Raw genomic sequence first — 143,204 nt, 5'->3', positions numbered from 1 at the left:
TTTGCACACAAGAGACATCTGAGATTGGATTCTGGCCTAAGGATCGAAACAGAGCATGACATTTTTATCTGTCTCTTATTTTGTTTTAAGATAGGGCCTCACTTTGCAGACCAATTTTCAAAGCCTTTATTGAATGGTAGAGATGCCACAGCTGGAAATCATGTGCTCAGCTGCCCATGCTAACCTCCCAGAATTGTATGCACAACAGTGTAGGCTGCCCTCCATTCCATGATTCAAATTAGATGCCAGGAAACTGCACATAAAGAAACTCCCCAAACTGTAAAGTAATTCTCTGAAGAGGGATCCAACACACCCACACCCACACCCACACCCACACCTACACCACTGCTCTATGCAACAGGGCTACCATCCTAGCTACTATTCAGATGACTGCCCAGTTGTAGTGTGCTCGATAAACAATTCCAATTTTTCTTTAAAATATAGTTTCACTCATTGACTGTCGATTCCTGTTATCAGGTACCCAGTCCACTACATAAACCAACCGTGTGTGTGTGTGTGTGTGTGTGTGTGTGTGTGTGTGTGTGTGTGTGTAAAGGAATCTAGTCTAAGCCCCTTTTTGAGGGAAGCATTTTCTAGTTACTTTCAATACTTTACCTTCACAGCAAACACTAGAGTGACAGATGTATTACTATTTTTCTTCACCAGGAGAAACACAAGCATGGGGTGGGTCAGTGGGGGAAATTTTGTTACTTGTTGAAAAGAAACAACAAACAACAAACGCAATGAAAACATGTATGAAGAGCCCCCTTCAGTGGAGCTGGGAGCTAGACGAAATCCCCACTCCTCCGTTCTGGGCCAGCTGCAGTTCACTGTGGGCCTTTGATATTTCCTGCTTACTCATTTTCACTTCTTCATGCATTCCATAAACAAAGGACCTTGAGTCATGCTGTTTCTCACATTCTCATGAGAGCCATTTCCTTTCACAGCCCCTCCTAGCCCTGTTGTACTTAGAGCAGGCTTCCCTCTCCTAAAGACCACTTTCCTCTCCAGCATTGAATTTGACCAAGATGCCTTGCTTCTTAAGGGGAGGGGCGGGCAAGATGGCTTAGTGGGTGAAGGTGCTTCCCACCCTGTGGTGCAAACCTCACAACCTTAGTTCCATCTCTGGGACCTACAAGGTAGAAGGAGAGAATCAAGCCCTCAAAAGTGGTCTTCTGGTCTTCATATATGTGCCATATAGTACACACATGCATTTACACACACACACACACACACACACACACACTAAAGTAATTAAAATATAAAAGCAAAATTTAAAAACTCATGTGGCATCATTTGTTGAGTTGGATGCTTCATTAGTGAGAAATACATAATCATTTTATGTAAGCCCTCACCTATCTAATTTACCTGTCTACTGTATGACTGTCTATGATTGAAATGTGCTCCCAATCACCTCTACTCCCTCCTCACAGCACAAATCACATTCTAATAGTCTGTGTTTGAAGGCACAAGACAAGCAGTAAGCGTGTGCTCAGAGAACGGCGGCAAGGGGACACAACCTGGCCCCAGTGTTACAGGAGTTACCTTAGTGCAGAAGGCCTGGCTTCAGCACCCGAGAGAAGCTAGACTCTGCTTCCTGTCTCACTGTGCCAATTACCACAATGAGTAATGGTGGAAAAGCAGAGAAAGGAGATTTATGTAACATGGCCACTCTGGGGGACAGGACAAAGGGACCCAGTAACTTTCACACCCACTGCCCCAACATTGAGATGAGGTTTAAACAGAGGTCAAGAGATATGCAAAACTAAACAGTCCTATCCTGGTGTGGCTCCACCCATCACAGACCCATCTGTGTTTCAGCTCCAGTCCTGAAAGGTCATATGATTAACAGTTTCTATTAATTACTTGAGGTACAGCCTCGACCTCATGGAAACTTATCTTCTTCTGGGGTATGGGTCTATCCATTGAGGCTTTGCTCTTCCTGGAGTTCAAAGTGACAAAGGTTAAGAACAATAACTTACCTCTGTGCCTTCAGCTCAAATATTGATATAAAATAAAGGCAGAGATGGCAGGCTTTCATCATTACGGTTGCCCTGTGTGCCCAACCGAGGAGTCGATGCCTTTTAGCAAAAGCATCTTCTAAGTCTCGGTCAGTCCTCTTCCTCTGTCTAAACATCCTCATCCCAGAGGGAACCAGGGTGTTGGCCAGTCTGGCTTTGAAAGTCCCCTGGCCTAGTGATAAACTAATGCAAGAGAAGATGACAGGCTGTATTGGCTAAAATGTCTCAGTGTAAAACAAAGGCAGATGTTTAAGTATATAGCACCACTATGAAGCAGGTTATATATAAAAAGGGAAATACAAAAGAGATCTAGTAAATAAACTCTGTAGAGGGTATCATCCCTGGTAAATAGCTCTGTGTACACACACTAGTAGCTATCTCAGACATACTTTCAAGCAGCCATGTGTAAGATCAATTTACTCATGACCTCTTGGCTTTAGTTACTTTTGGAAGGGCTGACACAAGTGACTCCATTTTTGTTGTTGGCAATGAGACAATGTCTCCTTAAGAAGCCCGGGTATATAATAGAGAAAAACGAGTTTGAAAACAGAGTACATGTTAGAGTCATGTTTTATGATCGGCTTGTGCATTCTCTGGAGAAGGATCATAAGAGAATAATGAAAGACTTGAAAAGCCATGGTTAGAATTTTGCAGAGAGCTTAGCAACAGACCAAACTGTAGTTACCTTTTCTTGATGATGGTCACGGTGCAGTTAGGAACACATAAACACAAGTGGAGGAGAGGCCAGAAACACCAGTGATTTCAGTGTGGAGAATGGCAGTTTGGTAAAGTGTTACACGACCCTTAATGTTGTCAACTTGACAGGATCTAGAATTATGCCGGAGACAAATCGGTGAGGTGTTTCCAGATAGGGTTAACTGAAGTGGGAGATCTACCCTATCTGGAGGCGGTGGTCCCAGATTGAATGAAGAAGAGAGAGCAAGCTGATCCAACTGAGTGCCCTCATACTTCTCTCTCTCTGCTTCCTGACTGTTTACATATGTGACCTCTGCCTCAGGCTCCTGCTGCCATGATTTCCCCATAGACCCCCCCCATAAGCTGTGAGCCAGAACAAACCCTTCCTTAAAGGGGTTTTCCTGGGTGAAACACAGAAAGAAAGAAAAATAATGAAAGTATCTCCTTAACGTTTCTGTTTTTGAAGGTTTATATAGGCGAGGAACATGAATATTTTCAATATACAAATGAACCCACAACATTAGCAACACAACTATGTAGAAGTCATCCCCCACTCCACCCACACACACAAAATCTCACCCTAAACAAAAGTTTAAATGAACCTTGATTTTGTCAAAATGATAGAATGAACATGAAACAGAACATTAAATTATTGTCTAATGTAGACAGAAGTTTCCCTGTATCCTGCAGCCATTCAGTCCCAAATAAATACACAGAGGATTCTATTAATCACAAGCTGTTTGGTCTATGGCCCAGGCTTATTACTAACTAGCTCACTCATATTAACTTAACCCATTTATATTAATCTGTGTATCACCGCGTGTAGTAGGAATCTTAAATGGTCTTGCTAGTTCCTCAGGTGATCCTGTTTCCTCAGGCTGGAAGCTTCTGAGTCCTCCTCCACATGAATCTCAGCTGAACTGTGTTGCTCCAAAGCCTGAATGCTTAACCAACCAAATGCTTAACTAACTACATGCTTTATTCTCTTAGTTCCTGGTCCTCACGCCTTATATACCTCTCTCTTTCTGCCCCCACTCCCTGGGATTAAAGGTTGGGTTTCTGGGATTAAAGGCATGGATCACCATGTTTAGCTATTTCTAAAGTGGCCTTGAACTCAGAGATCCAGCTAGCAGTGCTGGGATTAAAGGCGTGTACACCACCACCCAACTTCTGCTATGGCTTATTCTTCCCATTTTCTAGCCACCATTTTTGGCTTTGTTCTAGTGGCTGTCTGTTCTCTGACCCCAAATATGTTTATTTCAGGGAGCACACAATATTTCAGGGAACACAATACCCTCCACAACCGCGAGTCTCGTGGATTTACCTGAGTTCCAGTACATCTTGCTTCTCAGGCAGTGGCTTGCAGCATCTCCTCTGCCCCGGACTTTCTCCCTGTATCTCTTGGATTTCCCACCTGGCTGTCTCCTGTCTTGCTATAGGTCAAAGCAGCTTCTTTATTAACCAATGGTCACAACATATATTCACAGCATAAAGAAAGACCATCCCACGGCAGTCTTCTAAAATTAGCCTTTTCATAAACTATACTGAGCCAAATTGTTAGTAAATCTAATTGCTTTGAATATAAAAGCATTTAAGAAACACTTTATGAGCATTTTTGTTATGGTCAACTAAATCATACCAAAAGAAAAAAGCTTTTTTTGTAAAGTTTATTTTCATGAATCTCTAGAATTAACATTGGAAAGCACTGATTTCTAACTATTCCACCTGGAAGTTAAAAATGAACATTTATATTTTAGTTAGGCTTGGCTTAGAAATGTCCTTGCATATCCAGTTTTTCAAGGCACAGCAAAAAAAAAAATGCAGACAGGAAACAAACCCTGGTCCAAGTCCAAAAATATCACAATATAATTAGGCATGTCAAAAATAATAATTTTAGCATAGATGGGTTTTTTAAAGTGTGGAAAAATTTGAAGTAGCTACAGGTACATCAGTTAGTAACTTTTAGGAATTCTGAAGGCAGACTAAGTTTTCGGTTCTGTGTTCATCTTGTTGACCAAAGCAAGAGTGAATGCTGGGGAATGAGTTCTGAGTCAATAATGTGTGCTATTTAGTGGGGATTCCCTCCCAGAGTGTCACCAGCAAGTCAGTGCGTTTTCTACTTGTGTTGGGAAACCCCACCATCAAGGGATGTGGGGAGTTCATGTTGAGGGATGAGCAACCCTGATGTGTACCTCCTGGGTGATATTGGAGTTCCTTCCCCTCCAGGAGAGAGATATGTGCTGTGGATATTGCTCTGTATGCTGTGAATGTGTTGCTCTGATTGGTTAATAAATAAAATGCTTATTGGCCAGTAGCCAGGTAGGAAGTATGGGCGGGACAAGCTGAGAGGAGAATTCTGGGAAGAGGAAGGCTGAGTCAGGAATCACCAGCCAGACACAGAGGAAGCAAGATGTGAAGGCAGAACTGAGAAAGGGTACCAATCCATGTGGCTAAACATAAATAAGAATTATGGATTAATTTAAATGTAAGAGCTAGTCAGTGGTAGGCCTGAGCTAATGATCAAGCAATTTTAATTAATGCAAGCCTCTGTGTATTTACTTGGGACTGGCCTGTGAGAGAGATTTGTCCTGACCATGGTCCATGCAGGACACAGGAAAAGTTTCAGCTACAGATATGCTCCTCTTACATGCTCCAATATGGCACTGCTCCTTCTGTTAACATCTTGGTTACCAACAGTCAAACAGAGAGGACCATGGGAGCATTTTCTCTCCATTTCAGAATCCAGGAAGAGAGGCTCCATGCAGATAGCTTTTAAATCATGTCTTTCTAGTGAGACAATTGCTGCAGTCATAGATTTTTTTTTTTAGTCTCCACCAAACCAGTCATAAATGCAGACAAAATGACACATAAAAACAAACAAATTCAGAGTGCATCTTAGATAATCATCATACATTTATATACTAGTCACCTGGAGTTCTCCCTCACAGGCACTGAGATATGCAGAGTTAATCTTTTTTCATGGTTATGTCAATGGAATCTCACTCTGGACTCCTTCAGTTCCCTGGTTCTTGTGACCCCATCAAAAGAATTCAGACGTGGCATACACAGTGCAGTGTCAAAGATAGGCCAATGTAATTTATAATCTGTCCTTTCCCTGCTAGTTACCACACAAAATTTCAGAATTCAATTTATAGTTTATTACAGAGTAGAGCTGAGCATTCTCAAGGGGTAAGAGTGGACAGAGGACAGATATGAAAGACCCTCTGGGTCAGTTTTATATAGTTTCTAAAGCCTCTAGAAAGATAGCCTCTCCTGAGGGCTATTTCCTACCAGGGTCCATGTGATGGACTTTTATGGGAAGGGACAATATAAGGCTCTTAGTCTTTCCCACAAAGCCTCTGGTAGAGTGATCCTAGAAAGTTTAAATAGCCGTGGCAGTTTGTTTTCATTATAAATTCAATTGTCAATGAAGAATTGTCCAGATGAAGTTGCCCTGTTGGTGTGTCTGTCTTAATTACCTGAAGAATGTGGGAAGACTCACTGAAAAAAAAATGGGTGGCATCATTCTCTGGGGCTCAGTCCTAGACTATTTAAAAAGAAGGAAGTGAGCTGAATATTAAGCATCCATCCATTCAGTCTCTCCCTGATCTTTACTGTGGATGTGACCAGTTGTTTCAAGTTCCTGCTTTGACTTCTCCACAATGATGGACTGTAACTTGAAATTGTGTGCCAAAATAAACCTCCCCCCCCCCAAGTTGCTTTTGCCAGGGTGTTTTATAACAGCAAAAGAAAATGAAACTAGTCCAAAAGTTATCTATTAATGACCTTCTAGGTAGTTTGGAATGCCATTCTCTACCTAGGACCAGGGACAGGAATTAGATTCCATTCATCTGAATAATTCAAGTCCTGTCATTTCAGTTTGTACCAACTATTAATTATAAAAGAAGGGCCCATCCTCAATGACCTTCAAGCCTGCTGCTTCGCTTCTAAGAGTTACACAATTGTTCCTTTGTGTGCCTTATATACTTCCTCCACTAGTTATCCACACAGAATTGCAGAAGTTAAGGGTTTCCTCTTCAACTGGCAATTTCCCAAATAATTCAATAGAACATCAAATTTGGCCTAAAGACAAAAGCCTCTCACACCAAAGGCATTTGCCCAAATGATTCAACAGAACCCTAGTAGCTCAGAGGAGCTCCCAAAGGCAAGGAATGCAGCTTTCCCCATCAGACAGGATTGAGAAATTCAACTAACTCAAAGAGAACACAAGCAGCTGACACAATCCATGACAAAGAGAAGGAGAGGCAAGACTTGGGGTCCACTGATCAGTGACCAGGGAAAACTTACCAAGTTCCAACATCGAGAACTGAAAAGTCCAAAAAAATTTACTTCTCTGCTTTACCCAATGCTGGTTGAAAGAAGCCAATACTGTTCGAAAACATCCCTGGAATAAAAATGACTCCAGCAGCGTGTAAAACTGTCCGGTCTTTCCTCTCCACCTAAAGTTGACTTGTTACAAGTCGTTGACACTGAAGGCCGCCTTTTCTTCTGGCTGCACTGAACAAAGGTGTTCCTGGAGCTTGGGGCATCAAACCATGGGTTCCATCATTTGACTCCCCATTCCAGTAAGCCAGCTAAAGAGATGAGTAATGATGAAAAGCCAGAAAAATTAGGCAGAGTGTACATACTGGGACAAGAACTAAATGAAGGATCCTGTGACCCCCAATTTCACTTCTCTAGTATTGATACAAGATTTACGTTTAAGGGCAGGAGAGATGGCTCATTGGTACCCTCTTGTGGATGATCTGAGTTCAATTTCCAGCACTCACTGGGATGGCTCACAACTGCATGTAACTCCAGCTCCAAGGGAATCCAATACCTGTACTCATATGCACATGCCCACACAGAGATATACACACAAAAATACACATATACGCAAAATAAAATAAGCCTTAACAGAGAGGGAGAGATTATATGTATAATTAAGCAGTCCTGACCAAAGTGTGGCCATGCCTACCACTGACCTACTGGCTCCAGTTCCGCACACTCATCCACCCTACAAGGTGCTCTGCTAAATTGTTGATCTGTTAATTACTGAGGCAGCCTCACCTTCATGGATAATGTCCTTATGTGGGTCAGAGGTGGTTTGTCCTGTAAGGTTTTGCTCTTTTTCAAATTCAACAGAACTCAAGAGGAAAGGTTAAGGACTCATCTGAACCTTCATCCAAACTACAGACACAAAATGGAGGCAGATATGTTAGGCATCATCCTGTTTTAATTACCCTGTGGGCCCGAGAGAGGAGCCAGCAAGTTTGGGTTTGGTTTGGTTTGGTTTGGTTTTTAGGTCCTTAAGAATTTTCTACAGTGAGTTCTGGACGGGTTCACCCTCCCTCCCCTAACTCTTCCCAGAATCAACTCCCAAACTTCTTCCCTTCACACCCAATTTTGGCCAAAGTGTGCTGCCCAGATATTCTGTGATGTATGGCCTTCCATTGGAGGGTGGTTTTTTTTTTTTTAATGAAAGCAGCTTCTCACATGCCTTTTTATGGAGATTGAAAACAGAACCCACAAAGAGAAGAGCCTGTGGGGAGTCTGCAGAAGCCTGCCTAGAAGCAGCATCTACCTCTCTAATCCCTTTTCATGGCTATGGCTTGTTTAATGGCTACTTCCCATTCCAAAGGATCCTGGGAATTGTAGTCTGGCTATGGACCTAAGAAGAGCCAGCCATGAGAAAATGTGAGAGTGTGTGTGGAGTGGAAAGAAACAAAAAACTGTTTGATGATAACCAAAGGAAGCGAGGGATGGAGAGGAAATGGCAGGTATTGGTGGGAACCAGACCACAGTACTAGATAGCTGCCTGGGAGATCTTACTCTGCCAGGCTATGCACTCGGTAATTTATATATAATATAACTGCAATGAAATTAGGGTGTCTGCACTGTGGGAGAAAGGTAGGACATTTGTGTTCACCTATTTTACTAATAACCTCATTTCCTAACAGGCTTGATGTGACAGCGTCTCACGGCTCCAAAAGAATGGACCAGGGGTAAGAGGGCTCCAGGAGAGTCTTTGCAGAGAGAGACCAGGATGTCACCTAGCAGCAGAGCAGGAGGAATTGTTTTGCAAGAAGAGGTGTCATCCGGCTCTGACTCACGGCTGCACTGCACCTATTTCCTAGCTTTTTGCTTCCTCTTTTGTATAAAGCTGTAACATTCCTGCAGGAAAGGCAGAGACAGAATTTTCCTTCCCTGGGTTCTAGTCCAGTCTGTAAGTACAGCTTTCTCTTCACCACGTGTTGTCCCTTGGCTTGCCTTTGATACAGCAGCAGGCTGCAAGCCTCCCAACCTCCCGAGTCTGGAGCATGCAGTGCCTCTTGTATGTAAACTATGAGTCCCATGCTTCCAAGAATTTGGTAAGGAAAGCACTAGCTTCATTCTCTTTTCAGATGGAGAAAAATGGGGCTTTGAGAGGTTTAAACACCAGCCCAAGGCCAGCACCTCTTTGTTTGTTTATTTATTCGCTCTCTTCTTTTTTCCTTTCCTTTTCTTTCTTTCTTTCTTTCTTCTTCTTTCTTCCTTACATTCCTTCCTTCCTTCCTTTTTTTTTTCTCCCTCACCTCCCCACCTCCTCCCCATCCCCCCCACCTCCAGTCAAGATCTCACTATTCAGCGCTGGCTAGGCTAGAACTCACTACATAGAGCAGCTTGTCTCAAACTAAGAGAGAATCTGCTTGCATCTGCTTCCTGAGCTCTGGGCTCCTGGGCTCAAAGGCATACACTAGCAGGCCCAGACTGTTGTGGGATGTTCTCTATGCTGCGAATGTATTGCTATGATTGATTGATAAATAAAACACTGATTGGCCAATAGCCAGGCAGGAAGTACAGGCAGGACTAGCAGAGAGGAGAATTGGGGTAACAGGAAGGCAGAGAGGAGGAGATGCTGCCAGCTGCCATGATGAGGAGCAGGTTGTAAAGTACCAGTAAGCCACTAGCCGTGTGGCAAAGAATAGATTAATAGAAATGGGTTAATTTAATATAGGAGAACTAGATAACAAGAAGGCCTGCCACGGCCATACAGTTTGTAAGCAATATAAGTCTCTGTGTGTTTACTTGGTTGGGTCTGAGCAGCTGCGGGACTGACGGGTGAGAGAGATTTGTCCTGGCAGTGGGCCAGGGAGGACTGGAGAAAACTTAAGCTATACCAGTCCTTTATTCTTCTATTTTAAAATAGAAACTATGTTGCCCAAGCTAGCTTTACAATCCTCCGGTTAATACATTCTCCTTCTGCCTCAGCCCTACCTCTTCATAAACACTCTTGTCAATGCACTATGCCAGTTCATAAAGCAAGAAGCCATTCCTCAGAGCTGTCAGAATTACCTATGACTACTGGCATGTGGCAGGGAGGGAGGAGGGAATAAGAAGGACTTCACAAAGCCGTAATGCAACCTTCTGAGGCAGCATCTTGCTTTCCCATGTGTCTCCTCTCATATGGGTGTCAGGGATCTTTGATAAACCACTCTGAGCCCAGAATGACCCAGATGAGGACCTCAGGGCTCTTCTACCAGCTCCATTCTGACCTTCTGTACATGAGCTGTGGAGTCAAGCAGGGGCCATGAACTAAGATGACTTCTCCAATAGGCACAGTGCCCAAGACCTGCAGCAAGATTTTAATTAAAATAAGAAGAAGAAAAAAAAAAACAAGCTTTGGATGAAGAAAAATGGCTCAATATATAATATTATTTACACATATACTATCATAAAATATAATTTTAATGGAGTAAATCATTAATGGCCATTCTATGAAGCTGGAATGAGGTTGGTGAATCGGAGTTAGTTAGGGAGACAAAACGGGAATAGGTATGTGTGTGTTTGTGCATGCACACATGCATATGCATGTTCAGGCAGAGACTGGGGACCTAAGACTTTGCTCTCAGCTCTCTGGCTCTTAGACTAAAGGTTATACCTAAAGTGGTTAGATGACTGCCCCTGTCTTGCTATTCTCCATGAACCTGGGAAACCAGAACCTGCTCTCAGGAGCCTAGCACCATGCCTAGATTTGCTTTACAGATGCTGGGCCCCTCCTTGCTGGTTGTGCCCAGAGTCCTGAAATCCTACGTATGTGGGAGCTGGGCACAGGATAGCAGGACTAATCCCTGAAACAGCTCAGGGAGGATTAGCTGAGCATCATGGAGCACAGCAGCAGTGGCAGTGGCAGCATTAGTATGGCTGAGCTCCTTCCCAATGAGAAAGATCTGGGTGGCTGCCCTGAGTGGGCAGGGGGACCACTGATGCCCAGCAAGGGTTGCCCGGCAGCCAATGGTAAGGAGGCCCCCCAGGGGGCGGGGCTAAATGTCAGAGGTGGGATTATGTAAATCAAGCCAATTCTAGTCAGAGATCTGAAGCTTGAAAGAAAAATACCAATCTGAAGAAAGGAATTTAAATTTATGAAAATTCTGAAGTGTGAAATGGAAATTGATGCCTTGCAGCTCTTATTTAACAACCAGATTGTTCCCACAGAGTGAACCACACGTGAAAGTGGGGCCCCACGGAAGTGCCCCCCCCCCAGGTACTCACACTATCTAACTCATTTATCAGAGACTTCATTGTACTCCTTCTGGTTAGTATAGTCCCCACCTTGTATGTTGAGGGGACTTTTAAAAGATCGCTATGCTCAGGATTAGTAGAAGTTGTAATTGAAGGTTTTGGAGTGTCACTAGATAAGAGAGAGATTATCTCTTGATTCTAAAAGTTGGGGTTTCTTGAGCATGAACCATCAATAAGAAATGCCCTGTCTTTGTGTGCATGTGTTTATGCACAGAAATGGCAGTCCAGGTGGAAGATGGTCTAGACAGAGGATCACAAAGCCAGAGGTGGGTGGCAGAGCTGGGAGCAAGCGATGGAAGGCCTATTCTGTATGGCCACTTGTCACAGTGGGGTGTTGAACACTTAACAATGGCCTTTGTGACTAAGTACCTGAGCTGTCCTGTTAAACCAATTCTAAAATAAAAATTAAAACTGATACTCCACTGAGTTATTGGAAAAGTTTAAGTGTATATGAGACAATTTAGATTTGTTAGTCTACATTTTCAATGTAAATCATTTGCAATGCAAATACAGACCATGTATTTCCAATAAAAACAACATATAAATTGATATGTGCTGTAAGTATAAAATAGACCAAAACTTCCTAGGATTTAATATAAAAATATGTTTCAAGTACCTCATTGATGTTTTCATATGATGACCTTTGGAATGATGATGTTTGTGCTATATTGGGTAAAATTATTAAACTTAAAAATTGTAATGTAACTTCTAGAAATTTTAATTACACCTGTTGCTCATATCCTCTTTATATTGGGCAGCACTTCTCTAGCCATACTCAGGGACACAAATCTAGCCAGAAATGGGAGAGAAGACTTGGCAAGGCAGAGGAAGGATCTCTAGGTAGCTTGGCAGGGTGATGAGACAGGGACAAAGTTAATACTGGTATGTGGAGCAAGTCACGACCTGTTAACTTATGTGGATGCCCTGAGACCTGTTTGCATAAAACTAACTGCATTAACATCCTGTTCTACTCACAGGGTTCAATAAACATTTTGTTCAAGAGTATTAGTCACTTTCTTGTAACTGTCACAAAATACCTGACATAAGCAACTTCAGGGAAGTTTCTTTGGGTTTATAGCCCAGGGGATACAGTCCATCATGGCAAGGGGGCGTGGCGGCAGGAGTGTGAAGCAGATGGTCACGAAGCACCTACAGTCAGGAAGCAAAGAGAAATGAATGCTGGGAGAGAGGTTATTTTCTCCTTTCTCCCACTTTATTCAGCCATTTTATTAAGAGGTTATTCACTCCAGCACATGGGATGGTACCATACACATTCAGGGTGAATCTTCCCTCACAGACATACCCAGGAGTGTGTCTCCTTTATAATAAAGTATGAGTCCACAGAAAGACAAACATGCTATGTACTCACTCATAAGTGGATACTAGATGTAAAGCAAAGGATAGCCAGACTGCAATCCACAGCTCCAGGGAGGCTCGCTAGTAAGGAGGACCCTAGGAAAGACACAGGGATCTCCCAGCAATGGAGAAATGGATAAGATCTACATGAGCAAACGAGGGGTGAAGGGGGTGATGGAGAGCAAGAGTTGGGGGGAAAGAGAGCTTAGGGGAGCAGGAGATCCCAGCTGGATCAGGAACAGAGTGGGAGAGCAAAGAAAGAGATACCATGATAAATGAAGACACCATGGGAATAGGAAGAAGCTATGTGCTAAAGAGGTCTCCAGGAATCCACAATGATGACTCCACTATAGACTACTGGCAATGGTCAAGAGGGTACCTGAGCTGACCTACTCTGGTGATTGGATGGCTGAATACCCTGTCATGATAGAACCCTCATCCAGTGACTGATGGAAGAAGATGCAGAGATCCACAGCCAAGCCCCAAGTGGAGCTCCAGGAGTCCAATCAACAAGAGAGAGGAGGAAATCTATGAGCAAGAGATTTTGAGACCTGCTGTGGGATGTTCTGTATGTCAAATGTGTTGCTCTGATTGGTTAAAATAAATAGCTGATTGGCCAGTAGCCAGGCAGGAAGGATAGGGTAGGCGGGACAAGGAAAAGGAGAATGCTGGGAACAGGAAGGCTGGGAGAGATACTGCCAGCTGCTGCCATGACAAGATGCAAGGTACTGGTAAGCCACGAGCCACATGGCGAAGTATAGATTAATAGAAATGGGTTAATTTAAGATAAAAGAAGTAGATAACAAGAAGCCTGCCACGGCCATACAGTTTATAAGTATATCAGTCTCTGTATGCTTACTTGGTTGGTTCTGAGCGTCTATGGGCCTGGTGGGTGAGAGAGATTTGTCCTGACTGTAGGCCGGGCAGGAAAACTCTAACAGAGACCATGATTGGAAAAAGTACAGAGACAACTAGCGAAACTAGTGGAGACACATGAACTATGAACCAATAGATGAGGAGCCCCCATGGTACTGGATCAGGCCCTCTGGATAAGTGAGACAGTTGTTTAGCTTGAACTGTTTAGGGGGCCCCCAGGCAGTGGGACTGAGACCTGTTCCTAGTGCATGAGCTGGCTCTTTGGAACATAGTGCCTATGGTAAGACACTTTGCTCAGCCTTGGTGCAAGGAGGAGGGGCTTAGACCTGCCTCAGCTGAATGTGCCAGGCTCTGCTGACTCCCCATGGGAGACCTTGCCTTGAAGGAGGTGGGAATGAAGAGTGAGTTAAGGGGCACTGGGGGTGGGAGAAGGGAGGACAGGGGAATCTGTGACAGATATGTAGGATGAATGAAAACTTTCTTAATTAAAATTAATTAATTAAAATAAATAAATAAAGTGTGAGTCCAGTCAAGTTGATCATCAAAAATAGTCATCTCAGCTTAGGAGCCTATCCTTGTCCAAGTGGGAGCCAGCTCTGAAGCATTGGCATCATCAGTATGTTCACAAGGTTAGGCCACTGTCACCACTAGGTGAATCCAAAACCTACTTTGGTTTTTGAGACAGTCTCTTGCTATATAGCCAAAGGGTAGCCTGGTACTTGCTATGTAACCCAGGCTGGTCTCAAAAAGAACACCCCCGAGACTCTGGAGGGCTGGTATCATAGATATGTGCCACCCACCCAGTTCCTAAGCCTTGCCATCACAGATCCTTTCTGTCTACCAGCTCCTAGCAGCTACAGATCTACTTTATTTCCTATGGACATGTTTATTAAAGCTGTAACAAGGACCTGGTTAAACCACGATCCGTTTCCTGACTGATACAGAAACTGTGAGAAGATAAATATATGTGACTTTTAGCCTCTATTTTTGTGGCAAAATCAATGCAAAGCAACAGAAACAGAATCTAGATTTAGTCTTCCTGTCCTGACAATATGGCACTAGTCTTGGAGCTGTGCAGAGGGCAAGGGCTGGAAGATTTTTGTTTTGTGTATTTATAGGCTTTTGGAGACAGGGTCATTGCTATAGAGTTCAGTCAGTCTTGAACTCATGATAAACCTACCTCAGACTCCCAGTGGCCATGAGGTGAAGCATCTTTCTTCACCATGTGAAGGTGTATTAGTTACGTTCCTTATTGCTGTGACTGAGTATCTAACAAGGAACAATTTAAAAGGAGATGGGTTTACATTAGCTCATACTCCCATGCCAGACGAGGCCTGGCTCTATGTTAGTGTAGAGGAGCTGACAGCCTGCCACATCATCACAGTAGATGGGAAGCAGAAAGAGAGTCATACCCAGAACCAGAACCAGGGCCAGCTGTAACCAATAAGCCTGCGCCCAGTGATCCACTTCAGTTAGCCAGGCCTCACTGCTTAAAGGTTCCGAGATCTCCCAAAATAGTGCCACAGACAGGGACCAAGTATCTAAACACAAATGCCTGTAAGGGACATTTCATAGTAAAAATCATTACAATGGCCTACATGTGTGTGCAACGTGCAAGGCTGTAGGAAGAAGGGTAGCTGAGAAAGCCTAGCTCATCGGGCCAACCTGAACTTTTCAGCCTTGAGGGATTGGCAATTTTAATGGAAGCTGGAAGAGGAGGGAGTCGTGTGAGGTAGAAGCAGAAAACTTAGAAAAAGTGTCCCCTGGCAAGAGTGAGAAGTGGATGCTTTAAGCAATAAATCAGCTGTAAAGCTGAGGAGACGGTAAGCAAAGTGTCGAAGGTGCCACCTGATTCTTGGGTTTGTTAATTATAATGTGAGAGGAGAGAGATAAATTGAGGGGAAAACCGATTTTTAAGATTTTTTAAAAGGAGAAACCAGGACATAATGATTTTGAAAACCCTCTGACTTCCCACATGACAAAAGGTGCTCAAATGAAGAAATGGTTTCTGAGCATGTGACATGGAGAGAAGCCCTGCTCTCAGCAGCAGCAGAATCTCTGACTAAACCACGTAAGGATCAAAGGACCCAAATAATATTGAGCCACACAAAGGTCCGCTTCCAGAGATTAATATTGTGACGTGTTCTAATTGTGCACGAAAGGGTGTCCAACTTCAGACGGAGCCCTCTCTTACCACTGAACTCCCTCCCAGGCTGGGAGCTAGAAAAGGAGACCTCCAGCTCTCCTCTGCAGCTAGGCTTTCTGCTAAAGTCAGCTGTCAACTTGATGAGATCTAGAATCACGGGGAATGTGGACCTCTAGGCATGCCTTGAATAGATCCTATGAAGTGGGAAGATTTTTCTACTGTGGGTGGCACCATTCCCTGAGCCAAGACCTGGAATAGAACCCTGGAGAAAGTGAGCTGGACAAGGCATTCACTGTTCTGTTTCTCGACTGTTGGTGCAATGTGGCCAGCTGTCTCAAGTTCCTGCTGCTGAAATATGGACCCAAACAAACCCTGTCCTGGAGTAAGTTGCTTGAGTCAAGGTGTTTTATCACAGCAATACAAAATTAACTAAGTCAGGCCTCTAGAATGGGATGAGGGGATATGCCTTCAATCCACCCCCTGCATGCCACCACCAGCTACCCTATCCCTGGCCCACCCTTCTTCACAGAAGGGGAGTTAACATTTCTGGGCTAACCAAAGAGTGTAAGTGCGCTCCCATCCTCCTGGTGCCAGAGGCCCCTGGGTGGTGCACAGAAGGAAAGTGGGGAATGCTAGCTTTCGGAGGACCAGGGTTTGGGGGGTGCTAGGGAAAGCGAAAAACCACAGCCAGCCCAACCAGCTTTTCTCTGGCTGGCCTCGGTGTGTGCCTCCTTCTGTCTGTCAGTCCTTCTTCAGCCTGGTTTCCTACTCTGCTCTCTGCCCCCTCTCCCCTGGTTCCTGTCTTCTTCCTCCGTATTTTATCTCTCTGGATTCCTCAGTCCCTTTGATGAGTCTTTGCCTGGGTTTCTGTATTTTCCACTTCCTTTTTTTCTCTCGGCTCCTCTTCCTATCTTTCTCAGCCTCTGCTCTAACTCCAGGCTCTCCCAAGGCAGCCCACCTCCCTACTACATTCCAGAGCCCACTGGGGCCCGAGAGGACCTTCCATCAACTCAGAATATCTGGGGGATTGGAGTGTTTCAGGTCTCTGTGGCTAGGCCAGTAGCTGGGAAGCCTGCATCAGGACCCGTACTTCACAGCCAAGGGTGCATTCAGAGGTCAGGTCTCCAACATGGGGAAATCAATTGACTTTCTCTGTTAGCGTAGTCTACTAGTGAATTAGCTGTGTGGCCTTGGGCAAGCTGCCTAACTTCTCAGAATCTCACTTGCCTTATGTGCAAAATTGGAAAAATAATAGTCACCTCATGGGACTATTTAAAGATTCAGCTGAAATGAAGTAGCGCTTCCTCTGGGATTCCAATGTGCCAGGCACTGAGCTGCATGCAGAGAAAAACAAAGATGAATTCGATCTGCTCCCAACACCCAAGACAGCTGGGAGAAAGTGACATTTGAATTAACCTTTATTCAAGCAGAATGAAATATGCTAAGAGTGGTGTATGCAAATGCACTGTGGGAACAGAAGAATTGGTGATGAGCTCTGATTGGGGAGAAGCTTGAAGGTTTCAAATGGTGTTTGTCAAATTGATTTGCAGTAGGAAAAGAATGTACTAGAAAGACAATGGCAGAGAAAGGGGCCCATGTAGTGGTAGTAAGGCGTTTGTAGAGATACTCTGGGCAGTCAGGATGGAGGATGTGGGGTGAAGGGGTACCCCCCAGAAGCAAGAAAGGTGCCTGGTACCTTTCATAGCAATATTCCATGGGTTTCCGGTCTTTTCTGTAGTCCACAGCAGGAAATGCCTGCTGCATTCCTGTCAGCAATGCATATATGGAAACCTGAGGCCCTAACTGTGGAAGTGTAAGGAGGCCATGCCCCCTCATCATGGGGACTTCACAGGGGTTGGGGGGGGGGGTGTACACTCTGCTCTTCCTTGTTGTCTTCTGTTTCAGAATTTAACTGCTCCCTTCCATGGTTTTTATGATCCACTACTGTCAAATATTTCAAAGAACTAACTAGGGAATAGGAAATACTGACAGGCTCCTAAGGAGGTAGTTATCATGGCTTCCTGGTCTAAGAAGCCCCTCTGGGGACAATGTGGCCTAAAACTTGACTGGAAGACAGAGGCAGCTGGTGTGAAGCTGAGGAACAAGCCCCATGTTGCAGGCTATTTGTTTACACCGTGTGAAGATGTGTAGTTGTGGTTGGTTTCATAAAAGCTGAATGGACAATAGCTAGGCAGCAGAGAACAGTGGCACTTCAGGGGAGAGAGAGGAACTCTGGAAAGAAGAGAGGTGGGTAGACACCAGTGAGACACTAAAGAAGTCAGACATACAGTACAGAGGAGAGGTAATCGAACCATGTGGCAGAACACAGATTAGAGCTCGTTGGCAAAAGCCTAGGATAAGGCCAAGCTTCCATGATTAATAATCAGTCTCCCTGTCATTTTTTGTGAGCTGGCGGCCCAAAGAAAAGTCCAACTGCATTTGGCATCCACCATGCAGTGAATACACAGAGCCCACTGCCCACGGCAAATAGAGGTGTGGATCTTTTAAGAGACCCTGCTATGCAGCAGAACACTTTCAGGAGACTAGATAGAAATGCCTGCTGTAGTGCAGACATAGCAGCTTCCCAGAGCTGGGACAGTTAGGTGCAGCTGGGATGGTTAAGTGCAGCTGGGACAGTTAGGTGCAGCTGGGACGGTTAGGCAGACCCGAAGGCAGCAAATGGCCTAGCAGGTTAAGGCTTGGCTCACATGGTCAGAGAATGCTGCAGGTGCTTAATAAAGCCAGGTCCAAACAGAAAAAAAAACAAAAACAAAAACAAAAACCAGATAGAGTATGCTTAAAAAATGTGCCTGAGTATAGGGTATAGATAGTCAAATAAATAAACAAACAAATAAATAAAATAGTTTTAAAATAATAGAATAAAGTCTTTAAAGAAATAGTAAAGTAATATTAAAAAAATAAGCCATGAAAGGATGAAAAATACACAGGGAATCTGGGTCCTGAGTGTTGCTTTGTTGACTGAATTTTTTGAATGCTGATGAGAGAAGAGCAAACGCTGCTCAGAGACATTGGAGTGTAGGACAGACTGCTAAACCAAACCATCTATATAGTTTAAGGATGTCTTAACTTTAGAGTGGAAGTCAGAAAAGGAGTTGCATTGGGGGCGAGGTTATACCTTTGTTTCCACAGGAAACAAAAAGCTATAGATTCTTTCAAAATTAAAAAGACCAGATTTAATCAGGGAAGACGTCCTGAAAATCTTAGCTATAGGCATGAAACAAAAAAAAAAAAAAAAATAGGAAAAACTACAAGACAACTGACATACATGCTGGTCCCTCTACTATGGTAATAGTTCTGAGACCGAGTGAGACATAATAAATCTTGTTAGCTACAGAGTCCTCGTGACTTATTATTACATGCTATCCTTTCATATGACATGGATGAAGATTTATATTACAGATTGGTAATGCAGTCCAAACTCATGAAGCTGACAGATGTCTTGTACCACTCAAACATAGAACAGAGAATCAACTTTAGCTGATTTGTGCACACTGCACATTCCATACTTATATTAATACAGATACGTATGTTACCTTTAAAAGTGTGTATGTTTTCAGAAAAAAGGACTAGACATCATGAAGACAAGCAGCCCAGGTGATCCAGCCTCTCAGAATGCCTCTGTTACAGTTTCCTCAAAAATCTACATCCAGAACAACTTGAAAGCTGCTATTTGAGAAGGTTCAGCCTCACAGACTAGTCCAGGCAAGATTTCAGATAATCCTTGCAATTTCCCATCACACCAAGACAACAGCTAGCTCTCCCTGGACTTGATCATTATCTCAATTTCTCAGGATTCCCTAAAAATGTCATCACCCCCAGACAACAGGAAGTAATTTTAAGAACATGACACCCACATTCCCAAGAGGTGATGTGGATGTTTTCTGGTTTCACAAAGGAAGATGACTGCCAAACTTTGCCAAGACAAGGAAGGACAGTCCTTCAAAATTCCTGCTTCACAAAAGCATTCTGTCAGATATTCTAGGCCAAAGATGATGCCCCAACACTGCAGAGGAGCCTTATGGGTAGCTGTCCAGGCAGCTAAATGTCTCTGACATTTCCATAGTTTTGTAAATTGCTTGCTCTGCACTTCCTGTTTACTCAGGTAATAGTATATCCTTCTCAGGTCTTTGATGGGGTTGAAGACTAGATAGTTACAGTTACAATTTTTCTTGTTATGAAATTCAGAAAGAAAACTCACAAAAGAGGTGTAAAGTATATAAGGTTGAGAGACATATAAACTTAAGTTGTTTATCTAAGAAAATGTTTTAAGGTCTTAGAAGATGTTTTTAGGATGGTAATGCAAGTTATGATAGAAAATGTTTTGGGTATACAACCTTAAATTCATTATAGGAGGCCAGCTGGAAGACAGGCTCCCACATTTTCCCCAGGGTCCTCTTGAGGAGAGAGGGATAAGAGATTTAGATAGAAGGACAGAGGGGAGAGAAACAGATAGAAACACAGGAGAGCCTCGGGAGGGCCTGGATCGATATCCACCAGCCCCTTCTGTATCTTCTAAAGGGCCTTTTATAGGAATGCCAAGGGGTGGAGCAAAAGACTTCCCCCAGCTCAGCCAAGTGCAGACCCTTCCAATCACCTAGAAACTATGCATGTAATGCAGCTCTGCTGGGTAAAGCAAGCTCATATCTCACTAGGAAACCTTTGTGGGCCTCCACAATTCATCAAGATAGAATAGATAATAGAATAATTTCTTCAAATTTGCCAAATACTAATGGACTGGACATTGTAAGTGCAATTCTCACATGACAATTGTTCTTACTGTATGTAGTTTTACTGTGGTAGAGTTAAAAACTTCCCTTTTTATTTAGACAAAAATGGGGGGAATGTTATGGGATATTTGTTTATACCATATGAGAAAGTGCCATTGTGATTGGTTTAATAAAAGCTGAATGGAGCCAGTCAGTGGTGGTGCATACCTTTAATCCCAGCACTCGGGAGGCAATGCCAGGCAAATCTCTGTGAATTAGAGGCCAGCCTGGTCTACAGAGATAGATCCAGGAAAGGCTCAAAGCTACACAGAAAAATCCTATCACAAAAAACAAAAACAAAAACAAAAACAAACAAACAAACAAAAACCAAAACAAACAAACAAACAAAGCTGAATGGACAAGCTAGGCAGGAGAGAATAGGCAGGACTTCTGGAGAGAGAGAGGAACTCTGGGAAGAAGAGCCCAGTCAGAACATCCCAGATTTAGAGCATGAGAACTGGAAGCTGAGGGTAGAGAATGCCCTGAGACCAAAGGAAGACCAAGCCAGTGCATGTGTATACCCCAAGACAGGAAGAAGTTCATGGGTTGGGCTAGACCTAAACAGGCTGTGGCCTTTGAGAAGTTACTCAGCCTTTCTCAAAACTATTAACATTTACAACATCAGTTACGAAACAGGCCCACCGCCAACCACTAGCAAACCACACTCAGATGATGGTGGTAATATTATTTGTCCTGTGAGGTTTGGATATGTGCCAGGGACACCCAGAGGGCAAAATGACAGTTACAGGCAGGGTTTCTATAGTCATGATGCCAAGCTGGTACTCTACAATCTGGTGTTTTTAACCCACAAATGCACCAGTAGCATCTTGTTTTACATACCAGTAGTTTGCTTCTTTTAATTGGAGAATGGTATTTTGCCACATGAACATACCAGAATTAGTTATTCTATCCATAATTGAGGCACACCCCAGTTGTTTCCATTTGAAAGTTATGATAAGGACATTTTCAGTGAATTTTATGTCACAGGTCTTTTGTGGGATGGCTGCTTCAGTTTTTCTTGGGCAAGTGTCTAAGAGTATATTGCTAGGCTGTGCAGCAAGGATGTTTAATTTCTGCAAAACCTGTCTGCCTGTTTTCCAAAATGGTTGTACAACCTTACTTGTTCATCAGGAGCCTGTGAGAGCTCTGGGAGCCCTGCATGCTAACCAACATTTAGTGTCAATCCTTTCAAATGTTATCCATTCTAGTGTGAAATGGAATCTCATTGTGGTTTTAATTTGCATTCCTCTACTGGCAAATGAAGTTGAGCACTTACATACTTATTGGCCATTTGGATAATCTATTCTGTGAAGAGCCCATTTAATCCATTTGCATGACTATAGTTTTTATTAGCAACTTTATTTCCTCTATCCAATCCTTGCTGCTAGGTTCTGGACAAACACACCAATGACATTCTTACCACCTCTACTTAGATGTCTCAAAGGAACTACAACTGGAGAGGAAGGTAAACTCATAATCTTCCCTCAGTCTCTGCACTGTCATGGGAACTTAGTTCCCATCACTGACACACACTTAAGAGATGACCTCTTTCTCCCTACAGAGGCACAGACCAGATACGCAAGAGTCCTTTATAATCCTTCCCCAGTCTCCCTGCTCTATCCAACCCACTTCTCTCCCTCTTTAATCCCATGCAACTCCCTATTCCTGCTATCACCAGAACTACCACCGTGTTTTAGATTGCCACAGTGCCTCCATTTTGACTGTCTTGTTCGCCTCAGTCTGTTGTATATGAAACAGAGTCAGAGCTTCTTAAATCACAGGCTTGATCACATTACTCTTCTGTTTAAGATCCCAGTGGCTTCCATTAATTTAGGGTAAGGATTAATCCCTAATACGGCTTATAAAACTGGATCCTGTCCCAGCATGGTGATTTCTTTTTAGCTGCAATTCCAGGTTTTCTCTCTTCCCAGTGGTTTGTACATGTTGTACCCTCTGCTTGGAACAGCCTTTACCTCCTCTTTACCTCACCAACCCCACCCTATTCTTCGCATCTCAGTCCTCCCTGATCCTGAGAGGAGATTAGGGTTTCCCATGAAGTGCCTCAGAAAGCCTTGTACTATTTCTTGTATAATTCTTGTCATATTATATACACTGGGAGTACTCGATTATATTTCTGTCACTACACCAAGCTCCAGGAGGAAAGGGACTGCTTTGTTTACCACATGACTGGAATACCTAACACCACAGATAGATATCTAGCCTGTGGGTGGAGATGAAATTTGTCCCTTGTCTGAAGACAAAGAGGAAAGGGACATCAATGGGTCTAAAATACTCAGCCTTTCTTCTGCTCGCTCTCTCTCTCTCTCTCTCTCTCTCTCTCTCTCTCTCCCTTTCTCTCTCCTTGTCATAGTATTTTTATTTTCCTGGTCATGTTTATGATATGTATGACCAGTTGTTAATAGAAACAGAACCCTTTGACTCATGTGGAACCACCTCAAACACAGAATTTGCATTCCACAGCTAGAACATGTGTACGCATCTTTTCTTCCAGAACAGTGGAGACACTGCCCAAAGCTAACCCAGCTGTTTTTATTTCATTCCTGGACACCCACACATTCCACCCACACTTCCACCTCTGGGTTACCAGGGAAGAAGGAAGGGATAACAGGGAAGGAACCGAAAGCCTTCTCTCCTGGCTCCACCTTTGGTCTCGCCATTTTAGCAAAGACACGCCTGGAGACATTGCGGTTCGTTTCAAGACCACCACAACAAAGCAAGTATAACAATTCAGCATGCCACATGAAATCTCTGCTTTCCCCCAGGGTATGAAAGCTATGTTTGCACTCTCCCATAGTCTAAGTGTGGGACTGGGCTGTAGTTTGGATCTAAATTCTCTCCCAAGTGCCCATGTGTTGAAGCCTTGTTCTCCAGCTTATGGTGCTTTGGGGAGTTAGATCATAACCACTGAGCCATCTCTCCTGCCCCCAATCTCACACACTTGGCCGTAGCAACAGAAAATTAACACAACTAGAAATATATTTTAGAACATATGTATCGTGATTTTAAAATGTTACTACAATGCTAACGATTATCTGAACTACTGGGAAAATAGTGTCCATACAGTTAATGCAAAGAAGCTGTAGTTTTCTTTTTCTTTTTTTTTTAGCTGAGGATCGAACCCAGGGCCTTGTGCTTGGTAGGTAAGCACTCTGCCACTGAGCTAAATCCCCAACCCCGAAGCTGTAGTTTTCAATTTGTAAAATACACTCTTAGCAAAGTACAAGAAACCAGGGTGTAGCTGGGTGTGGTGGCACACCCCTGTAGTCACAGTGAGTCAGAGGCAAAAGCAGGATGGAGTTTAAAGCCAGCCCGCACTGTGCTGCAAGATGCAGGCCAGCCTGAGCTACATAACGAGGTAGAAGTTGACTGACATTTACTTGGCAAGAGACCTTCCTGTGCAAATGGTTAGTTAATGAAGGGAAGAAAGGTAAGTAATTCCAGAAAGAAGCATTTCCTCCTGTCACATATCAGGAGAAATAGTTGGTTAATACAGGAAGTGTTTCAAGCAATTAAAAAAAAAACCCACACATTTCTTCAAAGTCCACTGTCTTCTTTTTAAATGCAAATTAAGTTTGACTTGGGTGGAACATGTGACCCCAGCCAAGGGGGTAGTGATCTTACTCTGCACTTGAAATGAATCTTCCCAAGCTCCTTCCTTTGTAAGCACCCCCCAAATTCTGTCCTCATGGTGCATTGAAAAGACTAGGTATGAGTGGTAAGGAATGGTGGCCACTCACGATGTCTGTATCTCCTCTGTCCAAGTACACACCTCACTACCCCACTATAATTCACTTACAAAATACAAATGTACAGATGCAGTGATTAATCATTTCAGGGTGGTAACACCAGAGTGTGCTGCAAAGGCAGGGCTCGTCTGAGTGTGTGACTCCATGGAAGCACACAAACTACCCTATGACAGTGGCTATGACACACAGTGGATACTCAATAAGTGTGTGACAGATGAATGGAGGTGCCGTGCCGTGTAAGAGAAACAGTCCATTTGGGGGATTTGGTTTTGGCTTTGCTTTGTTCATTTGTTGTTGAGATATGGTCTCACTATGTAGCCCAGGCTGGCCTCAAACTCATTATTCTCTTGAGTCTTGAGGTCACACAGGTATGCCACCACACTTCAACAAACTCACTTTGTTTTTAATACAAATTAAAGGCCTCCTCCTCTATCCCACTGGAGATCCTGCATATACTTTACAAGGGTACCCTTGCCTGGATTATCTATCCTGGAGTGAGACACTTCCTTAAATATTTCAGACAAGAGTGAGAGAGAGGGTGAGGGGGTGGAGAAGCTGATGAGTCAGTCTGTCATCACACTGTGCACACACTTCAGGTAATCCTTGTAGCCTGATCTTTTAAAAATATTTTATATCAAGTTTTTGAGAATTTCATAGTGTTTTGATCATACTCCTCCTCCCCAACTCCTTCCAGATCTACCCATCACCTCCTCACCAACTCCCAACCTTGTATTCTCTTTGTAAAATTCCCTGAGTTCCATTTGTGCTCGCCATACACTGCTGTCATCATCACTGGGATATGGCAGATCTACCAGGGGGGCTACACCCTTGAAATAAAAACAGACTCTCCATTCCCCAGAAGCCATCAACTGTCCACAGCTCCTCAGAGGAGGGGGATGTGAACTCCTGCTCCCTCCAATGAGGATGTTGACTAGCTCTATGTGGTATAGGTCGTATGCAGGCAACTACAGGCGCTATGAGTTCATGAGTACAGCAGTCCCGCTATATCCAGAACCCATGGTTTCACCCAGATCCTCCTGGACCTCTGGCTTTTACAATAATGCTCCCTCCTTCTGTGATGATCCTGAGCCTTGGCAGGAGATAAGATATGAATGGCCCATTTGTTGCTGGATATTCCACTGACACTTACTCTTTGAACTTCAACGAATTATGGGTTTCTTCATCAATCGCCATCTACTGCATGAAGAGACTTCCCTGATAGGGTCTGAGAGATATACTAATCTATGGGTATAGACAGAAAATTTTAGAGGGAAGTTTGATACTAAATCTATTTAGCAGAATAATAATTGTAGGTTCACCCCTGGAGCCTGTGAGCTCCCTATCTGGTTCATGGCCAGATTTATAATTCCAGGTATATGTTTTCCCTTGTGAAGCAGGCCTTAATTTCAATCAGAAAGTAGTTGGTTACCCCATTATACTTATGCCACTATGGTACTCATAGGCATATCTTGTCAATATTGTAGTTAACAGGGTAAAGCTACTGATGACTTTTCCTTCCAGCAGCCTACATAGCATCTCTGTAACTATGAAAGGCATCCAATGTGAAGGAAGCATCCTGGTCAATACTAACTAACTTGGTTTTTCCATATCCTATGACCAAAGTGTGTCTTCAGCAGTAGGGTCTTACAGCAATTTCTGGAGGGCAAAGAGAGCAATGACAGTAATTTGTATTGTTTTGGGTATATTCTAGTTAATTTTTGGTCAGCTTTATACAAGGCTGGGGTCATCTGGGAATAGGGAACCTCAACTGAAAAAAAAATGTCTCCATCATATTGCCTGTAGGCATTTTTGTGTGACATTTTCTTGATTAATGATTGATGTGGGAGGGCCCAGCTCATTGGGAGATCCTCCTGGGCAAGCAATCCTGAGCTGTATTTTTTTTTTTCATAAAAGCAAGCTGAGTGAGCCATGAGGAACAAGCCAGTAAGCAGGATTCTTCCATGGCTTCTGCTTCAGTTCCTGCCTTGAGTTCCTGGTCTGACTTTCCTTCATGAAGGACTGTAAGCTGTGAATGAAACAAATCCTTTCCTTCCCAGATTGCTTTTGGTCAAGTTTTTTTTTTTTTTTTTTTTTAATCACAACACAAAAACCACCTGACCAACAACTTGAGGGGGGTGGGTATCTCACACCCGGCACTGGGCTTTTTATTTGGCAATCTTGGAAGAGCATTATCCCTGTGTATGGTAACTTCAGTTACAATTAAACTCTGTTATATAAAGATTAGATAGATAGATAGATAGATAGATAGATAGATAGATAGATAGATGATACATAGATAGATGGATGGATGGATGGATGAATGGATAGATAGATAGATAGATAGATAGATAGATAGATAGATGATACATAGATAGATGGATGGATGGATGGATGAATGGATAGATAGATAGATAGATAGATAGATAGATAGATAGCTTATAAAATAGTAGCTTTCCATATAGCTTTCTCAAACATCCTTAGTGTGACTTATCCCACCCCTCCCTCCTCTGCCCTACTCTTCCACCCCTTTCCCCACTTACACCTCCCTTCCCATTATTCCCCTGTTTCCTTTCATATCATGATCTAAGTGTGACTCGAGCATCTCAGCTCACTGTTTCGGTCCTCTTTCTCCCTTCTCCTGAAGAGAGCTGGTACCCTACCTTATCAGCATGCAACCATTGATGTCCATCCTGGTGGAGACAGAGTACAGCAGCTCAGCCTAGGTCGGTTCTGTGGGCTACTGGGCATGCTCCAATTCCTTGTACCTGGCCTTGATGCCCAGCCCACAGCTCAGCAGGTACAGAAAGACTTCTGTGAGTAACATGAGTTAGAAGGCCTCTCTTCTCAAGGTAGACTTTACAACACCATGCCTGTCTGTGACTTTAGTCAGGCAATGTCCTGTCTCTGGGCCTCATAGTCTGCTTTGTCAAGTGAAAAAGTGAACTAGGTAAAAAAGTGTCCTAAAATAAGATTCCATGAAACCACCAGAATCTCAGGAACTGAACTAGTTGGGGCAGGGGAGACTCTCTCCAACTTCGGTCACCGGTAGAAAGAATTTAGAGGCAGAATAGCTCTATAGGGCACACACACAAAGCACTCACTGCTATAGGGGTAACCTTCACCTTTTGTGTGTGTCAGCTCAACCAGCAGTCACAATGTTCTTACAGGTGGCCTTCAACTGCCTGTTTTCAGATGAGGAAACAGGTTAAGTGACCTATTCTGGGTCATACAACTAGTAAATAGCATAGGAAAGATGTGAACCCTTGTCGTCTGTACATGTACTTAGTTATACTGCTCTCATTGTATTTACCTACCCATGTACTTATCTATCCACCCTCCCAACTGAGTTCCATTTAAGTTCATCCAGCAATGACTAAATGTAAAAGGAAGTTGATAACCACTAGCTTTTACTATTAAAAGTGAAGAAGTCCGTGGGGTGGGGTGCTGGGGCTGCTTCCCACTTCCTAGGTCGCCCTGAGGGCAGCTTCCATGGGGGTAGAATGGAATCACAGGTGAGGAAGTGTAGGCAGCACTCAGAACAGGAGAGTGCTTTAGGAGAACTTGTCAAACATGGCAGCCCACAGATTCTGCTGCAGACAGATACGACATGAGAAGCCCAGGCAGCTGGAATCGGGCTTCCTTCTCCCTTCCCTACTTCATACCTGTTTTCTTCCCTGGAGGCATTGCCAGAGAAGTGCTTTGATGAGACCTCAGAGGCCTGAACTGGTCCCAGCAGACCAGCAGAGAACAGAAATGGGAGGGTGGTCCAGCTCAATGTACACACACACACACACACACACACACACGCACGCACGCACACACACACGCACGCAGGCATGCACACACGCATGCACACACACACACATACATACACACACACATACACACATGCACATGCGTGCACATACACACACACGCGCACACACACACACACACACACACACATACACACACACATACACACACACACACACACACACACACACACACACACACACACACACACACGTCTGCTTACGTCTGCTTACCACTTATCATCCTGAGGTTTATAACCAGGTGTAAGGTGAACTTCTGTTTGCCCTGACGGGTGTGGGCAGTGTCTGCTAACCCCAGAAATCGAGTGGTTATCTGTACTGAGGCGGGTGCACAAGAGGAGGAGATTCCTTGGTATTCTGCATGGCTGAATAATGTTGCTTCCAGGGGTCATAGATTTTTGTTTTGTTTTGTTTTGTTTTAACCTCAGTGCCAAGTCTTGGATAACTCCCTTTGAGTTGTGAGCCTGAGTAGTTCCCAAAACGATACACTCTATTGGCATTGCTCTTGATTACCAATTCTAACTTGAGCTAAGACCCTGCTTTGGTTATAGGACACAGAATCAACCTGGGGCTTAGTTGGGAGTTCTCTCCACATCGCTAACATTCTTAGTGCAGGGAGGTACTATGCAGGCTTCTGGGGGAGGACAACTCAACAGTCTTACCCAGCCATGGATCTAGCATTCTATAATACTGACCTATCAGGCAAGAAATGCACACTGGTGCTATAGTGGCATGGCTGTTTAAGGGGTAGCCAACCACTTTCTGATTGGATTTAAGGCCTGTTCCATGGAAGGGAGTACATGCCTGATACTGTAACTTTGGCCAAAAGCCCACGGCCAGGGAAGGTATAGTCACTTGGCAGGGAGGACCTATTACAGCTGTTTTGCTAAATGGACACAATGCCAAACTGCCTCCTAAATACTGATGTTTATACCCAGTGTCTAGCACTGCTCTCAGCTTGGGACAGGGAAGCTCCTTTTAGCAATGGGTGATGGGTAATGCAGAGACTCATACCTGGTCAAAGTGAGAAGAGGAAGAGGAGGAGGAAGAAGAGAAGGAGGGAGGAGGGGAGAGGGAGGAGGAAATTGTTGAGCGCTTAGCCCCTTCAAGGCCTAGGGAACAGCTCAGAAAAGGGAGAAGAAAAAACTGTAAGAACCAGAGGCTGGGAAGAAGTGCTATGAAATATTGCCCGCCAGTTATGACAAGGTCATTGCAATCAAGAACACACAGCAGCCATGGGTACCTGCACAAGACCTGTACAAGACTGGGCTCCTCCACATTTCACTCTGGTTAGGGGAGAAGCTCATGAGCCCCACCCTTTCCTGGGGAGTTATGGCTGGGTGGGGATTCCTACAGTAGTGTGGCCATTGGTAAAGTCGCCTGTGCTCCAGCCCCTTACCCAAACTCATATAAACATCCCTAATGAAATCCAGCCAGTAAAAAAAGACATAAAAATCAGAAGGGAACTAGTTGGGAAGGGGGAGAAGTTTGGGGTGAGAGAAAGACAGATTAAGAAGGGGTAATGGAGTGGCTAATCACAATACATTGTATATATGAAACTGTCAAACATGAAGAGGCGACATCTTGTGTTTTCTCCTCCTAGGTTCTGTGATACACCCACAGTCTCCACAGTGGAACTCCTTAGGCCAAGAGGAGGCATACCTTGATTTCAGCACACATAGCTGTGGAGTCAGAGGTCAGGTCTGAGGATTAACTTGGGTTTGCTGTCTATCCTGTGGTTCCAGCTAGAAGCTTCCCCAAGCATATTCAACGCCACTCCACAGATCCAGTGACACTTCCCCTCCAAACTCAGCATTAGGGAGGGTGGCAAAATCTCCCTATGCCATCCTCAGCATGGCATGCTGAGTTTCCCCTGTGTCCTTCTCGGAGGTTTCCAGACTTCTGCAAAGTCAGTACAGGCTACCTGCAGAGACAGAAGGTGGGGGTACAGTGCGCAATCGATGCTCCTACCTTTAGCTGGTCTGAAGGTTCTGTCTGGATCTGGATGCACGTCCCAAACCATTTGTTTGCGGTGTTCCTGTCCATATAGAACAGACACAGATGGGAGCCAAGGGGATGCCAACACATTTCCAGATGTGTTCAGAGGCCAGGATGGATGAACCCAGGTTCTACAACCACAGGGCAGACTCTGTCTTCCTTCCTATCACAGTAAATCTTCCTGTGCCTGGAAAGCTAAGCCCATTGCACATCTGTTTTATGCTCCCAGAAACCCTGTGACACCCACTGTCCAGGTCAGGACCCTGAGGAAAGTTACATTGCTGGGAAGGCAGAGAGTGAGAATTCCAATCCATCTGCCTTTCACAGAACCTGTTTCATTTTCTATGATTCTATTATACCTCCCCCGATCCAGAAAAAAAACAAAACAAAACAAAACAAAACAGGAAATGACAACTTGCACAGAAGGTGTTTTACTTGATCCAGAGAGCCTAGTTACTTCAAAATGGACCTGAACCAGGCAAGCCTGCATCAACCGGTCAATTAGGGATGAGCAAGGCTTCCCAGTGAGAAGCACTGATACAGTATAGCATGGAGAGTCCCTCCATGGCCCATACTGGGAATTCATCCTCCAACTGGCACTGGCTGCATGAGAAACCTCACTCCCTGGGCTGTGCTAGAAAGAAGCCCCCAGGGAAAGGAGGGCAGAGCAAGACTTCTGGCTATGCTCTTCTCTAGCTTCAGGTGAGCCACTGTTTCCCTCTACCTCTCTTCCCTTTTCTGTAAAATGCGCTTGAGGACAATATTCCATGGACTTTGGGTAAAGAATGAAAGAGGTTCTTATCTGGGAAAGCACTCTGCATCAGGACAGCATCACCCTCTCGGCAGTGAAACTGCTCTCCACCTGGTACACACTCCATGAGATGTTCTTCCACATGCTTCACACTCATGGCATTGCCGATTGCACACACGATTTTAGAGGAATTGCCATCCTCCTCAAGGCTTCTGTGTAGATTCCCATTGCTATGATACGTACCAGAGGTAATCGGGTCACGGGAGAGAAGTTGGACAGATTGTGCATTAGGACTTCCTACTTCAGGCCCCTGAATGATGGAATGACAAGTGTGAGCTACACTCTTACTCTATCGTCTGTCAGATCCAGAAGTTTCTATACATGATTGCCTCTGCTGTCTCTGGCCCTGCCTGCCATATCATGGTAGGAATACACAGTCAAAAAAAAGCTATGCACCAGTATGAGAGAAAGGAAGAGGCAAGGCCAGCATTCTAATATCTCTTTCATAGGCAAGCCCCCAGCCACCTAACTTCCTTCCTCATGTCCCACTTCTAGAAGGTTTCAGTACTACTGGTGCTATAGGCTGGGGACCAAGCTTTGAACAACACGGAGTGAAACAAAAATGCTGACTGGAACCAATGGCCTTGTTCTTATATGCAGTGAAGCAAATTCCCACAAGAACAGAACTAGACACTCCAGGCAAAGGCTGCCTGTTTTATTTCCCCAAAGCTGATAGTCTGATTTATTTCAGTTCAGCCACCAGAATCCATAGGAAGTTGTGTGGTCCAGAAGATCTGGTTGTGTTTCAGGAGGAGAGGGATGAGATGATGTTTTCCCAGAGGCAGGAGACTAAAAGAAATGACCCCCTGATCACTCATTCTAGCTGTCTGGAATCCATCAAATCTGAGGTGGAGCAGATACTGCCACTGTCCCCTCACAGCTCCACCTTCTCGCCTACAGCTGAACAGATCCAGGTGAGAACCCCAAGACCTTCTATGCGGCAGTGAGAGAATTTATCCTTAGATATGTCCTGTGGGTGTGCTGGCCACAGGATGGGAAGGGACAGATAGTTGGTACTCAGTTAGGACTCTGAACCAGAATGACCAAAGGGCATGTGGTCTTTGGGCATTTAAGTCATTACCAATATCCTGGTTGCACTACCAAATTACTGCAGAATTATTACTTTGAATATGCAAACTTGTTACTTTTCAGGTTGTTTGGATAAAGTGCCCTGGCAAAAGCAACTTAAGAAGGGCTTACTTTGGCTGTGTTCAAGGGTATCGTTCATCATAGCAGGGAAGTCATGATGACACATCCTTGAGGCTGCTAGGCAAAGGTCCACATGTGGGAAGCAGAAAGTGATGAATGGCAGTTCTCGGTTTACTTTTTTTCCTTTTATTAGTCCAGGACCCCAGTCTGTGCAGTGGTGTTACTCACGTTCATGACTGGTCTTTCCACCTTAACCAGCCTAACGGAGATAGCCCCCGCCCCCACTACCAGGCAACATCTGAAGCATCATCTTGTCAGACACCCATGCACGTCTCCTAGCTGAGTCTAGATCCAATCAAGTTGGCAAATAACAACCTCAACATGTATGTATCCCAGCTAAGAGGGAGCCTAGAAATGACGTGTTCTACCATCTCAATCTTTCTATTAATTCTTTTAGAATCTCATTCAATCTGCCTGTATCATATTCACCCCTACCCCAACTCCTCCCAGGTCCAATTCCCTCCCCTACCCATCCAACTCTGTGTACCTCCTCCCTCCCCTTTTAATACCCATCAGATTCAATTTGCACTGCCCAAACATTCTTGGACATGTGGCCTTCCGCTGGAACAGGGTCAACAGCTTGTCAGGAGCTACATTCTCCTTATCCCAGCAGCTGTCAATCGTCAACAGCTACTCAGCTAGCAGAGAGACTCCATGCCAGTCTCCTCTCTCTATGCTGGGATTTGGTCAGGCTTGAGCTTTCACAGGTCATGTACATGCAGTCACAGCCCCTGTGAGTTCCTATGTCTGACTGTCCTACACAGTCCACAAGATACTGTTTCAGTGTAGTTATCTACCACCTCCAGTCTTTCTCTATTGCTGCTCCCCTTCTGCTGTGATCCCTGGGCCTTTTGGGGAGGGAGTGTGATATAGATGACCCATTTAGGGCTGGACATTCCACAGCAAAGATACAGAGAATCAGAGATTCCCTGCGTGTTAACTGCTTGAGGAGTCTCTGAGTTAATCACTTTCTACTGCAAATAGAAGCTTCTCTGATAAGGGTTGAGAGAAGCAATAATCTATGTGTATAACAATAAGTCATTAGAAGCTGGGCAGCTACTATGTCCATTTAGCAGAATAATAGTGTTGGGTTCTCCCCTAAGGCCTATGACCTATCTAGTCAAATAGTTCTTGATTTTGAAACATTTTATTGTCAATTACATGTAGGAAAATATATTATAAAGTATTTATTTCTGTGAATATATTATATGTGATAGCTACACATGCACGTGTTATGTATATTATATATTAGCACACATGATTTGACAAAAATTATAATTTTATTTTTCAGAATTTATTATGTATTCATTCATTTTGACATCCTGGAGATCATGTCCAGGGTCTCTTGCATAATAAGCAAATGGGCCATAATAATGAAGGAAACTAAAGCAGAGCATACAAGTCTCTCTGGGCTCAGGACACAAAGGATGGCCTGGGGTAGGTGCAGGGTAGAGAAGCAAAATGCTAAATTGGCCAAAATGTATCTTCAAGCATGAGAAAAAAGGAAGCTAGGTGTGCTGTTTAGTATTTTGTCAACTTGATAAAAACTAGAGTTATCTGTAAAGAAGTAGCCTCATTTGAGAAAATGCCTCCATTATATTGGCCTGTGGGCAGGTCTGTGAGATATTTTCTTGATTAATCATTGATGTGGGAGGACACAACCCACCGTGGGCAGTGCCATCCCTGGACAACTGGTCCTATGTTACATAAGAAAACAGGTTGAGCAAGTCATAGAGAGCAAGCCAGTAAACAGCATTGCTCCATGGCCTTTGTTTCAGTTTCTGCCTCCAGGTTCCTGTCTTGAGTTCCTACCCTCACTTCCTTTCTGTCTCAGGGCTTCTACTGTTGCAATGAAACACCATGACCAAAAGTCAAGTTGGGAAGGAAAGGGTTTATTTGGCTTACACTTCAACATTGCTGTTCATCACTGAAGAAAGTCAGGACAGGAACTCAAACAGGGCAGGAACCTGGAGGCAGAAGCTGATGCAGAGACCATGGAGGGGAGCTGCTTACTGGCTTGCTTCCCATGGCTTGCTCAGCCCACCTTCTTATAGAACCCAGGACCAGCAGCCCAGGGAAAGCAATACCCACTATGGGCTGGGCCCTCACTGACTGATCACTAATTAAGAAAATACCTTACAGCTTGATCTCATGGAGGCATTTCCTCAACTGAGGATCCTTTCTCTGATGACTCTAACTTGTGTCAAGTTGACTCACAAAACCAGCCAGTATATTTTCATAATGTACCTTAACTAGAAGATGATCTAAACCATTTCCTCTGCAAGTTGCTTGTGGTCATGATGTTTATCCCAGCAACAGAAAGAAAACTAGGATAGTAGATAAGGAAGGACCTCCAAAAATTGAAGCACCCCCTTTAAATCTGCTGACAGATGTCAACAGCAGCAAGGACAGAGACTCAGCTCCATGCTGTCACTCACGGCAGCCAGAGGAGGTCATTAGTTGTCTTAGGGAACTCAACTTGGATAAACTGATCCTTGGCTTAGATGCAGAAAAGAATTTCAGGACAAACCAGTATGAAGCAGAGTTAGAGTTTATTGAAAAGAGCAAGATGCTTGGAGAAAGAACAAAGCACACCTGACAGCATGGGTGTGGACTTCTTAAGAGACAGCTGCAGTTTACTGAAAAACATTTTTACCCTAGATGCTAAGCACAATGGTTAAGAGAAAGAGACATCCAGGGAAAGAATAAGATATATTCAAGTGTGAGCATGGGATTATTATTATTATTATTATTATTATTATTATTATTATTATTATTATGGTTTTTTGAAACAGGGTTTCTTTGTGTAGCTCTACAGACCAGGGTGGCCTCGAACTCACAGAGATCCTCCTGCCTCTGCCTCTAGAGTGCTGGGATTAAAAGTGTGCACCACCACTGCCCAGGGGGCATAGGCTTTTAAAGGGAAGTAATAGTTCAGTGTCTTAAAATTAACCATATATACCATGTTGGTAGCTCTCAAGCTACACTTGAAAGGGCTACTCTTTTTGAGAAGTGAAATTATAGGGTGGCTCCAGACATATCTTAGATGGGGTTATAATCTGATAAGGGTGAGTCAGGAGTCACTAGGGTTGCACAAGGGATTAGAAGTTACCCTTTAACTATAAAGGGGGGTTCTGACAAGATGGCCACAGATTTTCAGATTTTTATCTGGAAAGAGAGAGGGACCTTTATGTAATGTTCTTCGTTGTATTGGAACCCTCGATTCTCAGTTGACAAAAGGCTTCAACATGGTTCCTAGGTGAGGGGCCTCTTTCACTGCTTATGTCCCAAATGTTCCATCTTCCCATTCTGTCTCATGATTACTAAGCTGAAATGCATGGAGTGGAACTCCCTAAGACACTCAGCACTGGGGGGCTATGGGCTGAACACTTGGGGCTCATACAGGCTGAAGGAGATGGTGCAGTGATCAGCCCTCCACAGGAAAGACAAATCAGCTCTCCAGTGGTCATCATCCTACCGAAGCTCAAATCCAAGCCGACCCCCAAGAGACTTTTCTACCTGCCAGAACAATAGCCAGTGCTCTGAAGGCAAAAACAATAAAATGTGGGCTTAGCAAAATCACAATCAAAACATAAAGAATTACCACACATGCTCAGAGACAGGAAAAGGAGAACCCAAAATAGGAGAAAACAAGCACAGCCAACTGGAAGGGCATTAAGAAAAGAAATAGATGGAATTTATCCAGTTGAGCCTTCAAACTGTAACACAGAAAATTAAACACTAAAGAAAATGACACCAGAGACTCAACGACCTATAGAGGAACATCAGCCAATTTAGACAGTTTATGTTTGATCTCACTGATGCTTAAAACTTCTGCAATATATATCTACTGGGAATCCCATCCAGTACAAATTTCATTTCAGATATTACATTCCAAGAGGTGAAAACTGCTTAGAATCCCATTTAGTTTTTTAATCACATTTCTTGCCTCGTTGTGTTCATATATATCTTTAAATCCTTAAACATATTTAGAACAGCTGTTTCAAAACTGTGCCTGTGAGTTCCACTTCCCTGTCATTCACACTGTTTCTATTTTTCTCTGTCTTTTGAGTCATAATGGGGATAAGAATGGTCATCAGAAATTGCAAGCCGAGGATCCTGGCACTGTACTTGTAAGCATTGAAAGAAAATAAAAGCCAACCTAGGACAAAGGAACTCCAGCTAGGAGAACTACCAGAGGCCTCTGCACTGCTGCCGAGAACAAAGGCAGCCACTGTGAAAAGATCATCAGGAAGTTTCTTCCTAAGCTAAATGTGTATTTCAAACAATCCAGGAATTTCAATTCTAGGTTTTTACTTTTGATAAAACATTCAAAACATGTGCCCACCTGTCCTTTAATAATGATAGCAGCCGATTCTATACCATCAAGGCAAACATCTGTGGGTAACGGTGCTCCTGATACTACCCAGCACTTTTCCCTTTGCAGTGTGATCAACAAACTTTTCCTTCTTAAAACAGAAGTGCCAAACAACCAAAACGTCCATCAACAGCATCAGCAGGTAGACAGGAGAAAAGATTGTGCTATATCTGCTGTTGATACCACCCTGAAGTAAAAATAAATTAATGGTACTTGTAACAGAATGGATGGACCTCAAACACATCAGACACAAGCAAGTATACATGATGTGATTTCATTAATGTTAAATTCCACAACAGGCAAAACTAATGTGTAATTTGAGGAAGCAGAGGAATGCTTAGCTGGACCAGGGGACAAGAAGTTGAACAGAGTGAAAGGGTGCTTATTACACATAGCAGTTTTGCTTGTGGTGATGAATGATTGGGTGTATGCTGTCAAAATCCATTGAACTGTGTAGTCAGAATGAGTACAGATTGCTGCACATGAATTATGACTCTGAGTGCCCTGAGACCTCCTTTCTTGAGATATCCAGCACTAGCAGCCTTCCTGCCTTAATCTTCCTCCTGGCTGACCTAATAATATAATGCTGCATTCAGTGGGTGTTTCATATGCAAAGACTGTAGAACTGAACAAATCATTCCATGTGGATTGATGTCTCTGAGCTTCCAGGAAAACCCTTCCCCCCTCAAATGTTAATTCTTCCCAGAAGCCTTCCCAGATCCCCAGACTGATGACTCTGACAACACTGGTCACAACTCTTTCTTACTACCACATTTCAAAATTAATTATTACCTCTTTTGTCCGCTATTCGTTAGCTACAAGAAGCCAACAAATCCATCCTGGTCGTTATCATTACACCATCTCCTAGTCTAGGGTTTACTAATTACATGCACTTCCTGGGTGTCTAACAGAATGGTTGCTTTAGAAGGTTCTGGAAGCAGTAGCCTCAGAGGCCCTGCTCTATTTAGTTTCTGTTCTGGCACAAAAGAGCCATGATATGTCATTTCCAGAGAAAATTCCTAATGAAAATCCCTTCCTGCCTTAGTTTACTCCTGGCAAAAAAAACTAAGCAATGGACACAAGTTTTCTAGAGTCTCTTAACTGTTCAAGAATCTCTGTTCCAGGGCACCCCTAAAAGCAAATTGTTAAGCATCCAAGAGGCAGGTGTGTCCCCTCCTCAGAAGGTCTTAAAAATGGTCCCCAGCCTCTGAGATGGCTAGATAGGAAAAAGAGATTGTGACCTCTTAGAGCCAGCGCCTACACGTCTGTCTTCCTCTGTACCCGCCTCCCTTTATTCTTCCTTTCTCTAGTAGTTTCCTTTTTGTCTTTTTCTTAGTCCCGTTGCGCTTTCCCGGAGCTGGGGCTTGAGTGAGCTCTTCCTTCCTTGCCAGTAGGACTGATCTCCATCCTGGGTTCTCTTGGAGTATCCTGCATAGCCCAGCCTCTTCCTCGCTGTTCCCCCTCACCTCCCTCCTTCCCTGCCCGCCCCACGGAAAGCAGAGTTCCTCACGAAGCCCAGAGGTGGGAGGTGGGTCCTGGCGCTGGGTCCGCCCCTAGTGCGTGTGCGAATGCTTGTGTGGCGGTGACGCGCAGGCGGCGGCGGGAAGGGGAGGGAGAGAGAGAGAGAGAGAGAAAAGAGAGAGAGAGAGGGAAGGAGGCCGCCGACCGCCGGGGCTGCTGGGCTCCTGCGCGCTCACGCTCCCCGCCGCCTGCCGAGGCGCAGGCAGGGCGCAGGCGGCGGCGGGCGGCATGGAGAGCTTGCTGGAGAATCCGGTGCGCGCCGTGCTCTACCTCAAGGAGCTCACGGCCATCGTACAGAACCAGCAAAGCCTCATCCACACCCAGCGCCAGCGCATCGATGAGCTGGAGCGGCGTCTAGACGAGCTGAGCGCGGAGAACCGCAGCTTGTGGGAACACCAGCAGCTTCTGCAAGCCCAGCCTCCGCCGGGGCTCGTCCCTCCGCCGTCCGCCCCACTGCCTGCTGCTACAACCGCCGCTCCGGCTGCTACTGCGGCCCAGGAGCCGCTCCAGGACCACGGACAGCTCACACCCGCCACGCCGGAGCCGCCGCTTCAGCACCACGGACAGCTCCTGGCGCAGCCCCAGCCGGGCCCCAGCAGCAGGGTTCAGGCTCCCCCGTCGCCCCACCAGCACCCGGTGGCATCAGGGGCCATAGGCGACAAGGAGAAGGAGCGTCCCCCGAGTTGTTGCGCTGCCGCCGGAGCCCTGCTTCAGCACACATCCCCCGCCGCCCTCGGCAAGGGCGTCCTGAGCAGGAGACCCGAGTAAGTGGGGAAGAGGAGGTGGGAGAAGGAAGTGGGTGTGAGGAGATAGGGGGAATCAGCATGTAAAAGTGAAGGACTGGGGTAATGTGAAGTAAAGCAGGGCTTGAGATGCGCGTTTGAGGGTTTGTGGTGGCTGGAGCAGAAGGAAGTATCTAGACCATCTTTGGGGCAAAGAAAGAGAGACATGGGTTTAAACTGGTTGGGGATATTAGTAACTTCCAGGAATTAAAGGATATGAAATTGAGAGGAAGTTGGGGGTAAAAATTGAGCCAAGGCAGAAGACCATTGAAGGATTTAAGATAGGAAAAATTAGGAAGGGAGTTTGCATAGTACAACTGTTTAAATAAAGAGTGAGACGCCAAGAAGACAGGCTTGATCAGGAGGTTTGTTTAGAGCTTTAAAGGGGCTGGGGTCCAGCAATGAGGATTGGAGCAGGGAGATAAAGCTGAAAAGGACAGGAGGGAACAGGCAGGGGAGCTGGATACGAGAAGATGAAGGGTGGGAGGCAGTGATGCCCAGGGGAAGGAAGTGGTTCTTTATCTGGTGCAGTGGGAGTCAAAGCCAGGAGTGGCTCACTTGGGGAAGCTTTCTCCCTTCTGACCCAAGTGAGTATCTTCATCTTTAGTCCCTGCAGTGCCCAAGGGGGACACAGAAGCAGCCTTCCAGACTTGTGGGTGTCCCTGTTGCAGCTTGAGAACTCACCTGGCTGGAGCTTCCCTCTGGCTCAGGAGCACATCTGGGTGGTTGGCAATCATGGGAAGGGAACAATAAGAATGGAGACAGCTGGGAAGCAGTTCCTTGAATGCAATGCCTCTGTAAATTTCTGTTGTGGTTACTTATGGCAAGCCCCTATTTCCCTTTGGTTATTTGGAAACATCATCTTGGATTCCAGGAGAAATGTTCATTGTCCTCAGGCAGTCTAGGGCCTCGAGATTTTTCTTCACTCAGGAGGTCCATGGAATAGGAATGTAGGAGGAAGAGATGAAGGGGGCTGGAATGTTTTCTCCTCTGTGTTGGGAAAGCTTGGCAATCCTGTCAGTATTACTTCCCTGCTTAGACAGAGGAGGGAAGAACAGCCCTGTGGCAATTAGTACCTGGTCAACAAGGGCCTGATGATGTGATGCTGAAGGAGAGGGAGGGGCGAAGTGAGGAGAGCCGAGCACCTCATCTCGACTCGTCTCACATGAGCTTTATGTCTGGAAGACACTTGTGAAGATTGGCTGCATTCCTTAAAAGCTCACCTCTTCTCTGCCCTCCACCTCACTGTCCTCTCCCATCTCTGTGGAGTTAAGAAGGTGGATCAGGCATGCATGATCACGGGGTAGGTTTGACCAGAGGCACAGGACCCCAGGGGTGGAGATCTAGGATGATCGGGCTTGATAGACCTGAAGCATCTGACTCAAACCCCGAGAAAACCTTCTGTGGTCTATTTGTCTTTCAGTTTATGGCTGTCTTTCTTTTCTGGTATGAAAAGCAGCAAGGCAGTTTTTCCTCAACACCCACGTCTCAGCTAAGGCCAACATTCTTCTAAGATATTATATGGCCTTTGCCCCTAACAGGGAGAACAGTTTCACCCCACTTCCTTGGGGGCAGCCATAGCAGCCTGACATTTAGGAATCTTCACCTGAATTCTCTCCTCATGACATCAGGTGTCTCCCTTCTCTTCCACTACATCTTCACTTTCTTTGCATCTTGTTGGGAAGCTATGATCAAGAAGGAGGATTGGTGACAGATCTTGTTCTTGGATAAAAATTTCTCTGTAGGCCTCAAGGGGTCCTAGAGAACCCATACCTTCTATACAGATGCTCCTGCTAGGAATCCAGAGATTAAGGGATCACCTGGATTCCTCTCCGGCCTCACATGTCAATACCATGTGACGTCCTTGTCTCTCCATCTTCCCTGTCCTGCTTCTACTTCCAATGGAGCAAAAATAAGAACCAACCAGCATGGTGGAGGGGAGTATAAGCTGCTAGGAACTTTAACCTGGAAAGTTGTACCAGGCACTGAGGGGTTCATCACACCATTAGCTTCTACTTCCTCCAGCATCTCTAGTCTTTCCCCCCTTCTTCCCAGGCCTGGATACCCAGAAACTTCCAGAGTGAGGACATACTGACCTCACTTTCTTCCCTTCTCTGTGAAATAGCTCACACCTCGGATGGCTGGAATACCATTTCTTTTCCCATGTTTTTGCCTGACTTCAACCGCCATTTCCCCGTAGAATTCAGGAATGAATCACTGTTGCTCATTGGTTGGCTAGCCCACTCTACCCTCTGCCGGTAGCCCCATTCTGGATGCTTATCCTCTGTGCATCCTGTAATCCACAGGGGAGAGCTAGATGGAGCCATCAGGCAGAGAGAGAGAGAGAGAGAGAGAGACAGACAGACAGACAGACAGACTGTGAAAGGGGAGGGGAGGGGAGAGACTAGAGCCAGCAGTTGTGCCCTGGACCTACCTGGTCCCCTGTCCCCCCATGCTTCTGCTAAGTCAATTCTCTACCACACAGAGGAGGAAGGGATGGGAGAGAGGGCTTCAGATCATAATTATGCTACAAAGCTTTGCTGATTCCTCTATGTCCTCATTACAGAAGAAGAATGTGGCTCTAGGTAGGTAGCTATGGATGGGCACAAGGTTCAAAGGGCCAGGCATTGTTAGATACCATCTACAACAGGGCACATGCACACCACACCAGCCACATACTCTGCTCTCTCCTCAACTCCTCTTCTTGCCCAACCCTGGGAGAATCAGGAGCTCAGGGCCTAAGACATAATGGATCATTTAGTGGCCATCTGATGGGGATGAGTGAGCAGCCTGGCCTCTGTCCCTCCTTCAGCTGGGGGACACACAAAGGGGTTGGCCTTGGGATCCAGGCTAAGAAGGCAGCAGTGTGGAGGCGGGGAGCACAGCCATGTTACAGAAGCCCTAGGGGTTAGCATCCTTTCTCTGCCAGCCTCCCGATCCTGCTAAGCACAAGCCCCCGCCGCTTATGCTGCTTAATGAAAGCAGCAAACATAGCTTCTTCCTCTTTGTTTTTTCAGTCAGGGCTCACAGCAGCTACAGAATTATTATCTTTTTCCCAGGCCTTAGCCTGGCCCGGAAAAGACCCCCTGCATGAAAGCACATGACCCCATGCTGTCTTTGTGGCCACAGCTTGTGTTACAGCACACTTGCCCACCTACCCAGTCACGTGTTTAGTTGGGACTCCCCTTGTCTCCGTCTCCAGCCCAGAGGCAGGTGATTACTGACTTCGAGGTAAGATTTGGGCATCGTGTTTCAAATTCAGCTTTGACTCCAAGCTCCCGACTCAGGGTAATAGTCTTTAGCTCTCATGTTCACTGGAGCTTCGTCCCCCGCCACCCCACCCCCTGGACCTTCCTGGAGCACACTTTCTCTTCTTGATTGCTCTCCTCCCTTCTTCTCTGTCCTCTCCCTTCTCTTGAATGCTCTTCTCTCCCTCCCTCTTCTCTCTCCCCCTCCCTCCTCCTCCTCCTCCTTCCCTCTCTCTCTTTCTCTCTCTCTCTCCCACCCTCCCTCCCTCCATCCCCCTCTTTTTTCCTCTGTTCCCCATTTCTTCTCCCAATGGAGACTGAACCCATGACTTTAAACATGCTAAGCGCATGTTCTGTCACTGAGTTCCACCCACTAGCACTACATGAGACAAGTCTTGAGTTATCTCTAGAACTCCTTAGATTCATGCTGGTTGGAATCTAGGGATGGCGAGATGATTTATACATTTGCCTTTCAGCCAGAGTTGTCTAGAATGCTAACCGAAGCAGAGATCTCTACTGTTGAGTGAGGGTGGTCTGCCTGAAGGTGGCAGTATCTGGCTAGCTCACCCTGGAAGCTAGCCAGTGTGAAGGTCTATCAGTGAATTAAATGTATCAGATGTTCAGTCTGTTGAAAAGCCTGAATTCTGCGCTGTGGAGAGACAGGAAGGAAGGAAGTGGTCCTTATGTGACATATAACGAGACACATCTAGAAACATTTAAGCAGGTGTGAGCGTGCCGCAGCTGCCTAGAGACACCCTCTCTCTCTGAACATTATAGAGGAAAGAAATGGGCATACAGAGATTCGGAACCAGACCTAAGAGTTTCTTGGCTAAAGGTAAGAATTTGTGTCAGAAAACAGTAAGAGCCAAGGATAGCCAGAAAGGAACTCATCTAGCAGATTCAGCCCTGGGAGCCATCTGTGTTGCATGCAGACATCATTCCTTCCTTTGACAGAACATCCCTGCCTGAGCCATGCAGGTGGGCATGGACAGTCTCAGCATGTCTTGAGCCTAGAATGCCTGTCTGCCCAAGCTCACTCATCTGTCTGTCCACAAACTAGTTAGAAGGTGAGGTCAGAAGAAGGCTCATTAGCAGAGGGAGTGAATCCTTTTGTTCATTCCTGGAAGCTGGCACACAGCAGATCTTTATAAAGATTTGCTGATCAGACCTTTGCAAAGGCCTGAAATGATCCTCTTTCTGCCCTTTAATCTAGGGGGGAAAATTATAGTTTTAGAGACTCAAGCTATTCCTTAGCCTCTGGGGACACCCCTGCCCCTTGCCCTCTGCATCACATCTCCATCTCCTCACTCCCAGCCCTTCCCATGTCACACAAGCAACATCACAGGCCCCACAGAGGCATCCTGGCACAGCTTCCTCTTGGCCCTAACCCAAGCAAGAAGCACAGCAGTTGGTAATGCTCATTCAGCAAGTATCTGTGCCGCTGAGTCCCAAAGGTCACTTCCTTGGAAGGAGAGGGAGACAGAGTGGGTTAGGGCAGGGGGGAGGGATTCAGGGGAAGGGGATGTGGTATGAAAAAGAAGAGTAAGGAAGGACCCATGGCTGGGCCAAGGTCTACACGGAGACCCAATTCTTGACTTTAAAGCCCATGTAGAGATTTTTACACTAACTTCCTTTATTGGGAAGCCACAACATTTTTTCCCACAGCAGTCCAGACAAACTCCATGGTCCAGGATACAGAATAGCAGCAGCATCATAAGAAGTCCTGGGGATACTCTGGCAGGTTCTCAACCAGGAGAATTCTGGCATACTTCCAAGCTCAGGACACTGCAGTAACTTTCTGCCTCACTCTGGAAAAGCACCAAGTACAGGTCCCTACAGAAGCTGCAGAGGGCTTCTCATTTCCATGCAGGAGGGGGACAGTTGACTTCATTTTGGGTTCTACAGGCCTTCAAAGAAAGAAAAAGATAGGAGTGAAGTGAGGGGACAAGCTGGGGTTCTCAGCCAGCAAGAGCTCTGGGAAACCACTGGAGCACAGCACATTCAAGGTTTGAGTATCTGAGAACCTGGGGTCTCAGAAGCACACCCAGGCAGGAGACCTGTCTTAGCATTGACCGCTGACTTGCCTTAGCCCTGTTTTCAGCCTGGCTTTACATAGAGAAAAGGGGAGTACTTTAAGGAGTGGCTGTGATGTTTAAGAACTGTGTACTGTCATTTATTTAGCACTACGCTGGGCTCTTATTAAGCACGTAACAATGATACCTCAACATATAAAGAAACCAAGAGCAAGGACAGCTAAGTGGATCATCTGCTCTCAGATAACAGCAGACTAGAATCCACTCGGGCTCCTTCTGGTCTAGTAGGTCACCTTTGGACATATGTCCCTTGCTCTTTCACTCCTTTACCACCAGACAACATGCATCCAAACTATTCCAGAGCCGTGACTTGTAGGCTTGACCTTGTCAAGCAGCCTTCCAGGACGAAGCCACCATGGCCTATGATCGAGATGAGATGTGACAACTTCACAGCTGGAAAACGCATCTCCAACAGTAAGCTCTCCTGCAGCGCTTTCAGGTCATTCGCCCTTCTCTTAAGGATATCAAAGACACGTGAGTTATCACCATGCCCTCTGGTGAGAAGAAGGGACTCTGTGGCATTGCTCCTAAAATGGGAAGCCATGATGTCCTCAAGGAAAAGGCAAAGTGACCTGCCAGGGACAACAGTGGCCAGTGAGGAGGGCAGAGTACAGCCCTGAGAAATGACTTCCCTGTTCAGAAAAAGCAGGCTTGGCGAGTCCCTTCTGCAGACTGCTGCTACTGGGGATAGAGAGTGGACCCTTCACTGTGCAACTCCTGCAGAGGCAGAGAGTGCAGGAAGAGACAAAAAAGAGAAGAGGCCCCTATGACTCTAAATGATGGGGGGGGGGGGACTGAGGGGACCCTACTATCTCTGGTCAGACCTAAAGGATATGAGTCTTCTTTCAGACATATTTCTTAAACGAGACACTTTTGGAAAAAAAGGAAATACATGAAAAGAGAGTTTCTCAGATTCTCACAGGTGCTGGTGGCTACAAAGCCACCATTGGCAAAGACATGTACAGTGTGTGTGCATGTGTGTGTGCATGTGCCCGTGTATCGGGATTCTGGGAACAGGCTGTTTTGCTGTTGTTCTTTGCTAGGGCCAGGAGGGTTATGTAACTAAAGGCAATGCTGCGCTGAGTGGTGCCTGGCCTTCCCTGCGGCTGGACAGAGGGTATGTAGCATCCTTCCCAAATCCCTTCCCAGAGAAGGTCCCTGGGCTCTGTGCTGCCATCGGGTTATTCCATCTTGTCCGGAGCTGCAGGGACTAAAGGACTTTGTATATCCCTCTGGGAAATCAAGCAAATGCCAGCACTAGAAGGATGCTTTAGGGCCACCCGGTGCAGGCTTCTCCTTCTGCAAATGAGAAAATGGAAGTCTAAAGGGGAAGTGACTGAGGCTTCCAAACTAGTTAGTCACCAAGACTAGGTTTGGAGCTCACGTTCTTTTAACTCTTCACCCTGTTCCTCTGGCTCTCCGTGGCGATGGATTAGATGTCCCATCAAGATGGTTCCATGGTGCTCAGGAGCAAACGTGTAGCTACTCATCCACCAGGGTTCAGAGGGCTGTGGGGGGTGGAGGATCCACCGTGACTCTCCAGGACGTCTTCCCCATGCCACAATCTCACAGAGATTGTTTTGAGCACATCAAGGTTATCATCTCTTTGGTTTTTTTTTTAAAAAAAAAAAAAAAAAAAAAAAAAAAAGCCACTTCCAGACAGGATTAAAAACCATCCATGCAGCATTATCTGTCCCTCGCACTTCCACACAGAAACATGCTTGTGGACAATTCCCAGGGTGATGCTTGACAGGAAAGGGAACTGCCTGACAGCGCTGGTTGACTGAAGACCCGGGCAGGAGGCTCGGGGCATAAAGGTCCCAGGAAGGAGGTTGCTGAGGATCTTCCTGGACCCTTATTTCCACTAATGTTTTTTAAAAGTTGAAACCCCTTGAGGGGAAGGGGAAGGGCGTAAAGCTCACCCCCCCGGGGGGCTGGTATGGAAGTCACTATTATTTGGGTCGTAGCAGACAGCCTCCTCCAGGAGCCTCACCTTTGCTTCAAAAAAGCCACAAAGGAAGGACTAAAGAAGCATCAGGGTGCCGGGTTGCTCTTTTCAAGGATCTTGAGATGATGTTTGGGGTGGCAGAATGCCCCATGGCTGCATCAGGCATTGCTATCAAGTGGGAAGTACGGACTACCAGCAGCAGGGAAGGGTTGACCCTCCATGGACCCAAAGATGTGGACATGAGAGCAGAGCCCAGCACTGAACCAGTACCCAGTGAAAGAACGTTAGTTGGAAAAAAGTAAATAAATAAAGCTGGTGTCTGTACAGCCAGGAGGGTTCTCAGACTCTGGAGTGGATGGAGAAAAGGGGACTGTGTCAGGGCTGAGGAAGAGCTGACTAGAAGACAACCCTCCCGCTCCCTGTAGTTCACAATTAGCCCAACGGCACTGGGCCTACTGTCTCTCATCTGAGCATGTGCAGAGAGCAAATCTGGGAGCTCAGCATTTCAGGCTGGTATCAAAGTGAGGGGAATGGTGGACAGTAGAAGAATATATCCATCCCTAATGGAACCCATGGTTCCTATCTGTGAGCAGGGAGAGTTCACCTCTATCTTCATACCCAGCCTCTGACTAGTCCCCTAGCCTGGGAAATGCACTGATAACAAAGCATGAGAAAATATTCTAATGGATGTCTTAGTCACACACATACCCTTGGCAGGTTGAGAGAGCAACAGAAAATGTGACTGCCAGATTGAGTCCTGAATGATAGAGTACTGAATCATGGCTTTATCTCTGGGAGAAGAAAGGGGCTAGTGTTGTGGCTCATGGTAGATGGCACACTGGAAGTGCTAGGTTCCATCCTTCACTCCAGGAAGAGGGAGGTAGAGGGAGAACAGAGTTAGGAGATGGGATGGGGATCACCATTCTGCCTGGGAAACAATAGGAACCAGCACCCAGGCTGCCCCACCACCACCAACACACACATACACCTCTAGTCTTGCTTCTCAGCCAGGCATTTCTTGAAACATTTCCTGGGTGATGTTAAGATCCCAATGGAGGGTGATGGGCATGCACATGGTATGGGTGTGTTTGTGACGCTAGGTGAGTGTGTTACTGAAATGGGCTTGGAGGTGCATTCAGGGCTGTGCAGGCCTAGCAGTAGGCAACTCACCTCCCTCCCCACCCCTACCCCCAGTGAGGCCTGTTTAGTCAGTTCATACTAGCAGGATGCCAGTTTTGGTTTTTTTCCTTCTCTTCATGGTAAGCTTCATCTCTCTTGGCTAGCTGAGTCTCTGCCACCTCACCTCTGTAATCCTCCTCCACCAAACTGGACCTCCACACCCATCCAGCTGTCACCGGTATTCTATCAGGGAAAGGCAAGATTCCTAGGCCCCTGAAAAGTGAAGCCCTGGCAGGAAGGCCCCCTAGAAATCGGGTACTGCTGCGCCCCGGGAGTTCCCTCTGTAGAGACAGAGCTTCAGCGTCACAGTGCAGTGAGAAACAACAGAGAGAAATCTGCAGTGGTTTTCTCTGCAGCCTTTCCCGGCTTGCTGTCCTGTGACCAGGACCTGGCACTAGCTGCCTTGCCTCTCTTTGAATTTGCCAGGTCAAACCAGCCTCCTGCTTCCCCCAGCAGTCAGGAATGCACGACCATCCCTGGCACAGGCGGGGGGAACTCCGCAATTTCTTCCTCGATGAATGGTTCCAATCTACCACAATTTTCAATCAGTCCTAAAATGTAACACAATGATTATTTAAAAACAGCAGAAACAAAAACTGCAAAGCAGTTGGGAATTGTTTGGTTGGGTCTAGCATCAGGATTTCCCTTGCAGCGCCTCTACATGCAAAAGGCCCTGTCCTGCAGCTTTGACTATTCCACCATATTCAGACAGACAGACAGACAGACACACACACACACACACACACACACACACACACACACACACACCAACTACGTCCTCACTTCATTCTGACCCCCAGGACTTCTGGAGGCAGGTACATGCAGTGGGTTGACATTATTGTCCTTTTAAGTAACCCAATTCTAACCCTACAGCCAAGGCGATGCCAGCCCTCCCTCACAGACCCAACTACAGCCTTGCAGCAACCCCATCCCTGTCTGGACTTGGATTTCCCTCTTACTCCACTGGGCCAGTGATTTCCTCCCTTGGCTTGTACCCTCCACTCACCAAGAACAGGGGAGTGGAGCCCTTAGTGGGTTGCAGGAAAGACATCTCAAGGCCCTGGGAAGGGAGCGCTCTGGGAGTAGGGGGTCTATGGCAGTTGAGACTGGGAGGGTGGAATGAAGGGGAAATCCGCTTTCAGAGCTAAGAACCCTGGAAATTTCCACTGGGTCCCCTGTGGCCTTCATGGCTTAAATAAGAGCAGCAGGCGGGGGGCTCTGCAGTCAGCCAGCGGGCCTCCCTCCCGAACCTGGGGACCGCTCCCACCGCCAGCCTGGGGAAAGTCCTTCCGTCTCCACCCTACTCCCGGGACTCCCAGCTGGGGGCGAGAGTGGAGGACGGATTCGGAGTGTGGGCGGCTGGCGAGTTGCTGACGAACAGCGCAGGATCTCCCGGCCCACGCGCCCCCTCTGCGTGCCGGCGGCGTCACGCTCCCACGCGGGGGCGGGCACCCCAAGGCTGGGGAAAGCCGCGCGCCCCCGCCGCCCCGCGCGCGCCCGTTGCTGAGTCACACGCGTGGGAGAAGCGCTGTCCTCCCCTGTGCGCCGCCCCCGCCCCGCCCCCCCCCCCAGCCGCGGGGTGTTGCTTCATACTTTCCTGCTGCCCCTCCCCCACCTGCCAGCCCGCCTTCTTTCCCTCCCCCACCCACCTCTACACCCCATCCCGCCCCACACTCACGCAACACCCCTTCACACAACCCACACCTTCCGTCATTGCATGGTGGCCTGCACCTCCTCAGGACTTGCAGTGAGTGTGGGGCCAGGACTGGCCTCCTGAGGTCTGGCTCACCAGGATGCAGGGCACAGTTTGAATCTTGACTCAGTGATTTACTAATTGTGGGCACAGCTCTTGGAATGTCCCTTTGAGAGGGGATGGTGATAAAGTGGCAGGCCAACCATGGACCCAGTAGGGACTCGGAATGTGGTACTGGTACTTCCTGTTAAGTGGCAAGAACTTACGTGAAGTGCTTGTCCCCACCTCCTGAATAATCTAGAAGGCTCAGAACAGGACCCACACACACACACTCTCTCCCTCTTATATTTGACAGTCCCTCAAATATTTGAGGCCAGCTTATCCCATCCCCATTGTGCCTTCCAGTCTACCTCACCCCTCGCTCTACACCCTCCCCGCTCACTCTTCAGACTGACTCCATCCTAGAACTTCCTGCTATGTTTGCATGACTTGGAGCTGACTCTGACTTGCTTCAGCCACACTCCACTACAGAACACTGAGCAAGCCTGAAAGCCAGAGGGCACGGGCACACAGCCTAGGCACGAGCAGGCCCCTCCTCAGCCTCTGTTCCAATGCCACACAGTCTGGGACCTGCTAAGTTTGGGCTGTGAGCCTGGGAACCCACTGACTTTGCCCGCCCTTGGCTGTAAACAAGAACCAATCAAGCCCACTGACGCGCCTGTTGCTCCTGCTAGCCTCGTCTATTTGTGCAAGGAGCTTTGCCTGGTCACCACCACCAATGCTTGAACTTTTCACACAGCCCTGTTGATTTGCATTTCATCAAATCTAATTATGTCCTTCTGTTTTTTAAATTTGTTCTTTGCAAATACATAAGCACAGTGATAGAGAAAAAAAAGTTAGGATGTATACGCAATATTTGATGGCGTATCTCCTCTCTCCCACAGCACTTTAGAATACAGCCACTTACCCCTCACCCTCCAGCACCAGTGTGAGCAATTGTTTTTTCAATCTTTCAACTGATTTTGTGGGTAAATCCAAGCACTCACGTGTGCATAGTTCTTTTTACATAGATTGTAGTAAATAGCTGCTGTTCCGCACTTAGATTTTCCCCCATGTTTGGTATCAAAAGAGCCGCCTTCTTAGCTGCTGAGCATGCTCGTGGCATGGGCATGAATCTAGGTTCCTCGGCACCTTCGGGTAGTTTTGGAAGGCAAGTTCTGGGCAGCCTGCCTCTGTGTAGTCATTTGAGGTATGCTTTCCTGGTAGCCAGAGGGTTGGGAGGCAGGCAGGCATTATTGAGGGGCTCTATTGAAATGCCCTCCAGTGCTATGAACATTGGTAAGTCACAGCTTAAGATCCAGGGAGAATGTTTCTCAGGTGAAAACTCTGGTTTAGCACATTTTTGTTCTCTGGGGCTCTTTGCTGTCAAGGTTGGGGAGGCTACGGCGTGAGATAATCTCCCAAGCAGGATGAAGACCACCTAAACCACCCCTAAACCATCTCTTCCTTCAGGAGGTCTTCCTGAGCTGAGCTAAGAAAGCAAATGAAGGTAGCTACCTTCTCTAGAAAGACATGTTTCCACAGTGTCTGTATTCATTCATTTCTCAAGGGCTTTGGGTCTCCAAAGCCCCAGTTACTACTCCGGACATGGGGATACAGAAGTGAGCAGAAAGCTCCCAGACCCTTCCAGGAAGCTCAGAGATCCCTCAAATAAAATGATGAAAACTCAGTGTGCCTGATGGGTTAGCTGCTCTAGAGAAAAGGCAAGTAGAGAAGAGGGCCTAGGTAGCAAGAAATGTGAGGTGTGAACAGGTGCTGGGAAGTCCCAACAAGCAAGGTAGTCTCTAAACAGAGACCTGGAGGAAAGGATTAGTTTCTGGGCTCCCTAGGGTACAGCCCAGAGCAAGGCAGCATGTTGGTTTCAGCTAGAGTTTAGGCACACAAGGAGCATAGCCTGAGGCAAAATCAGAGAGCTTGGTGGGTGTCTTAGTTTCTGATGCTGTGATAAAAAAAATACCCTGGCAACTGCAACTTAGGAGAGAAAGGGTTTATTTTAGCTCACAGTTCCAGGTTACAGTCCACAGTTGTGGGAAGTCCAGACAGCAAGAAGCAGCTCTTCACTTTCCACCCGCAGTCAAGAATCAGAGAGGAATGGATCAATGCATGCATACTTGTATAGTCCTACAGAGTTAAAAATCCTCTGCCTAGGGAATGGTGCCACCCAACAGTGGGTCTTCCCACCTTTAACTGAGGTGGGAAATCAAGATAATCCCTCACAAGCTGTTTTAGTCAGGTTTCTATTGTTGTGAAGAGACACCATGACCATGGTAACTCTTATGAAGGAAAGCATTCAATTTAGGGGCTCACACACAGTTTCAGCAGTTCAGTCCATTACCATCATGGCGGGGAGCATGGCAGCATGCAGGTAGACATGGTGCTGGAGCTGAGAGTCCTACATCTTGACTCAGAGGCAACAAGAAGTGAGGTCGATTGGCAGTCACACTGAGGGGAGCTTGAGCAAAAGAGACCTCAAAGCCCACCCCTGCAAGTGACACTTCCTCCAAGAAGGCCACCGAGCGGCACTCCTAACAGTACCATTCCCTTTGGGGGCCACTTTCTTTCAAACCACCACACAGGCCAATCTGATCTAGGAAATCCGTCCCTGAAACTCCCTTCCCAAGTGAACCTAGACTGTGTCAAGTTATCAAAACCAGTCATCAAAGTGGGGTGTAGTGAGGGAAGGTGGGAGGGTGCAGGGGTGTAGCCGATCTGGTAAGAGAGTCTCAACTGAGATTCGGGTCCACCAGGCAGTTTGGAAATGCATGGGGACATTCCAGAACTCAAAGTGGCTGGCAGACTTGCTGGAAGGTCTGTCTCTGCCAACCTCGAGTGGGCCAGGGCCCTGTGGGGCATCCTGCAGTGCCCAGTGCAGTCCACATAATGAAGAGCTCTCTTCCCGTCAGTACCAGTGTTTCTTGTCCAGAGGGAGGAGGGAGGAGGGAGGAGAATCATGGGCAACCTCGTTGTAGGCACTTAAGTGGAGTTACTTTCTGAATATGTGGCATTGGATCTTCCCCTTTCCTCAGAAACCTTAAGAAAGCAAACCTCACTTGGTCTGAAGAGACTGAAATCTCCTCAGAGCCCCGCAGAGCTATCTGTCTATGGCATTAATAACTCTCCTACCCTCTTATCCCAAACAGCATCGAAGCCTTACACACCCTTAAACCCAACCCTATAACATGTGTGTGTGTGTGTGTGTGTGTGTGTGTGTGTGTGTGTGAGTGAGAGAGAGAGAGAGAGAGAGAGAGAGAGAGAGAGAGAGAGAAGTTGGGGATGAGTTCAAGGGCTGAGCTAAAGTCCTGAGAAGGGCAGGTGTTGAAATTCAGACAGGTGAAGGCTGAGAGGCCCAGCAGACACTTACAGAGGGGATGTTCAGTAGGCCTCTAGGTGGGCTAGAAACAGAAACTTCAGATGGCTTTTAAATCTTTGAGACTGAAAGACACGGGTATGTAATGAGAAAGGGCGGGCATGGGTAAAGGGGACAAGGCAGAGCTCTGGCACACACCAGTGCTGGGAATTAAGGGTAGGAGCTGGGATGCAGTGGCCAAAGGTAGGTGATAAAAGCTTGGCACACCCAGGAATTGCAGCAGAGGCTGTCACTACTGTCATGTACAGGGCCTCACTGCTGGCATGCCCATGCCTCACTGCTGGCATGCCCAGGACCTCACTGTTGGCATGCCCACACCTCACTTCTGGCATGCCCATGTCTGGCAGGACAGGGAGGAACTACCCAATGCCTTCAGCAATATTTAAGCAATTATGATCTTGAAAGGGGAGAGTGATGGAAAGCATGATTAGGGTGGACTCGGGGGAGATGGGAAAGGGGCTTAAGAGAAAAAGTCAACCCAGTGTGTGGATCTGACTTCCTAGTTTAAATGAAGCAACTGGAAAAAGACATTTTTAAGGCAACTGGGGAAATTTACATGCAGACAAGGTATTAGCGGAGATTAGAGAATTATCGTTAATTTATGTAGGTGTGATAATGATACTGTTATTATATCTTTAAAAAGTTCTTACCTGTTAAAAATGCATGCTGAATAAAATGATATTATTTCTGGGGTTTGTTTAAAAAATATTCCACAAGAATACAGGGATGTAGATTAGCTGGCAGTGTTTTAAGTTTCCCCAGTGATAAATATAAAGGATAGAATGTAGAGATTGCATAAAGTGGCTGAAGGAATCTCTTTGATGAATTTTGGTGTGAAGAGTGGTAAAAACTGGGGTGACAACGGGTGGGGGGCCGTTCTTTACAATGGAGGAAAGCATGCTCCATTCAGCAGCAAGCCAGCCAGCTTCAGCTAGTGGTACTAGCCACCCACTACAGGAAAATCCTAACCTAAGCACCGCAAGGCAATCAGCAAAGATTCCCAGAGGAAAATAATTGTTTAATCACTGTAAGTGCACAGGAAATGTGAGCATGCACTTACCATGGGGTGGGCACTGTGTAAATGCCCTACAGACTTTCTCTCAATATGTCCTAGTAAAACATAATGAGTAGGCTCCATTCCACAACCCAAGCCACATGGGGGTGTTCTTCAGATTGAAACCCAGGCAGCAGCTCTGTGCTGTTCACAGCCTCTCTTCTCCCCTGCCTCCTGTGGATGACTGCAGTCACATGCATCCAAGTTTCCCAGAGAAGGTTTTACCAAATGCACCTGCCCGGGTGTCTTTCCTGGACATGGTCATGAGGGAGCCGTCATGAAAGTGGGGCAGCCGTCAGTGCTTCAGATGGAGCCCTCAGACTCTGATGCCCCTCTCTGCTTACAAACCAGTAGGCTAGCTCAGCCCAATGTGTTCTCTTGCCAGCACACACTCCAGCACTTCCTGCTGCACAGAACAAGGCTAGAAACCCAGTGCATTGCTGCATAGGCGAGGGGGAGTGCAGAGAGTGAGCAGAGGGTGTTTCTGCTGGGGATAGGCAATTGTATTTATGTTCCTCTGGGAGGAGTCGGGTCTCTAGATGTAGACTGTATCTGTTGAGCGCCACCTGCATGCCAGGCTTTGCTGCCATCGCTGGCACTGGGGACTCACCAGCAAATCAAAATCCCTGCCATTGTGTGTGTGTATGTGTGTGTGTGTGTGTGTGTGTGTGTGTGTGTACATGTGCACACACACACACATGCACATCTCCACACAGTGCACATTTCCACACAACAAGGAAATTTGTTAAGTAGCTGTCTAAGCTCATAAGGAAAGTAAAAGGGTGACTTAGAGGAGAGTTGTGACAGGCAAGACTCCCTGAGGAGATGACATTTGAGCAGAGAAAAATTAAAACCAGGAGAAAATAGGAGCCGAGCTTGGTTGCCAGCACTGGAATGCCTGGGCTTGAATCTGCACAAACACCTTTCTATAGGGAGAGAAGTCCATGCAAAGACCCCAGGCTGTAAAAAATTTTGTGTTCTAAGAAAACAAGAAGGGAAGGAGAGTAGGGAGACCGAGATCCGTGACAGCAAGGAAGGTGGGCAGAGCTGGGGCCAGAAAGGGCTTTCCAGAGGAGCTTGTGGGTCTAAGACTCATGGAAGTCAAGGGAGCAGAAGGATGACATCATCCACTAGCACATTAAGCAGCCCAAGGGCTAAAAGCCAGAGAGGCCACTCACTGCTATTCCATATTCAGTCTGGTCGTATTTAATTTCTGTTGTGCATGCCATTTACGGGCATTTATTGCCTCATTTATAGCCCTGGTGGGAACGCATCATTATCCCTATTCCACAGAGGTAGGATTTGATGGACAGAGAGATTAGGGTGACCTACTCAAGGCCATAGAGAAAAAAAAAAGGAGAGCCATCTTTTGGCTCTGCACACAAGCTGTAGCCTGTTAAATCCGGTGCAGCCATCCCCATCCTAGGCAAACGTCTCTCTTCCCCAGGCAAAGCCTAGTCTGAGACATAAACCAGTGTTCGGGGACAAAAAACTAGTGGCATCATACCCATGTGACAGTTGTCCGTGTTGTCACAGCTGTGAACTTGGCCATTGGCCTGCTCATTTCTGTCATGCCTGGCAGGACTAGCGAATGTCACCCAGATGTAGCCACAGGATGATGTTTTACAGGTCACCACAGAACTTTGACTTTGTCCATGGTCTGTATGGTTATGAGGTTTTATGCAATTGACAAAACATCGTTGGTCTGACCTGACTGTACATTCATACAGGTAACACGTGTGCACCTACAGTGCTGTATGTAAAAATGTATGCATGTGCGGCTGAGTGTCTAAGAATGAGTGTGTCTGTGGATATGCTTCTGTGTGCAAGATTGAGCATGCATAGGCTTGCAGGCTAGGAGTTTAGATAAGAACTCTGCATTTTTATGAGCACATTTTTATGTGTGTGTGAAGTTAGGAATGCATTTAAGGAATGTGAACATGGATGGGCTGGGCACCAAGAGCTGTGTGTGTGCTTGTATGTGTGGACATTTGTGTGCTTAAGCGGGTGTGCAAAGTGTGTTAGATGTTACGTGTTGACTGATTCATGAGAAGAAAGTAGGTATTCCATGAGCCTACAAGTTGGGTGTATAGCATGAGCAGAGTTAGTGCTTAGGGGTTGGTTAAAGCTATGAGGCAGGTACTAGCTGGTGAGGTCTGATGTTTTTGTCTAATTCTAAAGCTTTTGCTATGGAAGGCATAATCAAGGCTCTTACATTCACAGCCCAGAAGCCACTCACCTCCACCCCTACAGAGGCCTGGAGTAGAGAAATGGAGTATAAGGGACACCAGAGGCAATGTGAAGTAATACAAGAGACACAGCTGAAGTCTTAGCCATGGGTCCTCAGGAGGTCATCAGACCTCTCTTAACTTTGGTTTGCCATTGTCTGACTGACACCAATGCATAATTATAGTTAGTAACATGACATATTAACCAGGCTGTACTATTAAGTATATATTAGCCACAGAGCTCTTCTGAGGACATTCAGAAAGGACCGTGAGGCAGGAACACTGAGCAAATGCAGCCCTCATCATTGGCCAGACTTGCTCTATCACTCCTGGAGGCCCTGCATGGCCAGCAGCAGGGCCCAGGGGGAGGCAGCCTCTGGAGCTGGCATAGGCTCGATGGCCTTAATCTGCCCTATTGAGTTGTCTTTGCTAAACAGCCAGGCTCGAGTCCACCAAGGAATGAAGAGGTATCTTCTGAGGGAAGCTGGTGAGATGCAGTGAATCTCTGTAACTTGAATGGTGCTGCCCGCCTGGCACTGGGAGGCCACCCAGCCCCTGTCAAATCTAATGCGGCTCAGATTCAACCAGACTTTGAGCCAGACACTGGCTGGGCTTGCAAATGGAAGGAGAGAGTGCAGATGAGCTTTGGCCTTTGGGGGTCAGGGTGGGGGTGGCTAGAGGGGAGAAGGAAGAGGAGGAGAAGCCTTCTGGCCCATTCAGATTGCAAACTGACTTTCTGTTCTGAGTGAATGTCCCTAAAAACTTCCAGATGGGTGTGAAATGAGGGTTATAGTGAGGGGATATATGGAAAGAGATTGTATGCCTCGCACCTAGGGTGGCAGTGATGAATAGATCCATATGTCTATGGCACACACCGCCGCTTTCATTTGCATGTATGCGTGTGTTTTGTGTGCGTACACGCTCGATTTGCCCTTGCTTTCCAGCCCCTCGGGAAACAGGATTTATTTATGGATTCGGTGACAAGCAGCGGCTGTTCTATCATGTGCCAGGCCATGTCCTGTACTGGATGTAGGAATGAATTGGCCACGAGAGTGGCTCTGGAAAGCTCATTCTAGTGTAGGGAGCTGTGAGATGCATATAAACACCAGCGGCAATGCAGCAGGAAAAACTGGATGTGGCAGCCTGTTAATCACAGGAGAGCCACAGAGAGCTCAGAGGTGCGTGCTTCTAGTGTCTCCTTAACAGTTGAGCAACTCAGGCTGAAAGAGATCTGAGGATTTGCTTGCAAGTCCAAAGCTATTGCAGTAAGAAGACAAAATCTGAAGACAGGTCTCCCCAAATCTACAGCCGACTGCTGTTCTGGGATATAGTGATATTTTATTTGTATTGAAATGTGATTTTATTTGTATGTCAATAAAGTTGCCTTGAGGTCAGAGCAAGCCAGAGCAGAAGCCGAGCAGTAGTGGGGCACGCCCCTTAATCCCAGCATTTGGGAGGCAGAGCTAGGCGGATCTCTGTGTGTTCAAGGACACAGCCAGCATAGCAGACACACGCCTTTAATTTCAATACCAACCATAGAAGACCTGGAGGTCTGTACAAACGGCAATGACGAGGAGGTCATGTGGCTGGGTTACAACCAATGAGGGAGGAGAACAGAAAGTCTTTAAATAGACAGGACGCACAGAAGTAGGTCTCTTGCGGAGAGGAGGAACCGCAGAAGCAGTGAAGGGTAAGGTTTTCTGCTTTGGCTCTGACCTCGTGGTTTTTAACTCTGCAACTGGCTCTGTGTTTCTTATTTAACAAGCAGGATACATCTACACTGGGAACCATGCATGCCTTCTGCTATGGTTTGAGATGAGGCCTCTGTGAAATCTCTTTCCCTGTGAACAAGTGGCTCCCTCACAGCATCACATGGAGGTATTGGAATGACTGAAGGCACATAGCTACACTCATGCTGTGAAACTGGTGTCTTAATACCAAGCCCCAAACTTAGCATGCAGTGAAGTACTGACTTGACTAAAATATCTGCAACGTGCCCAGCGCTTGTTGGAGACAGTTCTCTTCTGCTCTCTGTAGCCTGCACTGGAGAGGCTTGCCAGGGGCCACAGCCTTAGCTTTAGGATGGTCATCAAATGGCTGGCAGATGAGGCTGCTTGGTGGTTGCTTTCTTCATGGGCCTCTCAATGGAGCAGCTGCTTGGACTTCCTCCCAGCATGGTGCTGGTTAGAGTTCACCTCTCTACCGTGGGAAGAAACCATGAACGGAGGATTCTCCTAGGAGTCTTTGACCACTGAGTCCTGCCAGGGCTGAGTCCACTGGGAACTGGAAAGTTCCCTCACGTGGGCAATGAAATACTTGGAACTCTTCCTGGGGAGGTACTGCTGAGAGTCTGAGGAAGACCCCAGAGTCCAGCAGGTGGCCAAGAGAGCAGAGTGGAAGGGGGCTCACTCAGCATTGACTCTTCTGGAAGCTGGATGAGGAAGGAAGAAGGAGTTGACTAGTAGAGAAATTGTGGGCTTATGATGGGAGATGTAAGCAAGCTTATGTGCCCCCAAAAAACAGCCTAGGGAACTAGCAACCTTGAAGGCCAGCAGGAGATGGAGGCAGGATGGGGGATAGAGGGAATAACCCCTGCTCCTCAAAGTCAAGTAGAGAAGGAAAAGGATGCCCTAAGTCAGACATATTAACAGCACCCCGTTGATTAAGCTAACATGTTCAAATGCTTTGCGTTTCAACTCACTCTTCCTCATATCTCTCTTTAAAGAAGTTCAGTTTTACTTCAGAATGGATGTAGTTTGTATGTCCCTGTCAAAATTCATGTTACAGCATGGTTCCCCATATATTTCAATATATAACATTTGAAAGTGGTATGACCTTTCATAGGTGGAACTTAATGGAAAGTGACTGGGTCCTGAGCTTTAAGGGAGTAATGCTGGTCTCAGAGCAATTGATTAATTCCCACAAGAGCTGATTAGGTCCCACGAGAGTGGCCTGTCGTAACTTAGCTTGTCCTCTCTCGGCTCTCTGTGCCTCATACCATGTGAGCTCTGTTATACACACACACACACACACACACACACACCTGCCATCTTGTGCCAGCTGCCATGTTTGGGTACCACCAGAAAGAGTTTCCCAGAGCCATACTGCTTAGACTGTCCAACTGCTAAAACAAAACAAAACAAAACAAAAAACCTGAGCCAAGAAAACCTTTTGTTTTTTATACATACAGCATCAGGAATTTTGTGGCAGTACCACAAAAAGAGACTAAGGTTCCTTCTACCATGAGGAAGCGGTGGTAAAGTTTGTACAGCAGCATTGGGAAGGTCTGATTTCCAAAGGCTTCCCGTAGGCCAGACGGGCTCCAGGTTCAGCAGCAACAATTGAGGACTTTGGGTTAGAGTGTTTTCCCAAGTTTAGGTGTTGAGGGAGTGGGGTTGGCTTTTGAGACAGAGTATTGCTCTGTCGCTCATCTGGCCAGGAACTCACTGTTTAGTCCAGGCTGGTCATGAACCCATGGCAATCCTCTTACCGAATCCACTAAAGCAATGGTTCTCAACCTGTGGGTCGCTACTCCTTTGGGAGTTAAGTATCAGATATCCTACATATCAGATATTTACATTAAGATTTGTAACAGTAGCAACAAAATAATTTTATGGTTGGAGGTCACCACATCATGAGGAACTGTATTAAAGGGCTGAAGCATTAGGAAGGTTGAGAACCAGCGCTGTGTTCAGATTACAGGTGTAAGCCTCCCAAGTTGCTTTTGTTTTTGTTTTAGTCCCAGGAAGGGAAATGTTTCCCCCCCAAACTAAGCCTAATAAGGAGCTCTAATGCATAAACAGAACATATCATACTTTTGTGAAGTGGAAGGTTTATGATCTTCTTTCCTCGCTCTTAACTTGGATGTCCCTGGAACAGCTGGTGGAGACCCACCAGTCTTTAGAGATCAAGAGGAAAACACTGGGTCACCACAGGACCAACCTCATCTTCGGGAGGACATCTGATAAGCTGTCGTGTGCTTTCAAGAAAGGTCTGGCCGAAGGGGACAGGCAGGTGCTTCCTCCCCAGGACTCTGTCACCCATCTTTCCTCTGGGGGCAGAGGTGGGGGAAGACCTGAGAAGGCTGGCCAAAGCAAAGTGAGAGAGCAGTGGGGGCTCCAGGTACAGCCGTCAGCCTCTGGCAGGCTCAGGCAGAGAGAGCCCCGAACCTGGCTGGGTGGTAACCATTCCTGGAGAATAACGCAACATTGTTTCCTGTGCCATGCGCAACAGCTCCAGAAACAGCTGTCATCACTGTCCATGCTGGGATCTTCCACAGCCTTCCGTGGAGCTGTACCTACCATGTCACACTGCACAGCCGAGCAGAGGACGTCTACACTGACTTGACAGCCAGCTGTGGCTGCCGACTTCCTGGGGCAGAGACTATTAGCTATAGTCATTAGTCTGCCCCTAAACAAGGCTTATCTTTCTCTCATGGTGATTTCCCATTCAGAGTCAAACCAAATCCTCACAACTCAGTGAAACAATTCAGAGACAGGAGCCTCACTTACCATGACCAGACCATCCCGGAATGGGCTGCAGGGCAGATAATTTTTTTTGCCATACATCCCAGGGACTCTCAGCCCTCAGGCTCAGCTCCCAAATTTCTCCCATTCAACTCTCCCACCCCTAGTTTCTTCGGTGTCCCATTTCCGGGCCCCTGCACTCCTCTGGCTCAGCAATGAACCATCTGGTCTCTGAAAATGCAATCTAACAGGAGGAAGCAGGAAAACACGGCATCTCATGCTGCAGCTGGGAAGGAGGTTAATGCTCAAGTGACCTGGGGTGGTGGGTGGAGGGGATTTAAAGATGAAATGGCTTAAAAGCCTTTGGGAAAAATAAGAAGCGAGAAGAGAGGAACACAGATTTGGTTTGTTTTTTGTTTTGTTTTGTTTTGTTTTTTCTCTTTTAAAACCAGTCCTATCGGGGTGTGATTATATACAATGAAATCCATTCAATCTAAGGGCATGGTCTGATGTGCTCAGAGAGACGTCTGAAGTTGTATAACTACTGTCATTAGCAAGATGTAGAGCGTTTCCATAGCCCCAGATGACCGGTGTTTCCTCCGTGTCAGTCCTTTCTCTCCCATGTGACTGACACAGACCCTCTTTCTGTCTCTACCTTTTCTAGACTGGCCTTGGTTTACTGGTACACCCTGGAAATCCATCCATGTTGGGGCATGTGGAATGGTCCCTCTTTGAAGAGAACATATCCCACCATATAGATACGTTACAATTTGCCTGTCCCTTTAGCAGATGAATGGGTATTTAAACTGTTCCTTTTTGTCCTACTATGAATATTCACTGCTATGAATAGCTTTGTGTCCCTATGTATTTTTATCTAAGGTAAATACAGTTGCAGGGACATATGCCAAGAGTCTGTATAACAGTAAGCCAGACTGCCATTTTGTCTTCCCACTGGAAATGTGAGAGAGAGTTCCAGGAGCTGTGCAACCATGTCCACACTTGGCGTTGTGGTCAGGAATGAAAGACCCACTTACATGGTCTTCCCCTCATGATGTGTCTTCCTACTTACTGTTGCACTTATTCCTATGAAAAGCCCTCAAATGCCCAGATGTTGCTGCTGACCTGGTGGAACTGTTGAGAACATGGAGGCCTTAAAAGATAAGTGAGTGACTCACATGAGAACATGGAGATTGGGATTCATGTGTAGGAACTTATGGTGCCCTGAAGCTGTCCCACAAGCCAACCTGGGATAGAATGGTGGCAAGACCTCTGTGGATAGATGGACTATACTCAGAGACCCAGACCTTTCACACGGGCAGGCTGTAATGGTCTGTCCTAGAACAGCCTTGGGCTGGTACCACTCTAGAAGCCCAAGGTCCTTCTTCCTGCTTCTTGGGTTCCTTCACATCCTCTAGAACACAGTTCCTCCTGGTGGACACAGTTCTCAGGAAGGGTGGGAAGAGAGGAAGGGAGAGAGAGAGAGAGAGAGAAAGAGAGAGGACTTGGAGATTAGGGAACCAGGCACAGACCCTTGGACACCTGAGTGGAAGATATCACATGAGGCTGTGACTGTCAAGCGTATGTGCTCATCGTGGCTCCCTTCCCAGCTTCAACCATACTGGAGTTTCAGCCTTTGCCCATGTACTGGGAGCCAGCTCTGTACCAGCCACTGATCTCACTTTCCCAAAAGCCTTATAAAAAAGGGCCAGGACCACAACCCCTGAACCAGCCTGCTCAGCTCTGTTGTACCTTAGCTACAGCCAGCCTTGTGACTGCAGTGACTTCTTTCCCTGCTGCACTGACCAAATACTGGCAGAAACTATTTATGAAAGAAAACATTTATTTTGACTTGTGGCTTCAGTGGAGGAGGGACCAGTCCATTGTTCCAGTGGAAGGGGGTAGCCGGAAGAACAGCTCAGTTGGCGTCCATCACTGGGAGTGTGTGGTAGAGTTCCTCACATGGCAGCCAGGCCAGGAAGCAGGAAGCAAGGAGCTCTGGTTAGAACCAGAACTGAGTAGGATCTTCATAGGCTTGCCTGGTGTGACGTCTCTCCACCTGCTGGACGCCATGTCCAACGGGTCTACAGACTTCCAAAGCAATGGCCGAGCTGGGAACCAAGTGATCAAGCTCATGGCCCTCGGGTGGAGACATTTTTACATTTGCACTGTGACAATACAATCGGGCAAGTCACTGACCTCCTTTCTTTCCTGTACTAAAAGGGGCTGACAATGCACCACATGAAGAGTTGCCATCAGGTGGGAGGCCAACACATGTGTGAACTTGATACATCACTGGCAGTTCATCTATACAAGGCACCTCAGTTCCCTCTTCTATTGAGTGAGGAGGAAGTTGTGTTGGGGTTTTGTAAAAATAAATAATAGTATTATAAAATGCTTATAAGCACATACAATAAGCAATATAAAATGATAAAGCACAATTAATATTTTCCTTCACATTTTATCATGATTTAACTATCACCTGTCACGTACTTATCTATCATTTACCATCTATCCTGGTCACCCACAAACCTTATACTTCATCTACACTTTCCCAGTTTTTCCGCTGATATCACTTTTGGGGTCTAGGACCTGTGCTCCTTATACATCACATGTTGTTATGGTGTCTCCTCAGTGTCCTTTGGCTGTGTCAAATTCCATCTCCTGCGGTTTTTATGCTCTCATAAGTTTGGGGAATATTAGTAGAGTACTTAATTTAGAACCTCGGTTGTTTTCTGTGTTCCCCATGATCACTCTGTGGCTGTGAGAATAACCTCTCCCATCACAGATTCCTTTTCATCTTCAGTAAGAATGAGTTCTTTGACTCCCTCTTTAACACTCCCCTTCAGAGTAGAGAGAAGGGCAATTTGTAAGACTGCAGGTAACATTCAGTCCACAGAATCAGGCTTGCCCAGATCAGGGCACTTGGAACATGACTTTGGGCAGCAGGGCAGGAGATCAGAACCTGCAACTCAGTGTGGACTAACATCTCAAGGAAAGATAAAGAAGAAAGCTTTGGGTGCAGCTGGGGAGACCCCAGGGCAGGAAGTGTATGGCGGGGCAGCCAGAGAAGGGCTGGCAGCCTCAGCCACTGAAGTTGTGTTCAGGAAGCTCTACACAGACTGAACCCCAGAAGCACTGCCAACCAGCCACACCTGGAGAGCAGAAGGGCTCCAGACACTATGTGTGTATCACCCATGGCATGTGTCAATGCAGCTGGGAAACCAAGGGTCTGGGGGAGCCTGAGGGCCTGTCTCCCATGACTGGACAGTGGAGCAGCTCACAGCCTGCCTCACAAACACAGACTGTCCCCTCAGGACCTCTGTGTCAGCTGGTAACCATAGCTTGCTGGGTTCTCATTCCTGAAATGCCATCGCCTGCCTGGGCAACAGGCTGCTTGTCTGTCTGTGAGCTTGATGGCCTTGCCAGGAACTCAGCCTGCTGTGGACATGGGAGTGACTGATGGACTGTAACCAGAAGTATAGGCAAAGCTTTGCCGGCACCTGAGTTTTATATATATATATATCCACTACCATCCACCACCCACCACCTACCTCTGTGCCCACCACAATGTTGAGGTTCTGAGCCCCTTTGCTTCTTGCCAAAGTCCTTCCTTTGACTCCCTTTTCCAAGCCAGGGTGTTCTTTATGTCATCACAATGTCTTTTGGTTCCAGATAGTACTCTAAGTTTTCTGATTTGCCCCAGGAAGCTAGAGCAGGGGGAGGAAGTAGAGGAAGCTGGAAGATGGATCACAGGACAATTCAAGGCACATTGTGTCTCTATTCTGGGCCTCAGTTCTCATGGGTAACACAAGTGGTTAGAGGCAGACATTGATTGTTCCTCCTTCTACTCCACCCCTCTCTCTCTGTAGGCAGGCATGTGTTCACATGTGTGTGTACACAAGCATGTACAAGTCAGAAGTTAACACTGGGTATCTTTCGCCATGGATTTCCATTGTTTTGAAGCAGGTTCCTGATTGAACCTTGACTGGGTGGCCAGTGAGTTGCCAGGGATCCTCCTGTTTCTGTACCCCACTGCTGGGATTACAGCTTGTTGTTGTTGTTGTTTTGGTTTGGTTTTTGAGACAAGGTTTCTCTGTACAATAGTCCTGGCTGTCCTGAAACATGCTTTGTTGACCAGGCTGGCCTCAAACTCACAGTGATCCACCTGCCTCTGACAAGTGCTGGGATTAAAGGCATGTGCCACCACGGCCCAGCTGTGGGTTACAGCTTTTACAGAGTGATGGGAGGGCACCTAAACTCAGGTCCTCGAGTTTGGGTGACGAGCACCTAACTGATGAACCACCATCCCAGCCCCTGTTATTTTCTCGGTTGCCCTTTTATTCATTCTTTGCTCATAGTAGACCTTAAACCCATGCTCTGGTACATTCTAAGCCTTCATTCTCTTGTTAAGCTATGCCCTCAACCCTTGACCTTTTACAGTGTCATATAGTTGAATTCTTAATCTATAATCATAAGTTATAACTAACTTATAATTGATAATCTTTTACATTAGCAGTTTCAATATGAAAACTCTATGTGATTCTTGAAATGACATCAGGATTGTGCTGTTTTCTGACACTCTCTATTCTCCTCCTAGTATACATTCATTTTTAATGTATTTACAGTAACAGATACCATAAACACAATTTTATATTTGACTTCTTTGGTTACGGTCACACCAAGCACTGTTTTCCCTCCTCTATTTCTGACCTCTTTTCCCCCAGCTTCATCTGCTGCAGCCAAAGTTAACAGCTTGGTTTGCACTCATAAAACAGGAAGTGCACACATGCAGAATTCACATTTGGGGGATGTCCTAGTTTGCATTCTAGTGCTGAGCCAAAGCAACTTGAGAAAGAAAGGGATTGTTTGGCTTACACTTCCACATCACAGTCCATCATTGAGGGAAGTCGGGATAGGAACTCAAAAAGGAACCTGCAGGCAGGAACTTAAACAGAGACTGTGGAGGAGCAGAGAAGGCTGCTTCCTAGCTTGCTTCTCATGGCTTGCTCAGCTTGCTCTTTTATACAGCCCAAGACCACCTGCTCAGGAACGGCATTGCCCACAAGTCACCTAGGCCCTCCCTCATCAATGATTAATCAATAAATGCCCCACAGACTTCCCCACAGGTCAGTCAAATGCAAGCATTTTCTCAGTTGAGGTTCCCTCTTCCCAGATGACCCTGGATTGTGTCCAGTTGACAAAAACTAACGAGTTCACAGGAGGAAGTCCCTGTTTCTTACTAAGTCGGGATTGTATGCTATACTTTCCATTGCACCAGATATTCGCATTTAGCCATAAGTGTGGACCTCCATCTACAGACCAAGAGATAAAGGGCTGGTTCTTTTGGACAAGCAGTGTAATTACAAGGTATACATGAAGGTCTCAAGTCTTCTCCATTCCTTGCTTCCTGGGGACTCTAGCTCTTCTTTCTTCCCGAAAAGCAATGCTCCCTTAAACATTTGGAATAAAAACCTTTCTGAGAAACACTTGCATCCCGGCAAGTATAAAATCACAGAAGTTGTATTTCTGGATGGGAAGGTATGTCCTTTCTAGTTCCCCCAGGCAGCTATAAGAATCCATACCTACTCAGGCAGAACTAAGAGCATACACTCCACCCCCTTCCATCTCCCACAGCTTCAATAACACCAGGAGTTAGTGATCTTGTTAGTGTTTGCCCATCTAATGGATGAGCTATGGTACCTCTGTGCCACCTTAATTTGCATTTTCTTGGCTACAAGCTATGTGAAACATCTCTTCACTATCTATTGGCTCCTTAGATTTTTCTCTTCTATCATGACTATTTCCACATTTTTCTCTCATAGATTTGTCTTTTCATTGAGAGTGTATTGGAGCTCAATGTAAGAAGGATATCAATTGACAGATTAGCTGAGAAAAGCAGCCTGGAGCATGGGAGGTTTATCTTGGCTTCAAGTTTTAGAGCTCACAGTCCAGTATGGCAGGGAGGACATGGTGGCTGCAGCAGCTTAGACCAATGGTGGTGGTAGTGTAAAAAGTATGGCTTTATTCACATGCTGCAAGCTCAGGAAGCTAAGATGGGACCAGAAAGAGCTCCCAGGTACCCACCTCTATCAGCCATGCCTGGGAGGTCTGTTCAGTGGGACAGAGTTTCAGCTCCCCAGTGACATTACTATTCCCCCTCTGTTGATCTACCAAATGTGCTCCAAGGAAAGCTCTGGTTTGGACAAGGTACTGTGGGCCTAAAGGAAGTCCAAAACCGTCCTTCTGATGAACCAGGATCCTCCAGATCTGACATTCTCTGACTTAAGAAGGGAGAGTTGAAAATAGGGCAGGGACCTTCACCCTGCAGTAAGTATAGTATTAGCTCCAACTTGGCTCTATACAGGTATCAGAATCACAGTGTGTTAGCCGGGAAGGGACCTTGGCAGCCTGGAGTTTATAAAGAGCTCTGGTGCTTGAACCCCTGCCAGAGCACATGACTCAGAGTCCCTAGGCGAGGTGGCTCTAACAGACAGCTAGGGTTGAGAGCCGCCTCTCCAGTTCAACCCCCTCAGGGAAGTCAAGTCGTCTCACCAGAGCAAATAGATGAAGGCCCGCTGGATCCAGCTGGCCGTCGGGAGTTCCAGCTAGAACCCATACTTGCACTTCCTCATCTCCATCAGACATCTTGGTGACATCCCTGTACTTCCAGGAGGCAACCCGGAAGGCTGTGTGAATGCTCTGAGGCTTTGCATGTTAGGGGCTTTACAGAGGCTGAGCCCTCATGACACTGGTGTCTAGACCTTGTTCTGCCTCACAGGACTTCTAAGGAACAGGGCCATAAAGAACTAACTAGGATAAAAGGCAGCTCCATGAACAGAGAATCGCAAGTAAGAACCGCCTGCAGGGACGCACAGTGCGGTACAAGAGTGGGAAACCTGGGGAACTGTGCTCGGGGCCAGTGTTTCAGTTGTCCCATGAGTGATGGAGAAGGCCTGGATGGATGGAAAATGTGTTGCACACACTCCTCCAGAGCAGCGCTTGGTCGCCCGGGCAGCACACTGGGGGTTCCAGGCAGAGAAAGGGAAGCCAGGTTTCGGGGGGCGGGGGTGAGATGCTGAGGGGTCTAAAACCTGGCGCAGCCTGCCTTACGTTCTGACCTTCTCCCTGTCTCTGTCTGCAGGAATGAAACTGTGCTGCACCAGTTCTGCTGCCCTGCTGCTGACACCGAGCAGAAGCCTGCCTGCTCTGACCTGGCTTCCCAAAGGTGCGAACCGGCCCCGCCGCCCTCCCCTGCCGCCCTCCTTCCTCTCTGAGCCCAGCATCCCACGCGAGCTGCTTCCGTCTCCCGCTAGTCTTGTGTGGTCTGTTTGCTTTTCTCTGCTTCCCATTCTCCCCTTCCTCTCTCCTTCCTCTGGTCCTCCGTGAGCGATTCCCACTTTTCAAGGTCATTATACCTCATTGCTTTGATCCCAGCCATGTTATGATCAGCTTGTGTAAATTGTGGATTTGGCAAAGAAGAGAGATGAATTTGGCTTTATGTTTTATGTGTACTCCTTGTGGCAGGGTGGCGGGACTCATGGCGCTTCAACCCATGCACTCTGCCTGGCCTGCCTTTGGCAGACTCAGTTTTCCTTCCAAAAAGGGGCCAAGGAGACTGGCTTTCATTGTAAGGATTTCTCGGCCCTCACTGAGCTGACAACCCGGAGAGAAGGGCAGTGGGGACACAGCAGGGCTTGGTGTCGCGGCCATCCTGCGCTGTCCCCATTCTGTCTAGGCCAATCACACTCCCTCTTACCTCCTGTGGCCTTTCCTTGTGGTCCTCGTGGTCGCCATGCTTTCACCACGCCCCCATGCTTTCACCACGCCCCCTCTGTGCCCCACCTCCCCTTGCCTTGTGCTTTTTTTAATCCTCCTCATTCACATCACTGTCACCGCCCGCCCTCTGCCTCTGCTCTTCTCTCAGTCACTGCTGATTTCTCTCCTCACATTTCTCTTTGAAGCACATCACTTGTATTCTGGCCCCATCTCGAATCTCCAGACAGAGGAATTACTTGAAACCTTTAATCCCCCTGGGCCTCAGTTTCCTCATCTGTTTAGTAAGGGAGGGTCTGTCTAGGAAGTAGCATTTACAGGTAATATCACTGATCTCCAAGTTACACAGTGAGGCAGAGCAAGCAGGTGATCCCTCCCTGCTGTGGGTGAGTGGACAGTGAGGCAGAGGAGTCACAGTCAGTCATAGAATAAATACCAACACCTGGATTTGAACTTGGGGCCTTGAACTCCCAAGACTTAACCATTTTCATATTTATTTCAGTGAATTCACATTCAATTCAATCCAATGATTATATAATTGTACCCCCCTTCACTCCTTGGGAAACAATGAGGAATATAAAAAGGCATGCATACACACACACACACACACACACACACACACACACACACACACACACGGAAAGGCATTGCTACTCAGATATCCTCAAGAGGAGGCCACTGGGAAAAGGCAAGACTGAAGAAGAGGCAGGGGAGGTGGGACCCACAGAGGGACAAGTAGTCAGGGTCCTTAAATTCAAGGCTTAGAAAGAAGTGGGGGTTTCCTGAGGCTGCCCAGGCTGGAGGAGGGGAGACAAAATGGAAGGGCCAAGTGTACTCTGGTTCGAATGGACTCTGCCACATGTCCGGGGGCATAAGACACACAAGGCTCACTTGGATCCTTGAGAAGCCTTTGCCCCCGTCTAGCAGGGCATTAGGATGACACTAAAGAGAAATCAGCCCCTCAGGGACTTAGGAAGAAAAGCCTGGGAGACACAAGAGGAGGAAAGAGGAGGAGAGTTCAGGGAGACACACAGGAGGGACACACAGAGGACCCTGCTGGACGACAGAAGACCCGGCTCCTTCCTGGCACTGTTCAGTCAGCAGAGGAGCAGGAGTGGGCCTCCCACTTCAGCAGCCATCTCAGCCCCCTGAACATTGTGCTGGTAATGTGGGAGCACAGGGCTCCTTTGGGAAGGGTGAGCGGGGAAGCTGAGGCCCAGTTAAGGCCGGACTCTGTCCCTGCCTCCCTCCTACCCTCACACTCTTCTGTGTTCTGTTACATGGCTCCTCTAGAGCACCATATCCAGCAGCATCAGGAAGGAGTTCAGTGCCCCTGTCAAGGGTGAGGGCTGTCTTCAAGACTTGGAGCAGATGCCAGGAAAGCCCTTCTCTTAGTCCCCAGAAGGTTTGCTGGGTCTTTTCTAGAAGTTCAGGCAATAGGCTTAGAGATTGGAAGAGCTGGGGAGAAGGGCAAGAGGTGGGAGGCTCTCGGGAATGTTCCAGGAGGGCCTGTAGGCCTTGCCCTTTCTGCAACAGCGGTCAGTGGCCTGCCTCCAGATTTCAGCTATGCTCCTGACCTTCCCCACCCATCTGTCTGGTTTACAGTTTCCTATGGTCTGTTCTGTCTATTGGCCTATGTCGACAGCTTCTTGGGTCCTTTTGGAGCACTGCTGAACAACTCACTTGTTAGTGGGTCTGACTGTTGCTGGTTTCTGGGAAAACTCCAAACTAAGACATATTTTCTCCCACTAGACTCCCAACATCTGTGCCTGACTCTGTCACTGACCCCTGCACAGCCCTTTGGTCCCTTTCTGAGGACCAGGCATCCCACCCCCACAGACAATATACTAAACTTCCTGAGAGTCCATCAAGAAGATGGTGTCAAGGTCAATGGCCAGGCTGAGAGCCTAGCACAGGGTGAGCAGGCTAAAGCCTCTGAGCTACCCCTAAAATCCTTAGCCAAACTCATTTCCTATTGGCTCTGTCAGCCTCCAGAAGGCTTTTGGGGATAAACCAACTGGTCTCTACAGAAGACTCTGAAAATCCAAAACCAGTGTAAGATCTTTTAGCCAATTCTGGAAGCTCCTCATCGTCTTCCTCTGCTTTCCAGCTGAGGTCAAGGTCAACACAAATTTGTAGCATATCATTTCCCCTCCCCCACCCCACCCACCCCTGACCCCACTTCTTATTGCAGGGCTAAGTCAGGGCCCCACCTGTTTCTTAATCCCTGAGCTCTTCTCCTAGGAGATGCAGGAGCAGTTTACCTATCTGCCCAGCTGTGTTAGCCTGAGGCCAGCACTCTAGACAGAAAGCCACAGGGGTCTGGAGGGACCCCGCTGGCTCCCAAATAAGTAGAGAAGCCCAGTCACAGGAAAGGGAGAAGAACAGCCTGCCTAGGTCCCCAGGGAAGCAGCTGGTAGCTGTGCCAGGAATGACTCTCTAGACCTGGAGTAGGCCAGTGGTGCTTGTTAGAGAGGGAAGACCTGAAAATGAGTAAATCTGCGAACTTGTCTGTGAAGGGGAGGCCAGGGACAGGCACCAGGCAGCCAGGGGCAAAGGAGCAGTTGTGGACTGTGAGATGAAGTGGCAGTTTTACAGCAGACACCAACGACACTGACGTCCCCACAGCTCAGGCAAACAGCCTGGGCCTGCCAGCCAGGGAAGTGAACCTGGGGAGCTAGAGGAGCCCCAACTCAGCTTTGCTGTGGCCAGGCAGGAAACAGCAGCTTTGTGCCAGGCTCTCCCCCTCCTCCCGCCCCCTGCTGGGGACCTGGTCCTGGCCCCTCCTTACCTCCTCCTCACTACTGTGATGACAGGGCTGTGCTCAGGGAACTGAATAAGCTTGTAATTGCAGCTACGGGGCCCAGTGACATTCAGAACAATGGATGACCCAAGAGTTGGCCAGGCCCCTCCCAGCAGCTCTCAGAATTGCAGCCCGCTTCACTCCGTGGGTGGTAATGGGACTAGATGAGGGCGATTGGCTTCCATTAGAGTAATGGAAGGTGGGTTGCAGGAGAGGCAGACAGCAGAGGAAGCCCAGCAGGAGGGAGAGGGACTCACAGCTGGGGAGCCGGGAGCCCCAACATCCTGAGAGGAGTGCCTGCCCCTTCCCCATCGCCTCACCCTTATTCTGGGCAGTCATCCCTGCAGACCCGCATCTGTAAGACAGATGTGATCTAAAAGTGCAGACAAGGACTCTAGGTGTCTTGGCAAAAGGGCCATGGCTAGTGAAATCTGGTAGCTGAGCCAGTCCAACTCCAAGGCCTAACCTTGCCCCTGGATGCTGACGTGGGGGTTTTTTCCCCCTAGAGCTCCAGGAAAATCCTTTTAGCCATTTCATTTGATCTGAAGTAACATATATTTCCTTTTGGAAGTCTAGTGAATTCAGAAGTAAAAAGAGAAAAATGAAAATGCTATCCAATAATGCAGTGTTAACTACTGATAATATTTGAGGGGACAACCTTCCACTGTTTGGTTTCTCTGTGCCTTGGGTTTTTACATTTTCCCACCATTAAAAAAAGAAGAAGACAAAGAAAGAATCTGTCGCCTGCATTCTCACCGGTGTGTACCTTTATAGTGTCCAGGGCCTCCAGTCCTAACCAGGCTCCCCAGGTCCCATCATACATGACTTGGGTCATGACTCACAAACCATACCTGATAACTAGCTGACCAGTGATGCATAGAGCAGGTCCTGGAGATCTGCAGGATGCTGAACCAGGCAGGATCTTTCTGGAAGGACAATCAGGGAGATCCTGCAATGGCCTGGGGAAACCCCTAATCCATCCTTCACCCAGCTGGCTGTAATGGGCCTGAAACAGATCAATGGACCAGCTTGTGTTTACTAGGCAATTACAGTTTCCACATGCCTGTTCTGTTAGTCACTGAGCCCTGTCAGAGGCCTCCTGAAACCCATCCCACCCACTGAGTTAGACCAGCCAAAGGGTCATCCAGGTCACACTGCTGGAGCATCTTCTCATGAACCCATTCAAGGTACATGAGGCATCCCCCTAGCCTGTGAGGCAGGCCCCTGGCCCTAAGAGGCAGTGCATAGCAGAAGAGGCCAAGAACAATGCTTATCTCCTTCAGGGGCCCTGTGGCTAGGTGGCAGAACACATTGGGAGCCCCCGAGCCTGTGAAAATCCTTCAGTGTCCTACCCTGACATGGCACAGCTGACGCCTAGTCCTCAGGTAGGGGCTGAAACCTCCCACTGTGGGATGTGAGACAGAGTGGCCCCTGCAGAGCACGGGGATTGAACTGGGAAGTCTGCTCCAGTCTGCTCCTCACTGGGGCTTCTGCGCACCCTAGAGAGGGCATTCCTCTGGGCCTGCGAGCTACAAGAAAGGGTCAGAAGCACCAGGTCTTGGAGGTGAAGAAATCTGACCCAAAGTCCTATGTGGCCTCTCCCTTTTGGTCCCATCAAAAGCCCGGTCATGAGCTTCCAGAACAGAATGAACGGTGCCCTGGGAGTACCTTACTGTTCCCACGGTGCTCAACATAGTCGTCTGGGTTTTCTAGTGAAGCTGTTTAAATTTTATTTACCCAAACTGACTTGTGCGGATCCTCAGGATGTTCTTTTTGGGGTCCTGTAAGCACCGCCCTCTCCTCAAAGGCCTGAAGATTTTCTAACCCACAATTTCTTGAGCTTTATTTTATTTCCCTTCTGAAAGGCCCTCTTACTAGTTCATTTAACCTATCACCAGCCCATAAAAAATTAATTTATAATTTCCACAATGGCACTTTATGTCAGACAAAAAGAATAAAAAATTGTTATGTTTTGTTTTTTAATCAAACCAAGAGTGGGCAAAAAGAAAATAAAAACAAGAAATAATCTATAGCAAGACTGATTTAACCGTATCAGGCATTCTGAAAGACATTATTACCTTTTTAGAGGCTTGAGATGCCTTAAGATAGGAGGCTTCTGGAGATTTCTTTTGGAATAACTTAAAGGGAAAACAGTAGATGTGGTGATGGCACCTGCCTGTAATTCCAACATACCAGAGCCTCTGGCAAGGACAGCAATTGTTCAAGGCCAACCTGGGCTGCATAGGAAGATCATGTCAAATAAATAATAAAAAAGAGACAGTTGTTGAGGAAGGGACCAAGAAGGCAGCATGTGTGGCTGCCCTTAGTAGGAAGAGGAGCCGAAGGAGTGACGAGAATGTGTCCACTGATGTAAAAGTACAGGACAGGAAGGGTCGGGGACTCTACCCCAAGTACCTCTCCATGTATTTTCCAGCTGATGTACAATTGAGGTCCCCAGAAGCCCAGAACTTTTGCCAACACAGTAAGAAAGGGAACATCCTTTCTCCATGTCTGTTTCTCAAATCTGACTTGAGGGATACACAGTCAAACCCAGCCTGTGTCCTTGACTTGGACACTCTTTCACTCCAGATCCAAGGAGTGTGATTGGAAGAGGGCTGAGCAGGTTGGCCGTCACCTTTTCCCCTCACATGAAGTGCCTGGACACATCTTTAGCTACTCGGCATTTAAGTGGCCACCTAAGTACCCTCCCTACTGACCTTGGGAATGAATTCTGTGTCCCCTCAGAGAAGATAGGCCAGGAGGGTAGAAGCTGGCCCTGCCAAAGCTTGAAAGGCTTAGGGAGTCAGTCAGAGCTCCTTGGTCCCCTGGGGAACTATCTTACCAAACATACTCGTAAGAGATTCATTGATCTTATTGGCATAGTTGGCTAATTCATGATGGGCAAATCATCTTAATGAGCAAGATCCTGTTCATCTATTACTGAAAACATGAGTCCCCTTTCCTCTCCAGGGACTAAAGGATGATCCCCAGAGAGTTTTGGTGCCTTCCAAAGGCAAGGAAGTAGTGAAGTGCTCCACAGGAGAAGATGGATGCTGGGAGACTTTATGACAGCGTGGTGTGGAGCGGGGACAGTGCCAACTAGAGTAGTTCAAATCCAAGCTCAAGTCAAGCCTGGTGCCTACAAACTTCAACCTTGGTTAAGAGACTTCATGCTTCTCACCCTCACTGGTGTGAGGCAGGGATAGCAATCGCTCTCATCTTTGGATGTATGGGGGGCATGAAATATGATGATGAGTTGGGAAGATGCCTGGCATGTCCTAAGAACCCAATGAACTCACTGAATGCTAGCTGCTTGAAAGCTGGACTTTCTAGGAATAGCTTGATGGTAGAACATTTATTTACCTAGCACACATGAGGCCCTGGCTTCCCCTCCACCACACACACACACACACACACACACACACACACACACACACACACACACGGCAGGGGACACTTAGGGAGAGAGAGAGGAAAAGAAGGAGAGAGGGAGGGAAGTAAGATTCTTTTTAAATGACTGAGAAGTATTTAGATCAACAACATGGAGTGGGACCCATGGAAGACGGGTGGGAACCCATGATCTTACATGTTGCTTATGCTCACTGTGTGAGAAAACCAACTTAAAGGATGAAGGGTATTTGTTCGGTTTCAGACCATGGTCATGTGGCTCCACTGTTTCTGAGCCCTGGGAGTACCACATGTCACGGAGGGAGCGTGTGATGGTGGAAGCTCCTTACTTCACAGCAGCCAGGAAGGAGGGAAAATGGAAGCCGAGATGGGCTGACAGGGAAGGAAGAGAAAAAAGAAAGGGAGCAAGGGCTGGGAGATCACCATCCATCCCTCTAAAGAGCACACCCAGTGCTCTAGCTTCCTCTCACCAGACCGCCTGTCCTAAACATTCCTCCACTTCCTAGAGAGCCACAGATTAGCAACCAACACCTGGTCTGGGGAGTATTTCAGGTCCAAATCATAACATTCACTCTGCTGGACCTTCAGAGAGAGGTCCTCTTTTAGGCTTGGCAGGTAACGGGCTCACAGGGAGGAAACCTCATCCAGGTCTGTTCTCTCCTGTGACTAGTGGAGTACTGGCTGAGAAGAGTCCAACATTCAAGACAGACTCTGAATGGAGGGACTAAATTGAGGCATAGACCATAAAAGGAAATGTCCCAGATGGACGCCAGGCAATCAGAGCAACAGATTGGTGTGTTTTCTAGACATCAGGCAGGACACGGAGAGGTTAAACCAGACCCGGGATGTCACCATGGAGGCTGGGATGATACAGCCAGCCAGACATTGTGTCAGTAAAGTCTCCTTGTCAGCCTGTCTGCTCCTCTGAAATGGGAAATCAATTTACTCTCGAGTGAAGGGTTTATGGTTCAGTCCTGCCCCACAGCTGCTGAGCAAGCTGGCATCTCCAAGGCTTCCTCCCAGAGTCAATATGTAGTGGAGAGGTTCTGAACAATGCTCATTGTCTCAAGTTGCTGCAGCGCCTGGCATCCCTTCCCGCTGGGACTGAGGGAAATAGTGGAGCCAGTCTAGTATCGGAGCTTGTGTTTTTCACTGGAGCAAGAAAGACCAGGCTGGATACCAAAAAAGCCTTGCAGGAAGAAAACTTAAAAGGAACTCCAGGAACCCAGTGGGGAGTCTAGCCCCATAGTTACTCTACTGGTGGGTGATCCTGCCATATCCAACTCTCCTGCAGTCATTACCCTGTTGCCATAACAACCATGGTACCTGATAGAAACTCTTCAGGAAGGACAGATTTGGTTTTGCTCATGGTTTCCGAGGGTTTTCAGGCCATTGTGGAGGGGATAATATAGCTGAGCAACTCAGCTCTCCATGGTGGAAGCTTGTGGTAGGGACTGTCCAAATTATGGTGAGGTAGGGAGGGTAAACAGGGACAGAGAACAACTTCTCTCTGAGCAGCCCTAGGGAGCTGGTGGAGAAAGGCTGTCACCACCAGGGGAGCTGTGGCAGTCCCTGAAACGGAGGAGCTCTCCCCAGACCTAGCTTCCAGCTTGAGTCATGGTGATCAAGGAGCTATGGGCCAGGTGAACTTGTATTAAATGCTCTAGGGGAGACATAGGAGGGATTCTGCACAGGGGTGTGGGGTGTGGTGGTGTGAGGGTTGGGAGTGTGAACAGGGATGGAAGATTATGGCCTCTGGTGGTGCACAAGGCACAAGAACCAGAAAGCCAGCCTCTCCTTCCTTCCAGATAGTGAGGCATCTTGTCTAAAACACTGCTGCATGGTGAGGAAACAGAGTTCAGTAAGGGAGGGTGATGTCCTAGTGCCAGGGAACACAGAAGGAAGAGAGAGAGCAGCCCTGGCTTTGTCTGCCCACCGTGGGTAGGATTTCCAGCCTATTCCGTGACTTGGTTCTTGTCTGTCACTAACGCTGGCCTTCCCTTTAATCTCAGCCCTTCCCTGGTCCCATCTGGGGCCTGAAAAGACACTTGGCTTCCTACACTCATTCTGACCATCTAAAGCAACTCTATTGATTCAAAGAAAGGAGGAAAAAGATGTGTTTTAGCAAAGGATAAAAAACCCTGAGGGGATGTGAAGCACAGTGTTAGCTTTTGTCTAGAAAATGCTTTGTTTCTTTGTCCCAGAAGAGCTTTGAGAATGAGTGGCAGAGTCAGGAGTAATCTAGTGTGGGTGGCCAGGTCCTCAGGAGGAGCCACAGCATGAGGGAGGAGGCCTCCAGCCTTCAAAACCCTTCCAGTGAGGTCTCTGTAATTACTGTTACAGCTGCAGAGGTAGAAAAATATCTCACGTCTTGTCCTTCGAGAGACCACCATCTTGAGATCTGCACACTTCCTCAGCACCTTATTCCAACAGTGCGCCGGGCTGCAGGGCAAGCCAGCCTCTGGCCAGGAAGAAGTGGTCCTCTCTCCAAACAAAGCTCCCATCTTCTCTCTTGGTTTTCAGTTGTCCCTGTTCCCTCCAGTTCCTGAAACTGCTAAGTGTGACCTACCAAGGTCCACTAAGGAGCCTAACGGGGGCACTCCCTTCCTGAGTCAGCACCCTGGTAGAGCTATATAGACACAGTCTGCTCCCCTATAGAAGGCTTACCTGTGAGGGCACTCCATCTTCAACTCCTCAGTTCACAGCCCCACTTTTCAGATGAGAGAACGAGGCACAGAAACATTAAGTATCTGGCTACTCAGGTGCAAAAGCAGGGGCCTTAACCCTCTCAAGCTCTCTAACCTTGGAATAAGCTTTCTATCAGCCCTGGAGATAGTGACAAGTCTCTGCAAAGCTGTATGGTACTTCTTCTCCAAACATCTTCTCTGTGTCCCTAGAGATACCTGCCGCCCTTGGCACAGAAATTCCTCCATGATCATTGCTCTGAATAAGTGTTCTTATCTGGGTACATGCATGAAGTCCCTATAGCACTGATGTGATGGTAAAACGTGGTAGATGTGAGAGGATAAGCATTTTCTTAGATAGAGAACCTGGAGATTTTAGTAAAGGCTCTTGGAAATGATCTATAGGTTTGAGAAGAGAAGACAGGGATAATCCTAACCATTAAGGAAAGAGGAGAAGGAGCAAGCTGGGCCTCCACTGTGAGTTTGTCAGCATCCTCTGATCTCCATGTGTCAACTTTTTGCTGCAGTTGGGTGATCTCTATGGAAAAGAGATGAGGGACACAGCAGAGGCCAAGCCCAAAGGGCAAAAAGCCCACCAGTCTTGGACAATTCTGCCATAAACATTGAGTGGGGCGGTTAAAAGACCCTGAAATCTGTCCCAACAGTCACAATGGGCTTTTATAACCCTGTATCTCTATGGAAGAGAGATGAGGGACACAGTAGAGGCCAAGCCCTAGGGCAAAAAGCCCACCAGTCTTGGACAATTCTGCCATAAACATTGAGTGGGGCAGTTAAAAGATCCTAAAATCTGCCCCAGCAGTCACAATGGGCTTTTATACCCCTGTTTTACTGGTCATGTGGGCATTCCTGGGGAGGATGTGACTTGGGGACAGATAGTTCTCTATTGCTCACATAGTTCATGGTAGGGTGATAGCACCCAGAAACAAAGAGAACCTCCCACAGCACTCTTCAGCAAATATGCAAGAATATTTCCTCAGGGGACAATTAGAGTGGCACATACTGAAGCACACTCCAGTGTCTCCACCCTTGGAAGAGTAGTAAAGATGAAGCAATATTTATCTACCCACGTGTCCATTCATCCATCCATTAACATTCATTAGACACATCTAATGAGCCAGCCCAATGTAATAAGTACCTGTGATTTAAAAGGGGTGCATGGAAGTCTGGTGGAGAATAGAGACACATTGATGTATAATTCGAATGTCATTGCTAAAAGAGAATCAAGTGTCAAAACTTACCCGCCTAGAGGTAAGAAACAGGATATAGGAGGAGGATCAGCTCTTCCCGCAGTCACCCAAGGAGTCCTCAAAGAGTTCACAAGAGAGAGGAAGGTGTGGGTGGGAAGGTAGAGAGAGAAGGTCCTGTGAGATGCACGGTGCTCTGAGAGGGCTCAGCAGACTTGGTGACAGTGTGGAAGGAATGGAGAGGTCATCCAGTGGGGGTGACTGGGAATGGACTTCTTCCTCCAGCCCTGGAATCTTTGAGGGGTTCTGGGCAGAGGATTGGCAGCAAAACATCTGCCTTTCAGGAAGGTGGCTCTGATAATAGACACAGAGGGCATGATGGAGAAATCACAAGAAGCCCAGGAAGACTTACATATGCTGTTATATGCCAGGATCAGGCATGCACAGCAGGTGTCTAGGGATCCTCAAACTACAGGCCAGTTTCCCAGCTGAGTGGCCTTCATCACATGTGATGTCTAGTTCCAACATGTGGGTCATCTTCTGTTGGTCATGTGTGATGTTCCTCTAAGCAACTGCCTGGTCCTCAGTCTCTCAAAGACCTTCACTTTATATATATAATGTACTCTCAGTCTTTGCTGGTGCCCTGGGCCATGCATACATATGGGCCTAATGTCACATAGGCACTGTCAAAGCTTTCTCAGAGCCCTTCTTTTCGGTACCACCCCCATTCTACTTTTTGCAAGAACCTGGTGAACAGTTCCACTCACATGCTAGTATTGTCCCAGGCAAGTGCATTGTCCCTGGGCTCAAGGGAGCTGAGATCACCTAGACACCTTCTAGACTCTCAGAGATGAGACCGTAATGAAGATACTTTGTTTGCGGAACGAATGAATGATTCCCATTTACAGAATGCCAGTTAAGGCTAGGCTGCCTAGAACCTGACCCATTAAGGAGATGCGGAAACACAGCTATGTCCTGGAAGTAGCATCACTCTGGATGCAAGTACAGGGCTGGGCACCAAAGATCACGGGCTCCTGGTTGGAGTAGGCAGTCCTCCATCTGCAGTAGTGTAACAGGATAGTTATAGAATGAAAAATTCCAGCATTTAAAAAAATCTGTCTAAACATGGCATAGAGCCCATTCTGTTGATGCTTAGACACAAAATTTAAGGTTCTGAGCATGTAGGACTCTTCTGCTCCCTGACCAAGGCTCTAAATCACAGATTTACGCAAAGCACTCTGGACAATGCCTATCCAGGGAAGGTCACATTGTCATGGGTACAACCAAGGAGCCTACATGGAGGCAGTGAGCACAGAGAAGCCAACAATCCCATAGGTCATAACGCTCAAAACCAGGACCACTTCTCCATGCACAGAACAGGGGTCAGATGAACCTCAAGGAAGCCAGTCCACCTGGGGGCTGACAGAGACCATGTGTTATATGGAGAACCTTGTTTTGTGAAGGTCGGCAGAAGATGAAATGGAAGAAATACCTTCTAGTTCAGAATATTTCACGCTGTGTGGGTCTGGCTCAAAAACAAACCATTCTCTCTATTTATTAAGGCCCTGGTGTATGCCAGGCACTGGATATATGCTTTATCTGTTCCTTGTGGCAACCTTGGAAGGTACTTACCCTTTCTATAGATGAACAGATAGAGCTACCAAGGTCACATAGTGAGGAAGAGAGCAGAATTATAACCCATACTTCCTGACAGGGAAGCCATAATTGTCTCCTTCCACTCTCTGATCTTGACCATTAGGGAGAGCAGTTCGGGGGGCTCATGGCCACTTCCCATCATGCTGCTTGTAGGTGAGTCCAAGGGAAGGAAGGCAAAGCCAAGCCCTACCCACCACCCCACATTGTCATTGGCAGAGCACAGCCACCAAAGGGTAATAACTCCATGAAGCCTCTTGCCAGGCACACGTCTGCAAAGAAAGCAAATGGCTCCATAGCCCTGAGCTGTCTTCAGTCCCCCAGAGCCTCGGACACTTTGGGGATGAGGTATCCTTGGGTGTCTGGGCGAGACTGAAGCAATGACAGACTGGAGAAAGGATGGGAGGGAGTGCTCCTGCCCAGTCCTGGGGGGAAGGTGTCTTATTTTGGGGAGAGGGCCATTTCCATACATTTGGGAGGGGAAAGAAAGATCAATGCCTTAGCATGAGAAGTTGAATTTAGATAGTAAAAAGAACTTCCTGGTGTCTGCAGTGAGAAAACATGTACGATGTCTAGAGGGCTACATCCTTGAAGCTCGTCTGGTGGCCACACAGGAAGTGCTAGAGCAGAGTGCTGTGCTGTAGAGTGAGGCTTCTTGAGGCCGAGACACGCCCATGAGCTCTTCTTCATCTGTGGGGAGGAGGGAAGGCTGGGGCAACGGGTGGAGATGAGGCCAAAAGGATTCTTCACCCCACCTCTGGGGTTTGGGACCCTATAAGGAGTATCTCTGTTCCCTAGGGTTAGGGAAAACACAGAAGAGGCCTTCTAACACAGAGTGGAGTACCTTTTGGAATGGGGCAGTCTTGGAAGAACTAAATCCTAAGGTTTCCTAGCTTTCCAGTGCCAGAGATACCTACCTCGCTGGCCCCATGCTCCTCCTCTGTAAAAATAGGAAAGGCCTCACTGTGTGGCCCTCAGGTCTCTTCTAATCCTAACCTCTCGTACAGTCTGCCGCACGAGACAGCCCCCAGGTCCTCGGTTCTGTTCATGTCATCTATCAGTGCGTTTATCATCTGTGCAGCTCTCTGTGGGAAAAATAAGAGTCAAACAGGGTCCAGGCCTCTAGGAGGGGACAGTGTAGAAAGAAAAGTTTCCTCAGCACATATCCTGTGCCAAACTCCTTATACACGCAGACTCCTGTGTTCCTCACTGTAACTCACTGAGGTTGTTGGTATTAACCCTGGTTATGCAGATGAGGAAGCCAAGGCTCAGAGGCAAAGCCACATGACCAATGCCAAGCAGTGGTGGGGCCTGAAACTGGAGCCCAGCTGTTAAGTACACCGCTGGGCTCTACTGTGCACACAAGGACTCTCTGAGGATGGCTCTGTGTTCTGAGACAGAGCAGGGTAAGGACATTCATCCAGAGGAGCGCCTTAGAGGAAGGGTTGGCTTAGCCCTGGGCCTTGAAGTAGGGCACAGCTTGGAGGCTGGTGGAGAGAGAAGCAATGCAGGTTACTAATTCCCTGTTGTCTTAGGGTAGGCAAGAGGTAGGCGGTAGCAGCCCAATCTGCTGGGTGGTCCACGGGAGGAAAGCGGAGCTAGAACAGGCGCCTCTCTAAACCCAGCAGTGCATGCGCCCTCCTCCCGACAGGGCCAGCCCCCAAAATGAAGGTCTGGAAGGACTGATGATGGCCACGCCCTCTTCTAGACTCACTAGGGCAGTCTAAAGATACAGCAAGTCCCACTATGCCCCACCCCCACCCCCAAACCAACGGCCATGGAGCCAGACCATTGGCCGCTGCAATGATTAACACAAAATAGTGGTGTCCACAAGCCAAGAGGTTTTAAGATGCGTAGTAACTACTAGACAATTAAGACGCCCGTTTCCAGACTGGGGACAGGTGCCAGGTCATTAAGCAACCAGCTACTAAGAGGGCAGATCCCAGACCTGAGCCCAGTCACTCTTCACCATTCTGCTCCTGTTCTGAGTCTTAGACCCAGGTGCCTCCTCAACCTAGGTGCCCTCCCAAACTCAGGTTTGCCCCTTCTTGGGGCTCTTTCCAACCATAAGAGCCCTTCCCTAGCGGGGGCCCACAAAAAAAAAGAAAAAAAAAAAAAATCGCATTAGTCTCTCTCATTGGAAAGGACTAGAATCAGGCAGGTCAGGCCACATGCACCATCCCCCCCTCCCCCAACCGAGCACCGTTGCCTTCTGTTCACAGTGATGGCTCCTGTGCCCAGGCCGGTGGGGGCATGGAGGACTCCGTGGTGGCAGCAGTGGCAGCCGGCAGACCCAGTGCCCATGCCCCGAAGGCTCAAGCCCAGGAGCTCCAGCAGGAGGAGGAGCGGCCGGGGGCGGGGGGCTCCCCACGGGCTGGCCCCCTCCGCGCGGCCTCCCCCGGCCAGCAGCAGCCTGCCTTGGCGACGGCGCTCTGCTCCCACACCCCTGCTGCCTCCGAGTACGAACTCTCCCTTGACCTAAAGAATAAACAGGTACCCAGGGCCTCCTAGGGGGGCGGGGGATGGTGGCGGTGAAGGGCCCTGCCTTTGGGGGCTGTCCAGGGTGCCAGGGACCTGCAGGCACACTTTCTTTCAATGTTTCTCCCCAGCTGAGCTACCTAGCTGCCCTTCCCTAGAGCCCAGTTCCTCAGGAGGCCATGCTTAACCCCCATCCGGCCTGTACCTGGCAAGGTTCATGCCCTGCACTACAAGGCCTGCAGCTAGTACATCCAGGTGCCCTTTACAAGGTGCAAATCTCAGTCCCTACTTCCACTTTGCTCAGAAGAAACAGCCTTATTTTCATGCTTCCCAAGGGTAAGACCAATTCTAAGGCATGCCCGAGCAAAACAAGGTGCAAAGCCGGTGCCTGTGGATTTCCAAGGTGATCATTTTGAAGGCATTCCGAGCCTCCCTACTGGAAAAGGGACACCTGCTTAGAGGGAGATTTAACTGTTAGTCTGTCAAGAAACAGATTTGAAGCCTGGTGGTGGTGGCACACACCTTCAATCCCAGCACTTGGGAGGCAGATCTCTGTGAGTTCGAGGCCAGCCTGGTCTACAGAGTGAGATCCAGGGCAGGCACCAAAACTACATAGAGAAACCCTGTCTTGCAAAACCAAAAAAAAAAAAAAGAAAAGAAAAGAAAAGAAAAAAAGAAGAGAAAAGAAAGAGATTTGAACTTGGAGAGGTAGATGGGGGATCAAATCCTCACTGTTCCTTCAGGAACGCCCACAAAACCCTCTGGGCACTGCTTTCCTCATTAACAAAGTTGGGAGTTAGTCCTTCAGTTACTACCAATAACCCTGCCAGCTCTGTAATGTGGAGGCCCTAAAGAAGCAGTCTTGGCCTGTGGGCAAGGAAACTCTCAGGAAGCCAGTAGGACCGAGTAAAGCCAAACTAACCTCATTCCTTACAGAGGACATTGATGCCAAGCTCTCATCCTGGTGTGGGACCAGCAATGGGCAATGTGCCTGAGTTTTAGTAAAGCGTTTTTGACAAAATCCTTCATGAGAGCTACATAACAGGGCAGGATTATGTGGATTCGAGCACAACACCAGCAGGTGGGCTTTTCACAAGTAGCATTTGCAAAACAGAAACAAAACCCCACATCTTCAGCATTTTCTGTCTGGTCTGTGTGCAGGGAGAGTGCTGCCCTTGGTTCCGCCCAGTTCCCTGTTTTGAAAAGGCACTGGGTAAAAACATGAAAGTTATGGATACCAAGCCTCATCATGAGATAAGGATGAAGCATGGCAACAAGAACCTTAATAATTGAAGCCAAGATTTGTTTTGTTTTGTTTAATGGGCAGAAAGATGCTTCAAAATAAGTCAGAGAAAATAGGAAGAATTCTAAGATCCTGCTTATAGTCTCACGATGCCCAAAGTGCCCATATTTTGTGTGTTGGATGGGAACAAGGCCCTGGAGCAGGAGCCTGGGGCTTTGGTTGAGTGTAAGCTCATAGACTTGCACTGTTAGTGAGGGAATTGCACAAGTACTCACAGCCTTCAGGCAACCTTCAGAGCAGATTCCATAAAGATACAGCACAATGGGTAGCCAGCCAGCAGTCCATACCTCACACTCCTCAGGATCTTTGGGTCTTCTGCATTCTGGACAGAAAATGAGAACTCTGGAGGTCCTGAAGAAGGAAAACAGAACAGGTTGTAGTCATGTGAAGAAACCATAGACTAGAAAACAAGTTTGAAATACAGAAGGGCTGAGGTGTGGAAAAGAGATACAATGCATTTTCTGTCCTTCCAGGAAAGTACAGGGCACTGATATTTGAAAGCTGCAGGTGGAGAACACTTTAGCTTAAGGATTAAACTGATAGAAGTGTAGCTGCCTGGCCTGTGCACTCCTGGGCTCTTTATTACTGGATGAAGCTCTGGACCAAGACAGTGTGAGCTGGGGGGGGGGGGGGGGGCTTGCTGTGAGCATCCCCGCAACTCTGAGACAGGAACCATCTTTTGTACCTTTCTGCCAGCATCCAGCCAAGAGTCTTGGATGTAGTAAGTACTGAGAGAGTGGGTATTCCTTTTAGTAACTGTGATACCTGAAGCAACAAGCAGAGGGCACCAAGGAGAAAAGACAAGCCTCTTCCCCGCCCCTGAGGAGGGTCTGTGGTCACACCCCATCACCAAACCAGAGAGAACCTCATGGAGCAGGAGCAGTTGGTAATGTGCTAGCTGACTTGGTGGGAAATGGAGAACTATGACAAACTCAGATGGGACTGGTGACCTGTTAGCGTTAAGTCTAATTCCAACAGATAGGTTCGAACTTGTGCCATTCAGCCTGAGGACCAGCCGCCCTCCCCTGAATTCTGTATCTCATTAGACTAACCACAGGTAGGGTAGGCAGGAGGAACAAAGGACAGAGGAGGACTGAGGAGGTCAGGGCAAGGTCATTGAAACATGGCACATTCTTACAACAGACTGAGCTTTCCTTTTCTCTGCTAAAGAGCTGTGTGGCCGTGGGCAAGCTGTTCACCTTCTCTGGGCCTCAGCTACCTCACACATGTCTTTGGGCTTCGCGTGCTTTCCCTTGGCCTCTGTCTCTGAAGTTCTCCCTCCTCCGCACTCTCTTCCCTTGGCCTCTTACTTGCCAGCTAGTTGGAAGTGTTTCCTCACCTCTCTGGGAGCCTCTCTGGCCTTTCCTCATTACCCCCACCTCACCCCCAGCACAGTGCCTGGTATTAAGGCAATGTTCTGTGGTAGAATGCTCACAAAGCTTGTGGGGTTCTAGGCTTGGTCCCCAGCACCACAGTGAGATGAAATTAAACCATGGGGAGGAGTGTCTTAAAATTAATGAAACCCTGTTTATTAATAGAGGAAAAAAAGAACTTGGAAAGTGCCCTCAATGAAACTCATTACTTGTTAGGCCGACTTAAAAACTAATTTAAATGTATGAAAATATCAGAGATGTCAGAAAAATATTCAAAAGAAAAAGAAGATGTTCAGAGAATGAAAAGGAGAGAGGTGACTTTGTGACCAAGAGGGCTGGCGATGAGTGTGAAGCCTAGGCTGGGTCCTAACTAGAACCCTGGGAGAGAGGCTTTAGTATTCTGACCCTGCGGTTACCCGCAATCATAAGGAATCTGGCGGCAGTTCTTAGGCTTGGGGTTGTGGGTAACCGTGGCCTCCCCGTGTCCTCCACCTCCCAGGCTTCTCTGTCAGCCAGTCCAGACCCAGAAGCATTTTTCTGGCTCCTTGTCACCTCATATCATTTCCATCCTCAGCCCTTACTGAGATTGCGTCTAACTTTTCCCCAAACCCCACCCTCTCCACCACCCCACTTGAAGCCAGACTAGCCTGCCTCTTGCCTGCACCTCTGGGTCACCTCCTGCCAACTCCAGCATCAGCTGCTCCTCTCCCACCTGGCTGCCACAGCGTGGCTGAGTCATCCCTGCAAAGTACACTTCTAATCATGCAGCTCTGCTGGAAACCCTTGATGGCTGCCTTTATGTGCAGTACAAAAGCTTCCCTGGCTCCCCTGCCACAGACCCAAGCCCACACCAGGGGCCCTGCTGCTCCTATTCACAGCCCCTGAGTCCCCTGGCCAGCCTTTGCCTCTGGCCCTTCATACACAGTGTTTCCTCCACCAGAAGCACTGAACCTCAGCTGCCTCCACTGTGCCTCTCGGGTGGCCTCAGTTTATGCATAAGATCTCATCCAGGAGCTCCAAGCTAGGTGAGCACTTGTAAAGAGTCCCATGACTTACACTTCTGGCTGGCAGTTGCCCCGATCAGACAGACAAGGACCATGTTGTTCTCTGGCTCTTGCAGAGCTGAGTAGATTGTGCTTTGAACACTCACAGGGTGGGGGTGGGGGGGGGGTGGGATGGGGGCAAGGATTGTACTACATAGCACAGTCCACATGGAGAGCTAGTGGTCTGCTCTTAGCCATTACCGTTCTCCTACACTCAGCACAGTCCCTGGATGCTAGGAAATGCTCAGGCAAGAATGAGTGAATGAAAGAAATCTGCCCCAAGCTTCCCCACATCTCACTGACCCCTTCCCCAAGACCCTGCCTCAGGAAGGGGGCCTCTTACACTACTCCAACACCCTTGGACCCTTCTTCCCTGGTCTGCTCACTTCCTCTTGTAGTGATCCTTGGGGCTACAATCTAGGGAGCAGAGAGACAAGGCGTAAGCATGTATGGTCCATAGGTATCAGGAAAGCCACGGCCCTTTAGTAAAGCCACTGTGGCAAGGGGACAGACTCCATACCCTCTATACTACAGAGGCTCCAATGTCACTCCCAAATCCTCCAGCTCTCTGAGGAATTGGCACCCTACTCTCTGTTGTGACTGCTGAAAATGTGCCATCTTGGCTGGCTGTCCAAATTGCAGAGCTCCCTGATCTGGTCAAACCTCAGGGCCCTAGAGACATGGTCAGCAGCATTTCCTCTCTGAACCTCAGTTTCCTCCTTTGGGAACTCAGGTGCTGTACTGAAGTGTCTCGAGGCTCCTTCTCACTTCAGAGGTGAGATTTTCCCATGAGTCAGAAGGGAACCAGAGGACCAGACTGTAGAGGATGGGCCTTAGGAAGACAAAGCCGCGCAGAAGTGGTACCCCACTTGGCTTCATTCTCAGAGAAGGGTGTCACACTGCTGCTCTCTGCTCACTGCTAGTCCTGGTAACACCATAATGCAAAACACACTATCATTTTTGTCACAGAATTAGTCTTCCTGTGGTGGACATGTAGGTGCCACCTAGGACTATCTGAGCACTGTATGTCTGTCAGACATAGTGCAAAACCTTTGCCGCACATTGTTCCCCACATCTGCATATTGTTACTGTACCATACCATGGATGGGAAGACTAAGACACAGTCCATGGTCTTAACCTGGTACCCTCCCATCTTTGGCCATCACAGTAAACTATCTATATAGGCTCCATAGATCAACACACACACCCTGACCTGCTGTGGAGTAGTCCTGCACGTGGGGTCTCTTGCTCTCAGCCTGATGTTTGAGTTTGCTTTGCCAAGTTCCAGAAACACATACCATGAGTGGCTTTAATGTTCTCAGTCAAGAAGTATCAAACCAGAAGAACCCACACACACACACTTTTGGAAGAAGCCCCCACCCAGCCTCCTCAGCACTGTGCCCCTCCCCCAATCTAACACCTCTTTCTCCACCCTCACTTGAGCCTCACCAGGCTCTCATCTCTCAGGGCCCTCATCAGGCTCAGCTGCCCTGGCTTCTAGAAAGAGGGAGCATATCCCAGTGACACTGAGAACCCCTCATGGCTGCTCCTGGCAGAAAGAAGCTGAGAGATCTTTCTCTTGGGAGCAGTCAGGGCCGTAATTAATTACCCATAAATCATAGGACTCGGGGAGAAGTAAACAGACTTGCTCCTTGGCCAGTAGGCCCATCTGCCCCACACTTCCTGGGCACTCCAGCCCCCCCCCAAGCACTCCACCCCCCCCCAGCACTTCAGCGCCCCCCCCAGGCACTCCAGCCCACCCCCACCCCACCCCCAGCACTCTAGGCTGCCACATCACCTCTCAGCTCTCTACCTGACCCTGTTAAGAACAGGATTGGGGTGACTGGGTAGACCTGACCTGGAGCACTGCAGAGCTCCTCAGTGCTATGAGAAATTGTCTGGCAATATGGAAGGGAAAGAAGGATGGAGAATTTGGCTCTAGATCAGAGAGAAAGTCTGGGTTTTTATTTCCCCCACGCCTAGGGAAGAGTTCACTTTAACTCACGGCCACATGCATTTACTGAACTCCAGCCATGGGTCTGGCCCAGCACCAGGCAGCATGGGAATGCTGAGAGTTCAGAGCAAGGCGGAGGTGCAAGCATGTAGCTGGCTTTAAAGGATGGGAAGGTAGTACCGGAACCAGCTGGAGCCAGTAGGGGATGGCTGTGCAGAGTGACTGAAGCAGAGGGTAATGAAGTAATAACAGAAGCCACGCACTGCTCAAGTATCCAGGGGAACTGAGGCTTAGCTAATGTCTCAAAGAAATGATACCCCTGTAGAAACTGCGGTGAGAAGCGTAAACAAAGAGAGAGGTGGATGGTCTGAATATCCCCCCAAAGTCCTGGAAAAACAGTTTGGACATTCTGTATTGGCTGGCTGGTAGGGGGAGGCAGCTTTCTGGAAGACGCACCTTTGAGACAGGTCTTGAAGAGAGGGGAATATATGTAGCTGAGAAGGAAGGCTGAGCAGTGGCCCAACATGCCCAAGGTCCACCAGCACAGAAGACCTAAAGGGGGCTGTTTCCCTACGTGATGTTTGGTTTGCTCGTTGACTTACTAGAGCGGCATTCTGATAGTGGGCAAGGTCTGAGGATAGTCACTAGGGATTATATTTAGAGTCCTGCCAAAGGCTTTCCCTGGGATGCCTCCCTCTTAATTAGTTGCTAATTACCAGGCAGCATAAGCTGCTCTCTTAGATTCCCAACATGGAAACCATGGAAGAGGCTCTGAAATGGATAGGGAAAATGTGCTTAGAGACTAGAAAATGGTGGGCACATAATTTGTAACTGGCATGTCCAGGGATTCTGCAGCTAGAATCTAGGATTGATAGTCTGACTGAGGACAAGGGTCCTGAACGTCAAGGAGTTTCACAGTGGGGAGCATCAAGAGCTTCAGAAAGGAGGGGTGAGAGAGGACCAGTGCTGAGGAGGTGACATAGCTGGTCTTCTTGAGGGTCCCTTCGGAGGACCTCCAAAGTTGTAGGATGCATAGAAACCAAAGGACACAGAGGCAGAGAGGAGGGAGCTCAGGAGCCTGACAGTTTGGAAAGAGAGTACACTAGTCTTCCAAGAGGTTCACTGCAAAATGGAGGGTAAGCTCGTGGGCAGAAGAGTCAAATGGAGTTCCATTTTAGTCTTCAGCGAAGTGGGAGAGGGTCTGAAGACAGGGAACAAGCAGTGATAGAAGGGTGGAGGTTGGAAATGCAGAGAAGAAACAAAGATGAGGACATGTCGGGAGGAGACAGGTGCTGTGGGACCGGTCATTTGCTCTGCGTCAGACGGGGACATTAAGAGTCACACTGGTAACCTGGGAATTTGTGCTCTCATTTATTCACTACATGGGATGCTGACCGTGTGCCGGGCACCGTGCAGGAACTGGGGACGAGGCAGTGCTAACGACAAGCAAAGCCTCTGCCTTCACAGCACTCTGCTTTGTCCCCCTTATGTCTGTGACCACCCAGCTCTCAGAGACAACTCAAGGGAAGAAAGGGGCCTGGGGGCTCATAGATGTAGCTAGAGTTTTCCTCTCCGGGTCCCTCCAAGCCCCGGAAGTCCTGTAGCCCACTTACAAAATAAACACACAGACGCTTATATTATTTAAACTGCTCGGCCATTAGCTCAGGCCTACCATTTTCTAGCTCTTACACTTATACTCAGCCTATTTCTGTTCATCTATATGTCACCACATGTTCCGTGGCTTTACCTGCTGCCTTTACATGATGCTCCCTGGACAGCAAGCTGGCGTCTCCTCTCTCCGCCTTCTTGTTCTCTCAATTCTCCTCTCTGCTAGTCCCGCCTATACTTCTTGCCTGGCTACTGGCCAATCAGTGTTTTATTTATCAATCAGTCATCCACAGCACATAGTTCCCATTCCATCATACCAAAAGGCATGGAGTAGCAGCTTACTCTGCAGTGGTGGGGCCCTGTGGTAGGGGCCTCTTCACTGCAGGTCAGAATGTGACAAGAACCAGACTCTGGGTATAACCAGCTAGGCTCCACCTCTAAAAAGATCCAAATGATACCACGGCTTGAGCTTGAGCATTTAAAATGTGAGCCTGTGGGGGCCACCTTACATTCAAGTCAAAACACATAGATGTATGGCATTTCATAATACAAAGTGCATTTAGTCCAAATGTTAGCTTATCCAAGTCTTCACAGTTCCAGCACCATTTACCAGCCCGAGTCTTGGGGTAGCAGGAAGAAGAGAGAGGCAGAGAAAGGAAGCAAAAACTGTCAAAGGACCCGATCTATTTGACAACAACCATCTTTATGGAACTGGACACTAGGAACAATGAACATACCCCCCAAAAGTCGGGGGAGCTCTAAATTGCAGGGTCTCATTAAGACTCAAAGCAGTCTCTTAATTGTGAACCTCTGTTTAAAAAATAAGGAGTTACTCTTAATTAAAACTTTAAATTAATTAATTAATTAAATTAAAAAATAAGTTACATGCTTCTGATGGGCAATGACTAAATATTCTCATTCCAAAAAACAAAGGTTGAGATGAGAACATAGAAACCAAAGGTAGAAAGAATTACGGCAAGACCAAAACTCATTAGGGAATATATCGAGTTTTCTAGCTTTCAGGCGATCATGGCATCGTTCCACCAAGCCAAAGCCATGCTGCCATTTGCAATCCACATAACCTCTCTCTTGGGCTGATTCCACCAGTGCTTACAGCCTTCCTTGGCAGACAAATAGTCCATGTTCTTGGCATCTCTAGCACTCTGTGGTCTTATTGTATCTCAGGTTTTCACCCTCAAGGTTTCACACATCTCCCAGGTCAAAGTCTCCCTAAAGTAGGGCTACAACCCCATTGACCTTCCAGCCCTTCCCTGAAAATCTAGGTCCAAGTCTCCATGACTTCAGTAACCTTGTATCCTGGATGCCTACAAAACCAGCACCATGCACATATTGCCAAGTTCTGCTGAGAGCATCAGCAGTAGCTGGACCATTTTAGACTGGAGCTACAACAGCCTCTGAGTGTTTGTATGGTTAAACCTGGGAAAACACTTCTCTAGGCAGTCTTTTAGGAGTGCCCCAGGGGCGCTCTCTTTTCAAAGGAAAGTCTTTTGAATGAGTTTGCAAGTTTTACAACCTGGGGCCTCCAGCGGGTGGTCTTGCCACTCTAAATGTGTCTTAGTTGGGGTTACTATCACTGGGATGAAACATCACGACCCACAGCAACTTGGGGAGCAAAGAGTTTCTTTCTTTCACAGTTCCATACAACAGCACATCATGAAAAGCTGGCAGGGCAGGAACTCACACAAAGCAGCAACTCTGAAGTAGGAGCTGGGGGAGGCACAGAGGGGTGCCACTTACTGGCTTGCTCCTCTTTGCTTGCTCAGCCTGCTTTCTTAGAGAACCCAGGACCACCAGCCTAAAGAGGGCACCACCCACTGTGGGCTTCCCCTTCCCCACCAATCACTAAATTTTAAAAAAATGCTTTACAGGATTGCTTATAGCCCAGTCTTATGATGGCATTTTCTTAATCGAGGTTCCCTCCTTTCAGATGACTTTAGTTTGTAACATTGATACAAAACCACCCAGCACAACTACTATTCTGAACAGTATTTTTCGTATCTTTCTGTACTGCTTTTTGCTCCAGATTCTGACTACACACCTGGCTGAAAGGACTCAACAATGTGAATGCTATGCTGTCTTGAAATTCCCATTACTTTTTAATTTAGGCAAATTAGCATTTTAGGGTACTGCCAGGCAGTGTGGTAGGGCACACCTGTAAGCCAGCACTGGGGAGGCAGAGGCAGGCAGATCTCTGTGAGGCCAGCATGATCTACAGAGTGAATTCCAGGACAGCTAGAACTACACAGAGAAACCTTGTCTCAAAACACGCCCCCCCCCCCCAAAAAAAAATTCAAGGTATAGGCAGGATTCAAACAAACTATTTCCAGGCTGTATCCAAATGGCTGTAGCCCAATTCCCAATAAAGTCCTTGTTCCCATCTGAAATCTCAGGAGTACAGTCTTTACTATCCACAGTAACATCAGCATTCCAGCCTCTCAAGCTTCAACCGGTTAATCTCTGCTGACAACATTCTAGTGATTCTCAAACTCATATGTCCAAACTCTTCCAAATTCTTCCTACAAACCAGTTCCAAAGGCCTAAGAACCTCTTCTGGGGCATCAGGGGTTTTTTGTTTGTTTGTTTTTTGTACCAGTTCTGTGTTTCTGTAGCCACAATACCTAAGAGAAACGATTTTTAAGAAGATGTACTTTTGGTTCACAGTTTGAGAGGTATTTGGCCCATACTTGCAGAGAAAGCACAGTGTAGCATCTCAGCTCATAGTGGTGGGGGCTGTTCACTTCATCAGAAAACAGAGCATGGCAGGAGGAAGAGCTGGCTACAGCCTGTCTTTACTTACTGTTTCCACCAGATAGATGCTCACCTCCTTAAAGCCTCTACACTCTCCAGCCCCTCCAAAAAAAACAAAAAACAAAAAACAAAAAAACACAATACTACAAGCTGGGGGACAAGCATTCAAAGTACAAGCCACTAGGAGACACTTCAGATTTGAACAGAGAGGATTAAAGTGTAGGAAGGACTTGGTAGGACAGGAATAAGAATCTAAAATTTCATTTCTTCAAACAGTATAGACATTGAGTTTGAAAATGCCCCCTCCTGGAGTCATCTTGGCTAGTCTTCTGCCTCTGAGGGTGATGATAACTACCCTACTTTGCTTTTCTGTTTCTGGGACAAGCATCATGGCCAAAGGCAACTTGGGAAAGGGGGGTTTCTTTGGCTTAGAGGTCACAGTCCATCACTGAGAGAAGCCAAGGCAGGAACAAAAACAGAGGCCATGGAAGAATGCTGCTTCCTGGCTTTCTTTTTCATGGTTTGCTCAGCCTGCTTTCTTACACAATTCAGGACCATCTTCAGGGGTGTGGCACTATCACATTGGGCTGGACCCTCCCAAATCAATCATTAATTAAGAATATTAATACTTATTAAAATGCAATTAATATTAATACCTAAATACTTGCCTACAGGCCAATTGATGAAGACCTTTTCTCACTTAAGGTTTTATCTTCCTGGATGACCCAAGATTGTGTCAAGTTAACAAAAAGCTAACCAATACAATACCATACAAAGCAGATAGATTCTTTACCATTTGGAACTGTCTTAGGTAATGGGTTTCTGTATCTTCTTTCAGTTGCTTGTGGAGTCTTTTCACCTACCAAGATGCTCTTGGGTGTCGGTTACTCTAGGAAGTAGAAATGGACCAGTGGGAAAGAGATACAAAGTCTGGTCCTTGAGTGAGTTCATCATGGTCCTTGAGAAGGGATTTTAAAAATGGGGGTAAAGGCGGTGCTGTTCATCTAACTCTCCACAACTTGGCAGTTCCTTCCTTTGGGGCACACAGGAAATCATCCTCCTTAGGTTTTGTCTTATTTTAAAAGGTTTACCCAGTTGCTTCAGACCCACCAGAACCCACAGGCTTTTGCTTTGGGGCCACCAATCAGCTCCCAAATCATGACATGGAGACTTCTTATTAGTTATGCATGCTCAGCCTAGCTTAGGCTCATTTCTGGCTAACTCTTTTAACTTAAATTAACCTGTTTATCTACCTTTTGCCTCAGGGCTTTTAACCTTTCTTTCTGTATGTCTCACTTTTCTGCTTCCTCCGGTGTCTGGCTGGCTGGCCGCTGCCTGGGTTCTGGCTCTGGGCATGTCCCTCTCTTTCTCCCAGGCAGGCAGGCAAGGTGAAACAAATGCAACATCTCTTTACATAATGAAACAAGTGTAACACATCCTTACAGCGTTAAACAAATGCAGCAGAAGCAAAGGTGACACACCTTTACACAGCTAAAGTAATATTCCACAGCAGAAGCAAATGTAACACATCTTCGCATAGTTAAACATTCCACAACAAGGACGATTTCCCTTTTGTTAACTGACAGTCAGTTGATCAGAAATATGTTTTTAATATACTGGAAACTCACAGGAATAATGTCTATCATATTAATTAGGCCAGCCCAAATTCAAAGGGAGAGAATTATATAGGATAAGTACAGCAGGGTGAGGACTCATTAGGACCATCTTGGAACTCTGCCTACCACAAAGCTGGAGGGTAGCTACTTGGTTTCTCTAGGTAGCTCCTCATGTACCTCTAAGAAGCCTGGCTCGCTGCCCTAGGGGAATCTGTTCCTGCTCTTGTAGACATCATACTAGGCAGAAAAGAAGATCATGGCTTCATGGGTTCTCGGTGCTGAACTCTAGCATATCCACTGAGGCTTAGAACGGAGATGCAGCCTTGCCCCAGGTGGGAAAGTCCCCCAAAGGTACTGCCCTACACAGAAAACTCAGCTGAACTGTATCCAGACTATTGATGTAAAAAACCTGAGAAAATAAACATGTGTTATTTTAAGCGGCTAATTGTTTGGTAATTTGATAGACAACATACTTGGTATGATTCTTCTTAAAGCTGCACTGGAGATGAAAGCCACAGCCTTACAGAAATTGGGCAAGCCTCTGCCACTGAGCTACATCTCCCAGCCCATCCTGGTATGCGTCTTAACATCACCTTGAAGACTCCCCTGTAACACACGGATCTGACGGCACTGTAGTGCTACCTCCTGATGCTTAGAGTCTGTACCAGCCATCTCAGACATGGCCTCTGGTGGGCTGAGTCGATCAGGAAGCAGGTTGCAATGCTATATTGAGGGATGGACTTGCCTTTCCATCTGCTTCATGGATAGCAAATGCACCTGTGCTCCCCGCCCCCATCCGGATTCCCCAGGGAATGTGGAATATCAGTGCTGGGGTGACTGTCCACTCATACAGATTTTTAGTTACAGAAGGATAGGGTATAAGTGGAGGGCAAGGATGAGTGAAGGGCATAATTTCAGAGTCGCGGGACACATATTTGCTCCCAAAGGATTCAAGGGACTTACCAAGGAGTCTACAATACTAATTAAGTCGATCGCCTTAGTTTTAGCCTGACCCTTTGGTTAAATTCAAAGCCCTCCAAGGGGCGTGGTTAAATGGTCAGTCACTTGGGGTGGGGGGTGTCTCCCTCGTCCTTTCTTGAGAAGTTTTAGTAACGCAGAGAAAGCAAGAACCGTAACAACCGAAAGTGGGGGTGGGGGGGTCAGAGGTGAAGGGCAGAGCTGAAGAAAATGAGGCAAAACCCTGAACACAGAGGTGCTGGGAGCTCTGCTCAGGTGAAGCCCTAACCAAGCTTGGCCCTTGCTGCACAGCTCCTAGTGATAGATACAAAGGTGATTTGAATTATGATCCCTAGAGGGGAGCTTACTCTTGGACCATTGTCCATCTCATTATGTTCACATTTATGGACCACTTCCCATGTGCCCAAAACTGGACTGGGGACTGGTCATGCAGAAATGGTCCAACCCAAACGCCGAGCTGTTGGTGCTCTCGGGGCAACAGAAGCACCCCAGGGCAGTGAAGTGGGTGCTGAGAGTTTTGTTTGTTTGATTGATTGATCTTAATAAGCATCATTGTTTAATTTTTCATTTTTAATTATTTTTAATTGTGCAACAAGGCAACAATAGTGTAATAAACTCCCATGTAGCCATCACCAAGCTCCAACCATCTTTATTAATGTCTTATTAATATTAATATCATGCTAACTAGTACATTTTACTGTATTTCGACACAATATGTATTTTACTCATAAATACTTCAGCATGCGTCTCTCATGTAAGAGTTCTTTAATAATCAAGAGATCAGCTAAGTGGGACTTGCATCCCAGCATCTCTGTTCACTGCCACAGGGGGCATCACGAATCTGAGTGTAATCCTCCATCTTGCCTCTAGGAGTCTTGCCAAGGACTTGGCATATCAGGCATGTCTGGTCTGGGGTCTTTGGATGTGGGCTCCCAGTAAAAGCATCTTGCGCACTGGGGACCCAGAACCTGGGTCCATGCTACCTCCACCCTCTCTAACTGAGCCCTTCTCTCTGTCCCTGCTGCAGATTGAAATGCTAGAACACAAATACGGGGGCCACCTGGTATCCCGACGCGCCGCGTGCACCATCCAAACCGCTTTCCGCCAGTACCAGCTCAGCAAGAACTTTGAGAAGATCCGTAACTCGCTCCTGGAAAGCCGCCTTCCCCGGCGGATCTCGCTGCGCAAAGTGCGGGCGCCCACAGCCGAGAGCCTGGTGGCAGAGAAGGCTCTCCTGGAGGGCTGCGGGCTCCTGGGGCTGCCGCTGGGGCGCTCGCCCTCCCTGCCACCCACCTTCGCAGGCTCGCTCACCGAGCTAGAGGACTCCTTCACCGAGCAAGTGCAATCTCTAGCCAAGTCCATCGACGACGCCCTCAGCACCTGGAGCCTCAAAACCATGTGCTCACTGCAGGAGAGTGGCGCGTACCAGCTCCACCAGGCCCTGCACCCGAGTGCGGGACAGCCAGGTCTGGAGGCCGAGACGCGGGAGCCCGAGAGTGGCCCAGGGTCTGGAGATGATGCTGGTGGCCTGCCGCAGGGCCACAGCAGTACCCTCATGATGGCCTTCAGGGATGTCACAGTGCAGATCGCTAACCAGAACATCTCTGTATCCTCCTCCACCGCCCTGTCTGTGGCCAACTGCCTGGGTGCACAGACCAACCAGGCCACAGCTGAGCCAGAGGCCGGACAAACCGAGCAGGGGGATGCCGCGGCTCAGGAGATCTCAGAAGCCCCAGCCTCGGAACAGGCGGAACCCCCGGGTGAGAACTCAGATGCGGGGGAGAGCCGTGCCCAGGGCGCACATGGACCAGTGGTTGCCGAGGCGGTGGTTGAGGAGGCGGTGGCGGTGGAGGCAGAGGAGGAAGCGGAAGAGACGGGGCAGTCAGGAAAAGGGGCCGAAGCAGGTGACAACTCTGAGCAGTTGAGCAGCAGCAGCGCATCCACCAAGTCCGCCAAATCTGGCTCAGAGGTTTCGGCCGCTGCCTCGAAGGAGGCCCTGCAGGCGGTGATCCTAAGCTTGCCGCGCTACCACTGCGAGAACCCAGCCAGCTGCAGGTCCCCCACGCTCTCCACCGACACCTTGCGCAAGCGGCTGTACCGCATCGGCCTCAACCTCTTCAACATGTGAGTGAGCTTGGATTCCGGGGAAGGAGCGGAGGGGGGCGGGGGGACCAAGAGGAACCTGCAGCGTACCAGAGTCCCGACAGCATCTTCCCAGGCAGTTTGTGCCTGGCCTGATACCTCTCGCCCGAGCTCCCAGGGAATGTTTAAGAAGTAGACATTTTATTTTTCCTGATGACCAACACATCAAGCATAGGTTTTTTTCACAACATATATATATATATAAAGATTAAGTGGTTGTTTGGAAAGTGGAAAAATACAGAGTTGAGCACAGGCAATATGAAGACCAAGCAGGAATCATTGAGGATAAAAATGAAGTTAGGAAAACGGTGTTATTTCACGGGGGTCACAAAATGAGGACATGGTGGAGAGAGGGAAGACCGTGTAAAAATGAGATGGAGTCCCTGCTGAGGGGGCTCCGTCGGGAAAACTGGTTCCCACAAGCCTGGCAACCTGAGTTCTGTCCCCCAGAACAACCAGAAAGGTGGAAGGAGAAAGGAGACTCCCCAGAGCTGTCTTCTGACCTTCTCTGAAGGTCATTCCCTCTCCCCACAATAACAATTTATCTTAAAATAATTTTAAGGAGATAGAGGGGTAGGTAAGAGGGGAGACAGACAGGAAGGAAGTACAAAGAACCAAGTGGGATAGAAAAGGAATTAGGGAATGGAAGGAGAGAGATTAATGACTGACGTATCTCAGAGACCCAAACAAGACTCTGTGCAACAGGAACACACACTGGGTGACACAGAGCAAGTAGACACCTCCCTCTCTATGAGACATAAAGGCCATGAGACACTCATTAACCCTCTCCCATCCATTCCTTGTAGCTCCCAGCCCAGAGCATGAGTCCTCTCCTGCACTCATTTATTCATACAACTATTATTTATTGCATGCCAGGCCTGTACCAGACAGATAAGTGAGACACGGCCCCTGGCCTCAAGATGCTCCAGGTGAGCCTGGTAGCTCACCTGCAATCTTCCCAATGGTATCTGGAGATAGGGACCATCCCCCTATTTCACAGAATGGCTCACAGGAGGGAGGAAGGCTGTACACTCCAACCGCTAGCAAGAGGTAAACCTAGGTGAGACCAGAGCCATCCATCTTTTTGTAGATCAGGCTGCCACCTGGTGAGAGCAGCCCCACCTTAACACACCATCCTGACCCCATGTCCTCCTGCGAGCACATGAAATCAGATACTCTCATCCTTCAAGCTGTGATCCCCAGACTATCCCTAGTGAAGAACCAGTTTGATTCCCTCCCCCTATATGTGGGCTGGTACCTTTGCAAAACACAATACAAATGAATTGCTAGGAAAGCAGTCACAGGCTTGATGTCCTGAAAATGTCAAACATTTGAGGAAAGGTTTCCAGTGCTTGTTTATGTCCTCAGAGCCAGCGAGCTCCAGCTCCAGGAGCAGCTGAGGTGCAGGCTGGAGGAAGTGCCTCCTCAGCCCACCTGGGGGCTTTTGGGGGCTGTCCAGAGCCTTAGGGCAGGAAGAGAAGGGAGTCTCTCTCTACTTGCTCTGGGTTCTTGTTGAGTCAGATCTCTTCTTGCTCCAAAGCCCATACCTTCCCCTCCCCTGTGATGTTCAGGTGACAGGTGCTCCCATGGGGAGCCCTGGTGGTCCCTGGAAAGTAGATTTCCCGGGGTTTGTAGGGGTCAGGACAGTCCCAAACAGCCTTGGTTTCCTCTCTCCTCCCCACTCCAACCCCTCTACAGAAACCCGGACAAGGGCATCCAGTTCCTGATCTCACGTGGCTTCATCCCTGACACCCCCATCGGTGTGGCCCACTTCCTCCTCCAGCGGAAAGGCCTCAGCCGCCAGATGATAGGAGAGTTCCTGGGCAATAGCAAGAAGCCTTTCAACCGCGATGTGCTGGAGTGAGTGCCCATGATACAGCCCCTGCTCTCCCTCCTTTCATATGTGCCTGGGACCCAAGCATTTTCATTATTTCTTGGGAGGTAGGAATCCTTGCTACAGCCAGATTCCTATAGCCAGCCGAGGGGCTCTCAATGAAGTCATTCATTTGCTGGTAGGATGAGCCTGGAGCCTTTGGATGCTCCGGGCACACCCTGGGGCATGAGAAACGGGGGGGGGGGGGAAGGGGGGAGGAGATAAATGATAATTAATGAATTGGGCAGCTTGGGCCCATTTCTGGAGGACAACCGCTTAGCCTACCTTCTTCTCTCTGCACCTGTCCCAGCAGCCCTGGGACACCCCCATGCCAAGGCTCATTTTCATAATGGTAGAGGCAAAACATGGAGAAAACGGGGCTGTAATGAGTGTTATTAAAACATGGAAATACTGAGAGTCCATAAACGTGAATTAACCAACAAAATCGCCACCGAAGAGCGTATGCCTCAAACTGCAGTAAATGGGGACTGCCTTAGTTAGGCTGGGCTTTGCACTGCTCAGCAGTTCCATCTCCAGAGGACAGAGGTGGCACTCCTCTGGCTGAAGAACAGAGCCCTGGAGCTTCCTCTCCCCGGGGATAGGTGAAGAGGGCCTGTAAGTTCTACTCCAGGCCCCTGGGAAAGCCTGTCCTCCTTGTTATTATTCCTGTAAAGGCTACAGAGAGAGGGACAAGGGCCATTGTGACTGATTCTGGCCAGTGCTTGATGGATGATTCTGTTCATGGAGCAGTCATGGCACTCTTGCAAAGGAGACATGGCATAGCTCTCCGTGTCCCACCCTGTGAGAGGGTGGGGATTTGGCTATGCAAACGAACTGGTTGCTCCCTGAGGATAAGGCTGGGCATCCTGACACATCTCATGGTCTGGGAGAACTTAGAGACCCAGACGGCAGCTCCTTGCACACTCTGGAGTCACTGATGGTGCACGGGGGAGTACCATCTCACCACAGACAGGGCAGCAAGGGCTGAGCCCCATCTGAAGGATCTCAGCCTCTCTGGATGGCACTGGTTAGGCAGAACTAATGCCCTCCCCCTGCCTCTCTGGAAACGGGAGCCAGGGCCTGATATTGCACACTAAAAAGGATAGTGAGAACTGATCAACTCCAGCCATTCCCATTTACTCTCTTTTCCTTCTCCCTTCAGTTCCTCCTTTCCCTCTCCTGCCAGCCCTTGTAGGTGGCATGCCCTGAAATGATACCCAGGAAACGATAAAGAAGTAGGAAAAAGACCACATTCTCTACCCTCCCCACCCCATGTCCTATCTTTGACATTCTGTCTCTTTCCTTTCTACTAAATTCCTTCTGACCAGTTGACCCACACTCCCAGGTGACTCTGATTTGTCTCTGTCCTCTGGTGGGCAGGGACAAGAGTGACCCTGCTCACCTTATGACTGTTTTCTTCCGCCACCCCATCCTATGTGACTGGGCCAGCATTCTAGTACCAAGCCCACATTTGACCTGGAGCAGACAGGACAGGTTTTGTGCTGAACAATGCAGTGAAAACTAATTGTCACCCTTCCCAGGAGACCTGGCATGGTAAGGATTGGGTGAGTCACTGGGGAATAAGGGATTCAGACCTGGGCCTGCTGCTACGGCCCATGCTAGAGAAGGCCAGGCTAGGAATTAATCTGGCAACTGAGGTACCCGTGCTTGAGCTGGACCCACATCAGTTAGCATTTCTAGTGAGAGGTAGCTGATAGGTAGATTTTAAGATTCGGCTGTCTCTGCTCCTGGGTGCTAAGTAGCATGAGAAATGTGTTTGCTTAAGTCCTGTTTCCTTATCTGTGATATGAGAAATCTGGGCTGCATGGTCTCACAAGTGCCTCTGAGACCTGTGAAATCTGTCATCTTTCCCATTCCTTGGTGCATTTACTGGTCGGTAACTGGTTTATAACAGAGAATCATCTGCCCTAAATGCAGAGAGCATGCTTTATTATCCTGCCAGAGAGTCTCAGAGCTGCCCCTGGGCTTGAGGGCAGTGCTGGGGCTTCAGGGAAGAACAAGATGACTATTATTATTCACTCAACAAATACTGAATGCCTAGTCTGTGTTTAGAATAGACCTGGACTAGGCATTCTGTATTTGTATGTGGGAACAAGCATGGGCTCATGGTCTCAGGGAACTTACATACCTGGACATTGATAGGGAGGAATGAGAGAGGAATGTAAAAAGGCAATAAGAAGACCAGGGCTTTCCTGCTGGTGTCCTGGGTATAGGGAGAAAAGTGGAGTACAGAGCAGAAACATGATGCCACCCCCACAAATGTCTTATGTCCCATGCTTTATTCTGCAGCACAGAACCCCAGGGTCCGAACTCTGACACACTCAGCCCCACAGAACAGAACCCTATGCCCCAAGTTCCTAACTCCTTAGTTTGTGCCTGAGATAGAGTTGCCTCTTAAAGCCAGGAGGACATGGAGAAATAAAGAGAGCCAGGTGTCACCATCAAGAGCCAGGACACTGGGAGCATTGGTCTCTCTCCCTGCCACCCTAGCCACCTACCTGGATGGAGCTGCTTCGCCCAGGCTGGGAAGGCTTGGCTGGGGTGCTCTATAGCTCCCCTGCCCCCACCTGAAGGCATTCTGCAAGTCACATCCATAGCTGTTTGCCAAACAAAAAGGACATAAATCTCCCATGCCCTTGGAGATTGAGACATGCCAAGGCGCAGAGTTCCCTGAGAAGCAGGAGGAGGAGGGAAGGTGGAGGCAGAATGACTCTCGGAGGGGAATTATGTTAGAGGCAACATTCAGACCTATGGGGGAAAACGAAAAGGCTGGAGAACCAGAGCAGAAGCTGCCTCAAATGCTTACCCAAGTCTGAGCATACCACGAAGGGCCTTGATTCCAGAGTGTTGGTGCTTGGTGTTCTTGGGAGCTGATGCTTGTCCCTGTGCACTGGTCTCATTTTCACAGAAGACACATTGCAAAAGGAACGTGTTATGGTTTGAACGTGAAGTGTCACAGGCTCATCTCCTGATCCCCCGTTGCTGGTGGTGTCTCCAAAGGTTGTCGAACCTTCTGTTCTCTGCCCAGTTGGCAGATACAAGGCCAGGGCAGGGAGGGTAGATGATTATAAAGCCCAGCCCGGTTCCGACCCAATCTCTCTGCCTTCTGAGATGTGAGCAAATTCCCTGACACTCCCACCACCTTCAAGCTTCCTGACCAAACTTTCCCGGCCATGCTGAGCCATATCCCCTCAAACCATGAACTAGAATGAATACATTCTCATTTGAGTTGTTTCCTGTAGGGTGTTTGATCACAGCAATGAGGAAAAACAGCCAATACAGAAAATTGGTACTGAGAAATGATGCCTGACTTTGTGGTTATTGGACCTGAAGACCTAGTTAAAGACAGAATATGGAAGAGTTTGGAGCTGTAGGCTAGAGAAGTCTTAGAAGGCTATAAGGAGAACCTTGTGAGCTGTTACAGCTAGAATTTGGAAGGACAAAATGCTGATTGAAGCACAGAAAACAGAAGTGATCAAGGACCCTGTTGGGACCTGGACTAAAAGCCATTTGTGTTACATTTTGTCAAAACATCCATCTTGCACACATTCTAAAGTCTTGTGTGAGACTGAATTCAGAAGTAATGGATCCTGGTTTCGAGGCAATATAGCATTCGAGTGGGGCATTCTTATGACTTCACTGCAAATACAACAGTCATGACATCACCATGAGCCCTGGATGTGAGATGTGAAGGTACAAGAGTTGCTATTTGCCTTGTTGAGATTCAGTCTTGCTTTGGTCCAGTCCTGCCTTGCCACCCTCCTATTTCTCCACTTTGAAACTCCGTTTTACTCACTAACATTTAATACCAGAAATACAAAACTTGTCTTTGGATCTTCCAGGGGTTCACAATTAAGAGGCTGTCTTGAATCTCAGAAGAGATTTGGGAATTTGGAACAGTGTTGTGGAACCATAAGACTATGGTGACTTTTCAGTATAACTACAGGTTATACTGAATGCATTTAGCATTTTGAAAAGGCACCTAATGGAGGCTAGAGGTGGAGCGTGATGGTCTGAATGTCAAGTGTCTCCTGCAGGCTTACGGGTTTGAACACATGATTCCCAGCTCACAGTGCTATTTTGGAAGATTGTGGAACCTCTTGGATCTGGAGCCTAGCTGGAAGACCCAGAACTCTAAGGGCAAAACTAGTTGGTTACAGCCAGATCCTAGTTCCAGCCCAAGCTCTCAGCTTCCTGTTCCACCAAGATGTGAATAAGATGCCTGACACTCCCATTACCACCAACCTGCCCACTAGCATTCCCTATTTGAGTGGGCAAGGATTAAGGACACTCATCCTTGCATATAACTGTGCTTGTGTCCTGGGCTCATTGCATTGGAGTAGATATTTCCTGATGCATGTGCACATATTTTCAGTTTTAAATGGAGGCATATGCTGCACCTACAGATGGCTCATCTGCAGAATTGATCAGGCTAGACATTGTCAAACACTCAATTGTTAAACAAGTCAAACTGTTAAGTATCAAGTAAAACAAAAGATGCACAACCTGGCATCTGTGCGAGAGAAGTTGGCACATCCTATAGTCTCACGAATATACCCCATAAGGACGGTCAGGCCACAGATGACTCAACCAGGAAAAAAATAAATAAATGCCACTCAAGCTCCGGTGACATATGCAAGTGATGGTGATGCCCTTGGCCCCAGCTTGGTAACACTACCACTGACTTTTTACAAACCATGGCAATAAGCCATGGAGACCCAGCTACAGTAGCAGTTAGAGCCACTGGAACCAGTGAGGCCACCTGAGGAAGTGTTTTAAGATGGGGAGGAAGGCCTGGGGGCCACCTCTAAGTCAGAAGTCAAGGAGAAGAGGAGTATCTAGAAAGAGAAAGGGGTCACCCCAGGGAGAGGCAGTGCTCCCTAGAGCTGTTGGGATGACAACTAGAGTCTACTGAACCCGGTGACATGGTGACCCATGGTGGCCTTGACAAGAGATGGTTGATGGAGTGCTAACAGCATACAGCGGACGGGGCGTGAAGAGATGTGATGGCATGAACAGGAAGGGGTGTCTTCTTGAAGTCTGGCTCCAAGCAAAAGCAGAGACAAAGGGAGTGAGTGAAGAGCAGGGAGGCATCAGCACAAGGGCTTTCATCTGGAAACTCACAGAGACACACATTGGGTCTTAGTCATGGTATATGGACTGTGGGGTGGAGTTGTTACCCAGCGTGTGTAAGGCTGTGGGTTCTACTCCTGGTCTAGAGAGGAGAGAGGGAGAGAAAAACAAGTTAGTGAAGGAGAAATAGCAACTCAACACAACCTCTCACACTTAGCATCCCAAGTTAAAGCCTCAGTCTAGCCTCATGCTCACCTTAAGTACAGGCCCAAGCTCACAATGAGCTGTAGGACTCATCATGGGTCACTCTTCTTCATAGCTCCCATTCCCCACCCCTCCACCGTTCAGTTCCAGATTCCTCTGAGCTGTGTCTCCAGTCCTGCACCCTGCATTCACCCTCCCCTGCTATGACCCCGACTCAGCCCCAACACGTCTGGCTTGGACCCCTGCAGTAGCATCTTGACCAGGCTTTCTGCCCCCCTCTTATTCACCACTCCCTCCTTTTATTCCTTCTCCCCCAGCAACCAGAGTAATCTTCAAGAAAACTGGATCATTATACTCCACTGCCTCTACCCCGCTGCTGTTTCTTGCTGTGTTCAGGATAAACTGTAGAATCCTCATGGTTGGCAAATCTCCAGCAGGTCAAGGCCCTGTCTGCCCCACGCTTCTGTGTCCTCCAGGCTCCCTTCCTCTCTGCATTGCAGACTCACCAACCTTTTCTAGGTCCTTGGAACTCTTGTCTACCCCCGGACCTTGGTCTATGCATCAGCCTCCTCAGCCTACCTTCTTCTCCCCAATGCAGTTCATTTTTCAGGTATCAACTGAAATTGCACGTCCCCTAAGAGGTCTTTATGGACACAGCAATAGAAAATATATCATCTTCATCTTTGTGTGGAATGTATCCTTTCTCTGCAGAGAACCTATAATGATTACAAAGAATGTTAGAGGATGGAAGGTGAGAGCCCAGGGTGCCCTTGACCATGGGATCCTCCTGCTCCGGCCTCCCAAGCCCTGGGATTATAGGTGTTTGTCACTACGCTCCTCTATAAAGAAACAGTTTTGATTGTTTTCAGAGCATGGCTCCCTGTTGTCGTTCGGGTTGCTATTGCTGTGATAAACACCACAGCCAAAAAAGTAACGTGTGGAGGAAAGGGTTTATTTCAGCTTAGTCCCTCCTTGCAGTCCATCACTGAGAAAAGTCAGGGCAGGAACTCAAACAGGGTCAGAACCTGGAGGCAGAAGCTGGTGCAGAGGCATGGAAGAGTGCTACTACTTTTGGCTTTGCTCCTCATGACTTGCTCACTCTGCTTTCTTATAGCAACCAGGTTCACCAGTCCAGGGATGGCACCACACACAGCTTGTCCCTCCCACATCCATAATCAATCAAGACAATGAATGCATTACAGGCTTGCCCACAGGCTTATCTGGTGGGGCCGTTTCCTCAATTGAGGTTCCTTCCTTCTAGATGACTCTAGCTCATGTCTGGCCAACATCAAACTAGCCAGCACCTCACCTCTGAACGGAGGCTGTGTGTACTGCCAGCCACGCACAACAGGTCCCTTGGTCCAGCCTTGTACTTAGGAGACATTTCGTGTGCGTGTTGAAAGCAAGCCCAGCAGCCAGCCACTCCCAGAGCTCTGGGAGGGCCTAGGAAAGGGAAAAGAAGAAACAGGGGATGTGGCCTCTCCTGTGGGGTGTGTGCCAGGTGAGTTCTGAAGTGGAAGGAAGCCATCCAGCCTCCCTGACACCTTTGACAATCAAGAGGCTCCTTGCATAAGCCGTGGACACTGCCTGTATAACTGTGACCAAATGTCCTCCAAGGCACCTCTCAGGCCCCCACTGTGGATCTGGAGGAGACAGAACCCCTCAGGGAAAACCCCATTAGCACCAGTCACTGAGAAGCAAGGAAAAGTGGGGAGATGGGGAAGGCGGCCAAGGCTTGCCCCGGAGGTGTTCCTGGGTGAGGTCTGTGCAGTCCCCACGCAGGGCCAGTCTCTTCTATGACCATGTTACAAAAACAGCAGGTAATAGTTCATATCGCATAAAAATCCAGATGACAGGCTTGTCGCATACTTAGTAAGACACTAGATTAGATACTTTCCTCATCACTTAACAAAATACTTGATGGAAGTAACTTAAGGGAGAGTTTACTTTAGTTCCTGGTTTCTGGGGTGCAACCCATCAAAGCTGGGAAGGTACAGTGGCTGGGGCAGGCCCATCCATAGCAGCGTGGGAGACAACAGCTCCTCACTTCCGGGGGCAGAGGGAAGGAAGCAGGAAGTGACGAGAGAACCAGAAACAGGTTGCTGAGGGCCTACATCTGCCAGCTAGGTCCTGATCCCCAAAGGTCCCATAACCTCCAAAACAGTACCACCAGGTGGGACCTAGGTGCTCAAGCACATGGGATTGTGGGAAATGTCTCACACTGAACGTGCAACAAGCCTTCAATAAGAAAGGGTCCGGAGGGAGCCTCCTGACTTATGTTTGGAGTTGTGCAGCCCCATGTGCACACGAGGAAGCCCCAGCAGAAAGAGGCTTCCCAGAACCGGGACAGGAAAGCCTGCTTTCCTGGTTGTGAGCGCGCAGCGCAGGGCAGGCATCTAGGTGGCCCAAGGGATGCTGTGTGTAAAACTGGGAGATGAGACCCCCAAGAATACTGCCGGGACACTAGCTATGAGAGGGGAGGGAGGTTACCTGCTCTGGTCCCAGCAGCGGGAAGGGTTAGTAAACTGAGCAACAGTTTGCTCCCTTTAGTGATTCTAGGCGACAGAGAAGGACGGGAAGGGGAATCCTCGGCACTAGCAGATGCTACAAAATAGAAATATGGAGAAGGAAAATGAGGAGAGTAATGGATGTAGAGATGCCAGCCAAAATCCATACTGAAGGAACACATGTTTGGGTCACAGGTGACAGTCCTGAAGATGACTGTCACACTGCTGGGAGACAGCACAGTCTGCTGCCTAGTCACCTTCCCCAGGAGGGCACAGACCCCACCCGGAAAGCAAATAATGGCTCTCTGAGTAGAGAGTGGGATAGCCACTGAGAGCCACAGAGAGATGAATTCCAAGCCAACCAAAGAGCTACATCCTTGTCTGCCACTGTTGGGGGCATCCGTGGTACCTTCATAGGTGGCCGTGAGCTCACTCGGCTTCTGTGTCCTGCTTAGGGAATATCAGAGTTGAGATGAAGGTGGAGCAGGTCCTAGGAGTTGGCCCTGGCTAACCCATAGCTGTATAAGAAATGGCTTGCTATTATGGAGAAGTGAGGGCTTTCCTATGGCTCAGCCCATTCTTTTACCTTCAGGCGGGGGCTTTGTAGCCAGAAGATACTAGAATTTCTCTCCAGGATGTCAGAGTTCTGGGATCGTACCTGCTATTGCACACAATGCCATAGTTAAGAGCACTGACTGTTCTTGCAGAGGATCTGGGTTCCGTTCCCAGTACCCACAGGGCAGCTCACAACTGTAACTCCAGCTCCAGGGGATCTGAAGCCCTCTTCTGACTCCTGAGGGGATTGCATAAATATGTTGTCCTTACATGCAGGCAAAATACTCATGCACATAAATAAATAAAAATTAAAAAAAAAATCCAACTCTGATGCCCCAAGGTGCATCCCAGGAGGCAGGTGAGGGGTGGGGGACGCTGCATCTATCCATAATTCCAGCCCTCTGTCCCTTACTGCTCCACACAGAGTAGCCCTGAAAGCCTGGGAGAACAAAAGAACACACACACACACACACACACACACACACACACACACACACACACACACACACACACGCTGCTCCCTGGGGCTGGGTGATGGCTAGACTCACATTTCGAAAGCTGCCAATGAATGGGCTGAGCTTCCTCCTACCTACCCTTTGCTTCAGCTCAGCCCCTGATTTCCACATTTAAAGCATCACTCAGCTGATAAAGAATGCAGATTCCTAGGCCAGCCTCCAAATGTTCTAACTCACTGGATCTGGACTGGGTCCAGAGAGCCACATTTTAGCGAACACCTTCTCCATCCCAGCTCAGGGCTCTCAGAACAGGCTAGAAGAAGCTGAATGAGAGGCACTCTGGCTCCATGGCTGCCCTCCCATCCCTGTCTTGGGACGGGAGCTGTGTTTCACCTGACTGCTTCTCCTGAACTGCTCCCGGTCTCAGACTCCTGGCTCATTACTGGAGCTCTTAGCCACAGTCCCGAGCCACTGAACCGGTGAGCCGGCAGGCTGCATGTCACCTGAGCAGAGGACTAAAAACTAGGCCATTGTGCTTGGTTGGGCAGATCCTGTCTCCCCACCACTCCCCCAGCCACCACTTTCTTCCCTGCCTCCCCCATAGAGCCCAGCTTCCAGCTCCCACTTCCACCACCCAGGAGAGATACCTGGATCAGAGCTCTGTGGGCAGAGAAGCATGGGGAGGGGCTTTGAAGAGACACAAAAAGGGAGCCCACAGCACAGGGAGGGAGGACAGGAGGAGAGAGGGACTAATGGACCAAGCCTGGAAAGCCGCCAGCCAGATATCAGCCCATTGGGGCCAAGGGCCAGCCTGGGCCTTGGAGGAGCTAGGACCTTTAGTTAGTGTTGGCCCAACTGAACCCACAGCCCTCTTCCTTGACTTTATAAGTTCACCCTCTGCTCCTGCATGCTCAGGCTCCTTACTGAGTACATGGGAGTCTTCCTCACCCAACATCATCTCTACCCGACTTTTCCTGGCTCTCCCTCTCTGCCCTCCTCTGTCTACCCCTCCCTTCTCTTGTCATTTCCCCTCTTGTTCTCTCCTCTCTTTCCCAGTCATGCCTCTTTCCTTCTTTGTTTCTAACTACTGTTCTCTGTTGCCCTTCCCCGGCTCCATTCTCTGTGACTCTGGCTACAGGACTCTACCACACAAGCTGTCTCCTCTCATCTCCGGCTTGGGTTCTGTGCCCATATGGCACCAGCTCTGTCTCTCTGCCTTTGTGTCCCACAGGCTGTCTCCTTCTCCAGGGTAGCAGACCTATGTGGCTTGGTGCCTGGCTCCCGCCTGGGCTGAGCCGTGGGCACCTGCAGATGCTGACCCCATGGTGCTCCCTCACAGCTCACACCAAGCTGAGGACAGTAGACAGCAGAAGCAACAGAAGCCACTGAGTGGTCAGAGGGCACTCTACCTGGTGGACTTGGAGGATCTGGCACCCAGGCAGCCTTCTCAGTCCCAGACTGATTTCCAGGCTTAGCAAGCTTCTTGCCTCTACGTTCTTCCTGCCCTACCCACAAACCCACGCAGACAAACTTGAGACAAGCCTGAGAGAGCCCACTGAACTCGGTTGAGGAGGACTACAGCTTTACCCAGGGGGAGGAAGAGGAAAGAGAAAGGGTCCTGCTCCCTCTCAACCCTCCTTGCTTCTTAGCACTTTCTGGGGGCTGACCTTTCTTCCTACTCCCCCCTTATAGGGGTGGCAGAGTCCACACACCTCTATGCCCAGATCACTATTTTATGGTACCTCTCTTTGCTTTCGCCTGACAAATGACAATAAAAGGGAGGGTCTCTTGGTCTTCTGAGATCATGGGAGAGATGGGTCCCTGCTCAGAGCCTGTCTCCACCTCAGCTAGCCACTCTGCGGATGTCTGATAAGCCCTTGTTGGGAGTGCTGGGTGCTGAGCTAGATGAGGGCACCCATGAAGGGCAAGATGACTTATGCCCACCTTGTGCTGTGATGATGTCAGCCAGGAGAACTGAGGAGACAACAAGGCTGTGAAGGAGCCAATAGGGAGGTAGCTGGGATGGGGCATGTGACAGAGATGACAGATGTCAGCTCTGAGAGCCTGTGGCACGTGCCAGCCGTGTTATGATAAGCTTCTCTTGCCAGGAAGGTCTGATGTTGGAGGGATCAGATCTGCAGCATGTCCAGATTCCTGCCACCCCAGCCAAGACCCTGGGAATAGAACTCCCAAAAAGGAAGTGAGGGGGTTGTTAGAACAGGGAGAACACTCTGTGCAGGTATTTATCCTTTCCGGCAACCTAAGAAAAGGGGGGTTCTGGAAAGACTCACCCACTTGGAGACCCCAGTGGGAAGAAAGGGATTCCTAATCAGTCTTAATAGGATATAATGCTACATAACATTCATCTCCACCCCCCCCCTTTTTGTTTGTTTTTTATTTTTGAGGTAGGATCATTCATTATGTTACCCACACGATCCTTCTGCTTCAACATTCTAAGTAGCTAGGACCATAAGTATGTGCAACCATGCCTGGCTCATCGCATTCATAAGTGTTGTCTGACCCCCAGATCCTGTGGGGCTCAGTGAGAACTTGGATCCAGAACAGGAAGTTCAGCCTTCCACTACCCTTGTTGGTGCTGGGCACCAGTTTATTGTAGTTGGCATTTTCTTTGGGCTGCCAACCAGCTCCCAAATAAAGACATGGAGACTTATTATTAATTATAAAAGTTCACTTGTCCCACTAGCTCTTTTGACTTAATTTAACCTGTTTCTATTCATCTACATTTGCCTTGGGACTTTTGACCTTTCTTTCATTCTGTATGTCCTGGTTCCCTGCTTCCTCCATGTCTGGCTGGCCCCTGGCATCTCCCTGAGGTCTTCCTCTCTCCCTGTGTCTCTCTCTGTCTCCTCACGTCTCCTTTTTTCTTTTTCTTCTTTTCTTTCTCTCTAAGCCTAAATTCCTCCTACTACTTATTCTCCCTGCCAGGATGGTTTGTCTGTACCTCCTTCCTTTCGATGGGCCATTCAGCTTTTTATTAGACCAATCAGTTGCCTTAGGCAGGCAAAGTAAAACAGCAACCCATCTTCACATAATTAAACAAATGCAACACATCTTTATACAGTTAAACAAATGTAATACATCTTTGCATAGTTAAACAAATATTCCACAACAGCTCATCACTCTAGGCCTCAGATATTCAGCTGTGGGTCAGAGACAGCAGCCAATAGCTTGCCTCCCAGGGCTGCTGCAGATGACAGATGGCAGGAGAAAGCTGTCCTCCTGGGTTATTCGGAGGAGACCCCAAAGAGGTATGCAAAGCTCTAAGAGTCTCTCTCTATTCCCCCGCTGGCTAGAAGCAAGCCAGGCCCTCCCCCACCCCTCCAGCGTGGCTTCACCTCACCCCTCAGCTCCAGAGGAGTTGAAGGGGCCCGACCGTACTCACAACCCCCTCCTTCTTGCCCTCAGCTGTGTGGTAGATGAAATGGACTTTTCCAACATGGAGCTGGATGAGGCCCTGAGGAAATTTCAAGCTCACATCCGCGTGCAGGGGGAGGCCCAGAAGGTAGAGCGACTCATAGAGGCTTTCAGGTGAGAGCCCTTTCCCAGTCCTCTCCCTGATCCCCCAAACACCCCCAACTCCTGGGAAACAGAGGTGGTGAAGAACAGCTGCTGTGAATCTGGGCTCAGAGGTAGTGAGTTGGGTAAAGCCCTTTTGGTATGGGTGGGAAGAAACAGGATCAGAATCCTTTAGTGTGTCTTCCAAGCTGAGAGCCACCTGGGACCCTCCCAGTGGATGTTTCTCACTCACCTACAGCCTTTTTACTAAGCACATATGGGAGGTAGGTATTGGGGGATGGACAGCCAGTGATCTCCCTGGTCCCCAGACCCTTCAAGAGCTGAGGCTGGGGAGCTCATGATCCTGTCCCACACCCCCACAGCCAGCGCTACTGCATGTGCAACCCCGAGGTGGTGCAACAGTTCCACAACCCAGACACTATCTTCATCCTGGCCTTTGCCATCATCCTTCTCAACACTGACATGTACAGCCCCAACATCAAGCCCGACCGGAAGATGATGCTAGAAGACTTCATCCGAAACCTTCGAGGTAAGAAGCTGGACTGGGTAGGTGGGGTAAGGAGGCACACAGTGCAGCCTGTTCCTGCTCATGTTAATTCTGTGAATATGAGCCCTAACTGTAAATGTTATTTGTTCCTGAGGACCTTCCCCTAGGCTGGGGAAGTTGCATACTTTCCAGTGTATGGAGTCTCCAGGTGCCACAGCCCTATCCAAAGTAGCAGGGCCCTATAGCAATGCCTTCTGTCTTCTGTGTACTGTGGGCCATCCCCACTGGGTGGTCTCCAGGCCATTGGCACTAGACTAATGTCTGGGTGAGACCAGCTTCTTCTCACCTCATGACTTAGGAAGAAAGAGACTAGTATACCTTTCCAGTTCTGAGTTCCTTGAATTCATCCTTGCAGGTCACTTGATAGCACCTGCCAGTGAAACCTTTCTAATTGATACCATGTACCTCTCACAGGGACCAGCTCAAAGCTGACAGCATATAGTGTCTGTAACATGGATAGCTTTGGGCACTGAAACATCCAAGTGCTGGGAGTGATACTGCACACCTATAATCTCAGTACTTGGGAGGACAAAGCAGGAGGATCACTGCTTGTTCAAGGCCAGCTTGGGCTACAGAGTGAGTTCAAGATCAGCCTGAGCTACAGAATGATACCTTGTCTTCAAAACTTAAAAGAAAAAATAATCAAGGTTATGTGTGTATGTACTTAATAAAGTAAAATAATTCTACAAGGTTCATTACAGGAAAAAAAATAGAACTTGCCCCTGTTACCACTGTTATTCCCTTGAGCCACATTTTTAATAGTTTTCATTTGCCTATTGATTTATTTTGTGGTGCTGGGCTAGAAGCCAGGGACTTCTGAATGCCAGGCAAGCCGTCTGCCACATCCCCAGCCAGTGGGATATGTGTCTAGTGTTCCTTCCATATCGATAAACGGCATGCTGTTTCTTTCTTCCTATCCCTTTTATAAACACAGACTATATAAGATATATAAATATGAGTTTATATTCACAGATGCCCGTGTGGTCACACCTGTGTCTACAAACTGGTCGTTTCTATCACCCAGATCCTTCTCTCTCATCCCATCTCACCTGAGACTTTCCTGAGCTTAGCATTGTCGAGCTTCAGTGCCATTGGATATTGTCACTCCCTGAGTTACAGAAATGGAGTCACAGTACAAATACTGTGGTATTGGGGGCGGGGGTTGTACTTAATAATTTTTTAAGTATTGTTTAAATTTCTATTATGTAGAATTTTTTCCACTTTCTTCATGCACCACCACTAAAACCAGAGCCGGGATAGGAAAGCCAAGTGAGCATGACCCAAAGCTGAATCTTGAAAACATCACAGCTACAGTTCTGCCATCTTCCTTGGAGTTGGTACCTGCCTTTGTTTTCCATTTGGCTTCCTGTGTTTCTACCACTAAACCATCTAACTGCATCCTGAGTGTGTCAAGCTTTTAGATGGGCAGTACCCTAGGTGTCTCATCTCCTTGTCAATGTCACCTTGACACCTCCTGGGCCACATCCCTGGTTCCTGGACATCACAGCTTCTGCGTTTTTTAGTTGTCTGCCAAGGAAAGGGCACATTGGAGGCAAACTGGTAATCTGCATTTTGAATCTGCGTTCCTCTGCTTTCATGTGGGACTGGGAGCGAACTGGAATAGAATCCCAACCTGGAAATACATAGGTTAGAAGTGGGCACTGTCCTGCTCTGCATTAGCTGAGGTGCTGCTGCTCTCCCATCCAGATCCTGGCCTTTGCAAGGTTATTTTTCCTGTGTCTGAAAGCTTATGGTTCTTTTGTTTGCCTTTGTGTAGAGAGTTTTCACAATAATATGCTTTTCTTCATCCACTATAGTTTTGGGCCAATCATTTTAATCTAAAAATGTCCAGCTGTGTGAAGTTTTCTGATACATAGTTATCCTTCCATGTCTGCAAAGAATTGTTCCAGGACCCTATTGGGTGCTCAAGTTTTGTTTGTTTGTGTGTGTGTGTGTGTGTGTGTGTGTGTGTACACATTGGCATATATCCTTCACCCCCCTTTATACTCTAAGTCATCTCTAGATGAGTTTTAAGATCCAATACAATTTAAATGCTATGTAAACCGTTGTTATACTGTATTATTTAGAGGATAAAGACAAAAAGAAACATCTGTACATGTTTGAGACAGATGCAGTTCCTGGAATACTTTTGATTGACAATTGATTAAAGCAAAGCTATGCATACAGAAGCTGCACTGGTCACTCAACTTCTCCATGTTCTTACCACTCTTTCTTAAACTCCTGGAACTCAGGTGTTGGATTCCTATTTCATTCACTTTGTGTAGGATTTTTCTATACAGACATTTTCTTGGCTGACTTACCTCCCAAGCCATCTTCCTCACACTTCATTCCCATGAGATGATCATTCTACTTTTTATGTCCATCCAATAACTCTTTTGCTCTCCAAATGTTACCAGTATATAACACTGGGGAACAGGCAGGTGGGTTCACTGCCTGTGCCACATCAAGGCATCAGCCTCCTCTTTGCTTCCTGCTCAGCTCTTCCATTCCCAGTGAAGGAAGATGCCTATCACCCATTCCACCATTCCATGGCACCCATTCTTGGTACCACATCCCCTGATAAAGGGGAGGGGAAGTCCCAGAGAGAAAAGACCCCAAAGAGGACAAGACCAATGATCTTCATGCTCATGGAGAGACACAGGGTGAGGTCAAGGCAAATGCACAAAAGACAATAGAAGTATGGAAGCAAAGATGCTTAATGGGAGCCTGGGGACCACAGGAAAGAGGCCTAGGGGGTGGGAATAGAGGACATTAGCAGGCATGGCTGAAAAGTCTATCTTTCCTTTAGTGGGGGTGGGGAGCCAGTTGTTAAAAGCTTTAGGTCAGAAACAAAACGCAGTCAAGGCCACCTTCCTGGTGCTCCAGTGTGGAAGGCAATCTTGTTCTTCTTGTCTGAGGCTCTGACCCCTCCACATTGGTAGGTGTGGATGATGGTGCTGACATCCCCAGAGAGCTGGTGGTAGGCATATATGAAAGGATCCAGCAGAAGGAGCTCAAATCCAATGAGGACCACGTCACATATGTCACCAAGGTGGAGAAGTCCATCGTGGGCATGAAGACGGTAAGTGGCCATGCAAAACAGCACCCCCAGAAGCTCTTGACTTCCCCTCCATGGCGAGCTACCCAGCCAGCCATCTCCCATTTCCTGTCCTTTCTTCCTTCCTGACATCTCCCCCAGTCTCCTCCTTACCTTTCTCAAAGACATTTCTCTGTGAGCCATGGATTGAGTTGAGTTTGTGCTGTGTTCCAGGCACCACATCCTCTTTTTCCTTTTGCATAATTTTCTCATCCCTCTTGCCACCAGCTGCTGTCACTAGAGTGAGATGTCAAAAGGGACTGGCCAGTGATCTAAGGTTGGAGCATGTGGATGGCCAGTTGAGAAAGTTTAGGATGCCCATCACAGGAAGCGGTGGGTGGCAGACATTCCTGGGTGGTCCTGAGGAGTAGAAGGCAGAAAAACAAACTACCTAGACTGTAGGTTATGGCAACCTGGGTTCAGACAACGTGTTCTAATGTGCAATGAGCTTTAAAACTGGCATCCTCTGTGGCACAATCTGCTACTGGCACCTTACACTGAGTGTAGGTAAGGCGGGGCAGGTTCCTAACCCTCCCTCTGGAGGGTGCCTTCGAGCTCTGCTTGTGAACTCCCTCCTCTGTGCAGGAAAGACCTTCACTTCAGAGCCTCCTTGGCTGAGGACTCAGAACTTGTCTGCTCTGCAAACCAGTTGATATTTTAGTTATTAGAGTGGATTCTGGGGTTCTTATAATCCCCTTTCCCTTGCACACTTATATTTGGGTATACAGTAAAGAAACGGCTAGGGATTTCACACATGCATGCTCATAGAGGGGGAAGAGCTGAGAGTAGATTTTGAAAACTCTGAAGGCCTATTTCATTTTCTGTTCCCCATCCCATGATCTCATTACACAGGCATAATGAATCCCCTCCCTGGATCTGCTGCCCTAGAGGTGTGATGAAGGGAACAGAGGCCCCCAATGAGAGAGAGGTTGAGGGTCAAGTGGTGGCCTTTGCAGAGGAGCAGAGCCCAATTCCCACTCCCTGGACCTCCATCTCCTCTTCTGGCACATGGGTGCCGTGGTATAGGGGGAGGGCCGTGAGGTCTCTGGGGCTTCACACTAGAGCCCTCTCTGGGTTCCAGGTGCTGTCCATGCCACACCGCCGCCTGGTCTGCTGTAGCCGGCTCTTCGAGGTGACCGATGTGAACAAGCTCCAGAAACAGGCCGCACACCAGAGAGAAGTGTTCCTCTTCAATGATCTGCTGGTGGTGAGCAGCACAGGCCAGGGTTGGGCAGGAAAGAGCTGAGGCTGGCACTGTCCTGAGTCCCTACCTACCGGGGCTGGGCAGGGCAAGGCTAAGCACAGAGGTACTGGCAGGGTGGACCAAGACAGTGTCTCTAAAGGATATGTCAGTTCCTACTTGATAAGCCGTGAATCTGAGGCATAGAGACAGGTCAAGTGGAAATGAGCTGAACCCCAGACAACCTGCCACTCCATGATACAGAAAACCTGGGGCAAGGCACACAGCATTGGCATCCCATTCCTGTCTGGAAGGTCAGCAGAGGGTCACGGTCACTAATCCCAGGGAGAGGCTGGAGAGCATGTGTGTGTATGGTGTATTTGTCTCTGAAAACAAGTGTCCCACAATAAGTCTTTAATCCATCCCACTGTGCCTGGAGTTGTCCCCAGTGCCAAGAAGCAGGCAGGGGTGAATGAGCTCCCACAGATTTGTACCCTCTGGCCTTCTCCGTGAGTCACATGGAAACCTCTGCAGGGTCCCACAGAAACACCTAGCTCTCTCCATCCTGCCATTCTGGCCCAGTGACTCTCTCTGGTCCTGAAACTAGAACACAGGAGCACTTGGTACCTGTCACTTGCAGAGCCAATGAGAAGCGATGGGAACTGAATCTTCAGACTGCTTTATCCAGAGTGGATAATCTGAGAAAAACCTGTCTTCCATCTCATCTCCTCCCAGGAGGTTATATGGGGACCAGGAAGGGACAACAAAGGCAGTGAGTCATTCTGGAGCTCTGTCTTGTCCCCCTTGTCAGGCAGTCATTAGGAGGATTTGTGGTATCTCTGCTTCTCTCTCTCTCTGTCTCTCTCTGTGTCTCTCTGTGTCTCTCTGTCTCTCTCTCTCTCTCTGTCTCTCTCTGTCTCTCTGTCTCTCTCTCTCTGTCTCTCTCTGTCTCTCTCTCGGTTTTTCAAGACAGGGTTTCTCTGTGTAGCTTTGCGCCTTTCCTGGATCTCGCTCTGTAGACCAGGCTGGCCTCAAACTCACAAAGATCCACCTGCCTCTGCCTCCCGAATGCTGGGATTAAAGGCATGTGCCACCACCGCCCGGCTCTCTACTTCTCTTGTTCCCACCCCTGACCTCTTCCCTCATCTGGCAGACATTTAGGCTCAGGCACTTAGAAACACTGAGTCTAGTTAGTGACTGTTTGTATTAACCCTGTATTCCTGCAGGAACATGGGGTTTAGGAGGAGGAGCTTAACTCAGAATAAGCATGTATGGATGGCATTCCTTTTTGCAATATGGAGTATAAATGTGTCTGTGTAATACAGGATGTTAAAATGCTCCTCTCGGTCCCTCCTGTCTCCTATCACTTCCACAGAGCCAAGGTACCTTTCTGGAGTGCACATCAGGGCCTCCCCTCTACCAGGCTCCAGCCTGATCCTTCACCCCGGGCTCCCCCAACCCCAGAGGTGTCTGAGCTCATTTGCTACACACTCTGGGTTCCTCTAGCCCTCAGGCCCCAGGAGCCGCCCCCCACTGGCCAGACCTCTTTCCTCCTTGCCTCTTCCCTTCTTCTCTGGGCATGGTCACCTCCCTCTCTTCTAGCAGGTCTCTAATTGAAGGTGGCTTTTCTGGGTGGCCTCTTGCTCAAGCAAGGCAGTCTGCCCAAGCACTTTCTATTTCTAATCCCATTTTTACTTTCTTCAAAGCACTTCCAAGTTTCTGAAATTACCTCATTTGTTCCTTGCTTTGCTTTGATTTTGTTGGGTGGGTAGAGAGGTTTTTCTCCTTAACTGTCTTCCTCCACCATCCCATGAGCCCCTCGAGGGAAGAGCTTCCTGTCACATCTATTCCTCGGCACCCTCTGTGCCTTGCTCATCAGAGGTACTAAATAAAATATAAGTTTGTATATTTGAGCAACTGCTGAACTGATCTCTCATTTTAGGCAGAAACAAAAATTGAATATAAAAAAAGGGGAAGGAAAGCAGACAAATGAGACTGTATCCAATCAGGGGAGTGCTGTGACATCTATCCCATGGAGTGCCACAGAGAGACCGGGCTGCAGGGGAGACTGGGGGGCTGCTTTTCGCTTGTGGGTTTAAATGGGATTGGGAAGGAAGCTTTCTCTAAGGAGCATTTTGTGTTAACCTAAATAATGAGAGTAATCTGGCCATGCAGAAAGGTGCCCAGGGAGCTGTAGAAAGGGAATGGCTGAGCTAGGCCTGAGCTAGGCTGCTTCAAGCTACAAAAGAGAGAGAGAGAGAGAGAGAGAGAGAGAGAGAGAGAGAGAGAGAGAGAGAGGCAGAACACCAGTGTAATGCCAACATAAAGCCAGCATGGGACAGCTCTGGATCTGGGAGGACTTACAGGCTTCTAATGCAGAAATAATGCGCTCAGGTGGGTTTTAAGCAGGGAAGGTACGTGTGCATTGTGCCAGGTGTGTATGGGGTGACTATATGCGATGTGCATAGGTGTGCATCTTCGTGTATTGACGGTGTTCACCCAATGTCTGTGGGTGTTGGTGCCTGCCTGTGTGCACACATATTTACAGGAGCCCCTCATCTGTTTTTGTTCCTCCCCTGGGCAGATTCTCAAGCTATGCCCAAAGAAGAAGAGCTCCTTCACGTACACCTTCTGCAAGGCAGTCGGCCTCCTAGGCATGCGGTTCCACCTCTTCGAGAACGAGTGTGAGTCCCGGGGCCGGGAGAGTGGGAGCTTCCCCCAAACCCTAGTCTTCCCTGCGCCTGGCTGCCCAAGCCTCCCTCAACCTCCCTTGTGTGCTCACTGCTGGGGTGTGGCTGGATTCCAGATTACTCCCATGGCATCACACTGGCAACTCCACTCGCGGGCTCTGAGAAGAAGCAGGTATTGCATTTCTGCGCCCTGGGCTCCGACGAGATGCAGAAGTTTGTGGAGGACCTGAAGGAGTCAATTGCCGAGGTGACAGAGCTGGAGCAGATCCGGATAGAGTGTAAGGACGGGGCCCCAGCTCCTAAGGCAGACAGATGGGGTCCCTCTGCCTCCTGGGAACTGCCACACCTGCTGTGCCCCAGCCTGAGCCCACTCCCACCCCTTGGACTCCTAACCCCACTGCAACATCCCATCCCAATGTGGGGTTGCTTCACAATTAAATTAGCCCTACCTCCCCAAGTATACACATGTGTATGCATATCTGCCAGCCATGTGGGGTACACAAGGGCCTTTCTCACCTAGAACACTGCTGCATTGGCCAGAACAGCCAAGGGAGCCAATGAAGGCAGAGCAGGTCCATGACGCCGAGGGGCAAGGTAGTTCAGCTATATTCTGCTTATATTCTCAGGGGCCTTCTAGTTTTGTCCCCTTTGAGAAGGTGACCAGCGCTAACACTGATGGCATCTGCAGTTGAGTCTGATGCTTAGCCTCATGGTCTTTCTACTGTGAGGCTGCAATAAGAGGTTCTGTGTCTAATCTCTTAAGAAAATACTCAAAATTGGGCTCAAATGAAACCCGGAGCTCAGGAAGCTCCTTGGCAAGGGGGTGGTAGTCTTTGGGTACATGCTGGTTTTGTACAATGTTGATTTGTTTGGACTCAGGAGTACCACAAATAGACTCTTGTCAGGGGTTGGACTAGCTGCATAGAGGACCCAATGTGGCTACTTGTTCTTGAACATTCTCAAGGGTGTGTCTTGACATGGGTTTACTTTTCTGTTCATTGGAATGTCGAAAATGGCTCCAAACTGCTTAGAGAACCACTGCCCGCCTGGCCTCAGCTGTGCTAAGGGAAGGACTTTTGTCTAGTCCAAGGGCAGCCCAGAAGCCCTTCCTCAAAGCATCCGAGGAGCAGATCTGGTCAGAATCATTATATCAAGTGGGAGAGAAAACAGCTTCCACAGCCGACTGGGGGCAAGAGAGCTGGTGGAAGTGAGCAGAGGGGTAGTCTCAGTCTTCGGATGAAGAGAAAGTAGGGTAACAGAGGATGACAGAAGAAGGCTGGCCATTGCGGCAGGCAGGAGAGGAAAGGAGTCAGTAAGGAGGTGAACAAAAGCCACACGTAGCTACCATTTAAGTTCCTGTTACATGCCTGGCACTGGGCAGGTGACAGGGCCCATCATTTAATTCCTACGCCTTCCTTTATATACATATTGTTCTCTTCCTCTTACAAGCAGGGAAACTGAGGCCAACAGAGCTTTAAAAGGGAGCCCAGGTTCTCACAGTGAGTGACAATGAACATCACACCCAGGCTCTTTAGACTCATGTGTAATTATGGCACTAATTCCTCCAAAGCCAGAAGGGCCCTCTTGGGCCAGCAAGCAGCGAACTCAGTAAGAATGCACTGAAGTGATGGATGGTGTGGTTCTGGCACCAAGGACAAACTGCTGGTCTGGACGCTTACTGTTCAGTATCCCTGGATTCTAGACAGCCAGAGAAACAGCAAATGGAACCCAAGTGGACAGTTTTAATAATAAAGGAAACTTGAGTCATGTCCCATGGAGCCAAGAAACTGGGAGAACTCTTTAATAACACCTGTCAAATCTACATGGATGGCAACGAGCAGTTCCCTGGAGAATAACTGGATAGCTGGTGGCGCAGAGAGGCTCCAGAGGAGGGCCGACTGGGACACGTGTCCCAGCCACACAGACTATGCAGTCTACCCCCTGGGAGAGCACTGAGCACTCTGCAGGAAGCTCAGCATCTGGAGTGGGGGTGGGGGGCAATCCTGCTAGGTGCACATGGATGACTAGATGTCACTAACTGTGCCTAGGGACTGCATGCTGCATTTTCTTGCACACCGTCCTACTGATAATGCATAGAACACTTGCCCAAGCCAGGGCCTTGTTCTGTGTGTTTTACCTCAGGTAATCTCCCTAACGGCATTGGGCCCAGCTGTCTCCTCAAGCAAGGCAGAGTAGGCTAGGTAACATGCCTAAGAACCATCAGTCCAGGGTGTCAACTCCAGCTGCCTGCCTCCCTGTCCCACACCAATCTCTCATGGCCCCTCTGGCAGTTAAGCAAATCTTGCCACCACCGCTCACAGATATAGTGCCCAGAGAGATTTAACTGGTTCTCAAAGCTCAAGCCCAACCTGAAGTCCCCGGCAGAGTGGGCAGGAAAGGGCTCTCCTACCTCCTCTCCTGTCCCCATATCCCCTTGCTCACTGGGGGGCGGTTATGAGGGATGCTTCTGTTCACAGCATCTCACTTCCTTAGGGGAACTGGAGAAGCAGCAGGGGACAAAGGTGCTCTCTGTAAGGTCTGCTGGAGCCCAGGGGGACCCACAGTCGAAGCAAGCGTCACCCACAGGTGAGACTGGGCTCTGCCCTTACCCGGCCCATGCAGAGGCCACCACAGTCCTGTTCCTGGCTCTGGGGGCTTTGGGTGGGGCATGCTGTTTCCCCAGTCTTTCTTTCCATAGATGAGCCCCAGGCTTGGGTCTCTAACCCTTAGTCCTAGCTCAGGTTGGAGAAAAGGTGACAGAGAAGTATTTCCAGTTTGTAAGCTGCCCCCAAGAGCAGGGCTGAATGTGAAATGTCACCACTTGCCCCTGGAATCAGGCCAAACACCCTCATGTCCTGGCTTCAATCCAGAGGAGCCTCAAACTCTATTTCTTAAGTGGTTTCTTCAGATGAAATTTCCCCACCAGCGGAGCAGAGTCAAGGTGAGCTTAGGACTCAATATTCCCTCTGAGAGCCTGCTTGCCCCACCCTGACTCTGTCCTTTCTGTCAGCTACCTCAGTTTTACCCACTGGCAGGGATCGTGGGAAGTAGGCTTTGCCCCCCCCCCCCCAGTCCCCTCATAAGGAGGAGAAATTAGAAGAAAAACAGGAGATATCCAGAAACCCCATACACAGCTCGGGCATTAGTTTACCCACTTAGCCTCACACCCCACACTCAAAGCTTATAGCTTAAGCACTGAGCATCCATAGGCACAGGACAGCTCCTTGAGCTAGGAACACCGTGGGCTCCTACAGTCCCAAGTCCATTAGGGACAGACAGCCTCCCAGGGAATCACTGGACCAGCCAAGACAGGCCATTCCCTTTCCCAGCAAGGTTTCAGGCTCTGTGCTGTGGAAAGCATCTCTCTGAGTTATTACAGGTTGCCACCAACTCTCCACCCACCTAAACCAATAGCCCCTTTTACTTCCTAAGGACTCGGATGTCAGGCCACTGCCTGAGTTTTACCAACAGTTCTCTGCTGAGATTATTCACCCTTCCAGCTTCTCTTCTGGGAGCTGCAAGCCCCTGTTAGATCCAGGGTCTTGCCCGTGGTGCCCTGGACTGTGCAGTTTCCTCTGTACCTTGGGAAGAAGAGGGTTGAAAACTGCCTCCCTGGTGATGGGGAGTGAGAAACTCAAGGGTTAAGCTTCAGAAGACCTTAGCCAAGAAGAGTCATCAAGCTATTCCTGGGGGTCCACGGGTCCTGGATGCATACCAGGTGGCAAGAAGCTGTCATCCTAATTACAAGCTGTCAACAGCTCCATGGGTGGCAAGCACTGTAGTGGGCATGCTGTGGGCCTTTAGATCCTCAGAACTGCACAGTCCCTCAAAGTCACAGTGACCACAGCAGATGGCAGCCCCGCATTCAAGGGATCTATGGTGGAAGGAGGGAAATTCACATGGTGCCCACCAATCAGGGCCCACTCAAAAGCCAGGTTTCCCAGATCATATTGGCAAGGGTTTCAACTGGAAGAAAATGAACCCAGAGGGCAACTGTCAGAATTCCAGAGGCCTCCTAGGCTGTGGCAGCCCAGAGGTGCAGCCTACTACCCCAAATCACACAGCTACTGAGTGACTCTTGATATCCAGTCTGCTCTGCCAGGCAGCACCCGGCGGAGTATGGGTGGCACCTGCACGCGTGCTGCCCTCACCCCTAGGGGCAGAGACATTGCATGGGGAGGAGGAGGGCCAAGGGTTCCAGGCAGGGCCGGTGGAGAATGAGCCCTATGCTGTTTGCATTCAAAGCCAAAAGGGAAGCCATGGCAGGAGAGAAAGCAGCGGAGAGCTCAGGGGAGGTAAGTGGAGGCCTGGTGGCATCCAGGTGAGTGATCCTGTGACCCCCTTGTCCCTCTTCTCACCGTCTCTGTTGTTTCTCTTCTCAGGTATTAATCAATGCCTCCCCAGCCCGACTCACCATTTTACCAATTTCAAGAGATACAATTAAAAGTTACTGCTAGCATGGGTCACGCCGCTCTTCCAGCACCTAGTTAAGCCAAACTGCTCCCCAGCCAGCCAACCCGGCCCACTGCCCTCCAGGGCCAAGCCCCCAGCCCAGCCCAGGGAGATGAGCCCACAAAACTCTGTGCCTCTCCCTCCCGCGCACTTTGCACACCCACCTCCCTAACACACTGCTCACTACCCCCCACATACGTGCTGCATCGGAGGCTCAATGGTCCATTTCTAAGGCCTCCCATCCCCTTAACAGGGAGCCTGAGCTCCCTCCCAAAGTCCTCCCTAAAGTCAAGTCCTCCATGGTCACTCCTAGGGACATTTGGATAGCTTCTGGGTAAACTGGAGGAGTGGGGTTGAGACAGTGAGAAGGACTTTTTCCCGGAGCACTAGTCTCAGGAAAGCTGGCCACGGCGTGGGATGAGCCCAGGAGAAAGGGCGGCAAAGGGGGGGATGAGATGCCTCAGTTTCCCCCCGGGGAATGAGCTGATAAAGCTGAAGACCCTCCTCACTGGCGGAGAGGCTGCCGTCTCCAAGCCACAAGGGAACGGAACCTAGAAGTAATAGCTGGCTTCTGCCAGACCCAAAGCAGCCCCTAGAGGCAGCAGCATACACTGCCTCCCATTCAGACCCTCTCCATGGCTGCCAGGCCTTGAGGACCACCAACTGCTCATAGGCAGCCCTCTCCCACACCCTCTAGCAGGAGAGTTCCCCTAGCTGTGAGGGAGAAGCCCACCCAGCTGCCTGCCAAGCCCTGGGGAGTCGCAGGATACCTGGGAGTTCAGTTTCTCTCTGTCCCCGCACCCCACCCCCCACGTGTTTCTGGAGGAGGCACCTTTACCCGGAGGAGCTTCCCGCCCCAGCAGCTGACCAGCCCCCAGGGTGGGTATTCCATCCCCTGCCCTGCGCCCGCATCTTCCCGCAGCTGCCCATTCTCAGCCTTGCAGATAACCCTAGCCACCAACCCTCCAGCGCATCCTTCCGGCGGGGCTACCCAGGGAGGACACGCCATATGATGCCCCTCTTCCCTCCTACCTGCCCAAAGGGGTCACGTGGCTATCTGCAAGGCTGCCCCCGCCCCTCCAGCTAGCTCCAGGGATCCTGCCAGCCTCTGCTCCCCTAAGCAGAAGGCGATCTGGCTACCCCATAGCCTCTCAGCTCAGCCCTAGCTCCCTCTCCTCCGGCATTGCTTAGCCAAGCCCCTAGGGCAGGCACCCCTCCATCTTCTCTGAGCTATTCTGACTGCTACCCATGTTCATTCTCTCTCTCTCTCTCTCTCTCTCTCTCTCTCTCTCTCTCTCTCTCTCTCTTTTCATTTACTGAGTCTTAAAGGATCTGGGCTGGGGTGTGACTGGCATGCAGATGGAGGAGAGTAGAGACGGTGTGCGGGCGGGCGGAGGGCTGCATAGAAGCAGCTGGGGAGGAAGGAGAAAGGAAGCTCGCTGGCCCTGAATTGGGTAGCTCCGCACTGGTGCACCAGGGTGCCTGTGTGGTGGGGATTGGAAGGCAGGGAGGGTGAGCTGGTCAGGCTGTCTCAGGCCACTTCTGGAGAATTGTTCTGAATACGAGTAGGTATGAGTTTAGCCTGTGCCTTGCATGGGCCTTCTGCCTATAACATCCCCAGATAGGACAGAGACACTGGCCATGCCCTCTGCAGGCTGTGTGTCTCAACAGCAAGGAACTCTGGACACCTCATCCAGGGTGATTTCAGGCCTGGGCAACGCTGCTGAGATGGGGGGGGGGGGGAGGGTGGAGAGAAAAAGCCCTGTGGAAGCTGATGATGATGCTCGGGCTTTCGAAGCTTGGGGTCACAAGTCTAGGAAAGAGATCCCTGAAGTTACACCTTTAGGCAATAAACAGGACTGGTAAATGCTGCTCTAGGCCTCTGACAGGGTGTGAGCTGTCCTGGCCCAGGCCTAGAATAAGGTCCTCTCTCCTGTGACCTCAGCATCCCCCCTCTGTGCCTTGAGGAGTTGGCCCTACAAGGTGGTACCTGGGAAAAGACAGGTCCTGTAGAAAGGATCTTCAGAGAGAAGCGTCCCAGCCACCCCTGGAAGGCCCAAGTGTTTGGAGAGGATGGTGGTATCATAGCTACCAGCTAGGGAGATGGGGGATGGGGTAAAAGGGGATGAAGGATTAAATCTTTCTCCTCCCCTTCTGCCCACTTCCTCTACCTCTTCTGCTAGCAGGAGGGGACACACTGTTGTGGGCTAAGGACTTTATTAGAAGAGTTATTGACACTCTGAGTGTCACACAAGAGTGTAGTGGGGCTCTAAGGAGAGGCCCCAGCACCAGAGACAGACCATGAACAGGAGTCTGAAGAGAGGAATCAGGGCCTACATGGCACAAGTAGGGGTCTCTTCTCAGAGCCATCTGAAGAAGCGTGGGCCTGCCACCAGGCTCTTTGATTCATAGGCAGGAGTCAAGGGTGTGTGACCATCAATACCCACTTTGAAGTTAATGTACTTCTCTGGGGACTCAGAGGCAGTGCCCACAGTGGGCACCTGTCAGTGTCTGTGAGAGGGAAAGGCTGCTGCTGCTGTAGGTACTTGGTCTGAGCAGCAATCCTGGTCTCAACTCTAACATTACATTCTTATGATGAGTCTGTCTGGGCCGCCTGCTCCTGACTGACCCATGCAAGGAACCAAGATGAGGGCTCTCCATCTCTCTGCCCTGTCACATGCAGAGAGCAGGTGGGATGGGAAATGATGGGAACTTAACTTTGCCCTTGACTGTCTCAGCAGCTCTCAAATACAGGGGTCACAGCCTTAGGGAGTGTAGGAAGACAGGTTAGGTTCACAGGATCCCTTCAGGTCCCCTGGCATCCTGGGCACAGGCACCTTGATGGCAGTTTAAATGATGGGGCCTCCTCCTTAATCACACCCCAGGCCACTAGGAGGGTGGCCATTTCTCAAGCTCAGGGGGTAGAGAGTAGTACAGAAGGAGGAGGTTTCCCTGCAGAACCATCTCACAGATGATGAGCCTGGGGTCTGGAGAACCATGGCTGTCCCAGGCAGTCTTCATACAACCACAAAGAGTAGTTTTAGAAGCAGTTTCCTGTGGGTGGAGAGACCAGCATGGGGTCTATGCTAGGGTTGAGAGCACCCTATGGATGGGAAGGCAGGAGAGGTCTGAAGGGAGGCTCCGGGAGGCTTGGGTGGCCAGCCCCAGCAGCTGGGAATTAGTGGTAACATTTCATGCTTCTCTGGCTGTTTCTAAACTAGGTGTCAATTCACAACAGGCTTCAAACGTCCCAGCACAGCCCCAGGTTGGGGGTCGAGAGGGGAGAGCCAGCACTGCCACCACCAACACCAACATCATCACCACCGTTGCTGCCAGACCCACAGCCTAGCCCCCTGAAGGAGCAGCCCCCACCGCTGCCGCCGCTGCCACCCACACCCCCAGGCACCCTGGTGCAGTGCCAGCAAATTGTCAAGGTCATTGTCCTGGACAAACCCTGCTTGGCCCGCATGGAGCCCCTACTGAGCCAGGCTCTGTCCTGCTACGCCTCATCCTCCTCAGAGTCCTGTGGCTCCACACCCTTGCGTGGTCCAGGCTCCCCAGTTAAGGTCATCCACCAGCCCCCACTGCCCCCCCCCCCCCCCCCATACAACCACCCTCATCAATTCTGTCCGCCAGGCTCTCTGCTGCTCCGGCGCCGCTATTCCAGTGGTTCACGGAGCCTGGTGTAGGCTCTGCCCTTAGCACCCCACTATCCCAATGGGCTGTCCTTCAGGACCCTAGGCTGCCCCCTCGCCGGTCCTCACATCTTGGCATAATGCCTTCCTGGCCACTGATCACTGTTATGGAAAGAGAATGCCCTGGAAAGATGGTTTGCTTGACCCAACCATCCATCACTAACTTATGGGAGTACCTCACCACAAATACGTAAGCACTTTCTCACTCTTCTAGGGGTCCCACATAGGCCGATGAGCCACGCCTTCTCCTCTGTGTTCACCATGTTCCCCTAACTAGACTATAGATGGAAGGAAACAGAAGCTGAGGGGCCCATGGGCTGATAGGCTTGCAATCATGATCTATCAGTGTTCATGCCTTGGGCCAGTGAACAAGGGCAAATGGCTGGACTCGCCAGCAGCACAGCCCAGGACAGAGGCAGACTACCCCAGCATAAGGTGTATCTCTAGCCAAGCTGAATAGAGGAAAGCTAGCCCCAGCTCTCTGGAGGGACCTTTGTCTGCTGCCCCTACCAGCCAAGCCTGTAGTGAGGAGACAGGTTCTTAGCTCCCTGGGGACGTTGGCTCCCTTCACCATTGGCAGCCCTCCTGCCACCATCAGAGAATTCTGAGCTACCCAGAACCAGGAAAGATCCAAGAAAGAGAAGGGGGCAGGGGGTCCAGTTCTGTCTGGGTCAATTCAACAGCACCCTAGGACTGTGAGATCATGTCTACAAAGTGCACTTTTCGAGACCATTTCTTGGTTCTCTAGCCTCAAGCAACATTCAGCCAATACCGAGTGCACACAGGCAGTTATCCATAAACACATGTGAGAGCTGGGTTGGTTACTTCCTTGTCGAACCAGAAGCCAGGGGATGGGGTATGACTTGGCCTGGAGTCAGGGCTTCCTCAGGTATGACTCTGCAGCCTCTGTGTATACACACAGACAGGGTGAGGCAGTGAGGTCCGCGTCACTGTGTCACCTCTGGCGCTCTAGCCTTGAAATACTGCCTCACTGGAAAATGCAGGCTGGCTTCCAGCAGGGATGATGAAGAATTCCTGGACCTTCAAAATTGCAGAGCCGAGCCGAGCAGGGCTCATCAACTTTCCAGGCCTACCGGGACCAAAGTCAGCACAGGTGGTCCTGACCCTACAGAGCCCCAGACACATGAGGCTGCCCCATAAACTACAGGGGTGATGTCATAGGCTGTCACAAGCCAAGCCAGCCTCCTTTGTCCTATGCCAGCATCTATTTCTGGCCTTCCTCAAGATGCTCTCCTAGTCATAGCCTGTTTTTAAGGTTTCCCAAGAGGTGAGAGGCACAGTGGATGCTGTCATGGTTGGGAGTGAGTTGGCTTCTCCTGGTCCCTGCTGTACAGCCCAAGATTCAGCACTCTGGACCAGATAGGTGGCATCCAGGCTCTTAGAGGAGCCAAATGACCTCCTTTCATGTGCATGCATGTTGTGTGTATGCGTGTGTGTCTGTGTGTGTGTGTGTGTGTGTGTGCATGCACACGTGTGCATGAGTGCGTGTGTTTTCACCCAGAGGTCATTATGATGTCACCCAGGGAGTATCTGGCCATTTCTGTAAATTTTGGCCAATAGCTATCTCCCCAGGGGCTCCCAGCCTGTATTTTTCTGAGCTGGCTGCCTTGTGCCCCTCTGGCGCACCCATATTTCAGAAAATAATCACAACCTGTCATAGCAGAACAACTGACAGGTAGGGTGCCCCACTTAGACGCCTCACCCATCTGCACCGGGGCAGAAAGAGCTAGACCCCAGGGAAAGCAGAGCTTTGGGTGGGATTGGATGAATGAGAAGGCAGAAAATAGAAGGAAATTTATGACTCATAGGGAGGATGGGAAGTATGAAGGAGTGTGAGTTATGAATGTGTCTGAGTGTGTTTCTGGAGTAGGGGTCATGGCGTCAAGGGCTGATGAAGAGGGGCATTAGCCCTGGAAGCTCAGTTGGCATTGTCAAGTCCTGCCTCCTGCTCACGTCAGGCTCCAAGCTAACAGCGTCCTTTGACCTTCCCGCCTCAGCTGAAGTCTGGCTTTCCTGATGAGCTCCAGCTCCAGCAGATTTGGGGGCTGGATCACATGTGCTGGCTCTGAGGACCCCGACTCCCAGGCACCATGCCCTTTTCTCCCAGGAGAGCTTTACCTAAGGTTACTGTAGTAGCTGACCTAGACACTGCCGGCAGGAGCCAAGTCCAGCACAGGAAGCCACACTGCTTGGGATCACAACATGGAGCAGTCCTGAGCTAGCAGGACTTTGAGCCCCAGTAGCCCAGGGCCAAGGGCCAAGGGCCAAGGGCAGGAGTGGGGAGCGGGCCCACCTTACTGGTCAGGTGAATTTAGAGCCCCCAGCCTGTGTTACATCTCTGCTCTGGTCACCCAAACTTCTAATGGTAGAATTCATCTGTATCTCTGTCCCCAGAGAACCTGGGAGAAGCCTCCTGCCTCTTCCCATGGCAGCAGCCAGATCAGGGCCACCGGTCTTCCTAAAGGCCTGGAAGGAGGCCCTTGAGACTTCAGCTGTCTCAAAGTTAAGGGAACAGTGAAATGCTGGCTGAGCTCACAGATCCAATCACCCCAAGATGCCCCCCTTCATCAACTCTCTAGGCCTTACTTTGGGGAGCCTGGGCCCCTCTTCCAATTTATCCATTTGACCCCAACTCCAAAATCAAGTGGGAGGTGGAGCCAAGTTTCCTACCTACTTTTAGGCAAACCCACCTCCAAATGCAGGCCCTGTCTTGGCAGCCTCTCCTAGAAACCAGGCTGTCTGTCTTTTCGTCTGCAAAGATGTCTTGCTCCCAAAAATATGGATCGGCCCTGGATCTTTGACCCCCACCCCACCCGACCTGTCCAGAGCCTGCCAGGATATCTCCATTACCCAGGAGAGGTCCCTGATGTCATTCGTCTGTCTGTCTCTGCATCAGCTGTCCATCTTCCAGTGGTACCTCTCCTCCCCTGCTCACCCTTCACCAGACGGAGTGACAGCTCTCTGGGGACAGGCAGGGTGGCTGCACTCAGCAACTAATCCAAATGGCAAATATTTTGTAACAAAATAGCCCAGAGGTATTTTATCTGTTCAATTCATAGAGTTTTAGAGATTCTATTGAAATGTGCCACTTGAGCAAACTTGTGTTCATTGTTTCTGTCACTCGTGTGTGTGTGTGTGTGTGGGGGGGGGGGGGACATGACACACACACCTCCTCAAATCAGACTGTCTCCCTTACTAAGGTCCAGAAAGAAGATATGCTGACCATCAGCCCTTGGGGATACCCAGCTTCTCTCTGGCCACAGCAGTCTTTTGTTTTGGTTTTTGGTTTTTCGAGACAGGGTTTCTCTGTGTAGCTTTGCTCCTTTCCTGGAACTCACTCAGTAGCCCAGGCTGGCCTCAAACTCACAGAGATCCGCCTGCCTCTGCCTCCCGAGTGCTGGGATTAAATTAAAGGCACCACATCCAGTGGCCACAGCTGTCTTACAGTATATGGCGTCTTATAGTATAACTCCATGAGGAAGCCCTGTCTTAAGAAATTGAGGTCTGGGTGCTAAAATAGTAAGGACTAGACATCTGATGGGTGGGTACTGAGGCAGAGCTGAGGTAAAAGGTCAGAAAATTGCTCTGTGAGGGCAACCTGCCGCCACCTCCAGCTAATATATGTGTGCATTCAGTAGAGAGCAAAGGCTTGAACATCCATGTGTAATTTTCACCAACATTCATACCCAAAGTCTGACATGCAATCCAGAAGATGGCTTAACAAAGCCAGGAGAACAGACTTGGGTGAAGGAATTGTGGGACACTGTGGTGGAAATAGCTACTAAGTGTAAGTGGGGCAGTGTTTGCAACCCCTCCCGTGTGCTAGGTCCTGCTGGGAGGAGAAAAGGAATCCAAGGCTCTGGGAAGAGCAAGCCCACAGCCAACAAACACTTATAAGATAAGTTCAGAGATGGACATGGTGGCATACTCCTGTAATCCCAGCACACGAGAGGCTGAGGCAGGAGGGTCGCCTTGAGTTTGAGACCTACCTGGAATACACAGTGAGTTCCTTGCTAGCCGGAAATCTATAGCAACATACTGTATCGAGGACACAAACAAAAGATGTGTCTAGGAGGCTGGTTGCCAACTAAGGGGAGAAGGGCTTCAGTGCACATGCACAGCCGAAGAGCTCAGCGAACAAGGCAGGAGGTCGTTAGGGGTGCATTCTCCTGGCAGGGCCAGAGGAAGGGGCCTCAGCCATGCACCAGAGAACCTCTTCTGAGGAGGAAAATGATTGGCACCTGCAAAGAGAATGCCCAGCTTCCCAGGTGACCAGAATTCTGAAGACCCAGACATCTAAACAGCTCCACAGGCTGGCTCCATGGTCCTCTATTAAAACCTTTGGGAATATAACTTCACCCTTCCCCAGGAAGTGGGAAATTCCAGAAGAAGCGGATACCAGCTTGGACCTGTCCCATCCTGGGAATTCTCTGACCCAGAAAGCTGAAGCCTGGCCCCTTGAGAGCATCCATAAGGGGTTCAGCTGGGGCTAGGCCTGGGAGAGGGCCTAAGGCCAAGAGGACCCCAGGACCAATGATGCAAGCAGGCTAGCAGGCAGCTCCATTCTCCCAACATCCTGGTCTCTTCGGAAAGAAAGGGAAAACAGAATGTTCTAATAGAGCCTCTGGGTGCATCTGCCTGTGATGGCACTCTGTAGATGGAGGAGTCACGCATTGGTGATTGACTTAGAAATTTTCCAGGGGTCCCAGAGTTTATGGGTTTCTGACTGAGAGCATTTGGCCAGAATAAGATGCTGGTGCCAGAGTAGGTGAATTAAACAATCAGCTCGTACCCAGCTGACAGGCAGTGGGTGGGAGGAAAATGCATCACTACAGAAAAAACTCTGCTTTCAAGGCCACACAAGGGAAATCTCGCAGCAACAAGAAATGTTCAGCTGTATCTACACAGTGTGGTGACAGGCACGGGTGAGGGGGACTGGTGTTAAACTGAGTATTCAAGGAGATGCTGTCCAAGGAGGGCAGTTCATCCTGGTCGGGGACAGAGAAACAGTCTGAAACCACATCTGCAGGGCAGGGTAGACATAGGTTTTTTGAGGTAGAAGCCAAGGTAATGTGCCAAAGGACTATGTCCTGATATATAAATTTACCTACAATGAAAAAAATCCACTAAGGTGTAAACATGAAACAACAACAAAACAAAACAAAAACAAAAACAAAAAGACCTTCTAGAATATCCAGGTCAGATGATTGCCAGAAACCCAAACCAACAAAGGAAAGGCCTGAGGGTGGGCGGGCAGCTAGCTTGGGGGAGGCAACACTGGGAAATGAGCACACTGTGCGCCTCTATGGGCCTGGAGGCAGACACTCTGGGGTGAGGCCCAGCCAGAGCAGGATGCATTTGCATGACTCTGACTCAGCAAAGCAGCTCTGCTCTGTCTGCCCAGCACTCTAACACTCAGATGACAGCCATTCTCTCTGGCTAATCAGCCTGCCAAGTACTGTGTTCACTGAGTCCTTTCATCCACCACCCACCAACTCCTTCCTCTGACCCACTAGCTCATATGGCAGATGAGGTTCCAGCTCTGGATGAGGAGTGAGGGGACACTGTGAGAACAGCTCATCCCAGGGTACACCCATGACTGTCTGAAGCAAGGTCCATTCCACATCCCTCCAAGCAGTTCTCTGGGAGGACTGAGGCCCCCCAGAGCCCAGGAGCCAAAGCATGGCCATGTTCTTTACCATTGCCCTGTTCTTCCAAGGTAGGCGACCAGGCCTAGAGCTAGGCCCCCCCGCCCCCCGCCCCAGGAAGCAAGGAGGTTAAATTATCAGGGATGGGAGGAGGGCAGGTCCAGAACTAGTCCCAGCGGGAAAACTCCATCCTGGATTAGGCCAGAGGATGCAGGCAGAGATGGGCAGGAAGAATGGAAAGTCTTCCTACTGCTACCCCTCACCCCCCCTCCAACAGGTCTGTATGCTTTGCTCCCTAGAGAACCAGCTAGCCCCTAGTAACCCAGGGCACCCTGTTCTCACGACCTCAGGCCCATGCCAGACTCTGGGAAATCCAGGGCTAGCTGCAGGGAAGGCTGGAGGCCTGACTTTCCCCCTGTGTTTCAAGCCCCCTGGGCAGACCTGCCTTGCTCTCTTTCCTAAGAGCCTCAGCCCCATCTGGGCTGTGCAGAACTTGCCCTTGGGGCATAGAAGACAGGGGTGGAAGACCCTCAGCCCCTTCACAGGGATACACAGAATCCTTGGGGCTATCTACTTCAACTAGGTTAGCTATTCTTTTTGTGGATACTGAGACATCTAGCTTCAGGGGCGGGAGAAAGAACAACAGAATCATCCAAAATAAACAGAAGGAAAGAAATAAGAAAGACAGAGCAGCGCTGGAATAGAACATCTGTACGCAATAGAAAGAATAATAGAACTGAGAGCTCAGTTGATAACCAAGGAAGCTGGCAAGCTTCTAAGGCAGATCGTGACTGAGCCAGCAAGTAAGTACTTTAGTCGGAGCTACAAGGACTGCACAGGTTCCTTGTAACCAAACACTACAAAGAAACTGTAAACCCACCGCTACCAAAATGTCTTCCCAAATCGACCAAATACAGCCAGCTATGGCAGTGCATGCCTCCAATCCTAGTATCTCTTGGACGGTTGAAGCAAGAGATTTGTGAGTTCAAGGACAGCTCAGGATACATAGTAAGACACTTTCTCAAAAAACAAAAAACAAAAAAACAACAGGTTTTTCCTCACACCCCAGCCATCTTGACTGAGGACCATTCGACACCTGAGGCAGAAGGATGGCAGCCACAAGGAAAGCAAAATGTCTCTGGAGACGATCAGCTCTAGGCCCCAACTTACAGAAAATACAACGTGCATGCTGGGCTACAAGCTGACTCTGAAGGTGATCAGAGAGGGCAAAGCACAATGGTCCATTCTCTCCAACTGCCCAGCTTTGAGGAAAGCTGAAAACAGCATATCACAAGAGGTTAGCCAAAGCTACTGCCCATCGACACAGTGGCAATAATATGGACTTGGGCACAGCAGACAGAAAATACTTCAGAGTGTACATGCTGGCTGCCATTGATCGGGGGCTTCTGATGTTATCAGAAGCGTGCCAGCACAGACTGCAGGAGAATAGAGGAGAACGTTCCCTTTAATAAAACTTGCCAGAGTTTGTTTTTGAAAAACCTAAGGCAAGAGGGAGGAAAAAGTAATTTTGAGGTATGTGACAGTGATGGGCCATTTTTTTTTAAAGTCTGTATACACACTCCCCAAAGCTCTATATGACACTGGGTCAGGTGATTGACTACATTCTATGTACACTCAAGGAACAGAGAATGCTCATCTCACATGAACTCCTTCAGACAGGACAGAACTAGTCCTAGCCTCCTCGCTTACAAGCTCACCATAACCTTAAATACGAAAGGACCCTTCTCCTCACCTCTGGTAAGGACAATTCGGAGGAGAGTGCAGAAGCCAAACTAGCCTTATAAGCTACATACAAAAATTATACACAAAACATTAACAGACTGGGCATGGCATAGTGTGACCAAAAAAACGGCATACCATAACCAAGTTGGGTTTGTTCCAAGAATAAGAAGTTGGCTTAGTGTTAGAAAACTCTATTTGTGGGGGCAGGGGGACAGGGAGGAGAACAGGGAGGGGAGACTCTAGTTGGAATACAAAATAAATTTTTAAAAAATCTATTTGTATACTTCAGCCCATCACCAGAGTAAAAGAACAACACAGTATGGTCAGCCTAACAGATGCAGAAAGGAAGTAAGTTAAATTCGACATTATTCTTTTTGTTTTGTGTTAGTTTTTAATTTTTGAGACAGGCTCTCACCATGCAGCCCCACTGGCTTTGAACTCATGGTCCTCCTGCCTCAACATCCTAATTGCTAGACCCCAACACCTGGCTCAACACTTATTATTAATTTTAAATAGAAGCTTCATCAGTTAATACATGCCATCTATCAAACGTCTGCATCAACAATCCCACTTAGTGATGAAATGTTAAGATTTTTGTCAAAACTGGGAAGGAGGCAAGGATTCTGCCTGCCACCATTTCTAGTCACTGAATGACAGAAAACCAGGAAAAGAAATAAGGAAACAGTGATTGGGAAAACATCATGGTTAATTCAGACAGCCCAACTGCCTGTGTAAAAAGCTCAAAAGAATCAAGTTGAAGCTACAATAAGGTAGAGAACTCAGATTCCCTGATGGCTGGCTGCCCAGCCTGTCCTGCCAGCTCCTGTGTCCCTGAGACCCTTCTCTCCACAGCAGAACAAATGCCACCTCTACACTAGAGGCCTGACCCAGCCAGGATAAAGTGAGACCCTTTGTTTACTCCCATGGATGGATATCCTGCCAGATCAGGTCTGCCCTGGGGAAGAGGGGTGTTTATAGGGTTTGGCCTCGGGGTCAGGCCTTGGGTTCTGATACAGTTTCTGTCCTCATGCCGCTACGACAGACAGAGCAAGCCTGTGTCTGTCAGTCCTGTGTCTGTCAGTCCTGGCAGATTCTTGTCACAGCAATGGGACTGGATGCTGATCCTGCAGATGGACCTGGCCATGGAGGGCTCGGGCTTTGGCATCCTGTCTGTCTACGGCAATTCTGCGCTTACCTATCTAACCTACACACTCACTCCTCAGACCAGATGAGAGAGCCAACCCCACTTATCACAAGAGCTGGAATGCAGATGCTGGGCCTAGGGCATCAGCCCACCTCCATCTGACATGACCCGCCAGGCTCCTGCCGATTGTATTTGTTTCCCAAGCACATGTGTCCTTCCTGACCTTTCTCCATGGGTAGTTAAGAAGCTTCTCATCCCTGTCAGATCCAATCAGCCCTTGTTACTTCAATGAGCAGCTAAAACAACAAGGAAGCCATGTGGATTCGGTCACCAGGGGGCTAGACATGTGCCAGCGGAGAGTGGCAGAGGTAAGGGCAGTCAGACCCTTGGAATGAGGAGTAGGGAGCAAGCAAGAGTCAGAGAGCCCTGGAGGTGCCCAAGAAGGTGAAGGCAAAAGAGAGGCCAAGAACACAGTTCTTAGGAGGGGGTGTCCACACAGACAGTTTACCTTCCACGGTCCAGGTGGCAGATGAGTGCCAAGGAGGCAGCTGGCTTGATTTCTGAGGATGCTCACTAAGCTGTACCGGCAAAAACCAAAGGGAGGTGTTGCTTTGCTCTGCCACCAGGTGGCAGGAAAGAGCTCCATATTGGCCCCCAGCAGGAGCCTGACTTCCTGTCAAGGCATCATCCAGAAGCGGCAGCAGGGTTTCTAAAAATCCCTCTTTTAGACCTATTTTTCTCACTAGCTGGTCCAATGAGAATTAGCAAGGTACTCATAGCAGCCTAGGAGAAGACAGAAGGGGCTGCCAGGAGCCAGGGCAGCTGATGTACTTAGAGTTCACAGATGTTCCTTCTCAAAAGGAGAAGTCTTATAGAGCTGGGTGAACGTGGGGATGCTGGGAGGACGGTCTGGAGGCTGTCTGAATAGAGCCACACTGGTCAGGCCATGGATTGTTACTCTAGACACTGAGCATTGTCTTTGAGTGATGCTTATCTCTGCATCCTTTCTTGGGTGTGGGGTCCTGTGCCCGTGTCCTGGGTGCCCTGTTCCCCCTCTTTCCTTCTCTTCTGAAAGCCCACCATGAACTCATCCACCTCCTACCTTCCTGGAATCCTCAGAAGCCAGAGGCTATGTGTTATATGAGTTGGCAGGTGGGAAGAAATGGTTGGGAAGGGCCCAGAGGAAAAATAGATAGGGAAAAGAGGGAGGTGTGTGTGTGTGTGTGTGTGTGTGTGTGTGTGTGTGTGTGTGTGTGTGTGTTTTGTGTATGGGGGGGCAGTTTATGCCTGCAGACCTACCACCCGGGAAGAGAAGGTGGAAAGCTGGGAGAAGTCTGGTAGGTAGAGGCTAGAAAGGAACTTAACGAGGTCCGTCCCCTCCAGAGCGCCTGCGTAGAGATGACCTCCCTCCCACAGAACGGCTGAAGTGGGGCCAAGGAAGAGGCATGTGTACAGTGGCAGGTGATCCATTCAGGCTTGTTAGCTGAGGCAGGGGTGAGTCTGGAGGCTCACAAGCCCCAGCATAGGAGGGTCTCGGGCTCTGACAAGCTGTGTGAACTTGAAAATGTCACTTTGTCTGGTTCTCAGTTTTTAATCCAAAAAGTCAGGGTTTTGAGTTCAAAGTGCATGGCAAACACAGCTTCCTGGAGCACAGGAGGAAAGGATTGAGAAGTGACAAGCTGTTCCAATTGAACAGAAGAGAGTGGCTCCTGGCAGGGGGTGTCCAGAGACCTCCAAGGTCTCAACAAGCTGGAGGCAGAGGTTATCCCTGGGAGAAGGTAGCCTTGACCAGGTCCCTGGCTCTGGAGCTACCTGGCCTCTGGCACGTCCTACAAATGAGTCTCTTTCTCCCAGGCAATGAGTTCTCGCTGAGCTGGCGAGAGCGAACAGTTCTGAGCCGAAGTGCCATCCTGAGGTGGACGGCGCCCTGGCTGGGGCAGACTGGGGTCCGGTGTGATGAGTTTTTGAAGGCGCTGTGGAGAAGAGAAGTAGGAAGTGAATGAGCACTGGGGTGAGCAGGAGGATGCTCTTATGGGTGTGTCCTCAGGCACAAAGCCAGACGCTTGGGGCTAAATGAAGGATGGTTCTGATGTGAAAATGGACAATGAGAGCTAATTAAGAGTGTGAACTCCTGAGTTCCAGGTCTGACTAGACTGCCTAAGCAATCACAGGTAACTCACATAACTCTTCCATCCCTCTAGTCCCCTCACTTTCCTCACCTGTAAAATGGGGGTACAGTTCCTATCACAGGGCAAGTGATAAATAAATGTCATGATTGTCATTACTATCCTTCTAATGCCCTGCTAACTATTTGCCCAGTTATCTGTACACTGCTACATCATTATGTTATTTTTTGGTGTGTAAACCCCCGCCCCCTTTCTGGCCCTGAATATAACTGTGATGATGGGAATTGGGAATCTTGACAACCTCATTGTGACCAGGAAGTAGTAAGCAGGACAATGGAGAGAGACATGCTCAGGATGCAGGTATGAGGATACAGGAAGAGTCTGGACCCCAGTGACCTCTCCACAGCCAAACCAAACACCAGCAGCCCCCATCTCTAACCTTCCTGATACATAAGAATTCAAGAAGCCCATTTTCCTAAACTACTGTAGATCAACTCTCTATTACTATTGGACAGTCTGACTTTGACAGACATATTTAATGTCTTTATGGGTCATTAGCAATGGCTTCTTCCAGGAAAGGCATACCCCAAACTACACAGGAACCAGGGTGTGCTTGGCAGTTTTCCTAGATCCAGGATGTGTGTGTGCACTACATCTGGCTTTTTGGTCCTTATTTTCCCTTAACCATTAAGCAGTTTGCTCTTGACTAGCTAGCCTTTGAGATCAGCCTGATGTCGGATTCTACAACCTAAAATTCCAGAGGCCTGCTCTTCAAAGACCTTTAAGGTTTCCATGTAGCCCCAAGGCTTTGCTATGTGGGGAAGTGGTATGTGCTCCTGGCCTAAGCCTCCCACAGGGGCCTTCACCAGCTCACCTCCACGACCACCTACCTTCTTGAAGGAACCCTGGGTCTGCAGAAGGGTGATGATGATGTAGAGTGGCACACAGGCCATGGAGGAGAAAGCCAAGAGCCATCCAATGGAGTATCCCCAAGAAGGGTACACGTAGACATTGTTGTATTTGAGAGGTGTGTACTTGCTCAAGGAGAAGATGAATGTGGCCTAGAGGGGGAGGGGGCAGGATAAGACGGTGGCCACCAAGAGTCCTTCCCTGGCTACACTGACAGCCAAGGACAGAGGATCACCCAACCATATTGAGGTGAGGGGCATCTGAGGTAGGAAAGTGTCATTGAGCCATCAGTCACAGGTGGTGAGTATAGGGGTTACAGAGCTCAAGGCAGCAGAGAAAGGCCTATCAGGAAGAAGTAGAGCTGTGAAGGAGGGCTGAAGCAGAAGGGAGACTAGATGAAGGAGCATGAATGAGAGGCCCAGGAGAGAAGGGAGAGAGGGTCCAACCCTCTGCTCAGGCAGGAAAGAATCCCCACATGCCAAGCCTTCCACAGACCAGAGGGAGAAGGAATAATGGGTACGCACCAGGCAAAGACCAGGGGTCAGGAAGAGCCAGGAGATTTTCACCAAGGGCCATGGCCGGTAGCCAATCATGTCCTCAACGTTGTCATAGAAACGATCCGCCCCTGAGCCCGCAGAGTGGAAGACAGGGTGAGAACCAGAGGTGAAGACAACTTCCTGACCTTCGGGAAAGACCCCTCACTTTCCCCCAGGCCTGCCTGTGATAAAGATGGCGGCACAGTGGGAAAAGAGATGCGGACCCATCCTCCCAGCCACAGAGCAGTGATGTTGGCAGAAGCTGCCACCCACAAGCTGGTGGAACAACCTCTGCCGTCCTAAGGATGAATAGTGTCTGTCCTATGCACACTGGAATACACAAGCCTAAAGGAGCCAATACCAGCAAATCCTTACTGACCCGCACCACAGAGGGGAGGAAAGTACTAGGAATAGAGCTGTGCGCCTGATTCCAGACCTGTGAATTCCTCACGCTCAGCCCTGCCAGGTTGGTTGGCGCTTCATGAAGACACTGACTGGCTTTGCTTATTGTCAGCTTTCACCCTGGCCTTCACCTCAGGCAGAACCAGTCTCCTTGGATGTGAAGAACCTCTCACTGGCAGCCATGTCTGGAGGACTCCTCTCACCCCTGCTCACTGCCTTCCCACTGATACTGACACATGAATGCTAACCCTTAAAGGGCCACAGCTTTGACTGGTAAAAGGCCAAAGTTCCAAGCCCAATATTGCCAGGAGGTGCAACATACCAGCTTCCTCCACCTCCTTGGTTGAGTTGATTAGAGCTCTTAGTACAAGAGTTGGAGGAGAACCAGGCAGGTATTGAATGCTTAGGTGGGAAGGTAGAAGCCAGCTCCAAAGCCAGGAAAGGACACCACAGGAAGTCCAGGGTTATGAAGTAAGAACCTTCTTATTCAGGCTTCCTCTGAGACCCTTATATGAGGTGGCTACTCATTCTGCCCTGAGCCTTGGGATGTTAGCACTATGTCCCTGACCTGTACCAGAGACCACAGACCTAGATAGGAGACGACACTTCCGTTTAGTAGCTGTGTGAGCTCAGGCAGACAGCATCTGTCCTGAGACTTCCTTCCACTGCGTGAGGCCGTATTTTGCAGATCTTGCAGTGGCATGTGACCCACAAAGCGCAGTGCCTGGAACCCCAGTTGTTGCCAAGCATGACAGTGGCTTAGACAATGAGGTGCCAAGATGGCTTCTTAGTGATCTCAGTGCTGTGGGGCCCAGGCCGTGCCTGGAAGTCAGGACGTGACAGAGTTCACCCCACTGTAAGAAAGCAATGTGTAACAGCAACAATGGGGAAAATGGCTTTTAAAGCGTGAGGATCAGCCACGCAGTGCCTGTGTTCAACAAAGACTCCATGAGCGGCTTGGCTGTTGCAAAGGGAATGAAGGAATTTGAGGGTGGGTGTCGGGGGAGGTGTCAGGCCAAATGGCCCTAAATGTCCCCCTCTGACTGGGATTCCATTGAGGAGGGAAGCCTGGTTTGTCCTTGCCTTAGCTCTAAGAGAGACATCGGGCCTCCAGGCCATGTCTGACATTCCTAGAAAAAGGAATCAGAGCATCCAAACCAAGATAGAGCCTGCCCTCATCAGCCTCGGAGCACCTTGCTCCTGCCCCATAGCCACCTGCCCCACTCACCATACACCCAGCCGATGCAGACCACCTCAAACAAAGACAGGAAGAGCAGGCATATGCCACTGGAGGCGTAGTAGTCAAAGAGCTGGAAGATGTACATCCCGCCCTGCGGAGGAAGAAGGAGCTGAATTCTGGGGAGGACCAGTACCTGCCCCCACAGTGAGATGTGCTGGCCTGCCCTGCTCAGGAGAAACCTTTGACAGCTACCAGGAGTCTACTCTGCCTGGTTCCGTGGTCAGGAACTACCATCAGCCTTGGGACAATAATGTCTGATATCCTCAAGGTACTGAGGTACTGGGGGTGGGGGACCTGTGGTATATTGTCTGCACAGTATCCCCTTCTTGGTGGAACTGGTGCCCCTCAGTCTGTTCCTTTTGGGTTATGGCAGCCCTCTCCTGTGTTGCAAGCCTAAGGAAGGATGTTAGCCTGAACACCTGTCAAACTCAAGAGAAAGCCTGACTGGCTGAATGGGGACAGGTACCAGGAGCAGAAACGGCCTTCCTTCATATCACAGAGGGAAACCTGCCTGGGGGCCAAGTGACCTGAGGAAAGGGAGGGGGGACATAAAAGGAACATGCCAGACAGTGTTGCAGGCAGATTCATGCATTTGACGGAAGCCAGAATGGCCCCAGACTTGGATGTCACCGACCTCCTTCAGTCTCCTTTGTCTTAGGGTACTTTGTGCGTGGCTCCCGTCACCAGCACTTAGATTCCAATGAGTGGGACCTTCAACCTCGCCATGAGGGAGCAGAGAGGGTATAAGGCCCGAGCAGAAGGAAGGAATGGTTTTGAAGAGTCGGGAGTCCCGCCCTGCCCTCTCACCTCAGTGACCAGAAAGAGCCCTATCAAGTAGCACACAATAGCAACAGCCAGGATCAGCAGCTCACGCCGGCCGCCCTTCCGGAGCTGCTGGGGGAACATGTCCATGGAGGCGGTCACCAAGCACTCCATACAGACAAACTGTGGGCCAGAAGAGTACAGGAATGAGACAGCTATCCAGCCAGGGCCTAGGTCTTCCCCAAGCACTACCCCCACATGACCCTGCCATGCGTCATTATATTTGTCTACGTTGATGTGGGGCCACGGACAGTGGCAAGTCAGCCATTCCCTCAGCTACAGCTTCCTATGAAGGAATCCCAGTAGGGAAAGTTGAAATCGGGGAGAGATTCTGTACCCCAAGGCTACAGGATGGGGCTGGACCATGAGGCTGCAGATGAGCCTCTGTAGAGCATCTGGAAGAGTGCCCATGTACAGGGGGAGGCTCAACTCTAAGAGAAAAATGCCAAGCCCTTTCAGAGCAGGAGCTCCGGAGGCCTGGGGCCATCCATCAGAACCCAAGGCAAAAGACTTGAACCAGAGTGAGGCCTCTGGTCCATGGTCAGGGAGAAGGTACATGAGGAAAAGTGAGACCAAGAGGAGCAGTAGCTGAAAAGAGGGACCCAGGACAAAAGTTCCATACCTGGCTATCCAGCCCTAGAAACAGGAGCATGATGAAGAAAAGGCAGGACCATAGCTGGGACAAAGGCATCATCGTCACAGCTTTGGGGAAGGCAATGAAGGCCAGACCAGGACCTGCCAGGTACACAATACAGCTGGCTGTACTTCAAACCACTTGCTACCCGAAGAGGAGCCCTCTCCTCAGCACTGTGTGCGCCCAGGAGTTCCTGGAAGCATCTCTATGCATCTTGGCATACCTGCAAGTGCCAGTGAGGGTCTGTGAAAGGCTGTGTGTCTTTGAACTTCTGTGTGTGCATGTGTGTCTGAAAACTTGTGTCTGTGAGGATCTCCTATGAGCCTTTGTGGGCCTCTGTGAAGGTTTGTGTGTACTGTGAGTGTCTATCTAAAAATGTCTGTGTCCATGATCATCTGTAGGGTTTATGAGAATCTATGCCTGCCTATTAGCATCTGTTAGTGTCTGTGCATGCCTTGATGTGTATCTGTGAGCATCTATGAGTGTGGACTTCAGGGATTTTTATGTGCTTCTGTGTTCATTTATGAATGTCTGAGTGTGCATGCGAGTGTGCGTGCATGCGTGTGTGTGTGTGTGTGTATGAATTTATACATTGGGCCTTTGTGAATGACTAGATACATCTATGAGCACCTATGTGTGCCTATGAACACTTGTGAGCATCTCGTGCGTCTGTGAGCCTCGGTGTGCAGACATGTGGGTAAGCTGTTTAAGGAAAGCAAGTAAGTTCACTCTGTGTCCTACCCTGGGACAAAGCCTCATATATGCTTGCATGCTCTCTCCCCCGCCACCCCCCGCCCCCCGCCCCGTCTCTCGCTCCTGCCTTCACTCTCTTCTTCTCGCCCTCTTCTCTTCTCTTTTCTTCTATCCCACAGTTCTGGGAGCTTCATTGATGCCACACAACACCCCTCCACCCCAGGCTAAAAAGGCTCCTAGCCCTGGTATCTGGGACTCCTCCCTATCTGCAGGAGAGGCCTGTGGCCCTGACTCTCCTTCCCGAAGTCCAGGGAAGTGTGTGAAGAGTGTCCCCTACCTGACTCAGCCACTTCGGAAATGGGTATTCCCTGCTCTTGAGACATGAAGCCCAGGATGGAGAAGACGACAAACCCAGCCATGAAGCTGGTAGCACTGTTCAGGAAGCAGAGGGCTATGGAGTCCCTGTGGGGATAAATGAGGTCAGACAGAGAAGGGGGAGAAAAGAGAACGGAGAAGAGAAAAAGCAATCCAAGAAGGAGAGATCAAAAG

The 143,204-nt window shown here is 48.6% G+C and overlaps 2 protein-coding genes across 9 annotated transcripts in view; one reads left to right on the top strand and one right to left on the bottom strand.

Annotated features, from left to right (window-relative positions):
- Positions 1 to 38,034: 38,034 nt before the first annotated feature.
- Positions 38,035 to 129,856, top strand: Iqsec3 (IQ motif and Sec7 domain ArfGEF 3). Of its 6 annotated transcripts, none has more exons than XR_004944484.1 (15): positions 38,035 to 38,707; positions 67,203 to 67,286; positions 81,810 to 82,080; positions 95,737 to 96,833; positions 98,550 to 98,711; positions 110,966 to 111,088; positions 111,439 to 111,605; positions 114,566 to 114,705; positions 115,802 to 115,927; positions 118,485 to 118,584; positions 118,707 to 118,868; positions 121,084 to 121,176; positions 122,836 to 122,885; positions 122,973 to 123,921; positions 126,281 to 126,343. XR_004944484.1 is itself a non-coding variant. In XM_036181014.1 (14 exons), exons 1-14 carry the CDS (start codon positions 38,172 to 38,174, stop codon positions 126,729 to 126,731), a joined length of 3,579 nt encoding a protein of 1,192 aa, XP_036036907.1. In that variant the 5' UTR covers positions 38,035 to 38,171; the 3' UTR covers positions 126,732 to 129,856. The 6 variants fall into 6 exon arrangements, 3 of the variants coding, with proteins under 3 accessions (XP_036036907.1, XP_036036908.1, XP_036036910.1); XR_004944483.1 differs by having other exon boundaries at positions 126,264 to 126,327; XR_004944485.1 differs by lacking the exon at positions 122,836 to 122,885 and having other exon boundaries at positions 126,264 to 126,327.
- Positions 129,857 to 136,743: 6,887 nt separating this feature from the next.
- The window catches only part of Slc6a12 (solute carrier family 6 member 12), a 23,939-nt gene continuing 17,478 nt past the window's right edge, over positions 136,744 to 143,204 (bottom strand). For all 3 annotated transcript variants that reach the window (XM_036181018.1, XM_036181019.1, XM_036181020.1), the window contains 7 exons: positions 142,993 to 143,117; positions 141,951 to 142,063; positions 141,314 to 141,451; positions 140,495 to 140,597; positions 138,853 to 138,953; positions 138,310 to 138,480; positions 136,744 to 137,266 (listed from right to left, as the gene is read on the bottom strand). In XM_036181018.1, the coding sequence (XP_036036911.1) occupies positions 137,123 to 137,266; positions 138,310 to 138,480; positions 138,853 to 138,953; positions 140,495 to 140,597; positions 141,314 to 141,451; positions 141,951 to 142,063; positions 142,993 to 143,117 (895 nt within the window). In that variant the 3' untranslated portion in view covers positions 136,744 to 137,122. The remainder of the gene's footprint in view (positions 137,267 to 138,309; positions 138,481 to 138,852; positions 138,954 to 140,494; positions 140,598 to 141,313; positions 141,452 to 141,950; positions 142,064 to 142,992; positions 143,118 to 143,204) is intronic.

This window comes from Onychomys torridus, chromosome 3, assembly GCF_903995425.1.
Source record: "Onychomys torridus chromosome 3, mOncTor1.1, whole genome shotgun sequence".
NCBI classification, from domain to species: domain Eukaryota; kingdom Metazoa; phylum Chordata; class Mammalia; order Rodentia; family Cricetidae; genus Onychomys; species Onychomys torridus.
The sequence above is the reverse complement of the archived record's forward strand: the minus strand, read 5'-3'. Positions and strand labels throughout refer to the sequence as shown.

Bases quoted from the DNA above. Each gene is read 5' to 3' on its own strand.
- Iqsec3 (XM_036181014.1), top strand. From the start codon at position 38,172: ATGGAGAGCTTGCTGGAGAATCCGGTGCGCGCCGTGCTCTACCTCAAG. The intron at 67,287-81,809 runs GTGCGAACCGGC...TTCTGTTCACAG, and splicing joins TCTGACCTGGCTTCCCAAAG to TGATGGCTCCTGTGCCCAGG. The intron at 98,712-110,965 runs GTGAGTGCCCAT...TCTTGCCCTCAG, and splicing joins TTCAACCGCGATGTGCTGGA to CTGTGTGGTAGATGAAATGG.